We start from the raw sequence: 123,535 nt of genomic DNA, 5'->3' as shown, positions 1-123,535 counted from the left end.
AGGTGTTTCTCAGCTCTCTGAAGTTCTTCATGTGAAAATTCTTTGTTTAGCTCCGTACCCCACTTTCTTTTTTTTTTTAATTTTTTTATTCGATATAATTTATTTACATTTCAAATGATTTCCCCTTTTCTAGCCCCCCCTCCCCGAAAGTCCCGTAACGTACCCCACTTTCTAATGGGGTTATTTGGTTATCTGGGTTCTACTTTCTTGAGTTCTTTGTATATATTAGATATTAGCCCTCTGTTGGATTTAGTGTTGGTGAAGATCCTTTCCCAGTCTATTGGTTGACATTTTGTCCTTTTGACGGTGTCCTTTGCCTTACAGAAACTTTGTAGTTTTATGAGGTCCCATTTGTCAATTCTTGATCTTAGAGCATAAGCTATTGATGTTCTATTCAGGAACTTTTCCCCTGCACCCATGTCCTCCAGGGTCTTCCCCAGTTTCTTTTTGATTAGTTTCAGTGTGTCAGGTTTTATGTGGAGGTCCTTGATCCATTTGGAGTTGAGCTTGGTACAAGGAGATAAGAATGGATGAATGCGCATTCTTCTGCATGCTGACCTCCAATTGAACCAGCACCATTTGTTGAAAAGACTATCTTTTTTTCCACTGGATGCTTTCAGCTCCTTTGTCGAAGACCAAGTGATCATAGGTGTGTTGGTTCATTTCTGGGTCTTCAACCCTATTCCATTGATCCGCTTGCCTGATATTGTACCAATACCATGCAGTTTTTATCACTATTGCTCTGTAGTAGAGTTTAAAGTCTGGGATATTGAATCCCCCTGAAGTTCTTTTACTGTTGAGAATAGTTTTAGTTATCCTGGGTTTTTTGTTATTCCAGATGAATTTGAGAATTGCTCTTTCTAGCTCTATGAAGAACTGGGTTGGGATTTTTATGGGAATAGCACTGAATCTGTAGATTGCCTTTGGCAAGATGGCCATTTTAACTATATTAATCTTGCAAGTCTGTTAGTCTATGTCTTTTTATTGGGAAATTGAGTCCATTGATGTTAAGAGATATCAAGGAGTAGTGGTTATTGCTTCCTACCATTTTTGATTATAATTTTATACGTGTATGGTTATCCTCTTTGGGTTTGATGAGAGAAGCTTAATATCCTGCTCTTTCCAGGGTATAGTTTCCCTCATTGTAATGGTGCTTTCCCCCTATTATCCTTTGTAGGGGTGGGTTTGTAGAAAGATATTGTGTAAATTTGGTTTTGTCATGGAATATCTTGGTTTCTCCATCTATAGTAATTGAGAGTTTCGCTGGGTATAGTAGTCTCAGCTGGCATTTGTGATCTCTTAGAGCCTGCATGAGCTCTGCCCAGGATCTTCTAGCTTTCATGGTCTCTGGTGAGAAATCTGGTGTAATTCTGATAGGTCTCCCTTTATATGTTACTTGCCCTTTTTCTCTTACTGCCCTAAGTATTCTTTCTTTGTTTAGTACATTTGGGGTTTTGATTATTATGTGACGGGAGGTATTTCTGTTCTGGACCAGTCTGTTTGGAGTTCTGTAGGCTTCTTGTATATTCATGGGCATCTCTCTCTTTAGGTTAGGGAAGTTTTCTTCCATAATTTTGTTGAAGATATTTGCTGGCCCTTTAAGTTGTAAATCTTCACTCTCATCAATACCTATAATCCTTAGATTTGGCTTTCTCATTGTGTCCTGGATTTCCTGGATGTTTTGGGTTACAAGCATTTTGCAATTTGCATTTTCTTTAACTGTTGAGTCCATGGTTTCTATGGTATCTTCGGCATCTGAGATTCTTTCTTCTATCTCTTGTATTCTGTTGTTGATATTTGCGTCTATGGTCCCTGATTTCTTCCCAAGGTTTTCTATCTCCAAAGTTGTCTCCCTTTGTGCTTTCTTAGTTGTTTCTACTTCTGTTTTTAGATCCTGGAAATTTTTGCTCAGTTCTGTCATTTGCTTGTTTGTGTTTTCCTCTAATTCTTTAAGCGATTTTTGTGTTTCTTCTTTCATGACTTCTGCCTGTTGATCAAGGTTCTCCTGTATTTCTTTAAGTGAGTTTTGCGTTTCATCCTTATTGGCTTTTGTATTCTCCTGAATTTCTTTCATTGATTTTTTTGTTTCCCTTGTAAGGGCTTCTAATTTTTGATCCATTTTCTCCTGAATTTCTTTAAGTATGTCCTTCATGTGTTCCTGTACTAGCATCATGACCAGTGATTTTAAATCCAAATCTTGTTTTTCGGGTGTGTTGGGGTATCCAGGACTTGCTAATATTGGAGAATTGGGTTCAAATGCTGCCATAATGCCTTGATTTCTTTTAGTAACGTTCCTACATTTGCCTTTAGCCATCTGGTTCTCCCAGGAGTTAGATGGTCTTATTGTCACTGGCTGGTGCTTCAACCTACTGTGGATCTTTAAGATTATCTCTGCAACACTGGATGACTGGGTTTCTTCTGGCACAGATTACTGATATGCTGGCTTCCTCTTTTGTGCCTTTGGAGCCCTTCTCAGTCTTGCCTCGAGCAATGTTATACTTAGATTGTCAAGGTCAACCAGGTGTTCTCTGTCTGCTCTATTATGGAGGGAAGAAGTTGTGGTGGGGGTCACTCCCTCTGTTGATTCTCACATAGGACACAGGTCCTGCGATGGACTGGCTTGCAGATGAACTGCCTATTTGCTCAGTTCCTGAGTGCAGGCAGACCCCTGGCGGTTTTCACCACCAGAAATCTAAAGCTCAGGGTGATACAGTACCTAGTGATCCTTTTGTGTCCTGGCAGACAGAAAATATGGCCGCGGGGCTTCTCTCCTTCCACAGCTTCCTGTGCAGGACACGCCTTCCCCCCCCCCCCCCCAGCCTGGCGGGCTGGTAGACAAACCTGCCTATGTGCTCAGTTCCTGAGTGCAGGCAGACACCTGGCGGTTTGTACCACCAGGAATCTTAAGCTCAGAGTAATACAGTACCTAGTGATCCTTTTCCGTCCCTGGCAGGTGGCAAATATGGCCACGGGGCTTCTCTCCTTCCAAGCTCCCTGGGCAAGACCAATTTGCCAAACTTTAAGGATGAAAGAATCTATGCTGCCATCAGTTTGCTTGATTTACATGACACCTTTCTGATGGATGGAAAGTGCATCTTTTGGCTTGTTTTATATTTATGTTTTAAAGTAAGCACCCTAAACATGGGCTGAATGCTCCTGGTTAAAGCAATTTTATATCTTATCAATTAATAATTATATATTATTAATTTAGTCTTTATCTGTTATCTAATTGACTGATTTCTTGAAAAGGGGCATTGGAAAGGGTTTAGACATGGAAGAAAACTGTTAAGGTCTTTAAAAATGCGTGTGAGCAAATGATCTGTTCTAACCATCACAGATCTGATGATGTAAATGTGGAGTTACCTATACTATCTAGAGATCCTTGACAAACATGTTCTAAAATGATTTCCTCCTTTCTTTAAAATGTTTAAAATGATTTCTTTCCTTTTGTGTCCTATAAGATATTCTGTATATACAACTCACATACTTTCTTAACCCTTTCATGTGTATACATAACAAGCTGTGAATATTCTTTCAAAATTCCACAAACATCAAAGATGTATGTTGACTATGTGCAATAATTCCCTCTTCTCTCACATCACTGTAAAAACTCCAGCATTAAAAAGGATTCTGGTAATCAAGAACACAAGAAGTTTATTACTTGAAGCTGACTTACCTCCACAAACTGACCCTGCTTGTCCATGTCCTTTAGGGTCATACATTATACACATTGCTGCTTTGGATAAGACGGAAATTTATTTTTCTGGGGAATTTGAAATCTTTCTTCTTCTTCTTTTTCTTCTTCTTCTCCTTCTTCTTCTTCTTCTTCTTCTTCTTCTTCTTCTTCTTCTTCTTCTTCTTCTTCTTCTTCTTCTTCTTCTTCTTCTTCTCCTCCTCTTCCTCCTCCTCCTCCTCCTTCTCCTCCTCCTCCTCCTCCTCCTCCTCCTCCTCCTCCTCCTCCTCCTCCTCCTCCTCCTCCTCCTTCTTCTTCTTCTTCTTCTTCTTCTTCTTCTTCTTCTCTTCTTCTTCTTCTTCTTCTTCTTCTTCTTCTTCTTCTTCTTCTTCTTCTTCTTCTTCCTCTTCTTCTTCTTCTTCTTCCTCTCTTCCTCCTCCTCCTCCTCCTCCTCTTCTTCTTCTTCTCTCTTCTTCTTCGAGGTCAGATGGTTGGAAGTTGGGATGGTCACATCTGGTAACACTCAATCAGTGATTCACAAAGGACTCCAGTTCAAGCATCAAGAATTAGTAGAGTTTATTTTATTGTCTTTGGGTATAATATATCCAGTTCTTCTCGTGATGCTTGTAATGCAACTCCAATGCTACAGAGAAACAGAGGTTCTCATCTCAGTCATTAGCACTTCCATTCAGTCATTTTGAGGATGGTTCTGAATACTATTTTCTAAGAGTAAAATGCCCAGTGAGGCAGTGCTGCTGTGAGGAATGGAGAAGGAAAAGCAGTCTGTTCAATATCGAAAGGTAAATTGTTCCTGATATTTGCCAGCTCTCCATCTTTATGAATAAAAGTTTAATCTCTTGTAGACTCTCTTGATTAACTGATTGATTTTGTGTATGTTTGTACAGAGCCTTATTGGGGTGTCATGCCACCTGGCAGGAACTTGACATTGATCAAGGTGAAGTTCCTCTCCCAGTGGAAATTCCTGTGCTAGTCATAATCCTGCTCCACCTAGACCAAGGCAAAGCCTATTGTTCTCCAAGGATTTGCAGTTTCCTGAGAAACACTAGCCACCTGCGGAGCAAGCAAACTAGTTCTGTGAGAGTCTCCACCCTTTGGGGGAAAGGTTCCCCCCAACCCTGCGTATATATATTTGGAGACCCACCATTAAACTTCAAGACTTGATCAGGAAATTTGCTTGGTTTCATGTTCTTCTTGTCACCCCCATTTCTATCCCCAGCTTTCCTTCCAGGTACCCCAGTAAACTGTTCGACATAATGTAACTGCTGGCAGTTACAAACCTTAAAGTGTGTGCAAGTATGTGTCAGTGTGTATATGTGTGAGTGTGTGAGTGTGTGTGTGTGTGTGTGTGTGTGTTGAATGCATAGAGCACACATGGAAGTCAGAGAAAAACTTCCATGAGTCTGTCCTCTCCTTCTACTGTGTGAGTTCACAGGGTCAAATGTACATTATCAGGCTCAGTGGTAAGCAACTTTATCTGCCAAGTTAATCTTACCATCTCCAATTATGGGACAATATTTCATTGCCCACAACTCCAGATACTGTTTATGTGCCAAATCATTTTATGGTCATGCAATATTGTGTGCTGAATTGCTTATGCTTTTGGCATACTAGAAAATGGGATATTTGTATTAGTCAGGTGTCTCTCACCCCTGTGTTGTAGTGGCTAGGAATACAAGTCATTGCTATCATGGAGCTCCTGATTCACTCCCATCTATCCCTCTTTCCTTTTTCCCACCCTAAGCTGTCCCTCCGCCATCATTTCTTTCTTTGTTGCATGCAATGGACGAACAAGAAAAGGTACATGAGCATTAAAACATGTGGACTCAGTATTGAAATGTGGCTAAAGACAGCAAGGCATCATTTGAGGTTGCCTTGCCTATTCTAACATTGAAGACACATTTCTGCATTTCTACATATCTTCATGAGGACTAAGGAAAAATGATTTGCTGACCATCATTGCATGAGAAAATAGAGAACAAGTAAACTGAGATCTATACCAGAGGTGTAAAGGTCTGCAAAATTCCAGGGCATTCCCGGGATTCAGACCTGCAGATAGATGTCTTTTAGACTGAAGTTTGGTTTTCTCCATGGCACATGATGGTCATTATCCTTTTTAGCTCTCTGTCTGCTTAATTCACTGGTTTACTACACTGTCACCCTGGGAGCCATGTGCTAGGTTTAGTTTAGGGGTAAGTCTTATCCTGGGTCAATCCTCTATTAGAACTTTTTGATACTCTTCATGAGATAGATTCTTTTTTTAAAATTTTCTATAGTCTTTGTTTACATTTCAAATGCTTCCCCCTTTCCCGGTTCCCCCCTCCCCATTGGTCTCATAAGCCCTCTTCCCTCCACACATTTCCCAATCACACCCCCCCCCCCCATTTCCCTGTCCTGGTACTCCCCTACAATGCTGGATCAACTCTTTTCAGAACCAGGGCCCTCTCTTTCCCTCTTCTTGGGTATCATTTGATATGCTAACTGTGTCTTGAGAATTCAGAGCTTCTGGGCTAATTAATATCCACTTATCAGTGATTGCATTCCATGTGTATTCTTTTGTGATTGGGTTACCTCACTTAGGATGATATTTTCCAGTTCCAACCATTTGCCTAAGAATTTCATCAATTCATTGTTTTTAATTGCTGAGTAGTATTCCATTGTGTAACTATACCACATTTTCTGTATCCATTCCTTCATTGAGGGACATCTGGGTTATTTCTAGCTTCTGGCTATTATAAATAAGGCTGCTATGAACATAGTGGAGCATGTGTCCTTATTGCAGGCTGGGGAATCCTCTGAGTATATGCCCAGGAGAGGTATAGCAGAGTCCTCTGGAAGTGTCATGTCCAGTTTTCTATTCTTAGATCAAGACATATTATAGTCAACCTTGCAACTAAAATTAAATGATGTTAAAAGATAACAAATGGACATTGGGGTTGTCCAGAGATAAGTAGGACTTCTCGGCTTACTTCATATGGTCGAATAAATGTTGGAAAATTTTTTGTGGCTCAAGTCTCTCATCTGTGAAACATAGGACTAACTTCTTTAGGGGGATTTTGACAGAACTGTATGATACATCTTACTGAGGACATTACTGAACATAAAAGAGACCCAGATGCTTCTTTCTCTTTTACTAAAAAATGAAATAAAATAATAACAAAAACATTGGAATAAAACAATAATCTGTTAAATTGGGGAGAATAGGTATCATTGTTGAGTTTTTCACTTTTTCATTAAACTAATAAGATATTTTAACCTATACAACACAGTATTGACATTTTTAAGTCATCATTATAATAGTTAAATAGCTCTTAAATATACATGATATCTTCTGAAGCTAAAAGTAATATGCACTCAACCAGTTTTTAAAATATATTTGGAGTATTAAATTTATTTGGAGTATGATAGAAGTAGGGAAATAATCTCTTATGAGGTCCTCTATGAAAGGAAATTGTGACAGATTCCTAATTAGACAGAAACCATCTCATCTCCAAGGGAGAATACACAGTGTAACTGTGGTTTCATAGAATGAATTGGGTAGTGTTCCTTCTGATTCTATTTTGTGGAATAGTTTGAAGAGTATTGATATTAGGCCTTCTTTGAAGAGGTCTGATAGAATTCTGCACTAAACTTATCTGGTCCTAGCATTTTTTGGATGGAAGCCTTTCTTTCTTTCTTTCTTTCTTTCTTTCTTTCTTTCTTTCTTTCTTTCTTTCTTTCTTTCTTTCTTTCTTTCTTTCTTTCTTTCTTTCTTTCTTTCTTTCTTTCTTTCTTTCCTTCCTTCCTTCCTTCCTTTCTTTCTTCCTTCCTTCCTTCCCTTTTTATTGGATGTTTTCTTTATTTATGTTTCAAATGTTATCTTCTTTCCCAGTTCCCCTCCTCCTGGAAACCCCCTATCCCAACCTCCCCCCCCCCCGCTCCCGCTTCTATGAGGGTGTTCCTCTAACCATCCCACTCCTACCTCCCTGCCCTCAATTCCCCTACTCTGGGGCATCTATCAAGGTCTTTATAGGACCAAAGACCTTTCCTCACCTTGATGCCTGACAAGGTAATCCTTCACTACATGTGCAGCTGGAGCCATGCATACTCCTTATTTGATGGCTTAGCCCTTGGGAGCTCTGGGGGATCTAGTTGGTTGATATTGTTGTTCTTCCTATGAGACTGCAAACCAGTTAGCTCCTTCAGTCCCCATATTTAGTCCTGTGAGTATTTTCTTCCCCTTCTCAGAAGAACCAAAACACCCATACTTTGGTCTTCCTTCTTCTTGAGCGTCATGTGGTCTGTGAGTTGTATCTTGGGTATTTGAACTTTTGGGCTAATATCCACTTATCAGTGAGTGTATACCATGTATGTTCTTTTGTGATTGGGTTACCTCATTCAGTATATTTTTTAGTTCCATCCATTTGTCAAGAATTTCATGAATTCATTGTTTTTAATAGCTGAGTAATACTCCATTGTGTAAATATACCACATTTTCTGTATCCATTCCTCTGTTGAAGTACATCTGGGTTCTTTCCAGCTTCTGGCTATTATAAATAAGGCTGCTATGAACATAGTGGAACATGTGTCCTTATTACATATTTGAGCATCTTCTGGGTATATGAGCAGGAGTGGTATCGATGGGTCCTTAGATAGAACTATGTCCAATTTTCTGAGGAGGTGCCAAACTGATTTACAGAGTGCTTGTACCAGCTTGCAATCCCACCAGCTATGGAAGAGTGTTCCTCTTTCTCCACATCCTATCCAGCATCTGCTGTCACCTGATTTTTTGATGTTACAAATTCTGACTGGTGTGAGGTGGAATATCAAGGTTGTTTTAATTTGCATTTCCCTGATAACTAAGGATGTTGAACATTTCTTTAGGTGCTTCTTGGCCATTAGATATTCTTCAGTTGAAAATTCTTTGTTTGTCTCTGTATCCCATTTTTAATAGGGTTATTTGAATCTCTGGAGTCTAAGTTCTTTAGTTCTTTGTATATATTAGATATTAATTCTCTATCAGATGTAGGATTGGTAAAGATGTTTTGTCCTATTGACAGTGTCCTTTGCCTTTTGGAGCTTTGCAATTTTATGAAGTCCCATTTGTTGATTCTTGTTCTTAGAGCATAGGCCATTGGTGGTCTATTCAGGAAAATTTACCCTGGGCCATGTGTTTGAGGCTCTTCCTGACTTTCTTCTCTACAAATTTCAATGTACTTGGATTTACCTGGATTATTTGCATTCTTCTGCATGCTAGCCACCAGTTGAGCCAGCACCATTTGTTGAAAAGGCTATCTTTTTTTCCATTGGATGGTTTTAGCTCCTTTGACAAAGATCAAGTGACCATAGGTGTGTGGGTTCATTTCTGGTTCTTCAATTCTATTCCATTGATCTATCCGCTTGTCACTGTACCAATACAATTCAGTTTTTAACACTGTTGCTCTGTTGTACTGCTTGAGGACTGGGATACTGATTCCCCCAGATGTTCTTTTACTATTGAGAATAGTTTTAGCTATCCTGTTTTTGTTTTTATTTTTGTTGTTATTCCAGATGAATTTGAGAATTGCTTTTTCTAACTCTATGAAGAATTAATTGAGTTGGGATTTTGATGAATCTGTAGATTGCTTTTGGCAAGATGGCCATTTTTACTATATTAATCCTGCCAATCCACAGCATGGAGATCTTTCCAACTTCTGAGGTCTTCGATTTCTTTCTTCAGAGACTTGAAGTTCTTGTCATACAGATCTTTTGCTTGTTTGGATAGAGTCACACTAAGATACTTTATATTGTTTGTTACTATTGTAAAGGGTGCCATTTCCCTAATTTCTTTCATAGACTGTTTATCCTTTGAGTATAGGAAGGCTACTGATTTGAGTTAACCAGTCACTTTCCTGAAGTTGTTTATTAGCTGTAGGCGTTCCATGGTGTTTTTTGGGTTGCTTAAGTATGCTGTCGTATCATCTGCAAATAGTGATAATCTGACTTCTTCCTTTCCAATGTATATCCCTTTGACCTCCTTTTTTGTCTAATTGCACTAGCTAGAACTTCAAGTACTATATTGAATACATATGGAGAGAGAGGGCAGCCTTGTTTAGTCCCTGATTTTAGTGGTATTGCTTCAAGTTACTCTCCATCTAGTTTGATGTTGGCTGCTGTTTTGCTGTATATTGCTTTTATTATGTTTAGGTATGGGTCTTGAATTCCTGTTCTTTCTAAGACTTTTAACATGAAAGGATGCTGAATTTTGTCAAATGTTTTTTCAGCATCCAATGAAATGACCATGTGGATTTTTCTTTAATTTTGTTTATGTAGTAGATTACATTGATGGATTTCCGTATGTTGAACCATCCCCACATCTCTGGGATGAAGCCTACTTGATTATGGTGAATGATCATTTTGATGTGTTCTTTGATTTGGTTGGCAAGAATTTTATTGAGTATTTTTGCATTAATATTCATAACTGAAATTGGGCTGAAGTTCTCTTTCTTTCTTGGATCTTTGTATTATCAGTGAGATTGCAGCTTCATAGAACAAGTTGGGTAGTGTTCCTTCTGTTTCTATTTTGTGGAATAGTTTGAAGAGTATTGGTGTTAGGTCTTCTTTGAAGGCCTGATAGAATTCTGCACTAAAAGCATCTGGTCCTCTGCTTTTTTTGGTTGGGAGACTTTCAGTGACCACTTCTAAATCTTTAGGGATTATGGGACCGTTCAGATGGTCTATCTTATCCTGATTTAACTTTGGTATTTGTTATCTGTCCAGGAAATTTTCATCCAGATTTTTGGGTTGTGTATAGGCTTTTGTAGTAAGAACTGATGATTTTTCCCCCAGTTTCTGTTGTTATATCTCCCTTATCATTTCTGATTTTGTTAATTTGGATACTGCCTCTGTGCCCTCTGGTTAGTCTGGCTATTGGTTTATCTATCTTGTTGATCTTCTCAAAGAATCAGCTCCTAGTTTTGTTGATACTTTGGTTCATTTTGTTTCTACTTGGTTGATTTCAGCCCTGAGTTTGATGATTTACTGCCTTCTACTCTTCTTGGGTGTATTATCTTCTTTCTGTTCTAAGGTTTTCATGTGTGCTGTTAAGCTGCTGGTGTATGCTCTCTCCAGCTTCTTTTTGGACACACTCAGAGCTATGAGTTTTCCTCTTAGCACTGCTTTCTTTGTGTTCCATAAATTTGGGTACATTGTGTCTTCATTTTCATTAAATTCTAAAAAGTCGTTGATTTCTTTCATTATTTCTCCCTTGACCAAGGTATCATTGAGTAGGGCATTGTTCAGCTTCCATGTATATGTGGGCTTTCTGTTGTTTTTGTTGCTATTAAAGACTACCCTTGCTCCATAGTAATCTGATAGGAGGCATAGGATTATTTCACTCTTCTTATATCTGTTAAGGTCTGTTTTGTGACAAATTATATGTTCAGTTTTGGAGAAGGTACCATGAGGTGCTGAGAAGAAGGTATATTCTTTTGATTTAGGATGAAATTTCTATAGATATACATTAAGGTTAAATCCATTTGGTCCAAAACTTCTTTTAGTTTCACTGTGTCTCTGTTTAGTTTTTGTTTCCCTGATCTGCCCATTGATGAGCATGGGGTGTTGAAGTCACCCACAACAATTGTGTGAGGTGCAATGAATGCTTTAAATTTTAGAAAATTTCTTTTACACATGAGGGTGCCCTTGTATTTGGAGCATACATGTTTAGAATTGAGAGTTCTTCCTGGTAGATTTTTTTCCTTGATGAGTATGAAGTATCTTTCCATGTCTTTTTTTGATGAGTTTTGGTTGAAAGTCTATTTAATTGTATAGTAGAATGGCTACGCCAGCTTGTTTCCTGAGACCATTTGCTTGGAAAATTGTTTTCCAGCCTTTTACTCTTAGGAAGTGTTGGTCTTGGACACCGAGATGCATTTCCTGTATGCAACAAAATATTGGGTCCTGTTTACATATCCAGTCTGTTAGTCTATGTTTTTTTTTAATTGGGAATTGAATCCATTGATGTTAAGAGATATTAAGGAATGGCGATTTTTGCTTCCTGTTATTTTTGATGTAATTTTTATGTTTGTGTGGTTATCTTCTTTTGGATTTGTTGAAAGAAGATTGATTTCTTGCTCCATCTACAGTAATTGAGAAATTTGCTGAATATAGCAGCCTGGGTTGGCATTTGTGTTCCCTTAGTGTCTGTATGACATCTGCCCAGGATCTTCTGGCTTTCATAGTTTTGAAGTCTGGTGTAATTCTGATAGGTCTACCTTTGTATGTTACTTGACCTTTATCCTTTACTGCTTTTAATGTTCTTTCTTTGTTTAGTGAATTTGGTATTTTGATTAATATGTGATGGGAGGAGTTTCTTTTCTGGTCAAATCTATTTGGAGTTATGTAGGCTTCTTGTATGTTCATGGGCATTTATTTCTTTGGTAGGGAAGTTTTCTTCTATACTTTTGTTGAAGGTATTTATTGGCCCTTTAAGTTGGAAACTTCACTCTCTTCTATACCTATAATCCTTAGGATTCGTCTTCTCATTTTTTTCCTGGATTTCCTGGATGTTTGGATCAGGAGCTTTTTGCATTTTGCATTTTCTTTGACTATCATGCCAATGTGTCTATGGTATCTTCTGCATCTGAGATCTCTCTTTTATCTCTTGTATTCTGTTGTTGATGATTGCATCCATGACTCCTGACCTCTTTCCTAAGTTTTCTATGTCCAGAGTTGTTTCCCTTTGTGATTTCTTTATTGTTTCTACCTCCATTTTTAGGTCCTTGATGGTTTTGTTTAATTCTTTCACCTGGTTTGTTGTATTTTCCTGTAGTTCTTTAAGGGCTTCTCCCTGTTTACTTATGTTCTCCTGTATTTCTTTAAGGGAGTTATTTATGTCTTTCTTGAAGCCCTCTATCAACATCATGAGCTGTGATTTTTAAATCCAAATCTTGCTTTTCTTGTGTTGGGATATCCAGTACTTGCTGTTGTGGGAGAATTGGGTTCAGATGGTGCCATGCTGCCTTGATTTCTATTAGTAACATTCCTATGTTTGCCTTTTGCCATCTGGTTATGTCATGTGTTAGTTGGTCCTGCTGTCTCTGGCTGGTGCTTGTCCCTCCTGTGTGCCTGTAAGCTTGTCTCAGCACCCCTGGGTGGCTGGCTCTCCCCTGGCATGGAGTGCTGTGGCGCTGCCCAGCTCCTGGGTGCAGGTGGGTCCTGGCAGACCAAGTCCCAAATGATCTTACACTTGGGTGTTCCCTGTGTACCTGGTTGCACCTGTGTGCTCAGTCATCATGTCAATGTTTTCTATGGTATCTTCTGCATCTCAGTTTCTCTCTTCTATTTCTTGTATTCTCTTGGTGATGCTTGCATCTATGACTCCTAATCTCTTTCCCTATATTTCTATCTCTAGGGTTGTCTTCCTTTGTGATTTCTTTATTGTTTCTATTTCCATTTTTAGATCCTGGAAGGTTTTGTTCAACTCCTTCACCAGTTTGGTGGTGTTTTCCGGTAACTCTTTAAGGAATTTTGTGTTTCCTCTTTAAGGGCTTCTACCTATTTACCTGTGTTCTCCTGTGTTTCTTTAAAGGAGTTATTTATGTCCTTCTTTAAGTTCCCTATCATCATGAGATGTGATTTTATATCAGAGTTTTGCTTTTCTGGTGTGTTGGAGCATCCAGAGCTCACTGTAGTGGGAGAACTGTTTTGTGATGATGCCAAGTAGCCTTGGTTTTTGTTGCTTATATTCTTGCCTTGCCTTTCACCATCTTTTTTATCTCTGGTGTTGGCTGGTCTTGCTGTCCCTGACTGTGCCTTGTCTCTCTTGCAAGCCTGTTCATTAGTACTCCTGGGAGAGCCGTTATTTTCTAGAGGAATTTGGGTGTAGAGAGCTGTGGCACAGGGTCAGCTCTGGGGTGAAGACAGAAACTGGAAGGATCCTTTCCCAGGCTGCTTCTTGTCCTTTTCCCTGAGGGTTGTGGGGTAGTCCCTTGGAGCAGACATGGTTGTCTTACCTGTGCTCACAGGCATGTCCACAGTCCTGGGAGACCAGCTTTCTTTTGATGGTATTTGGGTATTGTGGGCTGTGGCACAGGTTCTGCTACTGGTATCATTGTTTATAATGGGATTTCTTTTCTGAGTCACTATTTCAGGCTCAATGATAGATGAGACATTTGTTATGTCACTCTCTTTGGAGTTCATGGCATATCACATGAGAAAGGTAGGCAGAATCCAAGAGCTGATGGAAGGGTCAGGGTTGTGGAGAACTAAATTCTAAGTAATCTGGAATTCATTGCAATTGTGATTGCCTGCATGAGATCTGTATGTGATTAGCTTTACCAATAACCTGTCACTGGGGAAGGGGAGATCTTGCAGTCCCACTCTTCCTGAGGATTGATAACCATGTAGGTAAGTTTTTTGTAATGGTATAACTACTGGCCAAGATGTCCATGTACCTGTAAATCAACTGTCATCCAAGATGCTGTGAGTAACCCTAACAAAACTCAGTGGGTCACAAAACAAAACAGAACAAAATAGAAGGACATAAAAGTAAAAGGAGACCTAGTTCCAAGGAAGAAGAAGAAAAAGGAGGAAAAAGAGCAACAGGAGGAGGAGGAGATCATCAAGAGTATGAGGTGGACAAGGACAGGTAATGGAATGTTAATATGATCAAGATACCTTATGTACAATGTGTGACAATGTATGGGTATATAAGGAAAACCATTATGATGTACAGCTAATATATGCTAGAAAAGAATTAAAATTGGATTTCTCAGTTGATCTGACCAACAGTTTAATTAACTTTTTAGAGGAAGATGAATTTCACAAACACTCCCTCAGCATGAAAGAAGTTACACCTCATAATGAATTTGCCTGAGAAAGAAGAATTCTTTCCCATTTAATTTGCCTAAAAACAGTTTCAGTCCTAAGAGAAAGAATTTAGTAAGTCATTTTGCTATTGAAACACATCTCCAAAAGATGTGAAGTATCTATGTGGTTACTTATAAAATGTGCATATTCTTGAGAATAATTATTTCTTGCTTTAAAGATCAAAGGCAAACAGTAAATTGGTATTGATCCTTGGATGACTACTGGTCTGTTTTTATAATTCTTGTATTTATATTTATTTCTTGAAAGCATTATACAGTCTACTTGCTGAGATTCTGTATGCTAATTACAAATAAAATTGATTTACCTATTTGATTTATAGTCACCATTTTTTGTTTGTGTGAAATTTACTTGTTTATAGAATAATTGTTTTTACATTGAGTCAAGATCTTTTTAATTTCATTGCATTCTTGCTAGAAAGAACAGAGACTGTGAAAGGCCACACAGCTGGTCCAGGCTTGCTTAAGTTATAACCCAGTGATCAGCAGAATTCAGTCATTAACATTGCCTATCTATGTCCAGATACTGCATATTCTCCATGTTCTTTTCCATTCATTTTGTGAGGACCAGCCTCTATTCTTGGCAGTAAGTATTTTATACACCTTTTCTTCCCTCTTTCATTCATTTGAGTATTTGAATAATGCTAATATTAGAAAGGGTGACTCAGTAACACTGGAGCCCTAGAGTTAGGTCTGCCTCATCTTACACATTTCCACTTTCCTGTAAAACAAAGTTTGGGCCATTTACAAAGGACATGTTCACCAAGGAGCATTCACTAGGAACATCACCACGATGTGGAAAAAATGCCAAATGTCCTTTGGCCTGGGAACAATCTCCAGCCTCCATCCCCTTTCTTGTTGCAATGAAAAAATGGAGGCCACAGTGCTTTAGTGACATTACAAATGAGTACAGTTCTACCAGAACAACTGCTCAGGTAATAGAACAGCTATAAAGCTAGACTCTGGAGCTTTATAGGTAGAATTAGGAGAGTAGGGTAGGGGTATAAAGTAGGTACTGATAGATATGCGATGTTCTACTCTTTAAATTATATTTCTATATCAAGAATTTCCTGAACATTTAATACTATCAGCAATGCCTTTTAGGATGAGTGTGAGAAGTTTTCCATATGTCAGTGGTAAGACCTCGCTCAAGGAGGGCTGCATATTTGAGTATTATATGATTTCTTAAGCTTAAGAATCTACCCAGGTAGATTGAAATTTTAATAGAAGTTATTATCATGTTTTCATGTATATTCTAAAGAATGTATGATTAATGTTAGTTGTAATTTGTTTTCTGTTGTATTTTAATATATTTAAATTTTGCATCAAAGATGTAAATGTTTTGTGTTATAGCGGGCCATATGGGAAAACATGACAATATTTCTCCTCTGTTTGCTCTGACCTGGTGGATTGTAGTCTTTTTCTAGACCTTATCAGGAATTGTTGGTGGAAGAATGAATATATTGATGAAGAGAAGTACATGTAAAAATATGGTGGTGACTCACACTCAACAAAAGAACACCAAAACGGAGAGAGATGCACCCAAAAGTTCTTACATGGAGACATACTTCCACTTAACATAATTCTGCAGAGTAAGTTTGATTCCCTTGGGTAACATAAGCTTTACATGAAGGTTGAAGGAGAACTCTTCTAAACAGAAGGTTCCAGTTGACTGGAAAGCTTGTGGCACGCAGACGAGAAAAGAAACACCAGAATAAGAAGCAGGTATACACTATTTCAAACTTTTATGTCTTAAAAGAGAAGTGGAAAACCATTTAAGCAAGGTAGTCCACGTGAGCAGTACAGTTGGCGAAGAAAGGATGTCCAGAGACAGACAGTGGGCAAACTCTGTGCAGTTTCTTCAGGAGGCAGTGACCTTGAGAGGGCTGGAACCGTGGTACCCAGAGTGGCTGCACATCTGTCATTGCAGAAGGCTAAAGTGGGTCATGAGACACAGTCAGAGATTCCCTCCTCCTGTGCAGGCCTGCCTGGGTCCTCTGGGAAATATTGCTGAGGCTTCCTGCTAGGGCGACTCCAGTTCCCAAAAGAGATTGACAGACTGAGGAAATATGGAGAAGAAAAGGCTAAATGTTGAAGTTTCAGGGGGACAAAGTGCTCATCTCTAAGAAATGAAGGGGAAGGATCAGTGAGATCATTTAGGTAGGCTTATGTGCCCATAATACATCTTTTTAATTAAAGTAAGAAAAAATAATAAATATCTCCTAGCATCCCATAAGTAAGCTTCTATTGGCTCAGGTAATGATAGATTGATGAAGGAAACTGAGAATCCTAACTTACAAATTTATAGGGCACAGGTTCTTCCATAGAGCAGATTCCCTTTTCCTAGTTTGTGAATCTCTAACTCTTACCCAATAAAATAAAGTGAACCAAGCTTTAGAAACTATTAACAAATATATTTATTGTGGTGGCTTCCTCTCCTACTAGATACACCTTGTTAGAAAGAAGTATTCCTTAAGTTCCATAACTGCTTAAGGTGGACCCATAAGCAGGTAATAAAATAGTTTTCCCCTCATTAAGAAAGAAAACACTCAACTTTGCAAACATGTCACCTTCTTCTTAACACTTTTGTTTTCCAAAGAGTTAGACTTTTCTTCTAGTAAGTATGGTTGTACTTTTGGAAGAAAGTTATGGGTACATGTTTACAGACTAATATAAACCAAGGAACAGCGGAAGATCAGCCACATAGATTGGAGTCCCGTTCCAGGTGACGAAAACCCCTCACAGTTCTGGAAAGCCCAAGATTATCTCCAGCTCTATGATTTCTTCCACAGCGTGCCTTACTCCAACCCCACACAGTATATTTAACTCTCTTATGCATGTTCAGTTTCTTGCAGATGAGGGCAACAGAAGTAATCTTAAAACACTCGCTTCCATGGTGATAGACTCTAGGATTCCAAATGCCAGGCCCTAATTCTGAGCATTCACTAGTTCTCCAGGACAAATCCACCCTGCACATGGAGCGATGTTTTTCTCCCCTGACAAAGCTTTCTTTTGAGGGACACTGCCTTTTCAAAGTTGCAGAATTATCTTTTGCTTCTTAAAGACAATTATTTGAAGATTTTTTTTTATAAAGGAAAGATGATTCTTCTCCAGCTGTCATCATAGCACTGAAGATCTTTTATAGCTTATTGATAATTATGTACACATTTTCTCATCTTTTAAAAATACACGGAAGCAATAAGATAAACACCTGAAAGTATCCCTCCTTTGATCATTTGGATCTTTGCTGTTAACTATGTTTGTATGAAGAATATAGCAACTACTAGGAATGTCGTTCAGACAGAGTGGTAACTGATGTGTTGTCCGTTTGTGGTCCTAATGGCTAGAACACCTGTCCTGGACATCTGGTTGACATAGCAGCATCATGAGTCTACAGTAACCTCACGGGACCCTCTAGTGTACAGTGCTGACTGATCCCGATCTCTGTTGTTTGTCTCCGGCTCTTCTCTTCGGCGGCTGCTGTCTCTCTTTGCTCTCCTGCTGCTCTGGGGTCTCTCTGCTAGACGCCAAACCTTTGCTGTCTGAGGAGGAGCTTGATTCCTTTCTTTCTTCTTTATTCAGTTTTTTTCGTTTTCTCTCTCTTCCTTTTTTCCCTAAAATAAAAGGACATTCATTTTAAAAATTGTATTGAATTATATTCTCCTTGGTTATTTTAACTTGCTAAAGATAGCATTTCCCTCTCAAGTTGCATATTATACTCATAGATAACAAACATACTCTTTAAGCCTTTCACTCAATTGCTTTTGACAAACCAATAGAATTTGTGTGACTGATAGAATTAAGGGGTTTACTTTACATGATAGTCACTTACGCGTACCAAATGGGACATTTTACATATATTATTTTACCATATAAACATATGATAGGTAAATCATGTATATTTAAGGCACTACTTTATATTCAAATTTACAAATAGCAGTTATATATTTGCAAGCTGTGGTGATATTAGCATGTTATCTCAGAGAAGAGAATTGATTTGTACAACAAATACAGATATAATAGTTCATAATGCATACCCAAGTAATTATGCTTTACTTTAGCATAAAGTGAAGTTAATTTGCATTGCAATTTCTCTATGTGCAGGGTGTATTGATACAACTTATCAATACTGCTATAGTATAACTTACAAGGACAGAGACATTTTGTTTTTAATTGATCAATCAGATATTTCTCAGCTATATGCTGTATTCCATGAAGGCTGTTGACCTTTAACTGGATCTGTAGCACAGATCCAGTTTTTTTTACTTTACTTCAGACCCATATAGTGAGATGATTATTTTTTTTCATTGAAATCAGCATGACTACAAAGGTATTCATATGGGTAGGTACAATGTATACCATATGGAGCAAGAATGAATGGTAAATTTTATTTAATTTTATTAAATAACTATGAAAAATTTTGGTGAGTATTTTGCCAAATAACAAAACAGATTTTTCCCTATTTCCTTAAGAATAGAAATTAATTTTGTCAGGAGAAATTTTTTACATAAAATTTATAATTTTTAAGTATATGGTTTTAGTAAGATTCATTAACATGTAAGTAACAATGAATTTATTTATACTCAAATCAATTCATTATAAATTAAAACTTGCAACCAACTAGTCTTTGATGTGACAAGTCTTAAACATTTATACCCCACACTCTGAGCCATGCAAACTTGGAAATCTGTCTGCCTACACTGACGCATTATGGATGAAAGTACTTTGGAAAAATTGTTTGTGTGAGAGAACCAAAATATTTTTATGTCCTGAAACAGTCTGCAAATATTGAATTCAGTGGTTTGGCTTCTCTTCTTGTACTCTGGTTACAGAATCCTAGGGAATGGTGTTATTAATGCTTCATATGTATACTAGGGACAACTCAGCCTCCTCAGATTAATGATTTTATGCCATGAATAGCTCTGTCATGAGGTTGTGTTTATAAAACCTTCCAATTGCTTCAGAAAATTTCACTGGTTGAGTTTAACAAAGTACATGTTGAACACTAGTCAGACAATTAGTAAAAAATGAGAGTCCCAAGGAGGTAAAACAAGGATCAGGTTACTTAGTTATTCGTGGTACATGGAATTGGACAAAAGCAGTCGGCTATGACTTCTAAGGTCAACTACTTGTCCACTGATTTGCCCATTTCACTGTTTTATTTCCATTAAGGAGTATTGTGTTGCTAAGGTTTCTAAAGACAGACCCCAAGCCTTCTTGTTGGTTTTAATGGCATATTGGTAGAGTTGTGTTGAGTGAAGTAACCAACCAACCAACCAACCAACCAATCAAACAACCCTGAAGAGCAAATTTCCCTTTCTGACCATGCAACCTAATTTCAGCTCCATAATCCTTCACAGGCCTAGGCAATGCTAGCATTTCACACACTGGTTTTTCTTATCAGGGGGGGGGGGGTGGTTGCAAGCAATGGATGACATAATATCTCTAGTTCCAGGACCACCTTGAGGGTGTTTTAGTTCAATTCTAAAAATAGTTAACACAAATCATTCTACAGTTCTACAGGAATTATTGACCCCAAAAAATATCATTTTAAAGGAAATTACCCAGAAATTCAGTGTTTGACATTGTTCTCTTGATGATGATCCAACATATTACAGCTGTGATCCTGGCCGTAATTTTAGAAACATAAGAAATATATTGTTTCTTTTTCATTTATTTCTTGATGTAATTTTTTTGCCACTTGTGACAAGCAATTTAACTTCCAAGGTATTTCTGCTTATTAGCAAACCAATATGATTATTTCCTAAGACAGGCAGAATCATTTTTGCAAGTATCTTGAAGTTTAGTATTATGGCTTTATTATTCAAGAAATAGCTGTTTAGTCTGGGTGGTGAGTGAAATGGGAGGCCCACTTAAAACAACAGGAAACTAGCACATTGTACATGGTTGCTGCCCACTGGAGGGTTATTGTGCAAGAGGAAAAATGGGATTATTCTTTTCTTCATAGGCCATGTGTTAGCAGTTGGAAATGTTCACTATTTTTCGGCACAAATAATACATTTTACTCTTGTCCAAGAAATAAAATAGACATGCCCAGAGTGGCTGCAGTCCATTAAAAAAATCACGTGCAATTTGGGATAATTTTGTAAGGTTTTCATTAAAGGGACTTTTGTTTCTATTGTAGTAACTTGCTGAGTTTTCATTGATGTGGTTAATAGTTATTTTGTGACTCTTTTGCAATTTTGCAAACTAAGCATTTCAATTAAAATAATCTGCGCTCTCTCTCTCTCTCTCTCTCTCTCCCCCCCCCCCCCCCGTGTGTGTGTGTGTGTGTGTGTGTGTGTGTGTGTTTGTGTGTGTGTGTGTTACCCTTCACTGCATATACTACTCATGACTGTGTTGGTAGGCCTGACTGGATTGGATTGTGACACATTCTAATGATTAAAAGAACATTCATTTCCCCCTATGTTCTAGCTATATGAACTAGGTTTGAGGAAAAATCATAGAGAAATTGCTATTAGTAATTGAGTGCAATCTGAAACTCAATTTGCGAAGATTTGAGTGTCCTCTTTAGAGCTCATGTGAAAATTTAATTACCACAGCAACCATAGTTTTAAAGGGGTCTTGAGAGGGTGACTGCATTGAAGAAACTTTACCCTTGTAAATAGATTAATGTTGTTATCATGGCAATGGGCTATTGTAGAGATGGATTCCTGATAACAAGAACAAATTTGGCTCCTTTTCTTCTCACACAAACACATTGGCTTTTCTAACATTAACCATGCAGCTGGAGAATGAAACAGCAACACAGCATTCTTAGATTTCTGGTCTCCAGATCCATGTGATGTGTAATCTTCTATTGTTTATAACACAGTCTGTGAGAGTCTTTTAGAAAAGCAGAAAATAGACCAACATAGTCTTGTAGAGAGCCACTTGAAGTTTTAGAGTAGCATCCTTAGTGTCAGAGAACACTGTTCAGATTCTTTGTCTAATACAAGTAGTTGCATAACCTTTTGCAAGTATCTGATAAGCCTCAGGATTAACTGATGTTTCAAACAGTCCTTTCTCTTTGCTAAACTTATTAAAGGTTGAATAAGATGTTTGTAGAACACTCAGCATGGTGTCTGACATGGAAGTCACATGATAAACCAAAGCTAATATTGTGACTCTATAGTATCAACATGTTGGTTGTCTTCACCTAATGCTAAAGTTATACTCTAACCTGAGCCCACATGTGAGACATGGGGAGGAGCTTGACAACTGTGGTCACATGCCTAGTTGAGGTAGAGGCAACCACAAAGTTTCACAGGAAGCTTAGAACTCCTCTAACAGAGACTTGAAGTAATTCTTCGGACCATGTTTAAGTTAAACCTAAAGGGAGGACAGTCTGCCAGGCTGACTACGGAAGATGTCAGGCTAGGCAGTGGGTGATTTCTACATGTTATGGTGTGCAAGGTCATGGTGACCTGGGACATTGAAGATCCGCTTCCCTGGTTTGATCAGAGTCTATATATAGGAAGTTACGGAGGAGTGCCGGATTCAATTGCCACTTTTGGAATTTGTCCTGAAGTGCCAGTGTTCCTGAAACTCCGGAAGGACAACTATCAGAATCCCAGAACACAGCTGAATTTAGAGATTTGCATGATAAGTTTTGATGGGGGGGCAGGAGAGAAAAAGGAAACCAGCAACAGCATATTTTAAAATGTGCCATTTTAGTTTCCAGAATCTTGTTATATGTAACAAATCCACAAAGGGAGTTCAGCTGGTATTTATAATTCAGTCTTACAGTTTTATACTTTTAATTTTTGTCGGTTTCCTACCTGCACACAAACGTATTCATCTCCTGATGCCCTACGTTAAGAGATTAACTTTCGAAGGGTAACTGGAATCCCTATGTAGACAATGAAACCACATATGATTTAAAAACTCTATCAAAATCTAAATGTGAATATGTAATAGATCATATTGAGATTATGAAATTATTTTCTACCAATGGAAAAAACATATGTAGTCTTTTTCATGAGTACTATCTAGAATCTTCTATAGATCTGGATCTAAACATAGAGGACTTTTTAAAATGCAAGTTCTAACATGCTGTGTCTGGAGACTAAGACTCAGTTTTTATAAAGAGTGTAGTTAGCAACTACAGTCATACTTTATTTTCTCCTTTCCTTTCCTTCCTTCCTTCCTTCCTTTTTCCTTTTTCTTTCTTTCTCCCCTCCTCCTCCTTCTTTCTTCTTTAAGTATTTTATTTTATTCCCAATGATTTTGCTTGAAATAGAACTACATCTCTTCTTCCTGCCCTTCCTCCCTACAGCCCTTCCAAGCTACCCTGCCTCAACTTACTTCCATGTCCTTTGCCTCTCTCTCATTGACAGGATCATTTTCTTTATTACTGTTACATATGTTTTATATATATAATGATCTTATATACATATTTAATGCATTGAACAATAATTATGTATACAAATGTATATACAATTATGTTATATATTATACATGATACATATCATATATATACACACACATATGCAACCTTCTGAGTTTATTTTGAATTCTGCCATACCTGAAAACTCTATTTGTTTATATAAGACATATATAAACTTTATTTGTTTATAAGAGAAGCCAATTTTCTTAAATATATGCACATAAAATTTAGTTGAGATCACATAGTTACTAATAACACATTTTTCATAACAGATATAAAATTTGCAATAACTTATTAATCCTGTAATTTGTAAGGAAACTTTTTAAATTAGGTATATTTAGGGCAGGAACTGAGATGAAACTTAGTTGCAAACAATATCTTAAAAACATGTCAAAATCCAACTATGACCAGAAAATGAATAAACTTTTAAAACTGAGAGCAGAATATATCTTGAATTGTTTTCTCTTCATACATTCCATGTTATATATTATGTATTAGACATTAAAATGTCATTTGAAAACATAAGTCTCAGAATACATTCAATACTATTTTAAGCACAATGAAAATATGAATGAGATGTACTTTTCCTGCAATCATAAGTTACAACAATTACTTAGGTTATAAATAACAGAGGTTTTTTGTTTGTTTTCCTTAATATAGAATTATTTAAGAGATTTATTTGTGAAGTTCTCAAAATGTCCATTAGGGGGAGCTAAGGAGCTTTAAGTAGTTCATTGTTTCAAGAAAAGCTAGGCTAAACATTTAAGTAAGATCTAAAAGTGTATTTCCCATTCTAGACTGAGAAAGAAACTCCACCAGTTCCATGACTCCAACCAACTAGTGAAAAAAACCCTTCAAAAAGATAAAATTTACCCACCTGGCCTTTAGTGGAATTTAACCGATTTTAGTCTTTGGCTATATCTGTTAAAAGGAGTTAATCTCATTTACAAGTCTAAGTTTGGCCATGTTTTTATGCACAGAAGATACAAATGAAAACTTTCATTAGTTTTAGTTACTATGTCGCTAGAGGAAGATTTCAAGGGATGGGGGCCACTACAGTACAAGTATTTTTATGCAGCAGTTATGATCTGTTGTGTAGATACATACTTAGAAGGCCTTTGACCTGTGGGCTGTATAAACACAGGACTGCCTGACCCAGTCTTGAAGAACACAGCTGAAATCCATCAAGACCAAATGTCCTTCTCAGCTATATTATTACCCAGTAGCGCTGACTTGAGGAACATATTCAAGACTTTTGTCCTCTTTTGCTTGTTTGTTTTACTAAAATAGATCCATGTATTGCCTCTGCTGCAATTTTAAGAAATACAGTTGAAAAAAAAAACAGTAAGAGACTAGATATCTTTTATAGAAAATTTAGGCAGACATTTCAATTTCTTCAACTTGAAATTTAAAGCTATTCAAGCTATGTACTCTGTCAGATTATAGACAAATCAGTTCTGTTCCTTTTCCACTTGACTTGTAGGGTGCTTTTGATGAGTTAGCCAAAGCTAATTTGACATATTAGCACCCATCCTACTGCATACTGTAAATTAGGGACAGTCTGAAGCCGTGTTTACAGCAACAGCTCTCTGATCAATGGGGCTTAGAGACTTAGATTGCGTTTTACGTTCAATTGGAAAAGCAGATTTTAAGAGGCACTGCCTATGCACATTACGCTCTTTTCAGAATTCAGAAAAAAAGGAAAAGTTTAAGGTAAGGCACTGTATGTGCACATTAGGAGGTGGAAGCAGAGAAACGCAAGCTTCCCAAGGCAGCTCTCAAGGTTCTTGCCCTCTGTGACTTGCCCCTGCATATTTCTTCACCCACTTGGCCGGCCTCCAACTCCTCTTCCTGCTCATCCCTGTATCCCGCACCCAATAATGTCTTCTGATGCCATATACTTGTTAACCGGGAGCACAGTTTCTAGAATCCCTTGCTTTACCTTAGACTCCGGCCACATGACCTCTTCAGGGTGCCACCCTTGATCTCTAATCTTTCCCCAGGTTTGTCTAAATACTTAGGTTTCTTATGCCCTTGGCTCTCAGTGACTATTGCAGAGGCTTGGTGCAATTTTGGAGGTACAAACCTGTAGTACCACCGACTCGGGAGGCTGAAGAAGGATCTCAATCGAGTTCAAGGTAAGCCTGGGCAACTTAGTGAGGCCTAGTTTCAAAATAAAACGTAAGAAGGGAGCTGGGAGCTCCAGGGCAGAGTGCTCGACTATCATGAGCAAAGAAATAGGTCCCATATCTAAGGCAATCGATATATATATATATATATGTATATATACATATATATATATATATATATATATATATATATATATATTTTATTTGCAGGCAACATATATTTAAAACAGTAATGATCACCAAAATTCAATTCATAGAAGCTATGACCATGCACATTTGTAGTTAAGAATGTTGTGTCTGTAAGCTTTTTAACTTTTTGAAAATGAGAAAAATGAGAGTTCGCTAAACACAGTTGCTACTGTCTCTACTCCCTATATGAACTCCACATATTTTTTCCACCGTAAAAGTTTAGTTTATATGCTAGGCATGTTAGGAGATTAACAATAACAGATACTTGTTAGTAAAAACAACTGTAATAACCTATTGCAATAAAAGTTATGTTGATGTGGCTTAGTCTGTCTTTCTTGATTTCTTAATTTCTGTATCCACCCCTGTTCTTGTGACATGGTAAGGTCTAAGGACTGGGATAAAGTGACAAGCTACTATACCCAGGTTACTGAAACATCAATAGTGTGATACAATGAGAGCCTTTGATTCTGAGATGACTATTTCAATGAGTATCCATCATAGACAAGGCAGATGTTCTAGACCCAAAGATGACTGTTGGTCTGAGTGGATGGCCTCTCATGTCTTTATTTCTAGAATATATCACTAATGTGCCAGAAGCACAGTTGAATGTGAGTGGGGAACAAAAGGTAAACCTTGGGTAAGAAGAGATGTCTAGACTGGGGAGAGGGGTCCACGAATAGGAGCACTTGCTATGCAAGCAAGACAACCTGAGTTCAAACTGTAGACTCCACATAAAGCTGTGAATACCTATAACTACAAAGTTGGTGGCCAGAGACAAAGATGGAACCTAGCTTAGCTGAAACTGCAAGCAAGTGAGAGACACTCAAAATACATACACACACTATACACATACATACATAAAGTAGAATGCTATAGAGAAAGACACTTGATCACTTGATAACCTCCTGTGGCCTCCACATGAGAGTACTAGGGTGCTCACTCAAGCACATTTACATATTCAACACACACACACACACACAAGTCGACTGTGTATTATATTTATTACATTCAATTCAGAAACATCATTTTGCTATTAAATTACCACCATAAAAAAGGATTTAACCCTTTTCAAAATTATCAGGAAGTTTTATATTTTCTTATTATCATAGATAAAAGCTCTTTTTCAATGCAAGTTTATTTATTAATTTGTTTATTAAACTAATAAAATTTATTTAAAAATATACAATTCAATATTGACAATTTTTAAGTCATCAAAATAATTTATAATAGTTAAATGCCACTTACATATACATGATATTTTCTGAAGCTAAAAGTAATATGCACTCAACCAGTTTTTAAAATCTATTTGGGACATTAAACATTACAGAAGTAAAAAAAAAAAGGAATCTCTTACGAAGTCTTCTATGAAAGGAAATTGTGACAAATTTCTGATTAGACAGAAACTGTTCCATCTCCAAGGGAGAACAGGCAGTGTAACTGTCAGTAGTATTTCTTCTGTTTCTATTTTGTAGAATAGTTTGAAGAGTATTGGTATTAGGTCTTCTTTGAAGGTCTGAAGAATTCTGCACTAAACCCATCTGGACCTGGACAGAAACGACTGCTTCTATTTCTTTAGGGATTATGGGACTGTTTAGATGGTTTATCTGATCCTGATTTAACTTCGGTATTTGGTATCCATCTAGAAAATTGCCCATTTCATCCAGATTTTCCAGTTGTGTTGAGTATAGGTTTTTGTAATAGAAACTGATTAATTTTTGAATTTCCTCAGTGTCTTGTTATATCTCCTTTTTTAAAAATTTCTGATATTGTTGATTTGGATACTGTCTCTGTGCCCTCTGGTTAGTCTGGCTAAGGGTTTATCTATCTCGTTGATTTTCTTGAAGACCCAGCCCCTGGTTTTGTTGATTCTTTGTATAGTTCTTTTTGTTTGTTTGTACTTGGTGGATTTCAGTCCTGAGTTTGATTATTTCCTGCCTTCTATTCCTCTTGGGTGTATTTGCGTCTTTTTGTTCTAGAGCTTTCAGGTGAGCATAATTAGTATATGCTCTCTCCAGTTTCTTTTTGGAGGCACTCAGAGCTGTGTGTTTCCTCTTAGCATAGCTTTCATTGTGTCCTCCCATAAGTTTGGGTATGTTGTGCCTTCATTTTCACTAAATTTAAAGTCTTCAATTTCTTTATCTCTTCATTGACAAAGTTATCATTGAGTAGAGCATTGTTAAGCTTCCATGTGTTTGTGGACTTTCTGTTGTTTTTGTTGTTATAGAAGACCACCCTTAGCCTGTGGTGATCTGATAGGATGCATGGGGTTATTTCAATCTTCTTGTATTGGTTGAGGCCTGCTTTGTGACAGATTATATGGTCAGTTTTGGAGAAGGTACCATGATTAATGCTGAGAAGAAGGCGTATTCTTTTGTTTTAGGATGAAATGTACTATAGATATCTGTTAAATCCATTTGGTCCATAACTTCTTTTAGTTCCAATGTGTCTCTGTTTGGTTTGTGTTTCCATTATCTGTCCATTGATGAGAGTGCTGAAGTCTCCCACTATTATTGTGTGAGGTGCAATGTGTGCTTACACTTTAGTAAAGTTTCATTTATGAATGTGGGTAGCTTTGCATTTGGAGCATAGATGTTCAGAATTGAGAGTTCTTCTTGGTAGACTTTTACTTCAATTAGTATGAAGGGCTTTCCTTATTCTTTTTTGATAGCTTTTCGTTTAAAGTTGATTTTATTCAATATTTGAACAGCTGCTCCAGCTTGTTTCTTGGGGCCATTTGTTTGGAAAATTGTTTCCTAGCCATTTACTCTGTGGTAGTGTCTATCTTTGTCACTAAGGTGGATATTTTCCTGTATGCAGCAAAATACTGGGTCCTATTTATGTTTCCAGTCTATTATTCTGTCTTTTTATTGGGAAATTTAGTCCATTGATGTTAAGAGATATTAAGGAATAGTGATTGTTTCTTCCTGTTATTTTTAATGTTAATTTTATGCTTGTGTAGCTATCTTTTTTGGAGTTGTTGAAAGAAGATTACTTTCTTGATTTTTCTAGGATGCTGTTTCCCTCCTTGTATTGGAGTTTTCCGTCTATTATCCTTTGTAAGACTGAATTTGTGGAAACATAGTGTGTAAATTTGTTTTTGTCATGGAATATCTTGCTTTCTCCATTTATGGTAATTGTGAGTTTTGCTGAGTGTAATAGCCTGGGCTGGCATTCATGTTCTGTTAGGGTCTGTATAACATCTGTCCAGGACCTTTTAGCTTTCATAGTCTCTGGTGAGAAGTCTGGTGTAATTCTGATAGGTCTGCCCTTACATGTTACTTTACCCTTTTCCCTTACTGCTTTTAATATTCTTTCTTTGTTTTATGCATTTGATGTTTTGACTATTATGTGATGGGAGGAATTTATTTTCTAGTCGAATTTATTTGGAGTTCTATAAGTCTCTTGTATGTTTATAGGCATCTCTTTCTTTAGGTTAGTTAAGTTTTCTTCTATAATTTTTGAAGATATTTACGGGCCCTTTAAGTTGGGAATCGTTGCTCTCTTCTATACCTAGTATCCTTAGGTTTGGTCTTCTCATTGTGTCCAGGAGTCCCTGCATGTTTTAGGATAGGAGCTTTTTGTATTTTCATTACCATCTTTTCTATGGTATCTTCTGCACCTGAGATTCTTTCTTCTATTTCTTGTATTGTGTTGGTGATGCTTGCGTCTATGACTCCTGATTTCTTTCCCAGGTATTCTATCACCAGGGTTGTCTCACTTCATAATTTCTTTATTGTTTCTATTTTCCTTTTTAGATCATGGATGGTTTTGTTCAATTCCTTCACCTGTTTGGTTGTGTTTTCCTGTAATTCTTTAAGAGAATTTTGTGTTTCCTTTTTAAGGGCGTCTAGCTATTTACCTGTGTTCTACTGTATTTCTTTAAGGGAGTTATTTTTGTCCTTCTTAAAGTCCTCTATTAACATCATGAGATGCGATTTTATATCAGTTTTGCTTTTCAGGTGTGTTGGGGGTATCCATGACTCCCTGTGGTGGGAGAACTGGTTCATGATGATGCCAAGTAATCTTGGTTTCTGTTGATTATGTTCTTGCCCTTGCCATCTGGTTATCTCTGGTGTTAGATGTTCTTCCTGTTTCTGTCTGTGGCTTTCATGTCAGTACTCCTGGGAAAATAGTTCTCTCTTGGAGCAGTTTGGGTATGGACAGCTGTGGCGCAGGGTCAGCTCAGGGGTGCAGACAGAAACCCGAAGGATCCTGGTTCTGTCTATTCATTCGTTCCTCTGTCATGATGGCTCAGGGCGGGTCCCTCTTGGGACAGGAATTTGAGCAGAAGTGGTGGTCTTACCTGTGCTCAAATAGGTGTGTTGGCACTCCTGGGAGACCAGCTCTCTCCCAGAACGAATTGGGTATAGAGTGCTGTGGCACAGGATCAGCTCCCAGTGCAGATGGAAACTAGAAGGATCTTGTCCCAGGTTGCTCCTTGGATTCTGTGTCCTGAGGGCTCTGAGCAAGTCCCTCTGAGTGTAAGAGGTGCTATTACTTCTGCTCACAGATGTGTCCGCACTCTCGTGAGGACAACTCTCTCCTGGTGGTATTTGGGTATGGAGCACTGTGGCACTGGATCAGCTTCGAGTGCAGATGGAAACCAGAAGGATCTCAATGCAACTTTAGTCACATGGAAGGAACCATCACAGGCAAGGCGAGCAGGGTCCCACTGGGAACACCTGCCTGGGCTCTGAATCCTCCTAGGTCAAGGAGGTGGTGGTTAGGGGTTCTGGTTATGGGTGTGGGTAGAGGTGTCCTCAGTGCTTTCAGATAAGAGCTCTTGAAATCCTACAGTCTTAAACACGGTCCTTTATGAACCATTTTATCTTCATAAACAGCATATACATCAGTTATAATTTTTTAGGACCTGTACTTTAATAGTTTTAAAGAACATTTTTGTATTGATTTATTTTTATTTTCTGTTCTTGAATGTTTGCTTGCGTAACTGTATTGTATGTATTTTGACTGCAGAGGTCAGAGGAGGTCATCAAATTTTTTTTCCACCAGTGTGTGGCTTACATGTGGGAATGGAGCTCAGGTCCTCTGCAAGAATAAGAGTTCTTCACCACTGAGCTATCTCTTCAATGCCTTTAAAAAATCTTTTAAGAAATTTCTCCCACTTATCTTTTGTTTAGGTTCATTATTCACTTAGCAGTCAGAATCTGAAATTTGAATTTTGGTTCATGTCCTGACAAAGTTTTCTATGACCCTTCACACAGTGATAAGTCAATCCAAAACCATGAACTCTATTGCCCTGAGCCCAAGCGTGCACTCCTTACTTGCATATGTCCTTAGGAAACTTTATGGCACTGGATATTACCTGATAGTACATCTTCTTGCTGTAATTAGTATTAAATGAATTAAAAGTGAAAACTGGAGAAAGTACCCATTTTTTTTTTACAACATCCAAAGTATTTACAATGTTTTTTAAAAAATGTACTAATTTTAAATGTAAAATGAAACTTTCTATGTAATATTTTTAAAACAGGGTAGGACATGACACTTTATATTAGATATTTTATATTTAATATTATTTTTATGGGCTTATTTCTCTTAAACTGCCTTGTTATTTGTCTAAATATTCAGGTGAAGCTAGCAATTTTAGTATTTTCAAGTAAGAATTCTTATTTTTGAAATACCTTCTACCACATTAGGTCTGATTACAAAACTCTTGGGCACTGAGTCAAACCCATTAATTTATATGTTGAAATGTCTGGATTGGTGCATATTTGAATAGCACATTTTTAATAACATGCTGAGTTTTAAACATTCCTAACTACTGGATAAGCATATGTATTATTTCTGTTAATCACTTAATGCCAAAAGTATTATAATTTAATTCATTAAAGTTTTTTAGTTCATTTACTCATAAAACTCATGATTACCTTATTTATATTACAGCCAACTAACAAGTTATTCTGCATAGAATATTTTGGTTGTTTTATATGCCAGCTATAAACGTTTATGCATTTTATAACTTGAAATAGGAATACTTATAATTCAGAAATTTGTAGAAGCTGTAGAAGTTTTTATTGCTTTGAGAATGTATTTTGATCAAGTATACAATTTCCCTGCCAATGCTCCCACTGGCCTACTCCCTCCCAATTTTAACTATTTGGGTTTTAAACCCATTAAGTCCACTTAATCCTGCCAGGATGTGCACTGTTCTAGGGACATCTTGTGGAGCTCTGGTAGCCTCTCAAGGGCTGAATTCCTGTAAAACAAAAATCAGAAAAGAAAAACAAAACAAAACAAAAATCCCAACAAATAAAACTCACTGATTTCTGCTGTTCCAGAAACCATCAGTTGCTAATAGCTCTTTAGTTTAAGGGTAGGCTTTTGTGACTGCTTCCCTCCCCTGTGATTGGACTTTGGCTTGATCTTGTGTATGTCGTATGCAGGCTGTCACAACTACTGTGAGTTCTATGTGCATCAGCCCTGCTCTGCCCAGGAAATGCTATGTTACTGTAGTTGTTTACTGTCTCTGACTCTTACAATCTTTCTCTCACTCCCTTAAGTGATGATTCCTGAGCCTTGGAAGGAGCCAGATATGCCCTTTGGGGCTGCATATGCTGGAGTCTCCTAGTCTTTGCACCTTGACCAGTTGCTGTTCGTCTTTATGTCAACTGCCACTTACTGATAAATGAAGCTTCTACAATGAGGGTTGAAAGGTACACTAATCTATGGGTATAGAATCAGCCAGGGGGAGTTGGCTTAATGTTATTTCCATTTAGCATAGTAATAGTAATAAGCTCTTTTCTAGGACATATGATCTACCTAGCTATCTGGGTTGTTTGCTTTATCAGTTGTATCACACAAGAGTTCCAACTTATGAAGCATGTCTCAAATTCAGTGAAAAAGTTATTGGTTACTCTCATAACATTCATACCAATATTGGGCCAGTAAGCAGCAGCTAAGCTCTAACATTTTCATCAAATGAAAAAAAAAGTCATAAAAATGTGCTTGCAACATTATGTCTTATTGAAAAATTTCAATTTGGACCTAATCTTTTCAAAATATTACTGAATATCTCCAAATGGATTTATATGCTCATGTCCTCTGTGTGTGTGTGTGTGTGTGTGTGTGTGTGGAGAGAGAAAGGGAGAGAGAGAGAGAGAGAGAGAGAGAGAGAGAGAGAGAGAGAGAGAGAGAATACAATGTCTGTGAGAACATAAGAGGAGGACATTAGGTGTTCCAGCCTACTATTTTCGACCTTGTTCCTTTGGCAGGGTCTCTTACTGAACCTAGAGTTAGACCCACAGCCATCAAGTCCTAGAAATCCCCCTGTCTCATACAGCTCTGGGATTACAGGTGGATATATGGCCATACACAATTTTTATATGAGTCCTAGGGATTTGAAATCAGATCTCCGTGACTGTGCAGCAAGTATTCTTAACAACTGAGATTTCTTCTGAAACCATCCTTTTTTTATTTGTGATATTATTCTATGCAGTTTCCCTTCTCACTCTCCACCAAGTTTGTTTACATGCCCAGTTCACTTAGAATACTTGGAATTCTATGTGATGTTCACATTAAATACAGTTGTCCTCAGTTTAAGGGAAGAATGAATGAGAGAAGCCCCACAGATAGAAAGCCCCAAGGAAACTACGATGTCTTATATAAAATGAAGTGGAATTTATATAAAACCTACAATATTCTCATATACGTTAAATCTTCTAGACACTGTTTATCATACCTAATGCATCATCTACAACTTAAAAATAAGTTATTATGCTTACTCGTTAAGAATAACGACAAGAATAAAGGTCTGTACAAATTCAGGACACATGCCTTTTGATCTGAAGTTAGTTGAATTGTCAAAGTGTGGTTTGGAGAGTAATTTTTTTTTCAAATTACTTCATCAAGTTCTCTTGGTAATTTAAACATTAAAAGCAGTGAAAAGACTCCACAACACCAATCAACAGGAAGGCTTCAAGTCCTGTGTATAGGCCAGATTGATCAGAAAGCTTACATTTTCAAAAGAGATTTTTCCTTGTATATCTTCTATTTCTTGGTCCTAAATCTTTCCGAGTTGACTCATGTTTTTCCAACTCCAGCTGAGGAACCAGATTCTAGCCAGATACCTGACAGGCAGACAGGTACACTTGAGGGGCCAGAGACAAGCCCCTAGTTCTGTCTTCTTCTATACCCAGGACAAAAGATTTGGCAAGCTTCTGTCCTTTCTGGCGAGCCAATTTCTGGCTGCCCTGCCTAGACAGGCCCTGGGCATTAGCTGTGAGGTAGCCATGGGAAAGTGATTTCAGAAAACAATGCCTCTCTCCATTTTGTTAGAGCCTTCTTTTCTCTCTGCTCCCTTCTCTCTGTGCACACTTGTTTGCTTTTGATAAAATTTGCTCCTGACTGCTCTGTCTGAGACATTCCCCGCCTTTCTGGTACTTTACCCAGTGAGCCATCTCCCCAACCCTCTGTCAATATTCTACTCTTGATAATTATGGTTTGGTATTTTCTATTAGATATAAGGTAGTATAAACATGGCATATTTTTGTAGAGTCTAAATAAAAATGCATTTGGTCTTACCCACTTTTCTTCAGCTGCACATGTAAGGCTCATAAGATATTCTAACATGTGCGGAAGAGATGGTCTCAAATCTCCTCATGGTAACTGTGCAGCAGAAGCTTTTGTTGGTATTGTTTTTAAAATGGAATCTCTAAGCCAAGGCATTGTCTTCATCTTCGATGAAATATAGCTTTCTAATTAGCGGGAAAGGCCTTTGTTTCCAAAAGCTGAACAGAATGAGACTTGGGAAATTTACTCCAGCTGGGTAAACTGAAGAACTGAACGAACTCCAAAGAGAGATAGTTCTCTGGGTATGTATCATTTGATTTTCATTTGTATAAATTTCGACTTGCTCCAAGAATTTGTCTCAGAATTTTGTTCTTCTGAGACAGAAGAGGAAGTGTTGATAGTCATGTGTGATTCCACTCCACTGCCTCCCTTACCCGAGCTGCCTGCTTCCGTAATTGACATGACTGGATGCCTCGCCTTTGCTGACAGCCTTGCAAGATTGATGATACAGGAAAACGTGGCATTATTCTTCCCTCTCTTCCTCTTAAACACTAGTTCACTCTGCTGTCTATTTCTAGTTCTATGACAGCCACTTTGTCCTTATTTGAAGGGTTTTCTATACTGTGGGGCAGAGCAAACAACTGTAATATAGAGTCCCATAGTAGGAAAACCAACCAACCTAAAAGTGTGAACTTTGTGACATTCTCACTAAACATATTACAGCATTTTATCGCTGCTAATTGATATTTCTAGCTACTTATTGGTTACATAAACCTAATTGTAAAATGCTTGAATATTCTTGTCTTTTTTGGCTTTGATTTCACTGTTTTCTTTCTCCTTCATCTCCTTCATCTTCACTATATAGGACTTCATACAGAACTGGTTTGAAGAACACATGGGAGGTAAGTAAGGTTGTACTATGGTAGTAGAGAGAATGTTTAACATACATGAAGCCCTGGGTTCTGCTCCTAACAGCAGGCAAGCATTCGAGCCAAAGTGCTCATACAAACTTGAAGTGGTATTGTAATTTCATCCTTGTTGCTGTGATAAAACAAATCCTGTCACAAAAGCAACTTAGGTGAGTGAGTTCTATTTAGTTCACAATTCCAGAGTATAGCCATCACCAAGGGAAGTCACAGAAAAAGATGCTTGATGCTGCCAGGTCAGATCATATCAGGGCCAAGAGCAGAGAGAAATGCTGGCAGACATGCTGCTTGCTCGTTCTCATGTGCTGTCTGGACTCTTAGATAGTTTAGATCTATTTACCACCTGCCCTGTGTCCCATTCCACAGAGCTGAGAGACTAGTGTTGGAAACACTGGGCTGTATCTTACCACATCATTTAAATGTTAAGCGAATTAGCCACAGATATGCCACAGGCTAGCCCAAATGCAGACAATCCTTTATTCAGTCTCTGTCCCATTCTAGGCTTTGTCAAACAATAAAAGATAGTCACCATACTTATTATAATACAGTAATATTTACTGTATTAAACATCATGATTAATTGATTTCACTCATAATGCAAGAAAGAGCCTGGGGGCAGAATTCACCTGCAGAAAATAAGTCTGAGTTGTTGGATTGATTGCTTCTCCATTTGTGTATACCAATATAAGTAGAACGTGCTTCTCATATGCAGTCTCAATCAGCAAGACAGCTCTTTGTAATTGCTTCTATAGCAGTTACATGGTGGCTTACCTTCCTCAAAATCTTTTAGTAGTCAGATGCTCACTGATTTATAAGTATTAGTAAGGTTTTACTGTCTTATTTATAATGTTCCAACATTCTTTGTGTCTCACTGTTGATGTATGTCAGAGTGGGTGAGGGTTGGACGAATAGACACATGTGCATCAAATGTGCTTGATTGTTTGTGTGTGTATACATGCATATATTTATTTATAGGTCCTTCCCACCAACAGATGGAAAAGTTCTATTTTTTGTGGTAGATTTAAAAATTCCAAGACAGCTGGCTTTCAATATAATCTTTGATAATTTTAAATGTACATGTTTCCTTTGAAAGACCATTTCAGAAGTTTGAATCTTCAAGAGGTTTCTCTTTTACTATCTTTTCCTTTTTGATCTTTATCCAAAATAGTGTCTCTAGCCTAGTCTAACCTCTAAGTCTCTACAAAACTAATAAAACCATGAACTACTGAGACTCTTGCCTCTACCCTCAGAGCTGCGATTACAGGTATATTCTGTTATATTTAGGTTGTGTAGTGAACTTTTTCTTAACAACTATAGTTTCACATATTGAATTAATATGTAGCCTGCCTTGTATTTTCTTCATAAAATACTATTGGAAAAAATGCAATATGGTTTTGTAATAAGCACCTGATTAAGGCAAAATAAATCAAATAATTGCTTTCATTTGGGGAGACTTCAAAATTCTCTATGTTTTATTTTTCAGTATTGACCTGTCACTTATAACATAATTTCTGTCATGTTTCTTTGTATTTATATACTATGACTCCTTATATAACTTTGAGTTGCTATTACAATATATAAACAAATACATCGGTATTTCTTTTACAGATTATCTAAGTGATATTGAATTTTGTTTCTATTTATTATGTCAAGTAGAATAACTAGTGTAGAAAGACTATGATACACTTATCCGATAGAAATTCTATCTTAATTTTGACTCTTTGGTTTTCTAACATGGAGTACAAAGGGTAGAGCAGATTATGTAGTGGCAGGCTGAAGTCAGGGTAGTGTTTGTGAGGTTTCTAACCCGTTTGCACGCTTTTGTGCAAAAGGTGAAGCATGCGAGATGCATATTCCTGTGTGCTTGTTTCATTGCTCTGAAACCAAGTGATACTTCCATTTTTCTGTCAAAAGTCATGAAATAGCTGCTCAACCGATATATATTGAATAAGTTGAACGAAATACAGCATTTTTTATCTTAATTTCATGCCCGTCGTGCCATGAAGACAGTGAGGACAGGCACACGTCGAGATAGATGCCTGTACTACCACATTCTCCTGCGTTTAGAACTCTATGTTCCACACAAATTGTTTCAATAAGCCTCATTAATTACTATGGCGTTCTTGTCCTGTTAGCCACTTCCCCTCAAATACAAGATTCAAGTGGCTACAGCCCGCTCAGAATCATGATGGTCCTTGGAAAAATCATTCTAGCTTGTCACGCGCTAGTATGTTCTTTTTGGGACCAAGCCAATGATTGAATCACTAGACCGTGGCAAGAAGAGACTCTAGGAAGCCACATTTCCAGAGACATGAGAGGGATTATATTCCTTTTTATTTTAAAAATTTGAATTTTGGAAAATTCTTATAGAGTTAAGAGCTTCCATGTTTCCAGGAGGTTGGGCATGTGGGCTACAGTCCATTCTTAGATCCAAGCTGGGCAAAGATCTAGCAGGACTTTTTCTAAGATAGAATCTAAGAGATGATCTTGTACAGCAACTGGGAAGAGAAACACGAGGAAAGGAAGGGAGCTTTGATTGTAAAAAGTTGAAAGGTTCTAAAATCAACTTTCACTTGCTTAAATTATCTTCCACAGCAGCCATACATGATGCCTTGGTGGATCTGGGACTGTGGACTTATTTTTAAAGTCATGAAATATGATGCTGGCTCATCTTGCCTCAATCTTGGAGATTTTATCCTCTTTTGAAGTGGTAATACATGGTTTAAGAAGCCTGAGTTATCCTTGGGTTTTGAATGACTGTGGCTTTTGCTGTAATCCATTGAATTTTGCTTTCTGTGTGATGCCACCCAAATGAAGGGCTATTGGATAATGTGATGGAACTTGCACTTTCGAGGGTGGTAGTGAGGGCAGGAGGCAGCATGCTTGGTGAAATAAATAGGGAGAGAAAGTCTTGGGAAAGACTTAAGTACATGACCTGAAAACGAAAGAAAATGTAGCAGCAGGCTCTAAAGGATTGAATCATGCTGTCTTGTTCAACCTTGAGGAAAGTATTTGTTATTTAAGTGAGGTATTAAGAAATCATATAAGGTGACCCAGGAAATAAGATCTGATGAAATAGAAATGATTGTATGAGTTTGTATGCATGTTTGTATTTGGTATTGATGGTTGTTTATTCTTTCAAAGGCCAGAAGTTGACTTATACCTTTGGGTCAAAATCTGTCAGTAAATCAGGAAAGTGACAGGTAGCAAGCCCTAAAAGTTATATCTTTATCTTTCATAGGTGTGGAGTTACAAGCATGCACATAGCTACTTTTTAGCACTTAATATGTGTGCAGCGATAGAAACCTATGTCCTAATGTTCACAAAGAAGAGACTTCTTCCCACTGTACCATCTCTCCAGCACCAGTAATAAAGGTTTGAAGAGTATAAATACCATCAAGTAATCCATGATTTGAGTTTTATTCTCTGAGAGAAATGAACCAGTTCCTTGTGTATCTGAAGACTATCTTAATGTAGAAAGGGGATTGTGAAGTCAATGGTTGTATAAAAACCTTGCTTATCACTGGAGAATTTTTAGGGGGCAATGTAATGATCCAGAGATGATTAAGATTATTAGGGAGTTAAATTAATAAAGAAGGCAGAAATAGATATGTAGGCTTCTTGCTCTGATGTGCTGAGATTTAGGGGGAGCAGCAGGGAGAATCACTTTGTCTCCATTAGATCCTGATGACCCTTCATCAAACATAGTGTAGAACTCTGCACAGCTGGAAGTTTTAAGCTATCGTGAGCTAAGCTTGCAATGATTTCTGGGCAGGATTTACTATATCTCAGCAGGTTGGGCATGGTTATGGGAATCTTCCACACCAAATAAAAACTTATAATGTGACTTCTGAAAACAGCAAACATTTCTAACAAAAATGAATGGTCTCAACCAAGTTGTGTTCCTGACTCTAATATCTGGTAACATTCTTATTTATACATGGAATATTACTAATATTATATTATAATATTGTACCATATTATATAGTATATTACATGTACTATATGATCATTTATAATAATATACAATATTATTAATATAGTAATATAATAATATATGTTATTACGGTATTTTTTAAGCCATACTTGTTAAGTTATTTAAAGTTATCCTTCTCCATACATCTTCCAAAGTACACTTCAAAGGTTATTCTTCATGGAACCCCAAGTGGTCATTCTCTCTCACTTGAGAAGGTATACAATAAGAGAGTTGTTATAATTTGGACATTTAAGTCATAATGATCATAGTCCGCCAAGCCATTTACTCAGTGTCTATCTTTGAGGCATGATACTTAAACTCTTAAGATTTCATCTGTGAAAATAAATGTTTCTTTAAAAGAGTAGTACAAATTTAAATGTAAATTAATGTGAGCTATATGTGAAGAGATGTGCAATTTGCACTTGGCTATATTATTCATCAGCAGTGTTACTGAAATTAAAACACATTCTGTGTTTTGTTTGCTGTATTTGTAATGTACCATTGCGTCAATGCTATTTGAAGGAGGTATGAAGAACAAGCAATATGCAAGCACTAAAAAGTAGAAAATGCTAAATTAAAAATTCTAAAGTAATGCTTAATTATGATTTTATGAAACCACAAAGTAGCTGTGTAGATTAAGTCATTTTAAGGAATCAATTAGTCTCGAAATGGCTCTAGTAAAATTTCAGGAGCACTTAATTCATTTAAGTTTTGGCAATTGGTTATTAACCTTTTCAAGTCCAAAGGCATTAGTAAAACTATGAAACATTCTTCCACTTGTCTGTCTTTTAAAGTGCTACTTATTTGTCATCTGCTAACCAGTTTATTATTATGTGTAAATTTACACATGAGTGCACTTGCTATGTTGTGTGTGTGTAAGTCACAGGACAGCTTTCCTGGTTCAGTTCTCTCCTTCTACCATGGGTTCCTGAATCCAACTTAGGTTTGTACATCAAGTATAGAGCCTCCTCACCTACCTGCTAGAGTATCTTTTCTGCAAAAATTGTTCTAGGTTAAGTATGTACATGTGAGCATATGTGTGTGCATGCACACATATGCATGTATGTGTGTGCATGTATGTGTGTGCATGTGCATATGTGTGTGTATGTATGTATAAGTGTGTATGTGCATACAGACATGTGTTTATGTGTATGTGTGTATGCATACATGTGTATGTGTATATATGTGTGCATACATGTGTATGTGTGTACATGTCTGTATGTAAGTGCTTCTCTTACTTCTAACTTGATGTAATGATGCCTTCCTGCAGCACAGACAGCTAGCCTCTTCTTGATACTTTGGTTTTATGTCTTCAGTGTTGCCCACCTTAGTTTTACAAGGTATATAGGCCCCACATAGCCAACTGTTGCTGTTTTCTTTTTTTCAATTTGTTTTTGTGGAATACTGCCCTTTTTCTCTAAGTTGTCATATTGCTCCCCCCCCAAATTCTATACCTCCCTACTCATTGGTTATTTTTGCACTTTGGTAAATGCTACTCTGTCAAAAGTTCTTTTGCCTTTTCAGAGACAGAAAACTCACTTTGGCCTTCAGAAACCTTAACAGTTTATTCCCTCAATCTCAGAGAGCACGGTCAGCTTTTGTTCCTTTATTAAAAAAAAAAATCTATCAGAAAATCGTAGACTTCTAAGTAAATCTAGTATGTATTTTTACCTCCTTAATGGAATTTTATTGCTACTATCTAACACAGTTACAGGGAATGAGTAGCTAATATATATTTGACATGCATCAGTTACATGAAAATCAAACTAGAAAATTATCAGACAAAATGTTTAACATCAGAATCCTGGGCACTAAAATGGGTAGTGATGTCACAAGCTGAAATAAAAATTGCCCTTAAATAATACAGTCTGATAGCAATTCTATTCCTACACAATTTTTCTTGTAGTTTATGTCATTTCATGGTCTCTCCTTTTCCTTCATTATTTTCCTTTGTCACTCTCTTTGCACTACTAACGGTAGAGAAGACATGGAAATTGATGATAACATTACTCACTAGATAAATTTAAGGCATGGAACCACTGATCACTCCAGTTGGGCTTATCTGGAGTTCCATCACATCCACCCTCTAGTTTAATTTCTAATTAGTTCATGTTAGTCAGGGATACAAGATTCAGTTACACTTTTAAAAACTTTGTTTGTGGGAAGGATTAGCTCCCTGGAATCATTGGAAATAGATGGGTAAAAGGAATAGTAGTGAAAATCTGGAATTGGCTGAATTTGACAGCAGTGATTATGGCCAAAATCGCTGTTATAAATGCCCACTTCATCAAGATGAGTAATGTTAGTTAGTGTCTGTCCGTAGCTAGCAGACCGTTCCTCTCATCACCACTAAGAAATCATTCTTCAAATTAGATTCTTTCACATTTGTGAGAGGTATAAACAGATTCTGTAAAATAGTCCTATAACAATCAGGCAAATGGCTCTGCAAAGACGGGGGCATGGGCACGTTCTAATCCCGGCATCCTGTGAGCAGGGTACTTTAAATGCCAAAAGGCATCTAATATTGCACATGGAATTAAGCCAGTTGATAAGTGGCTGAACTTGATATGAGCATACCTAGGGTTATACTGATTGATCCACTTAATCACAAAGTCTTTGAAAAAGAAGAATAGGCAAAAGATGGGACCATGAGATACAATGCAGAAAAGACTCAACTCATAATTTAGGCATGTGAAGATGGAGATGAAGACAAGGCAACAAGGCAAAAAATGTAAGTGGTCTCTAGAATCTGAAAGAGACAATGACTAGGGCCTTCTCAGAGTCTCCATAAAGGAAGGCCATCTTGCTGGCATCTTGATTTTAGCCTAGTGAAAAGCTTCTGACCTATATAACTATAGCACAATAATCTTTTGTTGCTTAAGTTACTCATCTTTGATAATTTCTGGTTTCAAAGTAAAATAAATACAAGACAAAGACTGAAACCATTTTCTACTATTTCAATTTATATATGAAAGTAACAGTTTTAAAGACTACTACCCTGCTATTCAGTGAGGAAAGGTATTCCACATTATTCAGTGAGGGGAGGCATATACTTGATGCTTATTGTTTATGAGCAGCATGCACAGAATTTTTGGACAGGAGAACCTTGATATCCTTTTTTGAAAATGTCCCAACAGATGTAGAGAAAATGAATTTATGAAAAATGAAAAAAAAAGAACGATGTCCAAGTACCAGAAAGAAACCTTTTCCCAACCCCATTTCAAGTTCATACTTTTATTCTTAATGCAATTCTTAGGAGCAGAACGAACCTGCTTTCCCTAAACGTGATCCTTCACAAGTCTTACACGCTTGGTCGTTTCTGCACACAGCGTATATATTTTTGCGTCAATTCCTGAAAAAAAAAACTCCTTTTAAGCAGAAATTCATCTGGACTATATCAACTTGGGGATCAAGACAAATATAAGAATGAGAAACTGTGACTCCTTCAGAATGAAGTTACTGTTTCCCATCGCCTACACAGTGAGTTTACAGAGCTTTGGGGAATATCTCCAATGTTTTCCCAGCTCCTGGGATCCACTACTCCAGTTCTTATTAGAGTCTCCTGAGGTTGAAAAATTTTGCCCTTTTCAGAGACTTTTTTCTTGGCTATTGAAGAGTCTGAGCTAACCAGAAACCAACACAGGAGGCTGCATTACGTCAGAACTGCATGTTTAGTCTCCCTCCCTAGAAACAATCAAGAAACGTCACATGTGACAAGACACAGACCCTGGTCCAACATCTTCATACCTTTAATTCATAACAAAAAAAGACCCACTAGTCAATCTTTACAAGAACACGTATTTCAATTATCTATGTATTATATTTATCATTATTCACTATAAGGCAATAAATTGATATTATGTTACCTCTAAGCCCCACATAGTTTTCTTTGAAAACATGTGTATTACTATATGTCCTAACTTGTAACCAGAAATATTTATATGTATCCCAGAGGTTACTTTTAGTCAAAATTACAATTATTTAGGAAATCATTAAAGAGGTACCTAAAGCTATTTTGTCCAAAAGTTAATTATTTTATTAATATTTACACTTTATTTAGTGGTTATAAAACTAGAATTCATGGTAAGTCTGATATTAAGAAATAGCCTTTTGTGATATATACACAAAATTTGAGATTTGCCTGCAAGTTTGTGCATGCACCCCAAGGAGGCTGGATGAGAACACTGGGTTCGCTTGAATTGCCAATTCTGAGCAACTATATGGATGCAGGGAATCAAATCCAGCTTCTGTAGAAGAACAGTCTGTGCTTTTAACCACTGAGCAATCACTCTAGCACCTCTGATAAGAATTTTAAAATGTATAAAACTTAAAAAACCTCAACCACTTATATGTGATAGTACTATTCATTGTTTAGATCAGTGTTTCCCATAAAATGAGGTATCTAATACACCTTTAAGAATGTATACTAGGAGATGTAATAGTTAACATTTCTGTATTTTAATTTATAACATCATTCCCTCATAGAGGGCCCAGTCCAAAATCTGCAGTAAAGTGTATACCCACTAACAGCTAGCAGATAAATGGATTAATTTCTTATTAATTTCTGAAATACACAGACTGTACATGAATACTAATTGACGAAACTGTTTCATTATTCTTGTCTTGAAAAACAATGCAATTCTATCTGAGTCCGTCTAAAGTTTGGCTTCTTATAGACTTTCTCCTTTGTATTTAGCTCATTTACCTGGATCATAAAAAGATAAAGTAAACACAAAATCTTTGGAGTGATAATTTTGAAAGTTCACTTCTTCTTCCACTATTTTATTTTTTACTAAGACTATCATGCCTATGATTAGTGACATACTGTGCTTATATATTGTTACCCATTCATACAATATAGAATAAGCTCTTGAGATCAACCAACCTCAAATCCATTTCACATATCATGGGCGTCTAGGTTGTGTTCCCTACCTATCCTGCTGCTTCAGGGTCAAGTATGTCTCACATGATCATGTTTCTTCTGTATAGATTTGCCATTGGTAAGCATTTGGTAGGAACTGGTCACTTAAAAGACTGGGAATTCATACTGATGACACTGAAGCAGATTTTAGTGTTACTGGCTTGCTCTCAAGAATTGGGTAACATGTTATAATTTTTTGATGATTTGTTGGTTACTTGTTATTCTTTTAAATTCCCAAGGAATGAGCAACATACCCAGTGGGAACATTGATGTCAGCAACAGACACGGCATCACTTTCATGGGACTTCAGCCTTGACACTTCCCAAGAAACCCCCAGAGGCAGGTCCCTCTTGGATCAGAGTTCTTAGTGCAAAGATGTGCTACCACTAAGGAAGAACCAACTTTGAGAGAGTTCTTGGCTTAAACTGTTAAGGTCTTTCACTCAATATGCTTGGTAGAAAAATAGGCAGTGATTTTTAGAATAAAACCTTGCCGCCACAGGGACTCTCTAGGACCACAGAGAGAGAACTTTCAGCCTTCAAGCCTGGTATCTGAACAATTTTTCAATATCTGGAGCATGTACTGACAGAGAGAAATGTAAAATAACTTTATGCTCTAATTAAAATTATATAAATAGAGAAGGTCTCGAGTATGCTTCTTCTTCTCAAAACATCTTTTGAGCTTTAACTTTATTCACTATCATCCTAAATTCACCCTAAGCTCTTTTCTGGTGACACCTAGGCAAGGAGGCATGTTTTCTTCCTAGATGGTAAAAAAAAAAATAGTAATTATGGTAATAGCTTTGTTAAACATGTTGGATTTTGGATAATAAGAAGTATTTTAGGTTTATTCAGGAGGAAAAAAAGGAAAAAAGGAAATAGCTCCTTGATGTTGGAGGCCAGCCTCTCTTGTTACGGACTTGCACGCTGGCCTTCTTTTCTGCTTAATCATCGCCTGAACTCCCACTCTAAGATTAATTACATGACCCCTGGAGATGAATGATCTTCCACTTAATTTCAGCCAATGCAATCTGGACAACCTCACATTGGGTTGGTGACGCTCCTCTTGGGTGGTTTTCACTTGCTTTAAGAACATTAAAGTATCTCATAAATCTATATTTATTATATTAGTAAATATTACACTATAATTAAATATGAAATGCTGAAGACAATGTTAAGGTAAGAGTGGGGTCAGAAACCTCTTTATTGGTCGCTTCAGAATTGCAAAACCATTGTAGGATTTGGTTTTGTCTCTGTGCCTGGATCTGTTTAACCTAACAGTATCTACAGCATGCTCTTTCAGACAAGAACTATGTGAATCCTCTAAAACCACTGTCATTTCTAAATGACAAATATAGTATATTTTATAAGAAAATAAGATTAATCTTACAGGGAATTTGATGAATAATTTTCTTATTCAATTTGATGTGTTTCTACTTAAACACAGTAGAAACTTGTGAAAAGAATCTTAAAGAATTTACCAGAGCTACAACTATTAGTGTCTTCTCCACCATAGATGATGTTATCTTCACGCTCTGAGCCTACGCTTTCCTTCCTTAAGCCACTTTTTCTGAATAATTTTTGTAACCACAAGAAAAGTAACAAACACACAGTTACCCAAAACTAATTCAGCCTTAGACTCCCCTAAAAATATAATGAGCTTGGGCCCTGATCTTCTATAAACAACCACTATTTTGAGTTTAAGAAAATCGAACAAAAAAAAGAAAAGAAAAGAAAATCGAACAAAATAACACAACTGGGCAAAGCAAAGCTAATGCAGACAAGAAGGCAGACCTAGGAGGAATTCTGAAGTGAATACACAAATGCTTGAATGCATTAAGCAGTTTGGTGTGTTGATGAGCATGTTGCTGTGACTTCATGCAGACTACTTTTAATTACTTTAAGTGTCTGTGTAACACCCACAAATTTTAAACTGAGGAAAACAGGAGAAAAAACACTTTCCCCATTCTGTAGCCTGCTGCTTGTCAGAATGATTTTGGAATCTTCTTAATTTCGTGTGGTTCTATTTACTGATTGTTGGTCTTACTGTCTGTGCTATTAGTGTCCCACTCAGAAACTCTTTTCCTGGAACAATGAGTTCTGTTCCTGATTTTCTCTTCAATCAGATTCAAAGTATCTGGCCTTATGTTGATGCCCTTGATCTCGTTGGAATTGAATTTTGGGTTGAGTGATAAATGTGGATATCTTTGAATTGTTCTATATGCAGCCATCCAGTTTGGCCAGCACCATTTGTTGAAGATATTGTCTTTTCCAGTATGTATTTCTTGCTTCTTTGTAAAAAAAGCAGGCACCCATAGGTGTGTGGATTTACTTCTGGGACTTAATTTTGATCCCATTGATCAATGCTATGCTTCTATTTGAAGATGATAATTGTCCTTTCAATTTCTACGAAGAATTGTGTTGGATTTTTAATGGGGACTGCTTTGAAATGTAGACCACTTTTAGGAGAATGACCATTTTCAGTATATTAATCCTTCTAATCCATGGGTATGAGAGATTTTCCCACCTTCTGAAATCCTCTTAAATTATTTTCTTCAATGTCTTAAAGTTTTTTTTCATGTATGTCTTTCACTTGCTTGGTTAGAATCATTCCAAGATATTTTCTGAAATCATTATGAAATGTGTTATTATTTCCCCAACTTTTTCTCCTCCCATTTGTCATTTGTATATAGGAAGATTACTGATTTTTGTTTGTAATTTTATATCCTGATACTTTGCTAAAAGTGTTTTTCATCTATAGATATTTCTTTCTAGTGAGGTCAATAGAAAATGCTCTTTTCCAACAGGACAATGCCAGCAATATAAAATCTAGAGTAGAGGCTTTCTGCATGTGTTTATGACTCATATTCTAAAAAAACCCCATGTTTCTTTTGCTTTCTTTGCATCTTCAACCTTCTCATGAAAGCACTGACTAACCAGTGCTATTCATAGCTGAAACTGATATGCTCATAATAATACACAGATGGGAATCCCATGAGGACAACCTTCGATTTGCAAATGTAGCTTCAAGTAGTTTATATGGCTTTATAGACAACTGGTATGGGTTCAATGACATCTTAATTCTTAAAGATCTGTATATGATTTATAGGAAATAGATCCATTTTTAATTTTAAAATTTAAGATTATAGTATAATTATATTTGTGCTGGCTAGTTTTATGTCAGTTTGCTCAAGCTAGAGTCATCTGAGAGGAGGAAACCTCAGTTGAGAAAAATGCCTCCATGAGACCAGGCTGCAGGCAAACGATAGGGAAATTCCTCAAGTAGTGATCGATAGGGGAGGACCCAGTCCAGTGTGAGTGGTGCTGTACCTGGGCTCATGGTCCTAGGTTCCCTAAGGAAGCAAGCTGAGTAAGCCATGGGGAGCAAGCCAGTAAGGAGCATCCCATTATGGCCTCTACGTGACTTCTGTCTCCAGGTTTCTGCCCTGCATCAGTTCATGTTTTAACTTTTTTTGATGGTGAATATTGAAATGGAAACATTAGCCCAATAAACCCTTTCCTCCCTGAGTTGCTTCAGTCATTGTGTGTTTCACTATAGTAACTCTATTTCCCCATTCCCTGTTCTCCCATAAACCTTCAAATGTATCCCTTCCCCTGCAAGTTTTCCAATTTATGGCCCCTTTGTGTTGTCTTGGTGTGTGTGTGTATACATAAATACAACCTGATTAGTCTATATAATTTTACTTGTGTATATATGTTTCCAAGGATGACTATTTGGTATTGAATAAGCAATTGATATGCTTTTCTATGAGGAAGATCAAGGAAAGTAAGTCTCTTTGCAACAGATGGAGAACATTTCAGAAAACCACAGCTGATAAAAGTAAAGTTGTATCCATGTGTTTTGACTAACTTGAAATTAAGCCTATTTTATGAACTCAATTTCATGTCTAAAAATGTATTTCAACGTTTCTTTAATATTTTGTGCCTTCATTCATGAAAGGAACAATACTCAGGCATGCCATTTGAAAGGGGCTAGCCTTAGATTACTTGGGGTAAAGACTATAAATAGCTATCATGTAGTACTTGTAGAGAAAGCAGTGTGGGGTTTTTATGGTTTTTGTTTCGTTTTGTTTTGTTTTTAACACAGTTCACAGAATGCCAACCATTTGCAACTTTGAGTAAGCACCCTGTACAAGTAAGTGATCCTGTTAGAACAAGATTCTTATCCTATTCCTTACCACTTCTCCTTCTTTCCAGTTTTGCGACACAGTATCCTATGAGAAAGTTTACGCCATCCTCACATGCCTTCAGCAGATGTTGACAGCAATGAGAGCAGCATGTAATTTTTTTCCGCATCATCCCAAGCTTCAGAGAACAACCCCAAATGCCATGCTGAGTCTGCTCAGTTGTACATGTACAAGCTGTCCTTACTTAGAGCTTGTAGCTTGTTTGACACTGAGAGGCCTCCTGGGGCGGGTACTCAGCTCCGTGTGTCCAGGTGTCCTCTCATTCACTGAATATACATGGAGCCTATATATACTTTACAAACTTGAGCAGAAACTCTAACCTCTTGAAATATCTCCTTCAATCAGTTTTACTTTGTGTCTTTAGTGTTACATAATAGTAATTAGATGTGGCATTAGTATTCATATGCTCTGCAAAAACTTCATTGAAGGTTCTTATTAAGACCCACAGTTAAACACAGTCCTGTAAAACGTGCACAAGGCACGGGGTGCCTGACGTTTACTGACTCTGTTGACCATGGTTTTGTTTAGGCAGTGTGATATGTGAAAATAGATATTTATACCACCTCAATACGATGTTCACAGTGTTCAAAAACAATATGAGTTTTAAGCACAAGTGTGCGTAAACAAAGGGGAAATCATTGGTGATTTGATAAGGTCATGTTTGTTCTTTGAATAGTGGACTAAGCAAAAGGATAAACAAATTTGGTAGGAGAAAGAGAATGTCTTTGATTGTATCAGAAACATCTACAAGGATATCAAGAAAATAATGGTTATTGCTAACTTTTTGTTTCGGGGTATGAATGGAGATGCAGAAATAGAAGAAATACACCTTCATCCTGAACATGGGGCAAAAGTGTTAAAGCAAACAGAACAAAGCTTATTCTCAAAAAGACCCAGATTCTGGGCACAATTCTGCCCCAACTATTAGCTGCTGTCATAGTGGTTTATACATATACTTTTCTTCCTTTGATACTTGAAGTGGCACTGGGGACAGAACTGGACATTTCCACTGTACAATCCAATTACTTAATATTATTCAGGCAACTTCTCACCCAATGTCTCAATTTGCTCATCTTTAAATTAGGGTTTTGAATAAAATGCATACAATCCCTGGATACTTAAAAACTACATAAGACAATCATGTAAAACTGTCAAACATTCGGGCAATTGTATTATTCAATCACAGTTCCCATGGGAAGAAACTGTGTTAATGGATATGGTTATATTGTATGGATTACATTGAATATGGAAATAAACTCATCAAGTTACTTTCCTCTCTTCTTTTTTATAAGATGTTTTTGAGTCTTCATGTTATTCCCTTGGAAAATTCTTTTACTTCGCCTTTAGTAACTGGAGGATTCATTTCTATTTTAAGCATCTTTCTGTGCTCTCAGGATTACACAACCAGGTAACTGAATTACTGAGTCTTAACTGTTTAGTATCCAGAAGTGAATAAACCCTGGTCAGTGGTTTTATTATTTAGTAGAACTCGACATACCTCTACAAATTTAAACTGACTTAGCATTTGAATACTGATTTTTTTTCTGATCACAAAACCCATGCACATTAAACATGTTGGTTTTAGACTTTAAGGTCAACAGTTATGTATATTAAGTTTTCTTCTGTGTAAATGCTTGTTTATGGTTTATAAGTCTCTTTCCCCTAGAAATGTAGGCTTATAAAACTGACTTTTATTCTAATGAAGTAGAGTTTCATGTCAATCCGTTTCTTATATGATGAAAACATGTCTTGTATGTTTCCTATGGAGATTTAGGTACTTGCAGTTAGAAGAATTTGGATCACATGTCTGTAGTTTCATTCCTTTTGATACTTTAACACATATGTCTAGATCCTTTGACACTGGCTTTTTGAAAACTTCGTATTGGATACACATAGCTCAGTTAGGCAATAAACATCTGTCATCTGCCATTTATTAATATTAATTATAACTGGTCAGTGGCTTGTGGAATCCAAGATCAGCAGCTGAGAGTTGTCTTAGTTTGACCTCCTTAGAGTTTATATAAAAAGTGTTCGGAATAGTTCTCCTGAGGTCCCAGCCAATTTAAGGCCAGTTTGCAATCTAATGTTTTACATTATGTATTTAGCAATCAGCGAAGATGGAACAAATGATGAAAACTCAGAAGAAAGCATGAGGGCCAGAGATTAACAGCATGAGATATGCAGAACAATCTGAGGCAGTATGTTAAAGACTACTTCAAGGTATTCGCGTGTTTCCGACAGATCTGGGTGGCCCAGTTGCAAATTTTTACTTCCATTTTCTCTAGTTTTCCTGCATTACAGAATAAATGGGAGAACCATCTTCTTAAGTTTGTGCAAAGGAATACAAACAAGAGAGAGAAACCAAGAAACAAACAAATGCAAGGCCCAGAATGGCACACATCAAGAAAGCTGCCTGTCACAATAGCTTTGACTGTTGCATTACCTACAACTCCCTGTAGCTATAGCACAGTAAAGTCTAGGATCTCATCTGGAATAAACTGCATAGCCCCATCTGATACCCACTGACATTGTTTTCTCTTCTAGAATTCAAGTATTTTTTCCTAAGGGGGAAATCATTACTCCTTTCTATAACAAAGAACCAAGAGAAATGTCAAATTCATATTTTACCATTGAAGGTAAGTGAGAACATCAAAGATGTTCAGAAAATATGATCAATGATTCTAAAATATAGCAGTCTAGCTCATAGCTGCTGGCTACTCATTCCTTATAAAAATGCTATTTTAGCAGCAAATATGTTTTCACTATTATGGAGCATGTGTATGTACATGATGCATTCATGTGTGCATGGGGGTGCACATGTACCACGGCACATTTGTGGAGATTTGAAGTTTGCGGAATCAGTTTAATCCTTCCATCTTTCATGGGTTCCAGGCATAGAGCTTACGTTACCAGGGTTGCAATCCTTTATCTACTGAGTCTTCTTTCCAACCCTTAGCATTTATTCTTTGAGTTGAGATAAATTATACATAAAGATCATAGTCATCTTAAGCATAGAGTTTAGTGGCACTAAGAATATTCACATTGAGAAGCCATCACAGATGTCAGTTTGGGGGACTCTACATTGTGCATAGCTGAAATTCTATTTCTCAACAATGTCATTTTCGTTCCCCCCTGACCCTAGCATCTCATTGTCTAATGTCTTTCTGTGTGATTTTTTGTAATTTTTGTTGTAGCTTGTATAAGCATAGCAATTGGATATTCGTGATATTGTGACTGACTGCTTTCAGTTAGCATCGTATCTTCAGTTTTATCCATGTTTTAGCACGTATGAGAATGTCTCTCCTTTTTCAAGCAATGATATGCCACTGAATGTATGTGCTACATTCTATTTATTGAGTTTTTTCATCAATGGTCATAAAAATGGCTTACAACTTTTGGGTATTGTAAATAATACTTTTATTAAAATGGGCATAGGAATGTCTCCTTGAGAATCTACTTTTAATTCTCTCATTATATATTCATAATTGGAATTGCTGGGTCACATTATAATTTCAGTTTGGATTTCTATGGAACTGCCAGGCTGGTTGTATTATCTTGCATCCCTATGGACAGTACATAGAAGTTCCAATCTCTCTCAGCTTGCCAGCAATACATTTCTACTGTTAACCCACATTATGTACTGGGATTTCCATATACAACTATATGCATTTCTGTTGCTTTACTGAACCAATACTTGGTACTTACTAAATGATTATTACATTCCAGGTACAAATAATTCTATACACACTGGTAAATATTTTAATGTTCTGTTAGTATCATATAAAAGATAAAAATAAGACTTAAAAAGTTGATATAACTTGCTTAAAATCTATAGAGCTAGTTAAAAGTTCATTTGAAGTTTAAAAACAAGTGTATCAATCTTTTACCTCTACTAGAAATGAGTCTATTACTATAGTCAAAAGAATAATCTGAAACAAAGACCAAACAATTTAATATAACTTTTCTCAGAGAATGAAACTACCCAAAGTGAAGGGATATTGTTAATTTTTAATACATTCAGAAATGTTGAGCTTTTACAGCAGCAGATATATAATTATTGGCAATAAAATGCATTAGCAAGAATTAAAAAGAGAAGCAAATAATACTTATGACAAGCTTGTGGTTGAACTGAGGGAGTTCTGACTACAAATATATCTGAAGTTTTACTGAAATGAATGGAAAACCAGATGTTATCTTAAGATTCTGAACATGTGGAGAAATAGTCAACTTAAAATGTGGGAAGAGTTTTATATGGATATTAGCTCTTCAGGCGATATTTAATCAAGCTATAATTCCTAGAACCACAGACTGAGCTATAGAGTAAGGGGTTAGGAAGGAGAGATAGATAGATCTCCCTAGGAAAGGGAAATAGCATATAGAGTTATAAATGAGTGGGGGAGGTGGAATGGGAGGATCAAATAGGGCTATGAAGAGGAGAGTGAAAGGGGTAGGGAAGCTATCTACTAGATGAGATAGCTAAAATTAAAGGCTTTTGAGGAATATTAGTAGAAGCTTTCTAAAATTTATTCATATAGGATTGTGGTTTATGTGAAAAGGATAAATAATATGGGAGATAGAACCCCAACTGGACATTTTTTTTGTCATCAAAAGAAGCTTCCAGTACTGGGAATGGGTCACATCAAACTGAATTGTTGGCCAAAGGGGTCTCATGGAAACCCAAACACTTTCAGCTGTCATCAAACCTACAGATTGCTCTCCACAAACTGATAGCAAGGGCCCATTGTTAAAGAAAACACCTATACAACTCATTGAACAAGAAGAAATCAAGCTGGCGCCTACATGGAGACTTTACTACTGCATGCTAATGTAGAGAAGAGACCCTGCACACTACAGGTTAAAGGTAAACACCAGCCCAACTATAACCCTTTGACCTATAGTTGTATTCTGCCTGCAAGATTTGCTGCTGCAATGATGGCACAACTTTTATGGGAGTATCCAACCAATATCTGATTTAAGACATACTCCATGATATGGAACTCATATGAAGCACTGCTTAGATGACCAAGAACTTATGAATAGAGAGCTCAAGGACCTAGGGGAAAACCAAATATGACGATGCTACTAAAAGCACGTAGCAATAAAATGAATCCTAATTACATTTTACTATACTCATAGTCAGTCCTTTGCTCTGTCATCATCAGAGAACCTTCCTCCTGCAACAGACAAATACAGAGTCCCACAGCCAGACAATATGGAGAGGTACCTTGGAACACTGAGCATGAAGTGGGATACCTCCATCAAATCCCTCCCCTAGGGCTCAGGGAACTGTGCAAGAGGAGGATGAACAGGCGGGACACACATGAAGGCACAGAGACTGAGGCAGCATGCACAGGGCCTGTACAGGTAGGTCTGCACCAGTTGAGGTGCTAGAACTGAAGGGAGAAGTGGGCCCCAGGCTTAACCAAGAAGTAATCTCCCATTGATAACCACTAGTAAATGAAAATGTGGTCTTCTTCAAGGGAGAAACAAACTACTCTTAGGAGTAGGTAGCATGCCTACCAGAAAATGGCCCACAGAAAACAAACTCAATGGAGTCCTTTAAGGTTCCTTATATGACAGTTTTATTTTATTATCCTATATTTTAATATATTTATGTTTTTCTCTATTTTTACTCTACAGACTCTTTGTGATTATATTGTAGCTTCCAGTGTAGTGTTTTTATGGGATCCCTGAGTTTGCAAATGAGTGGGTCTTTGCATCTTTATCTGTTTCTTGTACCTTATATTGGACTTTTTTTCCTTCCGTTTGTTTATTTTGCCCTATTCCAATTGGTTGCTTTATTATATTGTTATACATTATACAATATCATATTATATTGTATTCATTATATTATTTAAAAGCCTACTTATTTTCTAATGAGAGACAGAAAGGGAGTGGATCTGGATGGGAAGGAGAATGGGTGGGGAATTGTGAGGAGTAGAGAGAGGGGAAACTAATTAGGATATATTATGTATGAAAAAAGTCCATTTTTAATAAAAAGAAAAAATTGTGACAGCTGCATGTAGTGGTCCACATTTGTAATCCAGCCTTTGGAAGAAGAGAAGAAACAGATTGTGAATTCAGGGTCATTCTGGCATTGACCTCGGTCATTTACACATGAATGTGGTAAGGCCCTGTCTCAGGATATATGTATATATTAATTAATTAATTAGGTACATATATAGTATATATTAATTAATTAGATAAATATGCATGGGTAGGAAAATAAGACAAGAAGAACAACATTAGAAGGTTGCCAGAGGGTTGGAAGTAGCTGAAAAAGGGTAGAACAGGAAAGTAGAAGATTCTTGAAATGATGAGGAGACTTAGGTTCAAGTGTGTGCCTGGCAAGCATGGCAACTTCAGTCAATCCCTGGAACTTAGAGGCAATAGAGAACCGACTGCTGAAAGTGGACTTCTGGGAATCACACTATACTCACATACACACATTACACCACACCTCTCTCTCTGTCTCTCTCTCTCTCTCTCTCTCTCTCTCTCTCTCTCTCTCTCTCTCTCATATTTTAGATATATGCAAACTTCCTTCTCTTACACATTTCATAATAGAACTTGAGAAGCAGGACAAATGTTTAGTTTACTAGGGCTTTGCTCATGAACTACTTTAGTAAACTAAGTTGTAATTTCTAGGAAAAGAAATTGAAGCACAGCCAGGCAGTGGTGGCACATGCCTGTAATCCCAGCACTTGGGAGGCAGAGGCAGGCACATTTCTGAGTTCTAGGCCAGCCTGGTCTACAGAGTGAGTTCCAGGACAGCCAGGGCTACACAGAGAAACCCTGTCTCAAAAAAAAAAAAAGCTTAAGTCCTCAGCATGTGATCAGAGAGCAACTAGACTATATATCTGACACTTACAATGTATATTCATTACCCTGAGTGATATTTCTCTGTATATGTGGACATTTCATAAAAATAGTTACCTATTAATTATACTGATTATATTATGGAAAACTAGGTGATGGTTTATGTTAATTAGGGTAATGCTTTTGTTCATTAAACAAAAACTCCTACTTTAAATTGTGTATTATTTCTTTAAAATTGTTTATCATTGTATTTTATTTGGTGTGTGTGTGTGTGTGTGTGTGTGTATAGAGTTCTAAGGACCGTCTATAGTGCTTGGTTCTTTCCCTCTATTGTGTGGGTCCCCAGGATCCAGCTCACGTAATCAGCCTTCTGATGTTAGCTTCTTGCTAACAGCGAGAGCCGTTACCCACTAACCATGTCACTAAAGGCACACATCCTATATCCTGCTTTACTTCTGAAATGAACAATTATATGTGTGCACACATGTGTGTGTGAGCAAATACACACACACACACACACACACACACGCGCGGCGCGCGCGTGTGCGGCTCAAGTTTGAGTTTAGTATATTATCTTCTTTCCTCACTTTAGATATTATGCCACAGTAAGAAATAAATGTGCTTGCAAATATCCAGTTGCTCTTGATGCAAAAGTGAAGCAACACCTCATGCCTTCATGTTCATATCCATCCTTACTCACACACTATAATTAATCTTTGTTGAGCAACTCTTCTGCTTATCTGATGGTTTGCATAGTCAGAGAAAAAAGAGACTCCTCTAGCAGAAACAACAAGCAAACAAAATAACTCCTCATAAGACAGGTTTTCCAGTTTTAGCCTCTCATAGAGGTTAGAATTATGACCCATATATGCATGGTGGTGTATGCATGACATAAACTCAGGAGTTCAGTAATTAGGCTTGAGTTCATCTTACGTTCCAGCGGCATGGTGAGTAATTAAGCAGAAGGTCATTACCCACACTGCTGTGTTTCACACAGAAGCCTACGCAGCTAGAAATGGAAATAAGCGTCCTTCACTGGAGTCTGCAAATCTGTCCCAGAAACCATTCAAAGAGTAGTGGATTCAGTTAAAGTCAGTTTAATCCCATAAAAATGTTCCTAAAAACCCAGAAAGTGGAAAAAATTGTTAAATGAAGATATTATTAGCATTATGCTAGACATGCACATCTGGTCAAAATTGAAAAAAAAACTTGCTTAAGCTTCATTATTTAAATTGCTTTTATACATATTGTCTGGAAAGTATCTGGTAAGAGAATATGTTTGTACATTGAATAATTTTGAGTGCTTCATGTTTGTGTATATGTGTATTGAGCTGGGTCATTTACACATACATCCTTATTTGTAAGTCAAAGCCATTCACAATGGCGCCCAGTTTTAATTGTAGGAATGTGACTAAGTGAAAGAGAGACTGATGATTGCTTCAAGAAATGGACACGTGATTCAAACCAATCAACTAAAATCCTCCATGAAATAGGCCACGTGGACAGGGAAATTAGGGTAAATTGGGATTTTTACATGTGGACCATAGACTGGAGCTGTTTAGAGCCAGATTTCTTCTAAATTTTAGAAAGATTCACAAAAATGGAAAACAAGGAGATAGGGAACGAAGGGAGGATGAATTGAAAGGATGAAGAAGGAGAACAAATGTCTTATAAATGCTGCAGTTTACGAACTTCTCTGCTGAACGCTTTTTTTTGCTTAAGATAATTTTAGATCTTTCATTATTTATTTAAAAAGATTTATTTATTTTATGTAAGAATACTCTATCTGCATGTATACCTGCATGCCAGAAGAGGATATCAGATCCCAGTCTAAATGGTTGTGAGCCACCATACAGTGGCTGGGAATTAAATTCAGGAAGGGTTTGATTCTGTCTGGAAGAGCAAACAGTGCCCTTAACCACTGAGCCATCTCTCCAGCCCCTAGATCTGTTATTTTTAACTCATATATCCTGATGAATACTGGTGTATGATTTTTCAATATTGGCAACCAGTTCATACAGATTATGACTATTTAGAGATGCCACAATCAGAAAGAGAAATTATTGAAAAAATTGTTTTAATTTTAGATCTTAAAGAATGAGGGTGATTTGAAAAAAAAGACGTGTTAAAAGGAAATTCAATTGCAAAATGAAAATATTTGAGGAAGCAAATGAGAATATAGATCATTAAGGGATTTTGGAGAATTTTCCTTTTTATCAGTTTGCTACATTAACAGTAAAGCTTGCTGGTGAAAGACACTACACTGGGAACAACCTGCTTGCATTTTTTCATCAGTAAAATATTCACTTTTCTCTGAGAAGTTTGGCTCAATACTCATACAGGGCTAAATCCCTTCAAACTGCGTGATGCTTTTGCCTCTGTAGTGTCCCAAGAATACAATTTTTAAATACAGAAACTATTTGATATTTATGTAATCTAGTTTCCACAGCTATGGTTTGGTATCAGACAAATCAACTTAATGACACTTAATGTAACCACATTTGAGGGTATTTCTCTTCAGTGATGCCTATGAGATCAACTGTTTCTAGGTAGATCTGCTCCCTCACACCTCTTGGGAGGCCTAAGAAGGTGTGTGCTCCATTCTGTCAGACAGAGACAGACACAGAGTTTCTCTGTAAGATTTCTATGAAGTTGCTGGAGTAAATAGGAAGACTTAATAATCTTTTTTGTGTCTGCAAACTGTGGGTTTGTTTCCTGTGCCAAAGGGCCTCAGCAATGGCAGCAGTTTAAAGAGTGGTAGGGGTGCAGAGAGCTAGACAGAACCATGAAAGAAGGAAGTGTCTTTTTGCTGAGAAATGTTTATTTTGTAATTAGCAAAGAACAAGAAAGACCTTTTTGGAAACTACATTTGGGGGTTCAGAATTTAAATTTATGCTGATGCTCTTGGAGTCTCTCTCTAGGGAACCCTGCTAATTGGCAGGAATCTTAGTTGGCCAGAGCAGGCTAAGAATGAAGCCAAAGGTCTTGAGGTCATTTCTCCAAAGGCCCTATTAATTCAAACTCTGTTCCACAGCCACAAGCTGTACCTTTAACCCTACTCAAAAGTTTGAAAAACACGTATCAGTGCACTGATACGGTGGTCACAGGAAAATACCATGTATTTGCCTTGAAGCTAGAAGAAAATATAGACAGATCTATTTTATATTTTCCCAGTAAAAGTAGATGCTTTTGTAAGTATGTTAGTAAAATTTAATGAAAACTGTAGCTCCTAGTGTTCTTATCATGAAAATAAAAACTCTCAACACAGGTTTTTGCTCCAAGAAAGCTCTGAACTGGGTGATCAAAGCTTTCAGAAACATTAAGCATGATATCCATGCCTAGAATATGAAAATAATAGTAAAGGGGGCATCTTTTTTTTTAATTTCTCAAATGTTAGAACACCTAGCACAAAGAGATACTTAGGTAAATAATTATCTAATACATGAGTTTACCTTTGCTTGGCTTTATACAAACAAAAGATTATTTTATGATTGCACAGGAATGGGGTTTTTTTTTTGCATCCATGTATGTATGTGTACCACTTGTGTGTGTGTGTGTGTGTGTGTGTGTGTGTGTGTGGTGCCTGTAGAGGTCAGAAGAGGGAGTCAAATCAATGAGGACTACAGTTATAAGTTTTAAGTACTTTAATGGCTGAGCCATCTCCCTAGCTTCTTGGCTTGGCTTTTAATTTTTGATTCTAGTCTCCTTGTGATAGATAAATCTGACTGTCTACTTGGTGTAATTAGAAGCACACCATTAAAATAAACCTCTCAGCATATCTGTGAGGAAGTTTCTATATTAGGTTAGTTGATGTAAGAAGAGGCAGGCTAAGCGGGAGCAGGACCATTCCATGGGGTAGGGTCCTGGACTGAATAAAAAGGAGGGAGAGAGAGATGAGTATTCATCTTATTCTCTGCTTCCATACTGGAAAAAGTACGTAACTAATTGCCTCAAGCTCCTGCTGCCAGGGTTTTGATATCAAACTGCCAACCGAAGTTCTTATTTTTTTAAGATTTATTTATTTATTATATGGAGTACACTGTAGCTGTCGTCAGACACACCAGAAGAGCACATCAGATCTCATTACAGATGGTTGTGAGCCACCAGGTGGTTGCTGGGAATTGAACTCAGGACCTTTGGAAGAGCAGTCAGTGCTGTTAATCACTGAGTCATCTCTCCAACCCTTCAACTAAAGTTCTTTATGTAGTTTTTTCCAGGTACTTTATGGCAGCTGTGGGAAGACTCGTACACTTCATTTTATATATGGTAGGTACAATAGAAATTACATACTTCACATCTCTACTAAACAGGAGTGATTCTGATGCTTCCATTTAATCCAGAATAGGAGATTACTGGCATTGAAGGTCCTTGCCCACAATTGGTTCTTGATGTATCAATAAAGATGTCAGTGGCCAATGGTGGAAAGAAAGAGGCAAAACTTCTAGGTTCCAACAGAATGGGGCAGGAAGAGGAGATTGAGATACTTAGAAGAGAGAGATGAACAGACTCAGAGCTGTAGGGGAGATTTTCCAAAATGTAGGAGGAAAAGGAAAGTGACCCATAGAAGGACAGCTCTATAATGTCTTGGGCATCAAGGCCGATGGACTTCACAGAAGGTAACCGGGCAACTAAATTGAAGGGAGATTTAGAGGTGTTGAACTAGAATAAAAATAAGGGCATGCTAGTCACAGAAGGCTTAGAAGAGTTCAGCCACAAAGCCAATAAGGCAGTCTAAAAATGAGTTAGTGTGTGTGTGTGTGTGTGTGTGTGTGTGTGTGTGTGTGTGTGTGTGTGTGATCTGTGGCTGAGATAGCTCCTGGACAGGTAGGTATGCATCTGCAACTCGCCAGAGCACAAAGCAGAGTAGACAAAACTACTTGTCATACTATACTGTGTTTTACAGAGAAAGAGACAGCATCACAAGGAGAGATTGGTAAAGATGAAGTGACCATATTCATCGAACTGCAATCAAGTAAAAGATCTCTTTGTGGCAGTAACACTCCCCTTTCTCCCCTTCTGCCTGTGCTTGCATGGCACCATACAAAGTAACATCCTGGTTGCCTAAGGCAACTGGTGCAACTTAGTTCTCACCTTCAGAGTCAGAAATGGCCTTGTGCAAGATAACAGAAGGGTGTGGAAGTATAAGCTTGCCAGCTCTAAGTACCTCCTTAGGTACCGAAAGGTAAAGCCTTTCTCTCTTGGACTTGATGCACCTTCTTGACATTGAACGAGTCCATTAGCCTCATTTCTCAGCCCTGCAGTAGGAGCATGGATTAGCCACATGAAGAAGCCCAGCTAAGATCAGAATTGTTGAATGGACCTATGTTTAAACCACCCAGTCACAGATCTTTAAATGGATGGCTGCTGTTTTAGCCTCTATTTTGAAGATACTTGTTATGCAGTGTAAATTTATGGAAAATCTCTCATAGTATCTAAACAAGGCCAAGGTCATTGGTTAGGGGGTGAGAAATATTTGTAGTACAGTTAGCACTCCCTCACATACCATAGCAGCATATTTTATTTTAAACACATCAAAGAAGGCATTAAAGAGATGTACCAGCTGATGAAGTCCCTGTCACATAAGTATCAGTCCTGAATTCAGACCTCTAGCACCCCTGTAATAGCATGGCACAGCATGAGTTTTCATATCAGTCCTGGGTTGAGTGGGAGAGATAAACAGACTCCAGTAGCTCATTGCCAAGAGAGTTGAATGAGAAGGTTGAATGAGAAGTCTTTTATCAAATAATAGCATAGTGACCCATTAAGGAAGATACCCAACATCAACCTTAGGCCTCCACACCCATGTAAACACACACATGCACACATGCGTGTGCACACACATACACACAAGTGTGCACAGAAAGACATATACATAACACACATGAGATAAAGACAGAAACACATTAAAAGATAAAAGACATTAGGCATTTAAATGTCATCCCTAAAAATGTAATCTCAAAGAACATAGGCATTTGTAAGGATCACTTTGCTAGATTACATTAAATAATAATGACAAGGTTTCTGCCAATACATAAGTTAACACATTATTTTTTCCCTGTAACTTTATGAGAGACATGCCTATGAATAATACTAACACAAGTATTTCTACCACAAATGCTATTCAACATAAATTCTGACCACTATTAATAGTATCCCATCTTGAGAGCTTATAAGATGCAAATGATATGAATTTTGTTTTAATTATAATGACTTGAAATAATAATCACAAGTTGAAATAAAAGATAACATAGGTCAAAGAGCACAAGCTGTGAAATAAAATCCTTTCTACAGAACTTTTAACATTAAGTAGTTTGCAAGTACTGGAAAGGATGGTCCAAACTTTTGATTCTAGCACTTAGGAGGCAGAGCAGATCTCTGTGAATTTGAAGCCATCCTGGTCTACATAGTGAGTTCCAGCACATTAAGAACTATGTTGAGAGTCCCCATCTCAAAAAAACAAACAAACAAACAAACAAAAAACAGGGAGAAAGGGAAGAAACAGAAGAAGAGGAAGGGGGAAGAGGAAAACAAGGAGGAGTAGGAGTTGTTTATGAGCATATATTTATATTACAAAGTTGACTAGTGTTTTTATGTCAAGGATTGAGTATCCCCCTTTAGGTCACTCCGTTTTCTTTCTACCATGTACAAATATCAAGTGGTGGCAAAAGCTCCTCCTCAGAATCTGATCAAATATTCCATTTGTGTAGGCCTAGCTATATATGAGAAAGTAGCGAAAAGATTGTTAATTTACATCACAGTGTTTCATCCACATATTGTTAGCAGGTTAGAATGTCCCATCAGACACAAAACAACTTCTAGTCTCTTCTGATACTTTTGAAGGGGTTAGTCTACTTGCACACAACAACAACAACCAAAGAGCAGAAAGATCTCATCTTGAAGTGCTTACAGGGATGAGGGTCCTGAGCTAGCTGGTCTTCTGAGAGATGAGAATGAAGAAAAGGTACAGTCTTAGTACCCGTTAATAAGAAATGCATTTAGTACTGGAGAGATAGTTCAGCAGTTAGGAGCACTGCCTGCTCTTCCAAAGGTCCCAAGTTCAAGTCTAAGCAGCTCACAACTGTGTGTATTTCCAGTTCCAGGAGATAGGACATCTTCACACAGACATACATGGAGGCAGAACAAATAGAAAAATGCATCTATTTGTCCCTGATAATGATGAATGCATGTATTTTGTTTCCAAAAAATATTCTGCAATTCTCAGTTATGATGAAATGCTATTTAATATAAACTCTTCCTATAAGTAACCCCTGTCTAAGTCAAGAGAATAGTCACAAATATTTAAGAAGTTGACCAAGCTGAGTGTGGTGGTTCATACTACACTTTTAATCCCAGCACTCAAGAGACAGAGACTAGAAGATCTCTGAAGTTTCAGTCTAGCATGGCCTATATTGTAAGTTCCAGGCCAGACCAACCTATATAATAAGACACTGCATCAAACAACAACAACAACAACAACAACAACAACAACAAAAACCAAGCAAACAAACAAATAAACAAAATCCCCAAAATGAATAAAACAGAGAAACTGACCCTCAAAACTTTAGATCATATTAAAATTTGTTAGATATTTTTTAAAAACTCATCTTGTGATGGTAAAATATACATTTATAATGTTGGTAGTAGAGTAATACCATTAGACGTTAACATGTAGCTCATCTTCTTTTATATAGTTTCACATAGTGATTTGCATCCTTCTATAAATCTGAGCAGACATATGAAGTCATCTATAGTTTCCACATATAAAAATGACAGTATAATAGTCATGCTAGTTTCTTACTCTAGAAACCTCTAGACATCTTGAAGGACCTCTAGACATTTTGTTCTATCGAATCAGCTGCTCTTTGCTTCTCATTAGAGAAGATAGACCCTTGCTCCAGTTTGCCTTCTCTCTTCTTTCTATTCCAAGATCACATGACACCTCTGATTAATGAAATCCTTTAAACAAATTAAAGAATGTTGTTCACTATTTGTCAACTTCCCTAAATACTATCTATACAATAAGTTTTTGGAATCTACAAATGAATACAAAATAAATGGATTCTACACACACACACACACACACACACACACACACACTGGTATAAGTCAAATTCAGGCACAAACAATTTTCTCTGTCCTGTCTTACTTCCCCTGATCTGAGAGGTTTTATCGAGCATGTCAAAAAGTCAATAATTGTGAACTGACAACCACTTTTGAAAGTGCATGATCTTTCTTTACTTTTTTTTTACTCTTTACTTTTTCTTTACTATTTCAATATTTCAGTGTATAGTTTTAATGCCTATATGACATAAGTCTATATGCTAGCCTATAGAACTCTTTAGAATGCATCTTATGTCATAACAACTCAAATACATAATTAAGTTGATAAAAGTTCAAGACATAAAAATCATTGTAGTCATAATAGCCTTTAAGATAGTAATTAATGACTAATTCAAAGATCATTGCAAAAGATGACCATGACAGATTATCCCAAATTGTAAACAAGTAGTATATTTAGTAAAAAATAGGAATTGTGACTACAAAAATACATTGACGTCATTAACCTCATTTTGAATAGTAATTATAAGCACAAGAAAAGTGGGAGTAAGAAGAGCACATGGGTAAAATATTTTCTATCTTTTCAAAACACAATCCATCCTATATCTAGAAACAAGTTCCTTCTATTTAACTTTTTTGAATGCTTCTTGGAAAGTCATTTCTGGATTTTATCATTCTTCCCTGGAGCTTCTTCCTTTGGCAATTAGAACTCAGCAGGAAAAAAAATCCTGAAAGCAAGTTCTGCACCTGTTTCAAAGACTAGTGGCCTACTTTCGTCCACTGTGATTCCCCCAGGCAGATCACATATGTAGTTTCAAATCAAGACTTGAAGATACATAAAAAAAAAAAAAAAAAAAGTCCAGGCCGCTTGATTCGCCCATCTTTCAGTGAAGCTATACAATTAAGAGACTTTTTCTGTTTTACACATTTGAGCCCTGAAGTCAGAGCAATTAAGCAGTAAATAGATATGCCAATGGGTAGATCCTGTGCTTATCATTTTACAGTTCTTATCTCTTAAACTGCCTGGAGGTTTCTTGTGTTTCTGATTCTAAGATTAAAAATGATTAGTTCACCAAATATACTAACTCATATGTCTTCTAGTCAACTTAGCTTGCTGGTGGCCTTTCTAAGTGTTTTTATTCTTCTTAGCAATTACATTTCAAAATGCTTCATGGTGTACCACACATATTTCATAGCTGTGTATCTAAGGCTAAGTGAGAAGTTGCGTAATGTTCCCATGCCCTATATAGTTTATGGAAAGCAGGGACTCAGGTCATAGCTAAATGTTTCCTGGACTTCTTACTGTTTATTTTAATTTATTTGTGCATTCACTTTACATTCTGATTGCTGCCCCCTATCTTGGTCCCTCTCTCAGTCTCTCCAATATCCCCTGTTAAGGTAATATATTCAATAAGTACACATTAAAAGAATTTAAGAAAAGTATTATGGAGGTGATGAATCAGGAGCATGGTTTTATTCCTCCCTTATATTTCCAACCTACCTTAAAAAGATGAAACAGGATCATTGAAAGACAAAGAGTAAGAAAAAGTGGAGTGGGGCTAGGAATGTCATTCCAGTATATCAACAATTCCTGTTGATTATTAAACATGTATTATCAAATTTGAAAATAATAAAACATGTATACTTTTATATTTACATAAATCTCAGTTTGTGAATGTAAAATGTTGCTGTATATTTGGAAGGGAGGAACAAAGATCAGAAACAAAATTTTAAGTGCACATTTATGTTACAGGTTGATACTCAACTAACTTCAACTAACTGTAATTTCTCTTCTAGTCTTAAGAAGTGACATTTATGACATTGATATGACAGGTGCAATGAGAAGTATATTATATGGGCATGTTCTCAAATAAAAGAGAAATACAGTATAATTTAGTTTCTCTATGGGATAAGCTTCACTTCATTTATATTTTTGAAGGAAAATGTCCTAAATACTGATTAATGCTATAGATTTTATAGAAACTAATATGGTGAAGTCCATATGTAGCTCATTAAACTTAAAGATCTTTAGTAACGGAAATAATTCTATGGTTATGGGAGCATACCAACAGAGTACTCAAGCAGGTGACTTCCAATGTCAACTTTCAAAATCTAAGATTTTTAAATTAATTGATAACAAATGCCAAAAGGACTGTTTTCACTAGCCAACTTGCATTCCTGAAACCAAGTTTTAACTAAAACCTCTTATAGATTTACAAACTTAGATGTTCTCTTTCACATAACTCATATTTCCAAAAATTTTAGTACACTAAGTTCTGAGTTCCATTGGTAATGGAAGACTCCATATAATCTCATAGTGGGTAATTAATTCTCTTGATAATTATAAAAAGCATTTTGTAAAGCTCAGGTGATCAAAATTACCTTTTCTATAAGCAATGTTCATGTTTGGAGTGTCCCCTACTGTGAACCTAAGAAACTCCTTTACTACATATTGTTTATGATCATCTGTTTAAACATCTCAGCTTCCCTTTGGACTCTGGGTTTAATTTCATAGCACTCTCAGAGAGGATTCTACATATCTATGAATCTTTAGGAATTCATATAATATGTAACCACAGAAGGAAGAGTATGTTGAATGAATTAGTGAAGGAATGACTGAACTAAGCTAAGGAAGTTCATCTGTAGAGATATTCAACTCCTGTCAAAATGACAATAACCTTGTGGAGAGCCATTCATTGGCTCACTAGATAATTATCCACAATTATTTAGAGATATACAATGTATTTGTAGGCAGTGGTACTGAGGGTATGATTAAGTAATATGGGAGAATGATCATTTAAAAAATCAGCAACTGTAGTTCTACATGAAATTTATTTCCACTCAGGCACTATCATGAGTTTCTCCTTGTTGCTTACATGATTTTAACAAATTTTCACATAAATAATATTGGTCTAACAGTTTCTGCAACCTGTTACAAAAGTCTACAAAAGCAATGTGGAGACAGAGTGGACCCAGTAGACTTGATCCTTTACTGCAAACTGTTAAACTTAGAAACATTTACACCATTTTAATTTGTAAGCAATGGTGTAGAGAATGTCTCCGTTGGTAGGTATATCCCTTTATTATAGTCTCACACCAGATAATGTTCACCTTGTGTTTATGAATCATCCCAAAAGTTTCTGGATATGTAACAAGGCAGATCACCGGAAAATAACCAGCCTAAAAACTCATAGTAGTCTCCAGAATTTGACTTTGTTTATCACACTATCACACTCAAGCGCTGAGATCAGGTTCCATACTGAAAAAAACAACTTATCAGATCTATGAACAGTAATGTAGACCCACAGTGTTTTTTTCCTATCCATTTTAGAGCTTCTGGCATGAGGAATGTGGCCAAGTATTCCATAAGATATACAGAGAAATATGGATCAAATTGGGAGGATTCAAAGAAGAATGTTGTGTTAGTGAGTCTGTACCTCGCTCTCCCTTTGAACACTTCTTTCTTTGTACTATACACGTTCTTGTCTCGCTGACTGGGGGACACAGGTTACCCTTGGCTGAAGGATGCTGTAGTATATCTCGGACCCGTGTTTCAGTCCCTCTTTTGAAGCCACACGTTTTTCCTTTCTTCGTGCACGGACTCCATGGACTCCACTCACTGGCCTCACAGTGTACTGCAACCAAACAAAGTCTCAGTTGGTTCCCAAGCCCAGGCAGGATTGTCAACAAAACAGAAACAAGCAAACAAACAAACACCACAACATATCCCTTCACCATGTCTAAGTTTCTAAAATAGATTGTGCAGATCATAGTTAGGCAGGATAACATGAATAAGGGGCAGACAGAGGATGTTTTATAGAACATGTGCTGTCGGGACAGTTTCTTTTCAATGAGTTGGAATTCTGCAGTGGACCTGGTTAACTCAGACACACTTAATCAATGGTTTGTAAATTTCCTAGCACCACTGTAACTAGTGGTTGGTTCTTACTGAAGCTTGAGGGATATTGTAATTGTTGACTAGATAATTAAACATTTGCAGATCTCAGAATTATTTGGAGGGCCTGATAAAGCATAGGATTCTCGACCCCACCCTAGACTTCTGATGACATTTCTAGCTTGGAGCAGATGTGCCGCCTTAATGTAAGAGATGTTATGCGCAGGCATGGGAACGTCATTTGGTTTCAGAGCATCTGTGCTAGAGAATGGCAGGCAGTACAGGATCCAGGTCCTTGTCCGAGACTCAGTGCCCTTTCTGTTGCCCATGCTGCAGCATACCTAAACATTATTTATTACTCAGTTAACTCACAGTGGCATCTCTAACTTCAGTGAACTTCTGCTCAGAGACAGCTAATCACTTGCATTTGGACTGGATGTCCTTGTGTGGTGCTTAAAGGGCAGGGTGTGCCCTTCTGAAGCTGTTGTGAAGATTTGTTTCCTTGGTGAGTGTAGTTTCTCTGCTTTTTATTAATACTTTTCCTGAGTTTTTTTGTAGCAGATGTTTGTACTTTTAATGACACTATAAAAGTACTATTTTCCCTTCTTCCTTCCCTCCCTTTCTCACTCCCTCTCTTCCTTCCTTCCTTCCTTCCTTCCTTCCTTCCTTCCTTCCTTCCTTCCTTCCTTCCTTCCTTCCTTCCTTCCTTCCTGCCTTCCTTCCTTCCTATTTCTCTAAGTGCAGTCCAGTCTGGACTCAAACTCATGATCCTCATGCCTGTGTCTCCCTATTTCCAGTAAGTAGTATAGGGCTGTGCTCCCCTGACTAGTTTTTAAAATGCTGTTCCTGTTTTTATGGAGTATGAAACATTATAACTTACAACAGAAATGGATTCCAATAGTAAACCTTTCAGACAGTACAAACTTAAAAATGTTCCTCTTACATTGCCTTCTGACTTAGGGGGGTATTATTATAAAAGATGGGTATCTCTGATGACAACCTTAAGAACAATAACTTAAGTGATCTAGAGATTTAAAAACTAACATAAAAATAGTAGGAAGCAAGAATCACTATTTCTTTGTTTTGTGTGTGGTTTTTCAAGACATGGTTTCTCTGTGTAGCCCTGGCTGTCCTGAATCTCACTCTGTAGACCAGACTGGCCTTGAACTCAGAAATCTGCCTGCCTCTGCCTCCCAAGTGCTGGGATTAAAGGCATGCACCACCACCATCCAGTTCACTATTTCTTAATATCTCTTAACATCAATTGACTCAATTCCCCAATAAAAAGACATATAGTAACAGACTGGATACATAAACAGGACCCAACATTTTGCTGCATATAACAAACCCACCTCAGTGACAAAGACAGGCACTACCTCAAAGTAAAAGGCTGGAAAACAATCTTTCAAGCAAATGGTCCCAAGAAACAAGCTGGAGCAGTCATTCTAATATTGAATATGATTGACTTTCAACCTAAAGTTATCCAGAAAGAAAAGGAAGGACACTTCATACTCATCAAAGGAAAAGTCTATCAAGAAGAACTCTCAATTCTGAACATATATACTCCAAATGCAAGGCCACCTACATTGATAAAAGAAGCTTTACTTAAGTTCCAAGCACATATTGTACCTCATACAATAATAGTGGAAGATTTCAACACCCCACTCTCATCAGTGGACAGATCATGGAAACAGAAACTAAACAGAGAAACAGTGAAACTAACAGAAGCTATGAACCAAATGGAGTTAACACATATCTTTAGAACATTTTATCATAAAACAAAAGAATATACTTTCTTCTCAGCACCTCATGGAAACATCTCCAAAATTAACCATATGATCAATCACAAAACAGGCCTCAACAGATACAAGAAGACTTACATAATCATATGCATCCTATCAGATTACCACACACTAGAGCTGGTCTTCAGTAACAATGAAAACAATTGGAAGCCCACATACACATGGAAGCTGAAGAGCACTCTACTCAATGATAACTTGGTGAAGGAAGAAATAAAGAAATTAAAGACTTTTTTGAATGTAAAGAAAATGAAGCCACAACATACCCAAATTTATAGGACACAATGAAAGCTATGCTAAGTGGAAAACTCATAGCTTCTGAGTGCCTTCCAAAAGAAACTGGAGAGAGCATATACTAGCAGCTTAACAAACAGCAAACCTGAAAGCTCTAGATCAAAAAGAAGCAAATACACCCAAGAGGAGGAGACAGCTGGAAATAATCAAACTCAGGGCTGAAATCAACCAAGTAGAAACAAAAAGAACTATACAACGAATCAAACAAACCAGGAGCTAGTTCTTTGAGAAAATCAACAAGATTGATAAACACTTAGCCAGACTAACCAGAGGGTAAAGAGACAGTATACAAATTCACAAAATCAGAAATGTAAAGGGAGACATAACAACAGAAACTGAAGAAATCCAAAAAAATCATCAGATCCTACTACAAAAGTCTATACTCAACAGAACTGGAAAATCTGGATGAAATGGACAATTTCCTAGACAGATACTAGGTACCAAAGCTAAATCAAGATCAGATAAATTATATAAACAGTCTCATAATCCTTAACAAAATAGAAGCAGTCATTAATATTCTCCCAACCAAAAAAAAAAAGCCCAGGAATAAATGGGTTTAGTGCAGAATTCTAGTAGACCTTCAAAGAAGGCCTACTACAAATACTATTCAAACTATTTCACAAAATAGAAAGAGAATGAACACTACCCAATTCGTTCTATGAAGCCACAATTACTCTGATACCTAAACCACACAAAGATTCAAAAAGGAGAACTTTAGACTAATTTCCCTTATGAACACTGATGCTAAATTACTCAATATAATTCCTGCAAACTGAATCCAAGAACACTTCAAAACGATTATCCATCATGATCAAGTAGACTTCATCCCAGGGATGCAGGGATGGTTCAATATACCGAAACCCATCAATGTAATCCACTACACAAACAAACTCAAAGAAAAACAGTACATGATCATTTCATTAGTTGCTGAAAAAAAAGCATTTGACAAAATCCAACACACCTTCATGATAAAAGTCTTGGAAAGATCAGTAATTCAAGGCCCATACCTAAGCATAGTAAAAGCGATATACAGCAAACCAGTAGCCAACATCAAAGTAAATGGAGAGAAACTTGAAGCAATCCCACTAAAATCAGGGACTAGACAAGGCTGTCTACTCTCTCCATACCTCTTCAATATAGTACTCGAAGTCCTACCCAGAGCAATTAGACAACAACAAAAGGAGGTCAAAGAGATATAAACTAGAAAGGAAGAAGTCAAAATATCACTCTTTGCAGATGATATGAGAGTATACTTAAGTGATCCCAAAAGTCCCACCAGAGAACTTCTAAACCTGATAATCAACTTCAGCAAAGTGGCTAGATATAAAAATAACTCAAACAAATCAGTGGCCTTCCTCTTCTCAAAAATTATGCCCTCTTATAAAGATAGAAATGTAGGCTAAATTGATTTGCAAACCATGGTGACAGGTTACATTGTGACAATGATCTTTCATGCCACCTCTATGGGCAATAGTTTTCTGTTTGAAATCTATTTACTCAGTTTACCTTCTAAGTAGAAACAAGAACTAAACTAATAGCTCTGGGAAGGGGAAAGATATACTACTAATATGCAGTGGAGAGCTCTAGATAAGATACTAATCTAAGCACTGAAATTTATGGTGTGTTTTGCACTCCACATCTCAGCTCTCTGGATCCTGCTCCTCCATACTTTGATCATCCTTTGTTTATTTTTTAATTATATATTTTTATTTTCTATACTGTTTGTTTACATTCCAAATGATTTCCTCTTTCCCAGTTCTCCCCTCCCCATATGTCCCATAAACCTTCTTCTCTCCACTCATTCTCCAATCATATCTCTCCTTTTTCTCTGTCCTTATATTCCCCTACAATGCTAGATCAAGACTTTCCAGGATCAGGACCCTCTCCTTACTTCTTCATGGGAGTCATTTGCTATGCTAATTGTGCCTTGGGTATTCAGAGCTTCTGGGCTAATTAATATCCACTTATCAGAGATTGCATTCCACTTTGGAAATCAGTCTGGAGGTTCCTCAGAAAACTGGACATGACACTTCCGGAGGACCCTGCTATACCTCTCCTAGGCATATACCCAAAGGATTCCCCGGCATGCAATAAAGACACATGCTCCATTATGTTCATAGCATAGCAGCCTTATTTATAATAGCCGTAAGCTGTAAAGAACCCAGATGTCCCTCAATGGAGGAATGGATACAGAAAATGTGGTATATTTACACAATGGAATTAAAAACAATGAATTCACGAAATTTTTAGGCAAATGGTTGGATCTGATCATCCTTTGTATAGTGAAGTGTGCCATTGTTTTCCCTGATAATCTGGGGCAAGCAGGAACATGCTGAGCCTGAGGACTAAATACCAAGGAACAAAGTCCTTAAGGAACCTGCTAAAGGAGCCAGTCCTGATGAAATTGTCCATCTGCAATATAACTGTGTCCTACGTCATGTGTTCAATACTTGGCCATTTGGCAGCTAGTGATATTTGAAGTACATAATCATCATCTAAAATTTATGGTAAGAAATAGACTTGGTAACTTTGAGGATATAAAAACCAATTTTCTTTGAAGGCTAATCCCACAGTGCCAAATGTTAAATACATTCCCTGATAAAAGAGTAGTAAAGAACCTTTAGCTTTTAAAGACTGAATGTTACACCTTCAACAACTAATGAAACTTAACTATCTGTGCTTTTCCCTCAGTAAGGAAATCCTACAAGCTTCCGGTATTTGCACTTTAATATTTCAATGGAACATTTTCCATTGTTTTCACTGCTTGGAGCTTATTACCTCTAATCATCAGCCCTTTGGATGAGTAGGCCAGAAGAGCTCTCATGAACAGTTTTACCCCTTTCCTACGTTACCTTTTCTGTGTTTTTCATCACTAGGGATGATTTAAGCAAAAAGAGTCACAGATTGATTTGAGATTGATGTTTTCCAGCATTTCTGGGTTAACTTAAATATCACCTATTGTTTTTCTTCTGCCAAAAAAGAATGTATAGACATAAAAGTTTCATTTATCCTGAAATGGTTGATCCACCAACTTAAAATTATTTCTCCCACATCTTAGAATCTAACAGAAATAGACTGTGGGAGCCTGGAGCCCTCCTGGAAACTATCTTGTATTGAATCAGGAGGCTCTGCATACACACACCAACATCAGGCAGCATCAAAGGATCCTGCAGCCACTGCCCAGGAGGTTTGGAGTTTTCTTTTTCTGTTTTCCCATTTGGGTTAGCATCTGTTCCACAAGTGCATCAAACCCATAGCTCTAGTAGCTGTGTAACACTTAAAAGAGGGAAAACAGCCCAACCATGATCTGCTGTTTAGACAAGACAACTTGTCTGAGGAACCTCCCTTCCAGAAAACCAGGCCTATAATTAAGCAAAGTTTTGATTGTCTTATTTTGTCAGTTTGAGGGAATCCAAAATTTTTGTTCTTTGTGTTTGTATGTGTATGTGTGTGTGTATGTGTGTGTGTGTTTAATACATAGACAATAAAGCCACATTGGCATTAATGGGCAATATCAAGAAAAAATTCCACCATAAGGACAACAATATTTTTATGGGTTGTTATCAAATTTAGGGATTTTAAAAAATGACTTGGTTTAAAATGGAAATTAGTTAAGTTTGTCCCCCTCACACACTTCCTTCCTTCTCTCCCTTCTCTTTTCCTTTTTTTTTCTTTGAAATGTAAGAAACATTTGATGATCAAAGTAATTTGAAACAATTATGAGCAGTCCTTAACAAATAGCAGAACATTCTTAGATTACCCATAATACATGCAGAATATGGCTATGTGAACATAGGTTTGGAATAGTATCTTTGTAAACAAAGACGGATACCCTGTTAGATATAGCCTATCAGGATCTTGTGTAAGATTGCCATTCTCATCTGAAGTGTTTTCCATCCATTATAAATCTTAAGAGTCGTTCCTTACCAATACTGACACATTCCATAGTATGGTTATTGGCTTCTAACCCTTCTGGGCAACTGTCAAGGCACTTTCCAAGGTGTAAGTAAAATCCACTTTTACACTTTGTGCAGAAATTTTTGTTGAAACAGGTATCACAGTCAGCTTTGCATTCTGAAAGGAAAAAAATGCAGAAGAAGAATTGTGACTGTTACGTTCTCCAAACTACTGCTGGATCATCCTCACACCATATATGCAACTCTGTCATCAACTTCAGGGTTCAATGTTATTTTGTTAGATAGGATTAAAGGCTCTCCCAAAGTCATCTAGTTGATATGCACCAGTTGCTTCTTTTAAAAATCATAGTGTTGTAGCATACAAATACCTTTGTAACATATGCTAGGCCCCTTGATTTCCAGCATCTAAAATACAGAGTTCTTCAAAACCTGAGACACTCTGATGACTGATATCATGTTATAAAATGTCATAGATTTTGGGTGTTCAGATTAGGGTACTCTGTAGTAAGGCTACACAAGCATTCTCAAATCCAAAACCCTCCTGAATCATCCCCGTTTCCTGGCATTTCACATAAGAAGCTTTCAGCCTGTCCATTTGTCCAAGTAGCTCTTTGTGTTAAGTGATAGTAATGATGTTTCATTTGAATTGGAAAAACATACACTGAGGTAGTTCATTTACACTGTCCTCAAGGATGATTTGTTCATTCAAATATTTAACTGTCTACTAGATGTCAAAAACTGTAGATATGAGTTGATCCCACTCAGGGGGTTGATGCCTAGTGTTTACAGGGCTCACCTTCTAGTAGTCGACATAGTAAACAATATCAATAATTGACTCTTACGTAATAACTACCATGACCCGTGATTGCTATGAGTATTTCACAACATTGTTACCTAAATGTTAGCATAAACAAATACAACAGTCACTATAATGACTCTCATTCACAAATACTATAACTGAGGCTCAAATCTACCCATGGATCAATCACACAGGAAAGCTAAAAGAAAGTTGGTTCCAGAGTGCTAAATGTCCTTGGAAACAATAATCACAATAGCATGGATAAATGTAGGAAAAATAGAAGAGACTGACAAATAGAAGAGGACAATTCTTTTGGAGGAGAGGACCTTAAAGGTGAGAAAGTGACACCTTTAGTATCTTGAACAAGAGAGCAAGCAGCTTCCAAAGTGCCAGAAGAGCCAGGGAGGAACAAAATTGTCCAGATAGACCCTGGCCTTGGACACTCTTAGGTAGGTGGCAGTGTAGCAGGGAAGGGAGATACAGGTGGTGGCTTGGAAGGATGGGTATGGCGACAGGTGATATTTGGGGAGAGGGGATATTTTTTCATTTGGACCTTTCAAATGTCACTTGGTTTCCATTCCTGAGGCTGGAATTTTGAGGCCAAGATGATAGGCCTCATAAACTTGATTTCCAGCCTGCCAATATTTTCATTACTACAGTGGAAACTTATAGAAGAAGCCCAAATAGCTGAAATAATTCTTCCAGTTACTGAATACTTGGCTATTTATAAGGTAATGGGAACTTGATTGGTTCTGATATCTATAGTTATTTTCTCTAGGGCCAGGGAGGAATAATTATGTTCCTGGCTTTAGGTTGTTTAATCAAACACAAATACAAACAAGCAAACAAACACAGAACTTGAGTGATGTTTTTGTAAGTTAGTAATGAAAGTTTTCCTGTCCTGAGGGCTGAGTCTATGTATGTGTTTTCCCAATATTATGTAAACAGTACTTATTTTTGAGTATTTTAGGTTTATTAGGAGCTCTTTTCATCAGGAGAAATCTCCTGGGATGAGGTTAAAAATGAAAAATATAAAGTGGTGTGAGCACTTACTTGTACACTTATTTATATCTGGATATCGAGTTCCATAATATCCACTTGGGCAGGAAGAGAGACACACTCCTATCTGCTTCATGCCAATTCTTTCCAGAACAAAAAATAGTCTTGGCTTACATGACAAACATCCATTGTAATCTGAACACGTTGCACAGCCTCCTTGGCAGCCTTGGCTGACGTTAGGATGCACTGGAGAGACAAAGCAGAGATACAGAAAGAGAGGTTAGACTGTGGATATCGGATTAAATGACATTTCTCTCTGTGTCCATGTTACTTTAATTACCTTTGGACTTGGTGATAATGGGTAAGTGAGATAAGATTCTTTTCCTACCCCTTTTTAAACCCAGAAGTTTCCTTAACCATATATATTTTTAATTTGAAATCTCATACATTTGTGCATTTGAACATTCAAAATATATTTGTTTCAAATGATTCTTTTAGAAATCTCAATGAAATGTGATTACTGAATCTGCATGCAGGAAAATAGGGTTTGACAATTTTGTGTTCTTTTTTTTAATGGTGTATTTATTTATTTTATGTATATCAATGCTCTAGCAACATGTACATCTGCATGCCAGAAGAGGGCATCAGATCACAGTATAGTTGGATGCAACACACTATGTGGTTGCTGGGAACTGAACGCAGAACCTCTGGAAGAGCAGGCAGTGCTCTTCTGAACCATCTCTCTATCCCCTGTCATTTTATTTGTTTTGTTTTGTTTTTGTTTTTGGAAATGAAACTGGCAAAATTGGCTTAATTTTGTGTGTGTCACAGAGAGTAAGCATGCCTCTGATTTCATCAGCAAGTATAATAACATGCACTTGAGGGAAGATACTGAGGAAGGACCTTGGGTCCAACTTTGACCTAAGAGTCTTTGACTCTTTAATTCAACTCAAACTGAATGGAAAACTACATTAGCATACTGTAGCATGCCCAATGCTTTCTGAAATATTTCTTCTTACCATTAAGTTTGATATAGTGTAAAAACTTTGCATCTAAGTCTTATCAGTAAGTCTATATGAATTTGTGTTTATTATTTTGGATTTTTGGGGAGAGAAGTCCTAGAGTTTTAAAATCAACTCATTCAGATAAAAGGCATATAAGTTGAGAACAGACAAATCTAGGGGAAGAATCACTATCATCACTTTCCCCTGGATTTCTAAGTCATAAATGCATGAAGTAAGAATGCTTCCTGGCATGTCTGAACAAATATCAACAGATATTGGAGTAATCATTTACTTGAATTCCTCTCATTTAACTTGATTATAAGCATTCATCATGTATTATCTTATTGGACCAAATAAGGAGCATGCTTCATGTAGCCTGTGTTTGAAGTTATCTTCTTTTCAAATGGCTTCTGTATTGAAATACAATACTAATCTTGTATAGGACTTTCTAGAAAGTCAACCATCTTTCTTTGAGAAGCAAATTTGACCCACAGGTATCTAAAGACATCTTGGCATATTTCTGACTTCTTTTATTGACAGAGGAAGGCATAAACACCAGTAGACATGGCCACTATTAATCTGTCCTTGCAGTAATGTCTGACAATTAAGCTCTTAATTGCAGAAACAAAGCCTTCAGTCTTCTGGTGGCACACCAAGAAACAGAGCACAGGAAGAGAAGTGGGGTCTGGGTAGCAAACTTCCAAGTTCCCTCTTAATAATCTTTCTCCTCCATCGAGGCCCCACATAAGGGCTCCACCCCTTCCCCAGATACTAGGGATCAAGTCTTCTAAACACTGTGAGCCTGTGAGAACTGTATACCCATAACGGGTGTCATGCCTCATGGTAGGAACTTGACTTTCATCAAGGTGAACTTCTTCTCCCAGCCTTTGTTGAGCAGGGATTCCTGACTATTCAGGATCCTGCTCCACCTAGGGTGGAGTGCTCAGAGTGAAGGTGTAGTTCATTGTTCCTCCAGGTCTACGAATTCCTGAATTAAGCAGGTGACCCACCCAGCTGCCTGAACAGTGGAGCCAAGAACAACTAGCCAACTTCCCCAGAACTTAGCCAGGAGTTTGGGGGGAGGGGCTTTCCCAAGCTATATATTGACTAACATTTATTAAAGTTTCGGCCTCGACTGGCAACTGTCTCCCTGGCTCTTGTTCTTTTTGCCGCTTCCCCATCCATCCCTCAGCTTCTCTTCCAGGAACCAGTTCGCAGTAGCTGCAGGTAGCAACAGAGATCTAGTTCATATTTCAAGTATAATAATTAGTCTGCATTCACAGTGATATTTGGTTATTAAGCTCTTCATTGGAACAACAAAGCCTTCCAGGCACAGCTAGAAATGATACCCCATAAGGAAGATCCTTCCCATTGGGGTATATGTGTTAGCTATATAGAGGTCATTCAGTTGGCCTCCAGGAAACCACCCCTGAATAAGCCACAGGAACCACAAGCAGCTCCCTCTCATTCCAAGACATTTCATAAATAAACTGAGGAAATGTGTGGGGGAAGGGAGGGCTGCTTTTCCTGTACATGCTCTTCTGTGGGGTGGGACAGTCCTACAAAGTAGATGAGGATTTGCCATTATGGGACCTGAAGGATTTGTAAAACTCCTTCCCAAGTATCAAGGTCATTTTTTATGCCAGGGGGTTGGGGATAGGGGAGTACTTGGGAAAAATGAGAACCTATTTTAAACATGGATATACCCTCAAAAGTAAAGCTATAGGAGAACCCCAAGTGTTTAAAATCCATCAGAATTAAATCAGAAGCTAGAAGTCAAAAAAATCTGTGAAATATTTTCACAAAATCCTTCTATAGAAAAGTAGATCATACTTGAAAAACTAATTGCTTCCAGTTCAGTCACACAGTGGTTCCAGGTTCAATGAAGAGGACCCAATATGTCCTTTCCACTTAAGTGTTTTAAGGAAAGTGTGATTTTGAAATTTTATGGACCGCAAGCCTTTCTGAATTATGAAACTCCTTTAAATAGATCAGTTATTAATATTAATGTGTTTTATACTTTCAGAGCCTCAACCTCTAACATTCCTTAAGCTGTTTCATTTAAAGAATTGGATTCAGATTTCAGAAACTTTCTGAGTCAGATCTGAGTTTGTCAAATGATTGGCAACCACTTCCTGTGACATGGTAAGATATGCTAAGACCTTGCTCAAGTCCCTGAGACTCTAAGACTTTTCCCAGTGAAATGATGCAAGCTAATGTTGTGATAAAACAAATCTTTCTGCATTGTTTTCATTGTGTACAAAGTTTTTGAAAGAGTGAGGAAGGTTCAGTTGTCTCAGCCCTTTGGTAGAGATTTGCTTGTTTATAATCAGAGAATGTGCAATATGGGCAGTGATATTTGAGTATAAATATGTTTCTTTGGGAAAGATTCAATGGCCATATCCATGGGAAATGACAGACATTAAGACTCTGAAGTTCAGATTCTGGGATTCTGTTTTTAAGGGTGAATACTGTAGTGACTGGTTTCATGAATGCTGTATAAGGATCACTGAAATTACAGTCAGTATTACACAACTAGATTCAAATTTCCCAAACTTCATCTTAAGGTCTTTTACTTTTTATATGGAAACCACAGAAAACTTTGGTCTGGATTGCCTGTAAGAACTCTTCCAGCCATAAAATCTTGTGATTCGAAGACAAAAAAAAAGAAAGAAAAAAAAGGGAAAAAAAAGAATTTTAGTTGCTCCTGCCTTTTTGGTCCACTCTATTAAGTTTATTTTTTCCCTTATATATTATATTTGTCAAATAATATCTTTCTACTGCCACTGTATATGGAGATTGGAGACTGCACTGGAGAGGAAAGGGATGCATTGTAGAAGAGTTTCCACTTTATTTTAGAAAATAGTTGGAGTTTATCAGCACATACATGACTATGTCAGGCCAGAGTAGGAAGAGGTAACAGTACAACTGCTCAATTGACAAGTAGACTGGAATGAATTTTAAGCAAGGCTGTGTACATTTCAGGTAAAGGAAAAAGTCAGACTGTCTAGAAGACTGGAGGCATAGGGTAGATTTAGATTATGAAAGCTTTTGTGGACCATGACATGCCAAGCATTCTGTAGACAACACAGGTTTCTATATAGTGAACAACGTGTTGTGATTTCTAATGAAATGGGTTTTTTCCTGACCCCTTAGCAGACCTGAAGTTCGTGAGATACTTGATGTGGTATTCTAAGTAAGGGTGCTCATAGTAACTTCAAATGAAGCTAAGGCAGAATGGTATAGTCAGGGTTGGATACTTGTGACCACACTACCAAGGTGGTGTAATTAAACAAATATGGTAACCAGCAGAATAACTTGGACAAGAAAGGGATTTGGGAAATTGGGATTTTGAGTTCTTGATAGTGAGAAGAGAGAGTAAGAAGTCACTACTTAGGGGGAGAGAGCCTGCAGGTGAGGGATTAGAACAAGGTTGAGAGGGAAAGGGAGTCTGCTTATGAAAATGTGGTACAGTATGAAATGATTAAACAGAAACCGAGCTTATTTTGGAGTGTTTGTTGGTGATGTATGTACTCGGGATTCCCTGGTGGTAGCTAGTTAAGGTGTTGAAAAGTGAGAAGCATTCTGAGACACTTCACATTCAAGTGTCTCATAAAAATAGCAATTTACCATGGCAACTGTTCTGCAACCTATGGAAGTAGACGTAGCATGTAGTTTTAAAAAAACGATCCACACTAAATCTGGCTCTCCGCCAACACCAGTGGTCCCTGTCTATTCCTAGACCAGCCAATGCCTCTCCCACAAAAGCTGGCTCTGCCTCTCCAGACCTCCGAGATCGCTCTCCTGCCAGACCAAAACCCAGTGGCCAGCTGCGGGCGCGCTGTCACCAGCCTGCACCCTGCTTTGGTTACCTCTGCTCTGCTTCTCAGTCCTTAGCCCTGTTCCAAAGTCTGGCCGAATTCCACCCCTGCTATGTTCTTTCCCTCTTGCCCATCCAAGTCGCCATGAATGGAAACCACCAGACAATCTTAATTGAAAATCAACAGATGACACGAGCATTCACTGAGCACGGAATCTATTATCCTAAACTCATCAACTCTTCTATGTTGGAAATCTTCCGGTGGTGGAGGTCATCACCAGGTCAAACAGTTCCTGGTCTACATTTTGCCTCTTCTCCCTCCTGTCTCGCTGTAAACAATTGCTGTTTCTTCCTCCCGTGTCCCCTTTTCCTCTCTCTGACCCAGAAGGACCGCCTCCCCTTTTTACCCAGCAATTGGCTTCTTGTCTTTATTAGCCAATCAAATAATTAGTTGAAAATTCCTCTACAAGTAGATGTTATCATGATCATTCATTTTTGAATTTCCAAGCTAGGTGTCAAGAAAATTGAAAAGTACTGAGCAAAGAACAGCTGAGTTCAGAGTCTAAAATGCACATCTTTGGTACCTGGTAACGCCCTCTGAATGTAGGTAAATGTTAATGTAAAGGGGGCTAGATGAGAGTGAGAAAATGGATACAATTTACAGGAATTCAAATTGGAATCTTTTGACATTCATGCAAAAATTAGTACTACTTATATTATAACTGAGAGATACATTGTAATAACTGTTTTAAAACATTTTTCTTATTTAGTCTTTTCTGAACTTGAATTTTTTGAGATTATAATATGCTTATAAAGTTTCTCCCTTCCCTTTCCTCCCTCCAAAGCCTCCCATTATATCATCTTATGAAAGCTAACTCTGTAGAAATAGTAGATCAATGCATCATTTAAAAGATGTGTCCAATGTCTGTTGCCAAGTCTTCTTGAATGATTTCTAACCAAGTTTTCTGACTATATAGCTAAAAAAGTTCAGCCTGTGACTCACAGTGTTTATCACGCATCATACCAACTGAGTATCAAGAACTCTATGTAAAAATTCGCAGTGAGCTTCATGGGTCTGTCTTTACTCCATTTCTAATGTTCATCTGGAAGTATAAGTCTCATCTACTTAAACTGCTATGTGAAACTCACCTATTGTGTGTTGCCATTTCTCCTCATTTACTTGTGACTGGAGAATTTTCCAAAGTGCAAATTAATAAACTTTAAGTTCATAAGACAGGTTTGATTAGACTTAATGTAAGTGCTCATTATGTATGAGCAATTTTGTAATTTTACAATTTATATAATTAATATGTAATGCATTCACAAATTTGATAAATATTATTTTAACCAAAAAAATTAAGAATCAAGCAAATAAAAACACTGCCCCAACCCTGTCAGGAGCCTAACGAGAAAGGACAGGGAGAAAAGATTTCATATTCACTTTAGATTTCTCTCCATTCTTGCACTTGTTCACACTGAATGTTTCTCAAGTAAAGGAATTTATTTGGTCTGATAGGTTCTTGATAGCCTCTTTGATAATTTCTGACATCTATACAAGGAGTGACTATTTATTGCATTGATTTTTAATAATGAGTATTATTGAATAAATAATGCCCATAATATAAGAAAGCTGTGTAATTGTGTTTTTAAAGGCAAATTTAAACTGATAAATATTTAACAGAAAGTTAAACAAAAAAGATCTTTCTACGTGTCCTTTAGTATACCATTTATCTAGAAGTTTTTTGTTTAATCTTGACTAAGTTAAGAAATGTATGTCTACACAATCAAGTCCCCAAGAGATTTGTGGCAGCAAATCTCCTGGTGTTATTATAAAGTGATATTATGGTAACTGAACATTTAGGGATGATTGATCCATGGTTCCTTGACGATCAAATGTTAAAAAATAGAATTAGTGGATAGTCTCTTACAAATTTTTGGCTTAATACAAAAGAAAATATTGAGAATTTTTAAAATTCATTCACGAGTTAAAGCTTAAATCTGACCAGGGTTGAAATTCTATAGCCTTTTAAACAATTTGGAAGAGTTAAACATAGGCATCAAGTAGGAACAAAAGCTTATTTTTAATATGTACAGTAATTTAATGAAATGTAACAATGCTATTTTCCTCTTTCTTGTGTGTCTGTGGTATGAGTGTATTGTGTGTGTAGGGGGGTACATATGAAGACCTGCAGTTGATATGGGGACTCCTCACGTTACTCACGTTCACCTTATTCAATGAGATAGGGTCCATCAATCAAATTTGGAGTTCCCAAATGTGTTTAGTCTGATTGGCCAGCTGTCATCAGGGATCTCTTCACTCTGCAGTCAGTCAGGGGCTCTGGGGAAGTCATTCTCAACCGTCCAAATGCTGCTACTCTTTAATACAGTTCCTCATGTTATGGTCCACCCCTACCATCCAACCATAAAATTATTTTTGTTGCTACTTCATAACTGTGACTTTGCTACTGTTACGAATTTTAATGTAAATATCTGTGCTTTTTGATGGTCTTAGATAACCCCTATGAAAGGGTCCTTCAGTGCCCCGAAAGGGTCACCACCCACAGGTTGAAAACTACTGCTCTAATTACAGGCAGATGCAACATCCACTCAGCATCTTCATTAACTCTGGTATCTGAACTCTGGTCCTTACGCTTGCCTGGCCTGTCTTAACTACCAAATTATCTTTCTAACCCCAACACTGTTTTAGATACCCACACCACGATAACAGGATAAAGAGAGAAATACTTGGTAGTTAGAAGCAAGCTTGGAGATGAATGGAAACATTGTACATGGATATTGCAAAAAAGGCTATAAATTAAGGTTTCAGTTAAAGAAAAGTAAGAACTCCTTGTGTTATGTGATACAGGGAATACATGGGTAAAGGTTCTCCAGTTCTTTGTCTTACGATGCTAACCTGTTGGTAATTATATAAATGGGGAATTAGATGAATATAGATTGTCCTGGATCTCAGAACACCTGAATCACTTAGAGGTGCTACTATAAACATGGTGATGAGGTCAACATTTAGAAGTTATCCTTTGAAGCCTCGATGGTAAGGATGAGCCCTGGAAACTATCCTTGAGCATCCAAGGAAGAGTCTTCCTAGTCGAGCACCAGCAAGTGACAGCAGTGAGGATGAACTGGCTACAAGGAACAGCATGAAAGAAACCTATGACTGTCTAGCACTGTGACTGAAAGGCGTTGTGGTTAGAGGAGGGTAGGCTCAGACCCCAAAGACCCACCTTAAGTGACTGATGCCACAGATCAAATGCATGTAGACTGTGCTTGGTAAACATTTGTAAACATTTGGTCTGATAGTGACATTCACTTTAATTTTTCTTAATCTTATAGATATGTGAAAGAAACAAGCATCCAATGTTTCATGAAACTATGTTCTTTTATTAACTTTTATATTAGAGGAAATGTAACTAGGCACAAACTTGTGGATTTGTAATCAAATTCCAACCCTTGAAGAGACTATGTATATGTCTCCTTTTTTTCTTTTGTTTTGTTAATGTTAGAACATTGCATTTCCTGTCTGTTCCCTTCTATCTCCAACTAGCAGTAATTTTAATTTGCTTGGGGGTTTTATGTATTCATTCCTCTTTTAGTGGAGTATATTTGGAGTTTGGGGTAGAGAAAGAGAAAAAGTAAAGTTCCAAACCATACAAGAGGTCATTAAAGAATAAAAACAAAAAATCAGTCCTACATATAGTCTTTTCTTGCATTTTCTAAATCATACCATTAAGGATGCAAATCGAAATGACTAATAATTCAGGCCACTAACACTGTGGCTTTCAATTCTAATAAGACTTACATAAGAATCTCCACCATATGTTATTTTATTCATTAAAAGATTAATAATCGATTAGTGGATTTCAAAGTCGATGTGATTAGTAGGAATAATCATATTAATTGCCTCATGCCCAGCCAGTCTGATCTACTGGTTTAGCTCAATGCTGAGACTGTATCAAAGGCATCTGAAGGATCAAAAGTGAAGAGTCTTTTCCTTAACCACGAATAGAAACTTCACCATAAAGTGAGCACGCTCTGGCTCTGCTCTGGGTTAAAATGTATGGTACTGAGTCAGCATTTCCAGCTGTTTCTGAGGGAGGGGCAGCTTCCCTTTCTCCAAGTGGCCATGTTCCCAAGTGGAGGTGAACAGAGGACAAGAGGGGTTGGAGAGGGCTGAGAATCCAGATCGTGCCGAGAGCCAGGACTGTTGATGAGTTTGTGGGTGGTAAATAACAGCGTTTTTCAGGAGACAGGTCCAACAGTGTTCATCCAACAGTGGGAATCATTATGTGCTCTGGCTTGGCTAACAGAACCTTTCCATTTTTTTTTAATGGGAGAAATAATTAGAAGTCAACATAAACAGAAAATGTGATCGTTTAATGGTACTGACCCTGCATGGGTGTGAAGCCATAACTACCAACTCACATTCTTGAGTGAAACAAACTTCAGTCTGTATGAAAAAAACAAACTCTACTTTGTTATATTATGAATAAACTTGGATCTTCATGCCACATAGTGTGCTAAAGTAGCATATCTGATGGCCGAAGCCTTAGCATAAGCAAACAGCAGGCAGAGATTTGCGGTGTTTTAGTAGGCACAAGAAGATGTGCAAATAGCAAGCATACCACTGAACAAAAATATCTGGCTTTATGTATCACATCTAAAGTTCTGAGAAGAGAGAATCAGTGGCAGTTTCTTCTAGATTCATGAAACCACTGATGAAACAGAAGAATAACAATGCACCTTCCTGAGCAAGATGCTTTGCAAACTTGGATATGCTCTCCCTGCATTGGTACCTCATTTGGAAAGGAGCCCTGCACACTTCCCAGAGGAGGCCAACAGAGTGGTGAATACAGCCTCTCAGATCACAGTCTGGTTTGGAATTCCAGTTCTTTCTTTTTTTTTTCTAGCTCAATTACTAATATTTATCTCTTAAACCAAGTATTTATTTAAAAATCAAGTTATTCAACACCTTACCCCTGCTAGCCAGCAAATACCCAAACATGGATAATACAAATTGCCTATGTCAAGATCGTGAAAATCTGTGCTGTCTCAACTGGAGGCCAGCATGCAGAAGAATGCAAATTGATCCGTTCTTATCCCCTTGTGCTAAGCTCAAATCCAAGTGGATCAAGAACTTCCACATAAAACCAGACACACTGAAACTAATAGAAAAGAAACTGGAGAAGAGTCTTGAACACATGGGCACAGGGGAAAGTTTCCTGAACAGAGCGCCAATAGCCTACTTCCTAAGAGCAAGAATTGACAAATGGGACTTCATAAAATTACAAAGTTTCTGTAAGGCAAAGGACACTGTCAACAGGACAAAATAGCAACCAACAAATTGGGAAAAGATCTTTACCAACCCTACATCCGGCAGAGGGCTAATATCCAATATACACAAAGAACTCAAGACGTTAGACTCCAGAGAACCAAATAATCCTATTAAAAATGGGGTACAGAGTTAAACAAAGATTTTTCAACTGAGGATGAGGTGAGACTGGCTGAGAAGTATCTAAAGAAATGTTCAACATCCTTAGTCATCAGGGAAATGCAAATCAAAACAACCCTGAGATTTTACCTTACACCAGTCAGAATGGCTAAGATAAAAAAAAAAAAAACTCAGGAGACAGCAGGTGCTGGAGAGGTTGTGGAGAAAAAGGAACACTCCTCCACTGCTGGTGGGACTGCGAGTTGGTACAACCACTCTGGAAATCAGTTTGGTTGGTGGTTCCTCAGAAAACTGGGCATAATACTACCAGAGGACCCTGCTATACCACTCTTGGGCATATACCCAGAAGATTCTCCAGCGACACATGCTCCACTATGCTCATAGCAGCCTTATTTATAATAGCCAGAAGCTGTCAATGATTTACAATAGCCAGATGTCTCTCAATGGAGGAATGGATACAGAAAATGTGGTATATATACACAATGGAGTACTATTCAGCCATGAAAAACAATGAATTAATGCAATTCTTAGACAAATGGATGGAACTGGAGAATATCATCCTGAGTGAGGTAACCCAATCACAAAAGAACACTCAATAGTATGCACTCACTAATAAGTGGATATTAGCCTAGAAGCTTGGAATACCCAAGACACAATTCACATATCAAATGATGCTCAAGAAGTAGGAAGAACAAAGTGTGGATCCTTGGGTCCTTTGTAGAAAGGGAAAAAATTGCCCACAGAAGGAGATAAAAAGACAAAAGGCTGAGCAGAGTCTGAGGGAAAGACCATCCAGAGACAATATACAGAATACACAAAACCCAGACACTATTGTGGATGCCCACACGAGCTGTCTGACTGGGGCTGGACGTAGCTATCACCTGTGAGGCTCTCCTAGTACATGACAAATACAGAGGGGGATACTCTCAGCCAGCCATTAAAGTGAGCATAGGGTCCCCAATGGGGGAGCTAGAGAAAAGGCCCAAGGAGCTGAAGGGGTTTGCAGAGCCACAGGAGGAACAACAGTATGAGTCACCCAGTACTCCCAGAGCTCCCAGGGACTAAACCACCAACCAAAGAGTACACATGGAGTTACCCATAACTCCAGACACATTGGCAGCAGAGGGAGGTCTTGTTAGACACCAAAGGGAGGAGAGGCCCTTGGTCCTGGAAAGACTTGATGCTGTAGTGTAGAGGAATACCAGGACAGGGAGGGTTGATTGGGGAAGGGGAGATGGCTTATGGGATTTTCGGGGGGGGAGAACCAGGAAAGGGGGACAACATTTAAAATGTAATTAAAAAATATACCTAATTTAAAAAAAAAGAAAAAGAGATAGTTAAAATCTGATTATTTATTTTGGCATATGTTGCTTACTTGTTTTAAATCTAGGGTTGCCTATGTACAGTACAGGAACACCGACTTGATAAATTTTGAGAAGGTTGATATTATACGAAGTACATAATGTTTGTATAGACACTCATTAAAAATCCATTAAGCACCACTACCTTCTATCTTCCATTTCTGGAAGCCCCATACTATATCTACTGTTCCTTAGTAATAATTTGACCTCCATGGGTATTCCAAATCTAATGCAAGTATCTAAAAATTTAATGATCCACAAGTGATAGAAAATTTGATGGTTCTCTTTCAGGAATTGGTCTCAGAATCATTGCATCCAGTTTCATCCACTTAACTCTGAATTTCACAATTTTTCTTTTCTTAGCAGCTAAACAGTATTGCATTGGGTAAATATGTCATATTTTCATTATTTATTCATCAATAGATGGACATTTAGGCTATTTCTACTTACTGGCAATTACAGTACAGCAATGGTGAAACAGGTGATAGATCTATTTTCAGCTTTTTAGGGACCTTCCACACTGATGTTCATAGTGGTTGTACCAGTTTGTACTCCATTACATACATATGTTCCTCCCCCCCACAAACACACATACAAGCCAGCATTTGTGGTCATTCAATAGAAGGAAAAATATAAAGGTTTAAAGGGATTAATGGAACAACAAAGGCGAAATTGGGGTTGAGGTGACACAACAGTGTAGAAGAAGGGAGAGGGAGGCATGAATAACACTAAAGATCTTTTGAAAAGGTCACATGGGAAGCTATCTACTACTATAAAAGCTTATACACACAAAGTTATTATGGATACCTCTTTTGACAGGATGACAATGCTCCTATGAAATATCAGAAACTAACAAAAGAAGACAGCAAAACGACAACAACAACAACAACAGCAACAGAAAACAATGCCAGGAACAGTTATTTGGGAGTTGTTAACAAGTGATGACTCAAGCTGGGCGGTCGTGGCACACGCCTTTAATCCCAGCACTTGGGAGGCAGAGGCAGGCAGATTTCTGAGTTGGAGGCCAGCCTGGTCTACAGAGTGAGTTCCAGGACAGTCAGGGCTACACAGAGAAACCATTTCTTGAAAAAAAAACCAAAAAAACAAAAAGCAAGCAAACAAATAAACAAAAACAAAAAACAGAAACAAAAAAAAGTGAGGACTCATAGACTCCAACCAATCACTACAGAGTAATGCTATTGCTATATTGCAATGCCAATGTTATATTGATTACCCTCCAGAACTTTTAAAGTAAGACCCTATTGCTGAAGAGATAATGTACTTGAGTCACAGAACAGTCTTTTCACTTTCAAGGCAGAGGCTGGCAGGCCTCTGTGAGTTTAAGCTCAGTCTGGTCTATATACCAAATCCAGGCCTTCCAGGATATACAGTGAGACCCTGTTGCAAAGAAAGGAACTCGTAAGTAGAAGATAATTTGTTGTACCGCACAGTCTGTATCTTTCTGTGTGAATTTGAGATAGCTGGTAGATTTAGCCAATACTAAAAGGATGGAAAGAGGGCATATGGTGATACTTCTTTCATATCATGGGAGGCAGAAATTCACTAAGAGCCAAAGACAGAGGCTGCTTTGTAAGGAGCACAAACACAGACTGTGAGTATTACTGATGACCCATTAACACATCCAGTAAGGAATGCCTATGATGCTAACAACTAACCAAAGAAAAGGATCTTACCAGACTAAGACAGATAACATGAATAATACAAATATTAATAGTGAGGTTGAAGAGATCTCAGTGGTTAGAAGCAGGTACAGTTCTTTCAGGGTACGTTCAGTTCCCAGAATTCATGTTGAGCAACATAAAACTGCCTCTAACTCCTGTTCCAAACGGGTCTGAAATTCTTTTCAGGTCTTCAAGCTCACCAGCATTCCTGTGCACATACAAGAACATATAGTCTATATTTGTGTCTCTGGGGCCCAAGGATGTGTTTCAAATTCAAATGGTTAGGTTCTAAAAATTTTGATTTGGGAATGGAAAAGGTAGACTTTAGTATCTTCATTTTTAAGAAGCATTACAGGTGACTCTTGACGCAAAGGATGGAATTTACCACACATTTTGTGAATCCCATCTTTGCCAAATGAGTTTCAGCTATTGCTGATAGAAGTCTCCCACAGACTGTAGATAAACATTGTGATAAAACTTGGTCTCGGGTTCAAGAAGTGTATAATGGTTTAAGAAATTCTTTTTCTTTTTATATCTAGAAAACACCATAGCTATATAAATTAGAAGCTTTTCTCAACAGAAATAAGGGCGTGGCAAATTACTGATAGCTGTGCTACACCATAGTCATCAGTTAGGAGGAAAATTACTCAGATAAATGGAAAGACAGGGAGAGAGAAAGTAAATAAAATGCATCAAGAAGGTTCATGAGGATGCTGTTATTGTGGAATTTAATAGGGTCTTATAAATCTTCTCTATTAATTTTTAAACGAGACCACTAAGATCTGAATAGCTTGTTAACTCCTAACTTACAGACACATAAGTGCCTAACTTGATAAATATCCATATATTTATTAATTATACATATGAGTTATATGCATAATTATTATTGAAATATAGAAATATTTATTTGAAACCGTCTTCCTATGTAGAGTCCCAGATTCTTCTTCTTTGTCCTTTAAGTGATGCTGTTGCCTAAATAGTTCTTTCTTCCCACGATGGGAATTTGATTGAACAGAACCTTAACAATCTGCCTGTAAATTTCTTTTCAACCAGTAAAAATCTCATATGTAACAAAGATTTCCATTAACCGACATGAAGCTGAAGCCAAACCCAAAGAAATTATGAAAATATTAGATATGTCAGAGGAAATATTTGGAGATTTATGCAGCATAGAAAAACTCACATACTTGCACTCACATAAATGTCCTCCTTTCATGCTCTGGGTTTTTTGTTTGTTTGTTTGTTTTTGTTTTTTGGTTTTTTGGGGTTTTTTTTGTTGCTTACTGGACTTGTGTCAAAATACTGTAGAAATGATGTCTCTGGATTTAGTTAGGTGACTGTGGCTAAACCTGCCCTGTCCATTTTAAAAGTGTATTATTGAGCAACTCAGATAATGACACAGCAGTTTCCATGTTTCATGCAAACCTTGATGAAGTAGGCTGTGGGACACAGCACCACTGCGGTACTTTACCATCCCACAGTCAGGAGGTCCTTCATCCACAGGAATGGAGTAAGAACACCCTCAATGGTACGCTGCTAACTTGATGAGATATTTGATAATTTTGTAAGAATCCTTTGCTTTCTCAAACAGCGCTTCTTCATAGATCAGGGAATTAGGCTGCTGTGACGTTGAGAGGAGCATGGCCTTCAGTAAGGAAATGTAGAGCATGTGGGATAAATCATCAGTGTAAGAACAGGTAGTTCTCTTCCAAAGGCTACAAATTAGACAAAGTTATTAAGTTTGTAGCAACAATTACCACCATTTAGTTCCTAAAGTCCCAAAATCTAGGAGCCCTATTGAACCCTGTCTCCAATCAGCCTTTTCTACACATTGTTGCCTGTAGGGGACAGAGCTTATAACTTTCTTTTCTCCCCAATACCACAGATGCCAATTAGTAACTAGAATAACCGTTTAGAAACCCCAGCTCTGGTCTCATTGATTTTCTGCTATAAAACAGTGTAATGTCCTTTTACTTCCCAGCAACAACCCTGCCAATTATCCAGGTTTATTCCTTGTCTCAGACTGACTTTTGTCTAATGAAGTAAAAATAGTATTCCCATCTCCACAGCCAAGAGATGTCCTCCTTTAACCTTCCCTGCCCCTGGAGTATCCTCTTTAACAGGCTTAATGAAAAGCAGAGTGTCACAGTGAAGGCTGTTAGGTTAAATCTTGCCTCTTTAATGTCTGTATCCTTTTGATGTGCTCTTTCTATTTCTTACTTATCAGATGGTTATCTATGTATCATATATGTGTTATATGGGGTAACACAAAATAACACATACAAATGTTTCTTAAAATCCTTCATGGGTTTATTGCAAATTACAATAATAAAAGATCTCAAACAAATTGATTTCATGTCTTTGTATTTTAGAAAGGAACCTCTTTAAAACTATGATCTGGTGTTGAAAACATCAGCAACAGACTTACAGTAGACATCCAAATAGTTTGTGTTGATGTGCATTTGCCAAGCTACAGCTTTAACTAAATCTGGTTGTATGTTCCATGTAGTGATTAAGAGGTGGATTACCAAAAAATGTTTGAGAAATGCCTTGGATTGGTGAACAAAAAATGCACGATTTTAAACATAAAATATTTTAGTGTTTGTTTGGTAAAAGTAATTCCAGTTAATGAAGGAGTGTGAAAGTTCAGCTATAGAAATTAATCAGTGCACCCAAAATGGAAATTTGCTCAGCCAAACTATGCCACTCCATTACAAGCTTTACCTAACAATGCCAACTACGTTTACAGTACGCATAGCATACTTCCTGTGATTGTCACAAAGGTCACACTAAGTGATGACTCCTATTCATTGGCCATAAATTGTAAGACAAGAAAATGCTGAAAGGCCTCATAAATTCCAATGTTTTAGTCTGCGCTTCCTCCCATCTTTGTTCTTCATCCTCACAATGCTGCTCTCCAGATAAATATCTGGATCTGACTTGGACTCACTCATTGCAAACATTATTCCCATTTCTATTTAAACATATCTAAAAATGAATATATTGCATAGCTTACAAATTGTACCTTAAGCATTCTACTTTTGTACGCGCGCGCGCGCCACACACACACACACACACACACACACACATGGCTTCTTAACTCAATATTTTAACAACTTCAAAATACAACAAGAATAGTTTTCTGGTGCGTTTTAGTCACTTTATTAACTACCGAACAGGATAAATGTTAAATAAGGAGCTATTTGGTGAAATGCATGCATGCTATTTTAACTAGGACTAAGATGAGTTTAATTTTTCCTTATACTTTTCCTCAGTAGATTTATTTCTGCTTATCTTTTTTTGTTTTTTTTTTGTTTTTTTTTGTTTTGTTTTGTTTTTTTGGACTTGGTTTTTTTTCAAGACAGGGTTTCTTTGTGTAGCCCTGGCTTTCCTGGAACTCTGAGGACCAGGCTGGCCTTGAACTCAGAAATCTGCCTGCCTCTGCCTCCCAGTGTGCTGGGATTACAGGTGTGTGCCACCACTGCCCGGCTCTGCTTATCTTCTTAAAATGTAGTCTAAAATGTCTACACACATACAAAGAAAATCATACTTGTAAATTTAAGTCCTAACTCCATATCTATAATGCTTGGATAGATAACTTTGTATGGTTAGAACATGTGGTAAGAAAGCAAAAAGAAAAAATATCTCTTTGCTGTCACTCTTGAAGGGACTTAAGGTCAGTAGCCTACTTTCATGCAAATGAAGAAGTAGTAGACCTGATTTACAGTGACTACAATCTAATCAGAGATTAAACAATTTGTGAAACTTTGTCTATCAATTATAAATGAAACTTTGTTGCCTCCTTCTTCTGAGTCTTCTCTTACTATAGTCAAAACTCAATATGAGTTTTGAGGTCAGTCAAAAGACACAAGTCTCTTCTACATGAAGTTTATGAGTTTTCCATTTGTTTCCCAAAGATCCTGTTTATTATTTTCTTTGACAAATAATGCTATATAACCAGGATCCAAATGTGAACCAGTCTAGTAAATACTGTACATTTAACATCAAAGACACATGAAGAAAATACTCTGTGTAGATGTTGAGACAGTTGTTAGGTTGACCTTGAACTCACACACACACAAAAAAAACTAGCTGCTATAGTTTCCTGAGTCCTGCAATTACAGATGTGCACCTGCCCATCTGAGTTCTATAATTTTCATAATATAAATAGTATTAATGATATGGATTTCCTTAAAATCTTACTTTATAAAGAAAAATCATAGACCAACAAGAACTCTTAGGTTGTGGATTGTCAATGATTAAGTTGAATTCAAACATACATGTTTTTATGTTTTAGTGTCATCAAGGGAAGGATAAACTTGTTTTCTAAGGCATGTGCCTTACTTTCCAGCCCACATCATGAGATCATTGATGGTAATCTGACGTTCAGCCCATGATGTTCTTTATAGGTTAAGTTGCTTAGCTGTCTCATACTTAATGCACTTATTCCTCTACATCTGTGAAACTGCATGGTCAACTAAGAACTTAAAATAATTTTTCAAAAACTTGAATCTGTACCAAACAGATTCAACCTTTTCTTTATTATTTTTCTCTAAAAATACAGTATGACAACTACAAGTACTAAGTCACGTAGGCCATTAAGAGATAATTTGAATGTGCTGGGGGATGTGTGCTGAGTCATATATGGCACCCTCCTGTATTGAGTCCATAGAGGAGCTGAGCACCTGAGCTCTGGACCCTGTAGCCAATTCCCCTGGTGCTGAGGGAAGCCAGTATGTACTCATGACATGAAAATCTGTGCAGACAGGAAATGCAGACAGAAAATAGTGGAAGCTTGTTTCTCAAAGCTGAGTGTGACACTGTTTTAACAACTGATATTGGATATAAGCAGGAGAGGTCAGCCCTTATCCCCTTTAATGCTAATTCTTGAGCAATAATAGAGAAAGCAGAGCTTATGTCAGAGCAGATCTCACACATGTTGCTTTAGTCTGCTGAGCATACTGGGAAATGACAAGGGGCTGTTTAAATGATACGCAGATTTGTAATTTCCCTCTACCTCTTGAGCACTGGTATTTTTGGTATTTTTCAGCTTTAACAAATTCATTTTTCTCTACACTATGTGCATTATCTAAACATAAGCCTTGGAAGGATAAACGAAAATCAGTATTTTGCAGTTCAAATTACATACAGTACATTGTAATTCCTGTCTTGGCTCCTTTCCTTTGGTCCTTCCTGAGGGTGTCAGCATCTCTGCACCAGATGAAATAAGATCTGCTATTGCAAACATTAATAAAGATCTATCATTGCAGAGCAATTACTTATACTTTGTTTAATCTCTAATGGAAAGGATTTATTTAAATATTTACACCAGAACAGTTGTCAGAATGAATGGTGAGAAACCACTGGCATACTCCCAGAAGGAGAAAGCTGGTAGAGGGGGAGAAAGGGGATTTCTGGCCATATAATTTTAAGCAGCTCTGAATTTTAGGGAGCTTCCTGCTATAATATGAAGCGTTTACATTAACAGAAGGTACTTCAGTTATGAAAGGCAAGTCAAGTAAGATATTTGAAGAACCACTTTAGTTTATTGCTCTTGTAAAAATGACCATTGGTTCCAGGTTTAAAGAAGAGAAAACACATAGTGTTCGGAGACTTAATAAATTTTCCACAAAGAAAGAAATGTGTAGAAGAAGTATGTTGAAACACTAAACTTTCAAACCTATTCTGAGCAATGCTTCTAAAGGCAGTTGCTATGTGGAATCAGTATGCAAGCCTTATATGCTGGGAGCAGACTACCATCCACTGAGATAAAGGCCAATATAAATGCAATAGGCTTGTGCTGAACTGTATCGCTTCTCCCCCAGTAAGCTATAAATTAAGCACTTCAACTAAGAACTGTTTTATAAGGATCTTCAGAATTAGTCACATTTCCTTTAGATCATTAACAGTATATCAAAGTCATTGATAAATGGTTCTCAGTGTGTCTCTGCATGGTGAAGATGGCCTGGGGTAGTGGGAATCATTAAAAGCACCTTTGTAGCTCAAGTGGGGAAGAAAGACTGGATGTGCCAGACTACTGTCAAATGCAAACCAAATGCAATGGAATGTATGGTTTTCCTATATTGGTCAAAATGACAAGAAGTTCATTATGAGGACCTCATTATGAGGACACATATGTATTATATGTGAGGAAAGAATGTATCTGCCAAGATACCTAGAGATTTCCAGTGGCAAAACAATAAAAATACAAAATAAAAAATAAATCTGACCAGAAAATGAATTTGTCTGTATATTTAAAATATTTGACACTTTATTCCATAAGATCTAGTAGTAACCTGAGATCAAAGCAGTAAAGGGATACACTGAAAGTCATTGTAAATTAGGAAGGAATTTGAAAATTTAAGGACAATGAGTCCTGGAAGCTTTGAGGTTTTGTTCAATTAAAGTTCTATCATATGAGGTGATAGCCACTGAGTATTCCAGGCAAAGGCAGTGGTTTCAAAGCCAGCTTGTCTCTGGATTATTGAGCACAGATCCATCTGTGGTTCTTGAATGGAAAGACTTAACAGTCTTTTTGTGTCTTCTACTGAAACTTTCAAAGACAGCCTCACTTCTTTCTTGATCATGTGTACTTACTGGCGTTGATACTAACTTTCGAGAAGTTTATTTTTAGTACATGGAATCCTAGATTTGCTCTTAGCCTTTTTCTAAGTGCAGATCTTAGCACTCCTGTCTTGCAGTAATGGGTTACCATTTTCTTATAGATAATTTTCCTTTCACTAATATTATTTCTAAATTGACCTAAGAATGCTTATGAGGATTTCTTTTTTTCTCTTTCCTTTCCCCCTCAGACTGAATTCACAAAGACTGAATTCCTGGGGCTCTTTTTCAATCTGTGCAGGAAGGGAGGAGCAGACTTGAGATAGTGACAACAGGAGTTCTATGTGTGGGCTTTGAGTCTTGCAGACAGACAGGTGGTTTATGGGGACTGTGACGTGCACTGTGCCGCCAGCAGTGCTAGTGATATATTTTCATTTGTGCATGCTTAGGGTGAATAAGCTATTGAAAAGAAAGTTGGTGGAAATGCATTGTTTTCTGTGGGTTTCCTGCTTTCTGTAGCTTATGATTGCTCCTGACCCTTAGGGACAAGTAACTAGGTCTGACCACGCAGCAATGTCCTAAGCCTGCTATGATGACCCTCCTCCCAAGAAGCCTGGCTTTCTTCAGTCTAATTACTTCTGGCAATTGTGGTTATTGGGATTTGGCCTAGTGACTCATTGCAACCCAAATTTTCCCAAAGAGCCCCCTTAACAAGTACAATGAAATCTGACAGGAAGCCCAGACTTCCACCTTGTTTTTACACGGAGCTTTCCCTAATTTATGGCAAGGTTTGAAATTTCTGCAAGGACTAGAAAAGAAAAATAAACAAGAGTTAACGAAGACAACAGCTCAGAGAAGAGCAGAAGATGAGTGAAATAAAGTCATCTGCGAATTAATGATCTTCCACAAAAGTCCGTCCATTGGGTAGAGAGTGAAGCCCATGCTATTTATAGCAGTGATAGTGATCACAGTTGTCATTCCAAGCTAGTCAGAGACCATAAAAGAAAGGAATGTTTACGTCTTGTTAGGCAGTTGCCTCCCCATTAAGATTTTCCTGACATCAAGGAGGGGTAAGACATAAAAACAAAACAAAAGCAAAACAAAGAAAAAAAAACCCAAAGCAGCAGTTGTTTATTATTAAGTAGCTTTGGAGAACAGTTTGAGTGTGGCTTATACCTCATTTTGCTTCCACAGTTGCTCTGTTGACTGGCTCCCCTACTACAGGGGTGCAATCACCTTCTCCCAAAGGCAATGTTGCAGGGATCCAGCAGCACCTGGTAAGGTCACTACCAGGCTGTTCTGCAGGCACTTTGCTCTATTTTTTAGAATGAAGTGATTGATTCTCTCTGAGATAGCCCTGCTTGCAACAGTCAGCATCTTGAGTTTATCAGTTTCCTATTGAGAAATAACTGTGTACAGAGATGGCTTTCTGCTGCTCAGATGGTACATACCTCATCTCTGATCATGCTTCACACACGTTTATTTTGTCTGTCAAACCCTCATAAAACTGGTATCATTTTCAACAGTTGCTCAGCTGTAGAGGCCATTCTTGAATTGAGGGTCTGACAATATATCATTTTCAGCTGTGTTTTAGAGTCACCAGACTAGGTTTAAAAATAAGACTATCTGGGGCCTATCTCCAGAGATTACATCATTTTGTCTTGTTTTTACTTTTAAAGATCTCCAGGTGATTCTAGTATGAACTCAGCATCAGCAAACCCTGAATCAAGTCCCATAAAGCAAAATTTCCGAGTGGAAGTTATTATTAACGTTCATGGTGAAAGTAATATAAATAATAGATTGTATGAAACATCATAAAGATAGCTTTCTGGGTAAAAAAAAATTAGCCAGGAAAATGCCAATCATGATTGTAAATTATCTATAAGGCTTTTGACATTTAACTCCAGAATTACAGCTTTACCCAGATTTTCATGCCTAAGTAAATCTTGTCTTGGATATGTAAAGACATACTCGGGGAGAAGGATTTTAGAATATATCAAATAAATTGTGTGATTTTATTGCTTGTGATAAAAAAGAAATAAAGATCAGCAACTTTGTTTAGAAACAGTCTGTCTGATGGGATTGTGAAAGTCTGAAGCAGGATTGAAAACACAATGCCTGTGTGCCCAGTAAGCTAGAGTGGAAAGAGGGAGACTCTCTTTGAAGCTAAACCTGAACTGAGACTAGGAACTGAGTATCATCTCTCTGATAACATGGTAAATAATAAATGATAAGAAATAAATAAAATGAAACTCTACATTCCATCTAGAGTGAATGTGACAGCTCAATGAGGCTATTTTGTGAACATATTCAAGGAGCAGGTTTCTACTGAGAGGTGAGAGGTTATGTGAGGAATTTATTTATTGTTAGCATAATATTCACTTTAATAGACAAATGCTATTGTGTACTAAAGAAAACATATACACTGAAACAGTGGCCTTAACAGTTGTAAAGCTGTGCTTTGTTAGGAGACGGCATTTAACACACTTTGACATATTATTTTACCACCTCTCTGTTGGAATGACACTTGCTCTGTCTACAGGACAACCTTGTCAAGGTGATTGCACTCCTTAGTTGTAAGGTTCCTTTGTAGCTGTGAGAAGTGGTAATCTTTTTCTAACTTGACTGAATATAAGTCAGGGGAGCTGGTGCTCTAAAACAAGTAGCTCAGTAGCTGGTACCCTGCATTGTGTGGTAGTAGTTCTTATTATGTAGTAATAAAATGAGGCTGTTTTATCAGTCACTTTCAGGAATGCACTTTCTATTGAGATATTGTTACAACTATCCTCACAAGCATATTTCTAGAAACAATTTGGGGGAGGTGATATACACCTTAATTTTAGAAAGGAGTTCAAAGGTAAGCTAAATCCAACTCATACTTCTGCCAAGTTCTTAAAATACTAGGAAAATATAATTCCTTTGCTACGAAGCCTCAAAATTAATAGAAGGATCCGGTGAGAAAACATGAACCTACTGTTATGATAAACTGGTCAAATATGCATTAGGGATGCTGCCCAGTGCAGAAGAGTTAACTAGATGCCTTAAGATTTTATCTCATCCTGAGATTAGCACGTGTTCATTGAGAAATGTACTTGAAAGTAGCAACGCCACTGTGGGATGCTAGGTCCAATACTGTGGTTCAAAAACATCCAATACCTTATGAATATATCTTTCATTGCTATAAAAGCTTTCAAGTCTCCTTATGATCTGTGGCAAAGCAATATAGGTAGTAAAGGTTCCAAGACTTATCTTCACTACAGGATTTGGCAGTTTGGAACTATCATTCCTGACAGCAGCCACCATTCTCTTACATAACAGAAAGTATTATAAAAGAGAAACCACAGTTGGAATTAATACTCTAAAGCATTTAGAATGAGGAAAGGGATTTAATGTTATCTCATTCACACTACATGAAGCAGTCTTGAGGCTAGTAAAACAAAAACCTTTGATAAAGGAAAGCATCTATACAATTTTAAACTCCCATGTCCAGCCATCTCTTTTTTATGAATGATACTGCCATCCTTGAATTCAGCCATTGATACATTCTGAAATTGGGGCTCAAGTCTTATGTGTCCTCCTAGCTCCTCACTAAAGATAATTCAAAAGCAAAATAAGTTTACCAAACCTACTTGTCTCGTTCTTGTCTGTCTTTGTGTCATTTTTTCATTGACCAACATCTGAATCCTTATGCTCCTAAACTGATGCCAAATATGGTCTTGCTTCTTTTTCTTCTTCCTACTAAATGAAATGCCCAGAACTATTTATTTCGTCAAAAGGAGTAATCTGCTATATTATCTGGCTTAATCATCCAGTGTTGTAATGTAGGCCTTTTGTCCTTAAAAGTAAATTAACAAAGTTAATGTTTCCTTATCTTCACAGGCCATCTCTAGGCACTTCTCAGGACAGGAAAACTGAAGTCTTTCTCTGTTTGCCACTCTGAACCAGATACAAGGGTTCAAAGGCTGTGGACAAGATGAACCTGACTGAATTTTAATGGAATTGTAACCCATTATATATTGTAGTAGTTACAATTATCCATCTTTATAATTGGAGAAGGTTGTTTGGTACCATTAAACTTCTCCTGGAAAGGATTGATCTAGCATAGGAGAGGAATATAAGGACAGAGGAAAAAAAGGAGGGAGGTGATTGGAGAATGGATGGAGAGAAGGTTTATGGGACATATGGGGAGGGGGGATCCTGGAAAGGGGAAATCATTTGGAATGTAAACAAAGAATATAGAAAATAAAAATATTTAAAAAAAAAGAATTCTCAAAGTTTAGTATTAACAAATGGTAACTGTGTCTCTTGCTTCCCTTATAGTTAGAGCAGAGATGATCTTACCAAATCAGAGGCACTGTAACTGGATATTTTGTAAATGAGCACTCTTCATGTAGGAGATGATTTCAGATATTTTAAGTGTCACATTGTTGGAAATTTTCAGGTGGCAAAATGGGAGTTCTTATCATCAGTGACACCCAGCTATTCTTCACAAACTATAGTGTTCTTGACAAACCCTAACCTTCGAATAATGGGTTACAACCCCATTGTTTTTTTAGTATTGCTTTATGAACAGTTTAATAAGAATGCTGGTAATGCTTCTGAATTAAAAGATATGATTGGGTACAGTAAAACAAAACATCTCCAGTATTTTTCCTCATATTCATATTTATATTCATGTATTTTATTGATGCTTAATTGGGAAGCTTTTCAACTCTAGTAGAGGACTCAATAGACGGTAATTTTAAATATGATCTACTTGTTGTAAGCTTTTAAAAAATATAACAAGGAAATCTGTCTTTATTTTCCAACAAAATCAAAAGCAAGACTAGAATCTACCTAACTTATGAGTCAATATGTTTCAAATTATTGCTTTGTGAATAGCACTACTGAACAATGTCTTATAAGAAGAGGAAAGCAACCTCATCAAGTCAAACACAATTGCCACACACTATAATGAATGACTCTTGCTATGTTCTCAAAACTTAATGATAATTTTTCTAATGGTAACTGAAATTGATTCTTACATTTCACGAAACACAATATGCACTGTGCTGGCATTTCAGGAATTCACTGAAAGCTCGGAATAACCTTTATGGTGAGTGGGAATAGGTGTATGAATCAGTAGTGAGGAAGAGGAAGAGATTAGAAAATACCAACTTGAGTGTTTAAAGAGAGATAACAAGAAAAAGGGAATTAGACCATCTGTAATATTTGTAGTTTTGAAAGTTTATGTAATTTCAGAGTAATGTTGTGGTATTATATATTTATATAAGGTTCTGAAATGCTTTGTTATGAACAATGAAAAACACTACACATATTTAAATTACTTGACATTTAACTAGAAAACATTTTTAGACATTCAGTAACAATCTGGAGATACCTACCCAGATTCAAGTAATCTAAAAGGATCAAATGTCTATTAAAGTCATTTTGTAGTAATGTAGCAAAGGTTTTCCTATAACGACTTAAAAATCAAAATTTACTGCATGTTGTAATTTCAGTTCATTGCTTTCTGGAGACCTAATTTGTAGAACATTAAAAACTGGGAAACCCTTTCATTAGAGAAATAGCCCATCTATGTAAAATTTAAAATATTTTTTGTATTGCATGTTCAAAGGAATGTTGAAATGACTGTTATAAATTCTTTTTACTTATTCTAGTGTAAATGCTTAGAATGAGGGGCTAAGACACCATCTTTTAAGGCACTCAGTAAAATCTTTCTGCTGGAGCAGAAAATAAAGATTTCAGATAGAGAAGCAACAAAATATTTTGGGAAACAAACTTCCTAGCTCTAAGATGCTTTAGTTAGAGCTCAGAAAAGGAAATTGACTTTGTTTTTACATTCATGTGCCACCATTTCCTAGGAAATTGAATTTATCTTTAATTTGCATTCATACTGTGTGATACGCCACGGAACACACTTTCTCCAACAGTTCTTGGCCAGATCTCTCTCTGACTGTTTTTCTTAAAACTAAATCATACAAGTGACAAAGGTAGGCAAGAAAGGAAAAAAAGGGTATTGTTTCCAATCTCCAAATAAAACAATAAATTAATATTTCAATTTAACAGTGTTTTTTTTATTTTGTCTATTAACGTTTACCAGGATCAGCAATAAAATCTCCAAGAGCACACAGAAGCTATGTTACTCTATGTCAACATCTGCGACACCATCATAGGAGATAATCAAGTTCAATAAATATATTATCAGTGTGGCTATTTTTGTTGTACTTTTTATTCTTTTCACCTTTCTCTGCCGATTGCAGTAGCTGCATTTTAATTGCTAGGCATATAATGAATTTCTAAAACATGAATGATCTAAAATCTGAAAAACTAAGATGAAATTAATAGATGCCCACAATTAAAGAACATTGTACCTGATATCCTCTTGCAGAGAGGCAACTGGGGCATTATCATCCTTCGGAGGGTTCTGGATGATCAAATAATGAAGTATGATGAGAAAAATGCTCTAGTCCTATTTGGTATGTCCTGTTTGATAATTGTCAGCATTATAGCAACAACACTTATAAAGGATTAGCAATTAAGCAGAATAGCCTAGTCTTTAAACATATTGGGAAAATAGTACTCTGGAGATCATCAAGTTAATTATTTCATTACCCTGATATCCTCTCCATGGCAGGTTCAGCACGTACTATAAATACATAAAAGTCAGGGAGGCTCATGTGAGAAGACAAGTTTCATTGACTCAGCGAGTAGGGTCCTGTTTCTTAGCCTCCCCCCTCCGGAAGAGAGATTCTGTGGTACCAGTGTCTACACTTCAAATGAAGGTTTCTGTCCCCAACAGTAAATAATCCAGGTGAAAATGTGATGCATTAGGAAAAAATTATGATTATTATAATGGAGATGATATTTAAATGCTACTAACATGCAACACAAAATTCAAAGGTTGACTTTACCGAACTTCAAAGGTTGAGCTTGAAATGAGATCAAAGATGGAGTTCAGGCTTTGTGAATTTCCAGTGTCCAAAGCTAGAGCTTGATGCTAAAAATCTTGCTGAATAATGACTTTTTGGAGCAAAGGCTTTACATTTTATCCTGAATAAATTTATCTCGTCATCTCTAGGCACTGTATGTCAGTCAAACTCAGCGCAATCTTGTTGTGTTTATACACCACAATTACCCAGACAATTAAAAAAGTATGAGGCTTCTGTTTTAAAGCGTTGCATATTTTTATAGAGAAAATCATACAGACTATTGATTATTGTAGAGAAACACAAGGATATTCACATAACTCTTTATACCTGAACATGTTTAGCACTGTAAATAACAATCTTTGCTACTAAGGACCTTTGATACTAAGATATCTAAGAGACCACTTTTTGAAAAAGACTTTAGGAGTCTTTTATTTTTAATCTTAATTTTCTGCCTCTCTCATTAGTGATGTTTCTAAATGTTTAAGAAAATGAAGCTATTTGCTACAAGGCAAAACCGATACTCGTAATTGCTCTCTTAAGTTGCCTTATTGTAGAAAAATATAAGAATGTCTGGTCAGTTTTAAAATAATTTGACTGCTTTCTCATTATTCATTATAAATATATTCTCAGTTACCATTAAGGAGATTTTTTTCACATATTTTAAAAACCATGGTTCAGGTGATTTTATAAACCTGCTGCCTTGATTTCAAGTTTTTAGACATTGAACCTTCTGATCCTTGCTGCAAAGAGCCATGCTGCGCCTGCCAAATCTTTCTTCTGTCTGCTTGGAGGACGCAAGGGGTCGCCCCTCTCCCAGGATTGCGGGAGCACACTAGCAGCAAAAGCGGACTGAAGAGCAGCCTCACTAGGAGTGCTGCGGGAGGGTCCTCTTTTCCAGACCCACTCCCATAGAACCACTGAAATTTCACCTCAGTTCCACTTATTTTCTCTCTTAACCCCGCAACACAAAGGGCGCCTTTAACTTGGCTTTGAGATGATACAGGAAGAGAGAAAAGCAGTCTCCTTTAGACTTCACACATCGTCGCCCTAGCTACAACCCAGATTTGTGCACCCCTAGTTTCCCCACCCCCAGCTCTGGTCCTTAGGGGTGTGGAGATGGAAACGAACGCACAACAAACTTTCTTTGCTTTCTTTTATTTCCTTTAAAAATAGACACCCCCCCCCCCCCAATCAGAAACTCAAATATCAGTGACATTGAGACACAGGACCCTGCCCCACCCGGACAAGTGTGTAGCTCCGAGGTCAGGGGTCGGGGACACTACCAGGACGGAGTGGACTGGGTGAGATAAGTCTATTGGCATGGGCAATGCGGGGCAAACAGCCGCGTTGTTCCTCTTGGCTTGCCTTTCTCCTCTGGTCCCGAAATTCAGTGCCTAGCAGACCTAGCTGGCCAGGAATGGCGATGCGGCCCCCAGGCTGCTACTTACGTTTACCGCAGCAGCAACAGGGCCTGAGCAATAGACTGGGTGGGAGGGTTTCAAAGAATACAAACCACTCAGAGGCCAAGAATAATAAATCGGATGCCCTGACATGTTTAGTTTAGGCCCTCCTGCGCGGAGAAGCGATCCTAGAGGCAATGGGGCCAACTCGGACTCCAAGCCTCTGGCGTTCCCGCCCAGCCACGATTTTTAAAAGGCAATTTTCAGGTGAATCAAACTTTGTCTGGCTTGGGCTAGCGGTACAAAGGGAGCTTTCAGGGGACCCTCACGTCCAGGGCCAGGGCAGAGACAAACAGTGGCGAGAGGAGATTGCTAAATTTCCACCCCACACAAGTGCTGTTGTGTCCTGAGAGCTGCCAGCATTCCTGCCCCAAGGGTTTTGCGGGCTGGACACTTGGGAAAGAGATCTCATCTGGGGACCAGACAAGGTTGTGGGTTGACCAACCGCCCAGGTCCAAGCTACCAAAGCAATAACTTTACTGGGTGTTTTGTTAGTTTTCCTTAGTGGCTACCCCTGGGGCACAAGAGCGAGGGTCGCCCTTAGCTCTTCGAAAGGACTCCAGCGCGCCTGGCCACCCGGGAACAAATAGAGAAGCCATCCTTGCATCTGTTCCCGAATCTCTGAAAGATGCTGGCTTGCCTCGCACCGATTTAGGTGGAGGCTGCCCTGAGGGATCCATTTCATTCCAGCAAAGGCACAGTTTCACACCACCAGGACTTAGTACTCTCCCGAGTAACAGACTGAAGAGCACAGAGGAGATGAGCTCAGGGGGAATCCCACTCTCATTATGCGCCTGTCTCAGGGGACCCACTTGAAAGAGTCTGAAGTGGCCAGAGCATTCACGTGGGGACAGTCAAGGCATGACTGTGAGTTCATGCGCCTTCAGACCCCGGAGCACGGGACACGGGGCAACTCAGCAGACAGTCGTGCAAGCCCAGGCGGGCGCCCCAGCGCCACTCCACTCCTGCGCGTTGTGGGAAGCAGCGGCGCGGGAGCTTGCTCGCTCTCCCTCGGGCCCGCCCCAGGATGCTTGACTTGACTACCATAAAACAGCCTGGGAGGCCCAGCCAAGGTTCCCCCGAGCCAGGCGGAAACTTGGGGTGATCCCACGTCGCGTGGCGCCAGTATCAAGCAACCCGAAGGCAGGGTGACCCAACTGCCTGGGGCTCTAGGCCTCCGTCGGAGCCTCAAAGGGAAAGCACAAATCCCTAGAGCGAATCTAAGGAAGAAAGGGAGATTTCCAGATCCTGATTTACAAGGGGGTGGGGGGGCAGGAGCCAGACTAACACCGGGTGCAGGACTCCAGCAATGGTTTGTGTGCCCTTATTTCCTATGAGAAGCTGAAAAGACCGCTACCTCAGGCAGCTGAGTCTGGGCAGGCGAAAATGACCTGACAGGTGAATGTGGTGGAAGGGAGCAGAGGCATAAAGCAAACCAAAGCCAAAACAACAACAACAACAACAAAAAACAAACAACAACAACAATACCCACCCCCACCCCACCCACCCAAAAAAAAGAGAAAAGAAAGAAAGCCCTGCACTTACTTCTTCGCTGGCGCCTTCCCCGAGAGGCGTTTTGGCTGCCGATGTATTCCATAAAGTTCAAAATGATAAAAAACCAAGAAATCAGTCGCAAGTGCATAGTAACCCAGTAATGTTTCCCTTCTTTCTCTTTTTCTTTTCACTGTTAGTTATATTTAATGTTTTTTTTTTAAATATGTATGTAGGTGTTAGGCGAGTCTATATGGAGAGTTGAAAAGCCAGAGCAGCGGGATTTCTCCACTGAGATCCAACAGGCGTGCTGTGATGGCAAACGAAGCGGGACGGGTGGACAGGGAAACCAACAGTTGCATTCTCAAATTGTCCGAACACAGCCGGCTGCTCTGGGGTGGCTGTCATCGCCGCGAGCGAAGGTTGAAGGAGCCTCCTGGCTGGCCGCAGGTTAGCCTCGGTTGCACAGCGGCGGCGGCAGCGGCAGCGGGCGGAATCCAGGCGAGCAGTGGCCCCTGTGGCTCAGAGGCTGCAGCGGCTGCGGCAGTGGCGGGGACCCCGGGAGCACAGGGAAGCGGACGCCATGGGTACCGCAGCTATGGTCAAGGGGCGCTGGAGAGACCCGAGCTGCTTCTGGCGTTCTGAGCAGAAGCGGCTCCAGTGTTGGGCAGGGCTGGGAGCACCCCATAGGGGAGGAGGGGGAGGGAGGGGGAGAGGGGATGGCTGCGGGGGGCGGGGGGAGCTCAGGGGCGGGGAGGAGCAACAACCCCGAGCGACCTCAATAACTTTCAATTTCAAGAGGGAAAAGAGGGAGCTGGAAAAGTACAGGCGTTGCGATTTGGCAGAGGGACGGGAAGAGGCGCCTAAGGGGTCCTGGGTCTGCGGTGGAGCATCTCGGACACAGCAAAGACCGCGGGAGAATGGGAGCAGGGTTGGGGGAGGACCTCGTTGGGACAATTTGGACCCGGCAAGGTGGGCACACTGGGCTTTGGTGCGCCTGAGGTTTCTGACGCAGCTTACCAAATACCCCAGACCCAAAGCCTCTGTTGTCCTTGGCCTCTGGCAGAGCTCACCACACAGTAGTGGCCATGTCCTTTGGCTCATCAGAGACCCTACCTCACTCAGCAACTGCTCTTTGGCAACCCACCCCTCGTCCCTCCTGTTCCTAGTTCCCTGGGATTTCTGGCTACAGATGCCCTCTCAACTCAGCCTTTCTCAGTGTGTCTCTGTCCCTTTATCCTTCCCCCTTCCCCACTTCCACGCCCTTTTTCAGAGAAAGTGGCTGTGGTTGTGTGGTCTCAGGGGGCTTAGGTGGGAGTTTACCCTTCAACTTGAAGGTGCTTTACCTGATCCTAAGGGGAGGACCCAGAGGTGTGAGCTCTCTGGGTAATCTGGATGGAAAAGCAATAGTGGGCTTTCTGCCAAGCCCAGCCTTTGCTCTGGAAGATGCCTCCTCCCTCAGGCACTTCCCCAAGTAGCAGGCTTGCTGGTTAGGCTCTCTCTCTCTCTCTCTCTCTCTCTCTCTCTCTCTCTCTCTCTCTCTCTCGTCTTCTTATGTTCTTGAGAGGCTCTGTTGTACATTTTGGTTTCTCATCTGGAGGACTGGGAACACTATGTGGAAAGATTGTCCCCATTCAAGGTAATGCAAAAAGGTCCATTTCTTGCTTCTCTTTCCAGAGCAAGTGGCGTGGGGGTAGAGGGTCCTTGGCAGTAGCAAGAAAAATAAATCAGGCTCCCAGGCTAGACCACCACCAGGGAAAAGACCAGGCCCTGGAATGATGTCCACTGTTGGGTATCCTACCTTTCCTTAGTAGCACAAACACTTAACGTTATTGAAATATTTTGTTGGAGATCACAAGCCTCAAAGCATTTTTAATATAAACCTGTCCTAAGGGTGCTGATGAGTATTCTGAAGGGTTCTTTTGCAGCAATAAAGCTTTATGCAGCATTGGATTATAGGCAGGCCATTTTGAAGACAACTGAGATTTGCAGGAGTCCCTTCAATGTGTGTGCTCATAAGTTAGAGAGAAGCAAAGGTCACAGCTCCCGCCTGTCTCATTTAGAAGCACCCCAGGTTACAGGTCTCTGGAGCTTGTTATACACCCCAAGATAGGATTTAAGACGGAATGGTCTGAATACAAAGTCAGAAAACTTAGAACGTGTATTCTTTGCAAAGCTTTAAAACATAGAATCTGGGAGGCTGGCCTTTTGTTGCTAAGTCATTATTAAATGTTTTGCCTACTTGTACTAGAAGTTTGAAAACAGGCATAATATCTTCTAAGTATGGCGTATGAAGAAAGCAGTGACCCTGTTCAGAGTATGTTTTGTGTTGCTTGTTTTTAAGAATTCCCATTTATCTCACAGATCCTTTTTCTGGGATAAAACTGTTTTGTGAACATCCCACAAATAGCAGGAGCTACACACACACACACACACACACACACACACACACACACACACACACACGAGAGAGAGAGAGAGAGAGAGAGAGAGAGAGAGAGAGAGAGAGACAGACAGACAGACAGACAGACAGACAGAGACAGGCTGGGAGAGAGAGACAGAGATGAAGGGAGAGAGAACACACACTCTTCATCTGTTGGATAATGTCTACTGATAAATGACAATTTATCACTCTGAACTAGAGAAGTTGCAGATGCCCATTCAATCCCATCAATGACTATCCGGTAAAGAAGCCACTGTATTTCTTTGGGCCTGTCCCCAACAGCTTTTTGTTCCTTCTTGCTTAATACCTCAGATCCAGAATATCTGCATCATAAACTGTGGAGGGTTTAAAAGCTATGGGAGGCCCACTTTGAAAAGGACTCCAGAGACAGCCTTTCTAATCCGGGATATTTGAGCTGGATGGGATGAGATTGCAAAGGGCATATAAAAAAGCAATTTGGTGGAAAAGTTCGGGGAAATAAGCACAAAGACAGACACCCACTTCTCTCCTCCCTGTGTGCTCTGCAGACATATGCTCTTTAGGATGAGAACAGGAATGTCAGGGTAAGTAAATAAACAAACCCAGTGAGCAGCTAAGGTTCTTGAGCCATCCCAGAAAAGAAGTGTTAGATGCAGTGGGCAGGAAAAGCTTGTCAAGGAACAAGCACCATTCAGAGGAAACATAAGGAAAACATTAAATAAATTGGGAGAGCATTCTTTCTTTCTTGACACCCTGATTTAAAATAACTCCTTTTTTTTTTCTTTTTGGTCTATGTTACCTTAGTATTAAATGTGTGTTTACTTGCCTGTCTGAGTCTTACATGCACTCAGCTGTTCCAGAAGCTTACAGAAGGCATGCCATAGACTATTTTGTGCAATAAAGCACCTAAATAAAACTAAAAAATTAGTTTTCCAATTCAGCAAAGATTAAAATAATGTTCATGAAAGCTGACCCATGCCCCACCGAACTCCATATTAGAGCAACTTAGGGGCCATGGGTGTAGCACAAAGTTGGAGATTTTCTTACGATTTTAACATTTGTCACATCAAACTGGGATTAAGAGTTGGAGACTCACGGCAAGAGGATAGTGTGGGTTTGGATAAACATGGAGAGATAAACATATCCAGAATGTGACTGCAATTTCTCATCGTTCCCTACTGCCCGCCCAATCAGGCAAAGACAACAGTAAGAAGTTATTTTTATCCTCTGCAGCAGGAGGACTTTAAGGAACAAACATGATTGTCACAGCATTGTTGAATCCATATAGCAAATATGTGGAAGGGAGCTTGCTCCAGAAAAAGAGAGCGAACTTAAGACTTTGGAATGGGGTACAGCTTGTAGTGATGAGAGATGTCTGGCAAAGTTGGAACTGACATCAGTCACCATGCCACAGAGCTAATATGCAGATTCAGAAAATGCTCTGCTCTCCAGTTGCCCAGATCTGGATGCATGTGACTGAATAAATCAAATGGGGTAGTGTTGGCAAAGGTTGTGTTACTAATATAGTCAGAAACCGTCTCAGGAACATGGAGCAGAGAGATGATTTAAAAGCCATTGAAATTAATAGATGGAGTCTAACCACTATTTTAGACAGAGATAGGATTATTACACCAATGTAAGAAGTGATTCGATAGTCTACAGAATTAAGAAAATGAGAAAATGAAAGTCTTGAGTAGATAGAGGACTTTCTGTGAACAGTTAAGAATGTTTTTTCTTCTCTGTGAAGTTATGAGGCATTTATAAACCTGTGTTGAACATTGTTATGTGTGTGTTTTATTGCAAAACTAATTTCTCTCATGGCATCATTTAACTGAATACCCACAGTATTCACTGTAACAACTCAGAACATTTTGCTTGATCACAGGGTTTTTACTCTCAAGGTTCAGGCTTAGAAATCTGGGTACCATGGTAAGTCCTGGCTCTGCATCTTTACTGCTTCCCTGATTTCTTTATTTGAAGAATGACGAAATTCAACCAAGTGATTTCTAAAGACACTGAATACACTGACTGTAATAACAATACCTTCAAGAGAGAGAGAGACAGGCTTGTAATTCCAAATGTTGAGGCTATTTCTAGCTGTATGACATCACACTTTGCACTTACAGACTTGTGTTTAACTGAATAGGTCCAGATTTAGAAATCTGCTTTTGAATGCGTCACTCTGCTGGAAATGCCTTGCTTCTTACAGGAATTCTAAAGGACTCTGGTCTAGCAAAGATAAACCCAGGACCAGTTTATCTGCCTCTGTATCTGCAGACTTTGGGATCCCAAGCAAGTGTACATCTTAACACCCCCAATTTTGGACATACCCCTATAGAAAGCAGAGATAGGGCCTGTTATATTTCATGGAGACACTGATCTGGTTCAGTTTGATTTGTGAATCCTACCAGGGGAAGGGGATTTTAAAGATGGACTCTAAGGAGTAGAGTTTGTTGTTGTTGTCGTTGTTGTTGTTGTTGTTTTTAAACTTCATGTCACTTTAGTTTCTCAGAGAAATGACCAAAAAAAAAAAAAAAAAGCTCTAATTTTTCCCATTTGTGTCTCTCTTTTCATAAGGTTGCATATCTATCCATGTTTCCTTTGTCCTTGCAGACTCTTCAGAAGGTTCACAGTGTAGAGTGACTGTGCTAACACTATAGGTTGAGGAATTGCTATCAAAGAACTAAAAGTGTTATGGCATATGGAGGAGTATAGGAGAGGGGTTGTTAGTGAGAAAATGTTATACTTGCATATACCACCCTAAAACAGAACTTAGAGCACATTGTTTCCAGGATGAGACATCTGGGACTAGAAAATCCTAGTCACATATGGCCAAGCTTATGCAGAAAGTACAATTCATATTATCATTATCTCTGTGTCTGATTTTGGTACCATCTTTGTCCCCAGGAAGTTGACTATTTTGAATTACATTAGCAGAACTCTTTTCTGCTGGTTTCTAGTTAAATTAGTGCATAGGAGCAAAGGTTATTTCTGCTTGCTTCCTGCTTTGGCATCATTGTGGAAATAGGTGCACTCTGCTGGGGATGGATGGGCACAACTTTGAGGAGTAGTGCTTTTTCTATAGCTCCAGGTCATTATCCACCAGGTTTCAATAGCAGAGAGGTATAGGATTTCCCTACATTTTGTGCCTAACAGTAGAAACAGCTTCCAACTTTTCCTAATCTCTGGGAGTATCAACATTTCTCATTGATTCCTTTTGCCTTGCCTATAATATTTAAATTTTTATTTGACCGTAACATTTTCTGGAGATCTCTCCTGAGTTCCTTAAGTGACAGGGAGTTGTCAAAGCTGAGCCTCAAAACTAGGCTGACTGGTTGAAAGCACTGGTGTCCCTCCCATCTCATTCCACTACTCCAGAGGAACACATGCTTATTAGGACTTAGCTGAGCATGGGGGGCATAGCCATTACCTTCAGCACAGTGGAAGCACAAGCTGGAGGATCTCTATAAATTTGAGGCCTGCCTGGGCTACTTTTGTGAGTTCCAGGATTAGGGCAGGGTGGGAGGGAAATCGTATAAGGTAACAAAATGAGCAGGCAACAGATATCGGAGCAGTGACATCATGGGTTCAATCAGTGTCAATTACCAGAGTCACAATGGCAATAGCAAAGCAGAGTTCATGTTCAAAATTAAACCTAGGCAATGGGACGAGAGGGGACAAACAGGAAGGGAGAGAGCAAATCAGCCAGGAAACAGCCGCAGCAAAAGTGAAAGCTGACATTGGTTTCCAGGCATGTTTTCGTGAAGACTTTCTTATTCCCCCTTATCCACATCACCTATAGGCTAATAATATCTCTTCCACCAGTGAGTAAAAGTACCTGATGACAAAGGGTAGGCAGCTTTAAATCAGCCAGCTACTCATCTCACACAGAGTTGTTGGGTGTCTTCTATGAGTAATTCCATTTTAGACACTGTACTGGCTGGTTTTGTGTGTCAGCTTGACACAGGCTGGAGTTATCACAGAGAAAGGAGCTTCAGGTGAGGAAATGCCTCCATGAGATCCAGCTATAAGGCATTTTCTCAATTTGTGGTCAAAACAGGAGGGCCCAACCCATTGTGCCATCCCTAGGCTGGTAGTTAGGGTTCTATGAGAAAACAAACTGAACAAGCCAAGGGAAGAAATCCAGTAAGCAACCCCCTTCCATGGCCTCTGCATCAGTTCCTGCCTCCAAGTTCCTTTCCTGTGTGAGTTCCTGTCCTGACTTCCTTTGGTGATGAACAGCAATCTAGAAGTATAAGCTAAATAATGCCTTTCCTCCCCAACTGGCTTCTTGGTCAGGATATTTTGTTCAAGTATACAAACCCTCACTAAGACAGGCACCAAACTAAAGTCTCTGTGAGACATCTTTTAATCTATTAAAAAGGGCTGATATTGTGGAGTTTCTGTGTTTCTGATTGAAAGCAATGTTGGAGTTTAGACAAAACTTAACAGCATACAGAGAGCACGAGGCTGTGCTCTATATGTTTTAGGAAGCATGTATTTAGAGTAGCAGGTACTTTTAAGGACAGAAGAGCAGTCTCTCCACCTATACACATCCTTCAAGTATTCATTTGTTACTGCTATGCATTCACATATCTGTTTTTGGCCAATGGTTATTTTTCTTTCAACATTGACTAAACAACGTGGCAAACACCATCTAGGTCCTAGAGACACAGAAATGAAAAGAATAGGATGTTGTCTTCATGGAAGTTGCCCTCAGCGAAGGAGGCAGACAGATCAATCATTAAACCATCCATGTGCTAAGTGCTAAGTGATAAGAGATATGCATAGGTATGCTATGGGAAGAAAACCATGGAAAGAGGGACAGTGTTAGTAGGTCATAGAATGTTTAGCACATGGATGATGAATCCTGCTGTAGATAATGGAAGGTCCCTTCCTCTGCTTTACACTAACTTTGATTCAGTGCTGGAGAGAAAGTACTTCTTTTTCCTTATTTTATGGAGGAAAGTGGCTATGGTTGGCTGCCTGCTTGCCAGGGAGGCAGCCATACTCCACTGGTGACATGGCCCCTCCTCCAGCAATTCATTGTGTTGTGTTGACTGTGTGGGATGGCTGTTAATGGTGATACCTGGTGCTGGAGTCTCCTTAGGTTAATGATTTGACCCGTTTACTGTAGCTGGGGCAGAGTCCTATCATGTGGGGAAAAAAAAAACCCTCTCATCCCTCCTGTTTCCTAGAAGTGTTTGAAGGAATTTAGAGTAACTGGCAAAGAAATGGAAATTGGTCTTCTTAGAGATTTAACTCCTCTATTTGGGCTTTCTACTCCTCTACATAACTTTTCATGTTACCTGTGACCTTCTGTTTCCAGACACGACTTTATATATCCATTGTCAAAGTCTGGCCTGCTGAGTTTCTTCCATTTAGTTTCCAGCCTTCTACATGCCAGACGTTCCAGACTTTGCCACTCCCTCTTTGCTCCTGTTGGTGATAAGGGTTGGTTAACTCTTCTCATCTTCCCTTCTTTCTAGTCACATAATCTTTTCTTTCCAGGAGCCCATTCTGTTTTTCTCATGAGTCTGTGAGATGTGTCCATTATGGAGAATGAGCAAGAATGATGTTTTGTTGGCTGGTACTCTTTGGTTGTTAGTCCATCTGTCACTCTTCCGTGCTTGGCAGGTGGGGATCAATGAAAATTACTCAGTTAATAGTATTTAGCAAGAAGAGAGAGGAGCAAAGACTTTTCTTCCCAAGGAGCTTGTGTCAGTCATGCATTGCTGTACAACAAACAACACCCAAGCAGAGTGTCTTAAATGCCAGCTCTCTTTGACTTCCTCACAACCTTATGTGAGAACTAGTTACCCTGACCTCCCACAGGCTCTTCATGCATCATCTGCTTACATCTCGGGATGAGAATGGAAGACAGCGCATCTCTTTTACCAGATATTTATTCATCTTTAGAGTACAAGGCTGTCCAGATTCTAGAACGAGAAGCAGAGAAACTTCAAGGAGTGTCCGTTAATGTCACTTTTATTCTGCTTTTGATTTTGGCCTAAGCAAGTTATAGGGCCAGCCTAAATTTCAAGGTTTACCCAGTAGATCCCAACCTTCGATAGGATGAGATAGAAAGAATTGTCAGCTGTCTTTCATACATTACAGAGCTAAAGGACATAATAACTTTTGTGTAATGCCATGCTTTCAGGTTTTGACAAATTAGAAAATTTGACATTGAGTAAATTTGTAGTTTACTCCACACTTTATCTGATTACCAACAGAGTTCTTTCATGGTCTAGGTTAGTTCATGCTCTGGATTGAGTTTCAGTTCTAGACTTAAGGCCTTAGAATATAATAATATAGAGGCAAACTTTGTGTTTTTGGGTTGCAGGTCTCCAAGCAAAAGATATTATAGTTTGGAACTCGGGGGAAAAATCTTCAGTGTCATCTCATATGGGGGGAGGGGAATTGTAAGGGTCTTCCTGTAGAATTTTAGCTTGTGATTTCTTTCTTTTTCTCTTTTCTTGAGAGCTAAATGGGTAAATGTTACAGAGAAAGTTCCTTGTAGAAAGGAGCCTCAAAGTAAATGGTTTCTTGCAAGGTAGACTTTCTTTTAACCACTAAGATTCAATGTCAGAACTGAACAGCTTATGTTCTGTATCCTTGAAATTTAGGAATGGTCACTTTTATCTAATAAGAGATTTTGCCTTAAGGATTTGTGAAAGGAAACAAGGGAAGCTGTGACTTAACTCCCTCAGTACTACTTGATATTATGACCTAATTGAGAGTTCATTGCATGGTATTAATATTCAGTACTTGAATCGTTTCCCACTCTAAAGGTAGTAGGCCTGGGATAGTGGAGCCTAAAATGAGGTGTACTAAAGTTTCATGCAATAGACAACTTCATTCAGAGCATCAGACTATTTATATCCTGAGGGTTAAGAAAGCCTTTGAAGAAGCTAAGGTCACAAGAATATTATCTGGTTTTCTTGGCATTTTCTCACAAGCACTCAAAATTCCTCCCACACAACTCCATTTTTCTATCATGTTCCAACACTGTATAATATGGACTCTTCCAGCTTTTTAAAGGATACATAATTTTATGATTTGAATAAGGTTTGCCATCCAAAATTCATGTAGCAACATTGTAGCAATATTGAAAGATGGTGGGGCTTTTAAGAGATAACTGGATCTTGGGAGACCCAAGTGTATGAAATTTAATATAGTTCCTATAATTATATTAAATCCTGCTTCTTACACCAAACTTCCAGTTATTCTGGCTCTCACAAGTGTTCACTCTCTATTTTTGTAATGATCCTTGAACAGTGTGCAGGAATTGTATTGCAGGCATATTTCATTTTGGCTGGGTACCACATTTTTCCCTTGTTCTGTGTGTTGTGATCAGTTGTGATTTTTGCAATGTTTTCTAGTTTGGGAAAGGATGGAGGGATGAAAGGAATGAGAGAGACAAAAATCCTAAAATATTTTCTCTTTAAAAATTTCTCAGGCTTAAGTGTTTTGGTATAGAAATAGAAAATAGACTATGATATACATGCTCCTTTCCATTAGTATTTGAAACTCCATCCCTAAGTAATATTAATAAATGTGAGTTTGTGGGGAAGTAATTAAGTCATGCAAGTGCCACTTGTTATGGTAAAGACTATTTGGGGACTTCTATCCCACCTTAGATAATTTAGTTCCCAAATAGAAGACATAAAAATCTTTTTATTTATAATGGGCCTAAAAGCAATAGAGCTGGGCAGATATCAGCCCCCTATGCTATGTTGTCTTCTTCCCTGTCAATAACCCTGAATTATCACTTGTTCCTCGTGCGCCACTCCTACTCCAACAGGCCAGCCTTCGTGTCCATGCTCTCACGATTCACTACCCATGGTGTCTTCCTTCTCTCTCTCTTCCTTGTGATCTCTGTGTGAGACCCCCAAACCTGGGAATCTCACTCTGTCCCTTCTCTTCTGCCCAGTCCAGACTGTAGGCATTTTTATTACCCAATCAGGGACAACTGAGGGAAATATTTACACAATAAAAGCTAGTGTACATGAATATCTTTTTGTCTTAGAGTAACCACATCTTTGGGTACAGAATTTAGCATTTGAATATAAGCAGCATAAGACCAACCCTCTATACCTACCTTCCTAACTCAAACTAGTGACTTGTAAAAGAGAGTCTAGATAGTATTTTTGTCCTTTTATCTATATGATGACTTAACAGAAAGTGCTATCATGCCATCCTCATTTTGGAAGAAGAGGAGCAGTCATCATCACAGGCCAACTCTGCTGACTCCTTGAATTTGTGCATTCTCCCCTCCTGTATGCAACATCTCCCTGTTGTCTATAAATTGCTAATCTTTGGTGGTTAGCTATGAAAATCACAGCTGATCAAATGTAGAGAATAAGAGTCAGTGAACACTCAGTAGAAATGGGACACCTGCTATCCTTCCCCACCAAGGCTTGGGGACCATTGTGGAAAAGGGGGTAGAAAAACCCTTCAAGTCAGAGGATAGGGATGAGAACAACACTGTCTTCCTGATATGGCAGAACCACTATACTCACAAGCCATAGCATCTGTGGTTGCCTGCACAAGACCTACACAAAACAAAGCCAGTCAACAATCTAGCACAAAGGAGGGAAAGGCTCCAGAGCCTTCACACCTACCTAAGTGTCTCTTGAGGAGCTGATGACTTCTGGGTGAGACAGGCATTTTTTTCCAAGGATGTAACCCCTAGAAATTTAAGCATGCTTTTAGAGCAGTAGTTCTCAACCTTCCTAATGCGGGGATCATTTAATACATATCCTCATATTGTAGTGACCCTCAACCATAAAATTATTTTCATTGACAATCATTAGCGTAATTTTGCCACCATTGTGAACCATAATATAAATATCAGTGTTTTCTAATGGTCTTAGGTGTCCCCTGTGACAAGGTCATTCAACACCTAAAAGGTCAACACCTACAGGTTGAGAACCACTGCTCTAGGGGCACTCACAAGTATGTAGGCAGCACAATGGACCCTGTAGAGTATTTAAAAAAAAATGACCAAAACTGAGAGGTGGTGGTTGGATAGAATGTGAATCTGGGCAGAATTAGGGGAGAAAAGTAAAACGAATAGGATTTAAAACAAAAACAAAAACAAAAGCAAAAACACTGCATGAAATTCTCAAAGAAAAAAGAATACTCAAGAATAGATTACCCATCCTTAAATATTTGCTTATAGCCAAAATAACAGGTACATTGTACATGTATATACAAATCCAGACTAGCTTCTAATAATAATTCCTTCAGGATTTTTCTCTCAAATAATTTTAGGAACAGCTTACATTTCTTCTCTCTTCTTCCATAGGAACATGGACTACGTATATTTGTATTTATATTATATTTATATTTTCATTGTCAAAATTACTTACAGTTATCATACATATCACTTGAAATCATCAAAAAGAAAATTTATGTTAAAAAAATAAACCTAAGAAACTTAAGCGCATGCACATTATTTGAATACATTATTTTCTTCCGAACAGATCTTTGACATTTGGCAGGAGAGGGAAGAGGTCTGTCTTATCAGAGCTTTCTTAGATGGACTTGAGAGTTATGTCTAATCTGATCTGTCTAATAGTTGTTATGTCTCTGGAGATTGGAAAGGACTTGTGAGGTACATGAGGACCAAAGCAGCAGGCACTCCTAAACATGAGGACAGAAGACCAGGAGTACCAGAGCATTTTTGCATTTTGACTATTTTCATCTGAACTCATAAAAATTTCTTCTGTGATTTGTATTCTGTGATTTGTTACAAATGATTATATAACATTATTTTTTTGTCTTCTGTGACCAATTTCTAAATTGTTCCTAGTGGGAACCCTCAGTGTGAACACACAGAAAAATCTGATTGTTTTTTAATAACTATATTACATTCTAATTAAAGGATGGTCTGGCTACTGAAAACGATTTTACCCTATACTCTTGAAATAGAAATACTTTTGTTTCCAAAAATTATATTGTCCTGTAATTATTCTTTCTGCTGAATCACAGCTGTTTGCCCCTTGAAGGCCAATAGTGTCATCCTATGGACCATAGAGTTGTTGTTTTGGTTTGAATTTCAAAGACACTTTTCTTGGACTTCTAGTAATAACAGTATCATCAGGGATGTTTTAGTGATTTCTAGTCATGCTATATATATGGGTATATTGGTAGATATATATAAGCTAAGTTGTCTAAATATGCAACTTTACTAAATAGCACACAGCATAGTGAAGAATCAGGAATTCGAACATTATTGTCAGAGGAGAGTAGTAAACCTTTTTTGCATATGGAGGGAGAGAGCAGAATGTAGACCAAAGAAGGCAGATCCAGGTTTCTTGGCATTTAATCCTTCATTTATACTTTCTCCTAGGAGTTAAGAATTACCATGTACATGAAGGACTTGGAATCTGACTTCAGAAGATGTACTGACATTTGTTTCTGTGCTGCTCAAAATTGATAGGCTTTTTTTTTTCTTCCGAACAGCAAGGTTCTGCAGGCCAGACCCATCTTGTTTACCAAAATGTGTAAGTAAAAGAGGCAGAAAGAGTCTCCCTGCAACACTTCCCTGAATTGCACAATGCTGCCTCTGACTCTTGGTTTTCTGGACACAGGTCGAATTCACGTTTCCCGCCGCTTCTTTATGCATGAGGTATAAATTGGGACGAAAGGAGAACAAACCTAACATTACTTACTTTAAGAGATATGCTCGAAGGACCAGGATTGAATCCACTACATTCTCTTTTGAGTGCTTCTATGGTCATGGCAACACTTAGGAAGCCTTGGATGAGGTCCCTGACTGGGCAGAGCACGGGTGAGAATCGCAGCTGTGTGGTCATTGAGCTGCTAATATTTCTCTTATCGGGTTTGGAATCCCTCATTCAGAATAGGCTCCAGCATATATAAACCAACACATATGCAGCTTGTGAGCAAATAAAACTTTAAAAATAAGGAAATAATGAGGAAAATAGGGAAAAATATATTCAAATGGTCTCACTGACAAGAGGGCAAGAATGACTGAAAGAAGAGTTGACTTCTTTGAAATAAAATAGATCTACTGCTGCTAAATTACAAGCTCTAAAAGTTCAACAATCTATTTTCTTTCATTTGAAGTGTGGTTATTTGCTATTGTATGTTTTGTTGTTGCTCTTCTTGTTATGTTTTTCGACAGATTCTCCTTTCCTCTAACCGAGGTTAACCATGAACTTTATTCTTACCCTTGTAAAACTCTGAGATTATACATTTGTGCAACCACAGCTATCCTATAATTAAATAAATAATTATTTTCTCTAGTCTTGCAGTGCTCATCGCTCTGATGAAATACTGGAAACAGGCTAACTCTATAAAGACGTGAGCTTTATAAGACTGCTCACAGCATCAGCTTGACACACATGACAGGAGCAGGAAAGGGGAGAGAGAGGGAGAGAGAGAGAGAGAGAGAGAGAGAGAGAGAGAGAGAGAGAGAGAGAGAGAGAGAGAGATTCTTGTGGTGTGAGAATGATGCACGGATCAGAGCCAGGCTTGGCTTCCAACAACTTTCTGTTGAAGAGCTTGGAGTTCCCAAGAATGACTGCCTGCCACAATCACTCTCAATGATGGCTCCTGTTAGGATTCTGTCTATCTAAGCTCTACCCCACAGTTACCTGGCAACAGCCAGGTAGGCCTGGCTTACTATAAAAAGGGTTGCTCCAACCCTTCTTCTTTCTCTTACCTCTCTTAAATCTCTTGCCCCCTCTCGGGCTCTCCTCCCCTCTCCCCCCTCTCATGGCCGGCCTCTGCTTCTCTACTCTCTCCTCTATTCCTTTCTCTGCCTCTACTCCCCTCTTAACTCCCCTCCTCATGCCCTGAATAAACACTATTCTATACTGTACCAGTGTGTGTCTGATCCGTCAAGGGGAAGGAATGCCTCAGCATGGGCCCTCGAGGCACCCCCCCCCACACACACACACACCACCGTATACCATATTCTCACACCTATTTCTCTTTTTATGATCACAACAGCTCCTATTGATCTAAGGATCACTCACCTTTCCTCCCCCCCCCCCCCCCAGACAGGGTTTCTCTGTATAGCCCTGGCTGTCCTGGAACTCACTCTGTAGACCAGGCTGTCCTGGAACTCAGAAATCTGCCTGCTTCTGCCTCCCAAGTGCTGGGATTAAAGGTGTGCGCCACCATTGTCCAGCTCTTCTCACCTCTTAAAGTCCATGTAATCCACAGGGAACAAAGCACATGCCAAAGTTAGTTTGGATGCTTGTGTTTCAGAAAACATGGAGAGTCCTGGAAAGAAAAAATAATTTCATCTTTCCAACTTGGCAGGTATTTCAGTCTGGTACATCTGCTTCCTTTGGATGTTGTTGCTGGTATAATCCCAGAATCCTACATCACCAAGTTTGCAGGGGGCTTCCTAATCTTTTATATGGGTGCTCTGTGCAGTCTGCTGATTTATAGGAGCTGGAAGTCAGTAGAAAACAGGCTATGCTGGGCAGTGGTGGTGCACGCCTTTAATCCCAGTACTTGGGAGGCAGAGGCAGGTGGATTTCTGAGTTCGAAGCTGGTCTGGCCTACAGGGTGAGTTCCAGGACAGCCAGGGATATACAGAGAAACCCTGTCTTGAAAACCAAAACTACCAAAGCTCACAACAATAACAACAAACAAACAAAATAGGCTTGCAACCTGAACTTGGGGGTAGATGGTAAGGGGTAGGGGACGTTTGAGAAACTAAAGTACATGGTGCTTTTAATGAGTCTGTGGTAAGAGAATACTGATTTCTCTTTAGAATGTTTCAAAAAAAAGTTAATTTCTCACATCTCACTTCGAAGGGAGCCAGCTGTGGTGGCTTAGCAACTGGGGTGTGTGTCTATGAATTTGAGGCCAGTCTGGTCTACATAACAAGTTCCAGATCAGTTAGGATTATATAGGGATAGCCCTGTCTAGAACTGAAAATTTGGAGGAGACCATTTAACATTTTTCATGTTATTTTGAATATGGGCACTGCTACCTGAAAGATCACATGGTTCTCTTGACACATTCTTGGCAAGACCTGTCTTTCCAGCAAGAACGTTGCGGACCACACCAGGGTCAACTGTTCCCTTACGCATCTTGTTTGTCATTAATCTTCTACTTGAGAAGTCTGCAACCTTCTACTGCAGTTCTGGTGCCTGAGAGAGGTTCACTCCTTAAGCAGCCCATCTGTCCTCTCCTGTTGCTCTAGCCTTTCTGTACTGCAGGGCTGTTTTGGTTCTGCCCCTCATTTCCATTATCCTTTCAAAGTTTCTTGGGGACAACACCTTAATTCTAGTTCTCCTTAATAATTGCTTACTGGCTTTCATACCCTTTGCATTTGTAAAGTCTATGGTCAGGTGACTTATGAATATAATTGAGAGAAGGCAGTATTTTTGCATACAGCTTAGTAACTAAAAGCTGTGTTTGTTTTTATAACTAAGAAAATCCATATGAATGTGCTTCTTGAACTGATTTTGTTTTTATTTTCAGCTGAACTTAATGAAAAAAACCTACTCAAAATAAGACATTGTGTTTATATATTATTTATTTTTGTATTGCTAAATTTATTTATTTATTTACTTATTTTTAAAATACTGTGAGGACTAAAATCCACTTGGATTTCATTTCTACACTGCCCACCAGTGGAGCAAGCTGGGTCTTGACTAAGTGAATAGTAAGCTTAGAAATATTAATAGCGAGAATGAAACCAAGGAAATAAAAAGCATGAGGTTTGGAAGCTTTAATTTTATTTATGAGAAATCTTTAGAAATTATTTACAATAAATAAGTTTTTCTGTATCAACTTTTTATGACTGAAAGAAAAGGTGCTCTTCAACCATGAAAGAAAATGAGCAGAATTAAGTTAATGCAATCAAGGTGCCATCTCCGAAGCCTTGAATATTAAATTAGATTCTGAAACATTTCGTCTAAATCTGATGGCAGTTTTTTCAAAAGGCCAGCTCAGAAATTGAATTTATTACTTTTCAAGGGCAGACTTATAGAGCAACTCTTGTCTCCTCCAAAATCAACTGAAGAACCACTTTCTATATAAAGCCTATTAGAATGTTCTCAGTTTCTTACAACACGTAACCTAAGCAATGATTGAGGACCTGGGTCATGTCACAGACATTACATTCATTTATCTACTTTGTAGGTTTGCAGGTTATTTTCTACCTTCTTGTCTGTGCTGGGCATCTTACTTTTTATCAGATGGAAAATCAAGAATTACCCATCAAACTGACTGGCTATTCAGTGGCAAGGAGAATATAGATTGAACAAACACAGTAATGTTTCTATTACTTTTAGAAATGTATGACTTATAATTCCATGTGAGTGTGTGTGTTTGTGTGTGTATGTGTGTGTGTGTATGTGCTTGCACACTTGAGAAAGGAATGGAGGTTGAAGAAAGTAGTAGTTTCAGTTCAGGCTTCATTGTCAAGCACTTTGTTCAATAGTCTTTATAGGTGGTCCAAGGATTTTCAGGACCAGTGACAACTGGAAACTGAATAAGAGTCTCATAGCCATAGGCTCTACCATAACCCTGCTAAAATCATTATATATTTAGACATTCTAAAACTCTTTCCAAGTTGATATTACTCAAAAGTTCTGAAAACCAAAGATATAATTCACAGACCACATGAAGCTCAAAAATAAGGAAAACCAAAGTATGGGTGCTTTGGTCCTTCTTAGAAAGGGGAACAAAATACTCACAGGAGCAAATAAAGAGACAAAGTATAAATCAGAGACTGAAGGAAAGGCCATCCAGAGACTGCCCGACCTGGGGATTCATCCCATACCTCACCAAACCCCAGTACTATTGTGGATGCCAAGAAATGCTTGCTGAAAGGAGCCTGATATAGCTGTCTCCTGAGAGGCCCTGCCCCAGCCTCACAAATACAAAGGTGGATTCTCGCAGCCAACCATTGGACTAAGCAAGGGATTCCCCAATGGAGGAGTTAGAGAAAGGACAGAAGGAGCTGAAGGAGTTTGCAACTCCATAGGAAGAACAACAATATCAACCAATGAGACCCCCCAGAGCTCCCACGGACTAAGCCACCAACCAAGGAGTACATATGGAGGGACACATAGCTCCAACTGCATATGTAGCAGAGGATGGCCTTATCAGGCATCAATGGGAGGAGAGGTCCTTGTTCTTATGAAGGCTTGATAGACGCCCCAATGTAGGGGAGTCAAGGGCAGGGAGGCAGAAGTGGGAGGGTGGGTGGAGGAACACCCTCATTGGAGCATAGGGAGGGGGATGGGATGGGGGTTTCCGGGATGGGGAGAAACCCAGAAAGGGGTTAACGTTTGAAATATAAGTAAGAAAATATCCAAGAGAAAAAAAAAAAGAACAACAAAAATATAAAACCCTTTCCTTCAGGGTTTATACAAGACTTAAAGTATCTGTGTTCTGACACATACCCACCCAAGAACATGGAAAATCACCAAGAATGCTCTCCATTTCAACATAATTAAGTCAGTTGGTGAATGATGAATAGGTGTCTGAATGATTTAAATGCTCCCCTAGAGATCTGAGTGTCACCCAGGGTTTGAACTCACTGCTCCACTCATGCTCAGATGGACCTAAAGGCAAGTTAAACGGCTTGTTAAATGGGGGTGAGGGCGCATCCGAGTCTATGTTGCTACAACCAGTGCATCCTAAGACTGACTTTGCAGGGAAAGCTGTTGTCTGTGTATTTACCTGTACCTTAGGTTGTTTCATTCTGGCGACCTTGAAGGCCGGGATTATAGTCTGTGTATTTGCCACCTTCATCAAGTGACAGAAAACAATGAAGGAAGCCTGCAAGGGAGATAATGAGATAAAGATTCCAAACTATATCATAAGCAGGGACAAATGAGGAGGTGGGGCTCCAGCCAGCCAAATCACTAGCTCATGATGGAGAATGGCTGACACTTAGACCAGCAAAGAATCCTAGAGGCTCTCCTTGTTTGGAAAACAGCTGCTAGAAGGGTCCCTTTAAATTGTGATAGCAGGCCATTGGGTGGAATTGTCTTCATCCGAATGATTAACAAAGTCTTATGATTCAAAGCGAAAGAGAAGCTGTTCTTCAGGCCGTGGGCTGCTAACATTTGGTCAAGAACACATGACACACCAAACCAATGCATTTCTAAGAGTAATAGAAACATTATTACTGCGTTTGTTCAATCTGTCTGCCCCTTGCCACTGAATATCCAGTTAGTTTGATAGGTAATTCTTGATAAAACTTTGTTGTCTCTCAAAAATTTGTTCAATATCAATCATTGATTAATGGAATTATTTTCATGACTATTTTATAGTGGGAGAAACACCATGTATCTAATGTATCTACGTACAAAAGTATGTGGGCAAGGTGTTACAGATAGGCAACACAAAAAAAGTACAGCTTTTGAAGGGTTTATATATTGATTTATTTTCTGTCGGGAGAGGGTCGGGGCTTGCATCTGCAACAAGTAAACAGCAGCAGAGCACAGATCCAAGTGGCAAATGAGAGACTTGGCAGGAAGTGCTAAGGACACCAGGAGTTCTCTAATTGCCTATGGTGATGCTCTGTGCCCCCTCCCAGACCTTGCCTCTGGGAACCAGGGGCACTTTTCTATTTCATCTCCAATTCTCAGGTATAACTTTGTTGGTTATTTAACTCTTGGATCTTACCTGAAACACAACAAAATAGCATTCCCTAGAGAGCACTGGTGCTTAACTTAAAGGAACTCCCAAATGCCAATGAGTAAACTTCTCTAGCTTGAATATCTACAGAAAGTACAAGACCTCAAGATAATTAGCCTTTGTAAGAAGCAGCCAAACTGAACATTTGGCTGATAACTCTTGTTCTGCCTTCTCATTCTAGCAAGGACTTGTGATTTCCCAACAAAGGCAGTGGAGTTGCAAAACAGCAGGACTTTGCTACAGTTAGTAATTAATGAGGTGCTAAAAGTGCCAGAGCAGAGGCTCCCAGACTCAGTGTGTGACTC

The 123,535-nt window shown here is 38.2% G+C and overlaps 1 protein-coding gene across 1 annotated transcript; it reads right to left on the bottom strand.

The window, feature by feature from the left end:
• Positions 1 to 16,292: 16,292 nt before the first annotated feature.
• On the bottom strand, positions 16,293 to 104,830 carry Rspo3 (R-spondin 3). The gene is made up of 5 exons (XM_052169890.1): positions 104,213 to 104,830; positions 74,435 to 74,626; positions 72,593 to 72,739; positions 66,115 to 66,312; positions 16,293 to 18,149 (listed from the first exon to the last, which is right to left on the bottom strand). Exons 1-5 carry the CDS (start codon positions 104,307 to 104,309, stop codon positions 17,950 to 17,952), a joined length of 834 nt encoding a protein of 277 aa, XP_052025850.1. The 5' UTR covers positions 104,310 to 104,830; the 3' UTR covers positions 16,293 to 17,949.
• Between the last annotated feature and the right edge of the window lie 18,705 nt (positions 104,831 to 123,535).

Source organism: Apodemus sylvaticus, chromosome 23, assembly GCF_947179515.1.
Source record: "Apodemus sylvaticus chromosome 23, mApoSyl1.1, whole genome shotgun sequence".
In the NCBI taxonomy this organism is placed as follows: Eukaryota; Metazoa; Chordata; class Mammalia; order Rodentia; family Muridae; genus Apodemus; species Apodemus sylvaticus.
Note: the sequence above shows the minus strand (reverse complement) of the source record. Positions and strands in the feature narration are given on the sequence as shown.

Excerpts from the sequence above, each read along its gene's own strand:
- Rspo3 (XM_052169890.1), bottom strand. The coding sequence starts at position 104,309 with ATGCACTTGCGACTGATTTCTTGGTTTTTTATCATTTTGAACTTTATG. Across the intron at positions 74,627-104,212 it reads GGGAAGGCGCCAGCGAAGAA|TGCATCCTAACGTCAGCCAA; the intron begins GTAAGTGCAGGG and ends TTGTCTCTCCAG. Across the intron at positions 72,740-74,434 it reads AGATATAAATAAGTGTACAA|AATGCAAAGCTGACTGTGAT; the intron begins GTAAGTGCTCAC and ends TTTTCCTTTCAG.